The sequence below is a fragment of the Onychostruthus taczanowskii genome, unplaced genomic scaffold, assembly GCF_017590055.1.
Source record: "Onychostruthus taczanowskii isolate IOZ18803 unplaced genomic scaffold, ASM1759005v1 scaffold49, whole genome shotgun sequence".
NCBI classification, from domain to species: Eukaryota; Metazoa; Chordata; class Aves; order Passeriformes; family Passeridae; genus Onychostruthus; species Onychostruthus taczanowskii.
Window position 1 is genome coordinate 2144870 of NW_024502458.1, and position 144179 is coordinate 2289048.

The 144179-nt window shown below is 42.1% G+C and overlaps 2 protein-coding genes and 1 pseudogene across 2 annotated transcripts in view; 1 reads left to right on the plus strand and 2 right to left on the minus strand.

Moving 5' to 3' along the window:
- Positions 1–15557: 15557 nt before the first annotated feature.
- Positions 15558–16334, minus strand: LOC121341488 (annotated as a pseudogene).
- Positions 16335–19797: 3463 nt separating this feature from the next.
- On the plus strand, positions 19798–95265 carry PTPN5 (protein tyrosine phosphatase non-receptor type 5). Its single transcript, XM_041415072.1, has 14 exons — positions 19798–19857; positions 41853–41963; positions 63375–63556; positions 64425–64544; positions 66349–66432; positions 70057–70295; positions 72878–73067; positions 75904–75988; positions 78642–78721; positions 79212–79349; positions 82867–82977; positions 88501–88661; positions 91318–91431; positions 95130–95265. Exons 2-14 carry the CDS (start codon positions 41864–41866, stop codon positions 95221–95223), a joined length of 1698 nt encoding a protein of 565 aa, XP_041271006.1. The 5' UTR covers positions 19798–19857; positions 41853–41863; the 3' UTR covers positions 95224–95265.
- A 31910-nt stretch (positions 95266–127175) lies between these two features.
- Positions 127176–144179, minus strand: part of TMEM86A (transmembrane protein 86A) — a 26002-nt gene continuing 8998 nt past the window's right edge. Inside the window, exons 2-3 of the mRNA XM_041415067.1 lie at positions 137191–137455; positions 127176–133142 (exon numbers count right to left, since the gene is read on the minus strand). Of these exons, the coding sequence (XP_041271001.1) occupies positions 132715–133142; positions 137191–137455 (693 nt within the window). The 3' untranslated portion in view covers positions 127176–132714. The remainder of the gene's footprint in view (positions 133143–137190; positions 137456–144179) is intronic.

A 144179-nucleotide genomic window follows, 5' to 3' on the forward strand; every position in this document is an offset into this window, starting at 1 on the left:
CTCAGCTGCCTTCCACCTTCAGGATGCAGCATAAAAGATAACTTCTTTGCTGCTCCCAGGCAGAGAAGCTCGAATCCCCAAAGGCCTGACTGCACTAGAGCAGGCCAAAATGTTTCTCTCTGCCCCCACAGGACCCAGCCTGTCAGTACTGATGTTCAGAAAAAGCTGACTCCTTCCAAAACCACAGCTCTGGGGCCCCGGTGATTTTTCTTTTCAAATTTTGGGATCAGACAAAGATCCATAATCAATGTCATTTAGGGATTAAATCATGTGCCGTGGTCAATATGGTGAATGAGCCTAATTTTGGTCCCTATTTTACACAGTGCTGCCGAAAGTGCACTCTTCTCAGAATTTCTATTCCTGCCTGCACATTTGCAGTCTTTTGGGTCATTGCCCCTTTTCTTGAACACTGTTTTTTTCTGCTTCAAACAATAAACTAAATTAAGTACTTCCTCACAGTACTCTTCTAGTTTTACCATCTCCTTTCTTTCCATCGAACAGGATTTTAAAAGTTTGTTCCACACCCATTTTTGACACACTGTTTCACTGTACCAAAGTGAAAAGGTACATTTTCTGGGGTAGGCAGATACTCATTCTCTTCTCACTTATTGGTGTGCTTTGTAAAGCACAAACAACAGACAGCTATTTCAGCAGAGCCCAGATTAAGCTGTGTTTTCCTGGAAAAATATATTACCAAGCAGTAACAAACACAGCTGCTTGGGTTTTGTTTTGGGTCAGGTGGTAGGAGATCTGAAATTAATTCAATCTCAGAGATTCAAATCCTGAATGAACATAAATAATATGAAAATCTACCACTTGGGAAATTATAGTATATGTTCATTTCTCAATGCCTCTCTTTTAGGAACAAATTCTACTTGCTATTAAACCAATGTAAATTCACAGCAATAGCACTGGTGGTGATTTTACACTGAAGTATAGCCTTGTATATCAAATTAGGGGATGCACCTCCATCCAAAGGTGAAAGGCATTGTATGAAAAATGCTGATTACTTATTAAAAGTGGAGCATTGCAAGATCACTACCAGCTGAGCTAATATGTATTTTCAAATTCTTGAGGATCACTTGCTAACAAAGCTTTTAAATATATTTTAGGGTACAAGTTTAAAAAATGGAAATTCTGAAGAAAATGTGTGTTGGTTTTTAGTGTTTCTCCCCACTACCCAGAGAAATTTCTTCAAATTCCAAGAGAAGAGCATTGACTTGCTCTGCATCCCCCCTAGGTGCATGACTACGGGCTGTGTATCTCTTGGACAAACCTCTAGCCCAAGGATCCCAGCAGCCAGACCCTACGGCCTCCTGCCATGACCTGCCTCTCTCCTAACCCCACTCTCTCGTCTCTCCATCCTGCCTCCTGGGCCTGACTTAAACTTCAAGCCAGGAAAATACCCCTCTCTGGGGCAGTCTTGAAAATAAATCTGGTAAGGGACTGGGTGAAGCCTGTGTCAGAACACTTGGCTGGGGCTGGTGAGTGTACACTCTTAGGGCGCAGACTGTTTGGCCAGGGCTGGTCCCCAGGAGCCATGGGCAAGCTCTGGCCATGCTGGTAGAGCCCCTTGCAGATACCTGTCATGCCAGGACTAAAGGAGTTTCTCTGAAAGCATTGCTGCATTGGATGCCTGCCTCCCCACACCTCCAGCTAAGTACTGCACCACAAACCCGCCCTCAATCCATCTGCATCTTCCCTTGAATACAACAGCAATCACTTACAGCTTTTCCCCACTGGTGTAGTAGAGATATGCTGGGCTCAGAGCCCTAAGTAGAGTTTTGAGTACCAGAATCAATGCACCCTAGGGGCACCAAGCAAAGGTGTGTGTGGTGGGACAGTGGCACAGCTAATGCACAGCCACCCTCTCCAGTGCAGTGGCAGCTGCTCCACTTGGGACTCAAATCTGAAATCTCTGGGGTGCTGCTCTTTAACTAACAAATCAGTCTCTCATACAGATTGAGTTGTTATTTAAAAAGGTTACTTTATGCTCCAAAAATCTCATTTAAACAACCAAATTCTTCTTGTTTGCTGTTTCCCTTCCACTTTGTCCTATCTTCATATCTTTGGCTCCTTATCTGAAATTGGCACCTGAGTTATTCTCTGTGGGGATGTAAGGGGGTCTTTTTCCTTCTGTACTATATTTTTTCCTTTTTGGAACTGTCCTTGCCATTTTGTAGACAAGTTCCCAGCCCCAAAAGAACAGTGCATGACTGCTGTGGGTGTTATGTGAACGGAAATTACGTGGTTTGGATTTTTATGTGAGAATTCCAGAAAGAGGAAAAATGCTGCAAATAACCTTCATAAATCGTTTTAAACAAAGCTCAGGAAATTCCATCATTATTTAGCTCTCAATATCTAAAAAAGAAATTTGAAATTCACACTGTTGCAAGACTCCTGTTAAGTAAGTATGTTTGCTTAAGATGTAATTGAGAAAGTATTGTGTTACTGTTTACATTTTCCATTTTGTATCTCCTGTCCAGGCACAGCTCACTGCTGGCAACTTTTAATTTGCACTCTGCAGTATTTCATCATCCAAAATCTAGTCCCTCTGGGGCTACAGAATAAATGGCTGGAGGGAGATAGGTACGAACCAAAACGTCTGGGGAAGGCTGGAGCGAAAAGCTGGTGACATCTATGGAGCTGTGGAGTTACTGCAGTTTCCTTTGCCCTCCCTTTTCCTCAGTCGTTCAGGATAGGAGACAGCCCTTTAACTCAGCGTGGGATTCCACACTTAAAACATCAGTCTGCTTATCTGTTGTTCTCTACTGCCTCACACATTTATTTAAGTGGCTACAAAATCCTGCATAAGCAGATTACTGTCTTTTTAAGGAATGCTCTTTACAGTTGGTCAGCCAGACAGCAACAAACCTGGTTTGTTTAGTCCAAGTCAGTGATGAGTACTGGGTAGGGAGGAGATACATTCTCTACTGTAAAATACCAGTTTTAGTAAACAACTTTAAGGAAAGAAAATGAATTTTAGCAACCAGAGATGTAGTTTCAGGACAGCAGGAGATGTCTTGTTAGATCTACCTTTGACATCCAAAGACAGGCTGAAATGAGATTTGAAAACAAAACCAACAACATTTAGAGCACAAGAGTAAGGTTTAGGCATTTCTGTCAATTTCCCTTACTGATCTGCCACTAGGCTCTATCCTAGAGTTAGGATAGTGGATGAGCTGGTTTTGAGCTGTTTTGTGAGCATACGCAGCTATAAAATTTTCTCTTGTGACATTGGTTTTATATGAGGAAAACAGTTGTCTACAGTCAAGACTTTTTACTTGCATTTCTCTCAAGTAAGTTTTATACTGTTCAATAAAAGCTCACCTTAGGGAGTCTTAATAAAAAGAGAAATTTTACTTATTTAGTGTGTAAAAGCAGAAACAGCATAACCCACATTAATTTCAAGGAATTAGAATAATTTACCTACTTATTAGAAATAATTACCTACTTACACCTATTTTTACTTCTGTATTTCTTGTTAAGCTGCCCCAAGAGGGCTCGGGTTCCAATATATCTATTTAGTGAGAAATGGCCTCAGTCTGGATCTCATACAAGACAGAGAAAAAAATATTATCATCCTTTCTTCTTACCAGAAGGAACTCAGAGGAACTGAGTGGTAATTTGCTCATACACTCCAAAGGTCTGTGTCAGAGATGGAATTTTAATTTGGATCTCTTGAGTCTCTTGCAGTGTCATTTCTGGTGTCTCAGTGAAAACAGACTTGAATTTCTGTCACATTTCTGAAGGCAGAGGGCCTCTCACAGGCTTCCTTCGGCTTCCATACATGACGGCAATGCCTCTGAGATTTGCTCTGAGTGACAGGAGACTCTTTCTTTCCCTGCTGGCAAGATAAGTGTGTTTGTTATTTTTTCAACCTGCATTTTGGAAGGTTACTTATTCAGGCTTAGAAGTTCACATGTGACTCTTCTGTGCCAGTACTCAAGAGTCATGGTCCCTGCTGCTGAATATTTGCACTGCTCTTTTGATCCACAGCTTTGAAGAGAGATCTATCAGAGAAGAGGGGGAACTGCCACAGCTGTCTCTTCTATAAGTATTTATTTATGCTTATAAAACCAGATGGGAAAGGTGCCCATCCTGTGCTCTAGGCACTCCTGATGATTATTTAAAAGCACAGTATAACAGAAAGACAAAACTGGTAGACCCACACAGCAGCAACCCTTGCTGAGAGCCTACATCAAAACCAAGGCAGTAATATGAAAGAGAAAACATCCGGGCCTCTGGGTGAAAAAAATCCCCATGCATTAAGAAGCAGCCATGTTTCTAAACACCTAGAATTTTCCAACTCCTCAATCACAACAGATTGGGGAATTCTGCAAAAATATGTGGTGGAAGCACCCAGGTCAAGCAGTCTGACTATAACAGAGCAGGTCCCAAGAACATCCAGATTTATCTATGCAAATTAAAAAAAAAAAAATAAACACTAACTTTTCTTGATGACTGAGTTTATCTATGCAAATTAAAAAAAATAAACACTAACATTTCTTGATGACTGAAGAGCTTCTCAAAATTTCTGACCTGGATGTAATTTGCTCATCATTGGTCACACATGTCGATAACTCCATACAAAAATCCCACCCTGGCTCTCTCTTGCTCATGCTCCTAAACATACCAGGGATAAAACATAGCAACTTCACAGTCTCTGCTCTGATCCAGTACAGCAGCATTCAAACACAGGAATCAACCATACACTTTAATGTCACTGGGGAAAACAACGACAACAACAAAAACAAATAATCAAACCAACAAAAAATATTGACAAATGCCTTTCCTCCCTCCCTCTCCTTCTGAGTCTTTTCTAATCATTCAGTGCCATTCACTGAAAGCTGTTTTCTTCCAGGAGGTGACAGCTTCCTTGAGAGAACATTCCTGAAGTACCCTAAGTGGCTTTCAGAGCCAGAGGTGACATTTAGATGCAGGCAGAACAAACCAGGAGGTTTAGAACATCCCACTGGAGGGGCAGTTGAGAGCGCAGAGTGCCTCAGGACACAGGATTACAGCCCACTTAGACAGGAGGTAGGAATTGAGAACCAATTTTTGAATATCCCAGTGAAATCCCAGCCATTCCTGCTGCAATTCTTTGCTTTCCTACAAAGAAGTTGAAGTGGCAGCCAAAAACTAACCTTGCATTACAAGAAAATATGTTTTTGTTTTTTTTCAAAAATCATGTTCTTGTTCATATTTTCCTTAGATGTTTGTTTCCTAGAAGGTCCAGGCTAGTTTCTGTAGTTCTGGTATCTCTAAGCAAGCTTTTTGAAAAGTCTGTGCATTTGACATGTTAGAAAATATTTGGACAGCATGAAGGTTTACTGAATTTATTCTTATTAGACCTATTTAAACATCTCTAAATTGATGACCAAATGCCCCTTGGGATGGGGGCAGTTTGGTAAAGTCATTGATTTTGCTTTTGAAAGACATTTTCCAGATAAAAATATAATTTATCTTCAGTCATCATGAGCCACTTGGCCCATGAGAGAATCACAGGATTCTGAAATTCTGTGTTAATTACTTTTTTCCTCACAAGGCATCACCATTTCATCCCACCCAGGTTTCCAAACTCATATTAGCAGTGTGCTTGTATATCTTGCATTCTCCCATTTGTCCTGATGGATTTCTCCCTGAAACCATTGTCATGAATGTGGTAGATGAAGGGACTGCTTCAGTCTCCTGATGCCAAGAGCCCTGGCCTTTTCTCCTTGTCACCAATAAACTTCATGTTTTTGAGCCGAGCTGGAATGGTTCCGAGCCACATCAATGTTAATTTGTCCCTGTGAACTTCAGTACCACTGCCTTGTGCTTTTTCAGTTCAATCCCAGCTGAATTCTCCTGTTAATTCTGAATGGGCACGAGGCAGGGCAACCAACAGTGTGCCCTGAGACTCACCTGGCCTTAGGCAATTTAGAGAGACCCGGTGAGTTGGCATCACTAATTACTCAGGTGACACAGAGACAAGTCAAAACCAGACTTTTTGACAGAGACAAGTCAAAAGAGAGAAGTCAAGAGCAGAGACAAGTCAAAATGAATTCAAACAAAAAAATCAAAAGTTCAGGAAACATAATACAGCCAATTCACTTTAGGACTACAGAAATATCTGACGCCTCCAATTCCTAATCAGTACTTATGGTAACTTTTCAACCCACAGAAAGGAAAGCATATCAATATTACCATGTGTGTTGCATTAATTGATTTGTGGTGAAGAGGGAAAAACTTGGCCCAATTCCTGATAAACACAAATTTTCAAATACCAGATTTTCACACGGGACAAAATGTTTATATTTCTTTTCTTTAACTGCAGAGTGGGAAAGAATCCTAGGCATAAGTATATGAACCTCCAGATTACTCTGCTTTTCGATGGAGGGATGGAGGCACAAAGTGACTGAGCTCTGACTGATCCAAGGACACAAAAACTGAGTAAAGCACCCAAATTACTCTCAGGAGCCAGGAATGCTGACTCTTTGTCCACTGCTGCAATGACTAAATAATGATGCCAGCCATGATAAAACCATATAAGAGGAGAAGGTGGGCGTTAGAACACCAGCAATTAGCAACAGCTAGGCTAATCATATGTAGTCTGTGTAATCCAAACACTTAGAAAAATACTTTCTCCAACCCACAGAGGAAAATTGTATCACTCTATACTCCTACAATGCATTGTACTTCATTTCTTGTTAAAACAGCATCAACAGTTTGTGTAACACTCTTTACTAACATATTCTTAAGTTGGAAATAGGAAGTGAGTAACAACACAAAGCAACAGCATCTCCTGTGTTGCTTTTGTGTGTGTTTGCAATATATTAGTGAGGTGTGTCACTGCTCTGAATCAACAGGAGAGACACCAGGACACTTCAGTCCTGGTAACATTAAATTGAAGCCAAAGGTCATCCTGTTGTTTCTCTCCTGCTCTCAGGGGCATTGCATCAATAAATATTGACAGGACTTCCACACTGAAAGAGTTAATGTCTACAGAATTGACATTTAAATAAGGGATTAAAATACTGTAAATTTAAGCAAAATTGATCTCAGATAGAATTGACTTTGGAATACAGGTCTGGTCATGCCTCAGTGCTGCTTTAGGCAAGCTCCCCACTATCACACTGCAATGGAAACTGGAAGGGATCTTTCAGGTGGCACTTTGGCAAATGAACAGGAACTTATTCTTAACTCTTTTGTTTCCTAATTGTTGAACTGTTCCAATGGCTATTTGCATTCAAACAGCTCTAGGCATTCAATGAAGAACACAGAAATAGAAAAATCAAGACTGAGGCCTTTTAAGACTTAGTCAATGTACACAGACATAACTTGCATCAGTTTCAAAAGGAATTGCCCTGGTTTATGCCATGGACAGGTGTGACCTTTGAGCATGTTTGTTTTGTATTCAAACTCAAATATATGCAGGTATGAGCTCAGAATAGCCCCTCTGAAATTAGGTCTGGAGCAAGAGGTTAAGGAGGCAGTAAGGCAGCTTTGTCCACAGCCATACCATTTAAATAAATTACAAAAGATCAAAGTAAAGTGAGCTCTGAAGAATTCAAGAAAGAAACTTACGTACTTAATAGTTTTGACCTATTGTTTCAGTTTAGAAGGAATTTTGCTATTGCTTCAGTTAATATTCTGATATATTATTTTGCTGATATGTTTGAAATCTTCAATGACAGTAATACACAAAATAGTACTGCAGTCTCATCACACTGTGTCCCATCCTGACCTTCCATACCAGGAATGAGAGTGTGTCCTCAGGCTGTAAGTCCTTTTTCTACCCGCATATCCCATCCACTCCACTCTCAGTGAAGTCCCAGCTCCTGGGGCTCTCTCTGGTGAAGCCCAAGAGCCCAGTGATTCACAGTGATTCACTCTTGGCCATTTATCTAAGTCTTCATAGGAATCGGGTGGCACTACAGGAAAGTCAACCTACATCCCCAGAGACAGAGTCTGCAACTTGTCCCTTTGACAACTGCAGCCAGAGGGGGACTTTCAATCCTTACGAGGTACAGTGCTGCCATGAATCCCTCCCTTTTCTCCTAGTTCCAAGCCAACAGGTGTGCATTAACAAGCCAGGTAAAACCAAAACCATTCTCAACAGCCCACCTTCAATTAAGCAAGCTCCATTTCCCTGACAAAGCAGCACTTTGCAATAGTCAGTAATGACCAGGGCTCACTGTTCCAAGCTTTATTCTGGTGATGTTATTTTATATAGAAAATAGATGAAAAGATGAAATGTAACTCCCTCACTCCCTCCTCTGTGGGATGGGAGAGAGAATCAGAATGGTAAAAGTGGGAAAATGCATGGGTTAAGATAAAGACAGTTTTAGGTAAAGCAAAATGGATTCCCCTCTTCCCAAGGGCAGGCAGGTGTTCAGCCATGCCCAGCACAGCCAGGCTCCATCACACGTAACTGTGACTGGAGAAGGCAAACACCATCACTCCAAATGTCCCCCGTCCACCTTCTTGCCCAGCTTTGTAACTGAGCCTGAAGCCACATGGTGAGAAATGTCCCCCTGGGCAGCTGGGGTCAGCTGTCCTGACTGTGTCCCTCCCAACTTCCTGTGCTCTCCCTGCCTTCCCTGTGATGGGGTCGAGAGGCAGAAAAGGCCTTGGCTCTGTGTAAGCCCTGCTCAGCAACAATGAAAACATCCCTCTATTACCAGCACTGTTTCCAGCACAAATCCAAAGCCCCACACCAGTTACTGTGAAGAAAATTAACTCTAGCTCAGCCAGAACCAGCACAACCAGTAATTCTCAGAGATTAGAGATTGGAGCAGGTGCACTTGCTTTCTTTAATAATACTTCTTGCCTCCTCCTACTCAGGCCTGTGACAGTCTGCCCCTGCTTCATTTTAAGAAAATACAGCTACAGAGTATGGATAGAGATGCAGGGTAGGCATATAGATGTTATATCACTATCTGTAGTGATACAACAGTTGGCCACAGGTAAATAATTTATTTTTTCTCTTAAGATGAAGCTCTCTCTCCAGCTGAAGTTTGGATGACCTTTCAGTTTCTCTTGCTGAATTCCATGCTCAAGTGCCATATGGATTCCATGTCAGCTAATCCTACTGTGAGTGTCACACGCACCAACTGGTGTGCTTTCCCAAGCACTGGATAATGAGAATGGCTTATTTCTTTCTCATGTGGTTAACACAAAAAGTTAAAATTCTCATTTTTTTGCGGTATATAAACATTAACACTGGTCGCATGTTGCATGTAGAGAGGTAATAAATTGCATGGCAGACAGTGCCAATTGCAACAAGGCTCTTCTTACTCAGTTTTTTTCATTGTTATTGTTGATTATTGATACTTTTCCAATTGGGAAAGCCTGATTCATAAGCTCCCATATGTCACAGCTTGGACTAACTTCTCAGCAGTGCCTGGTGAACTGGCTTTGTCACAACAGGCAGGAAGAAAGGGCGCTGCTGCTGGCAGTTCAGTAGAGCTAAGTGACAACGAGACTGGGAACAAATACCAACTAGAAGAATTCAAAGAAAAAGCTTGACAACAACTTCAGGTGCCAGACAAAGCAGTCTTGCAGACCATATGCCAACTTCTGATGACTACATACAATATGTATAGGTCTTTGGTTTCTTAAACAAGTTATTTTCAGCAAAGGGATATAGATCTTGTCTTTATGTTACCTACCAGGATGTATATATAAATTAAAAATTTTAGCTGGTTATATGCCCTGAAACCTAATTAAACCACAGACAAATGTTGTCTCTTACCAATATACTAAAGGTATTTTTTGAGATATCAAGATACTATTAAAACACAAAGTGTTATTTTCTATGGTGGTGATCTCATAGAAATACAATACTGAAATTATCTCTGCTCAGGGTATTGATCATAAGGCCCTAATCAATTTGATTTCCCTGTTTCAGTATTTTAGCCTGCCATCCCTCACGGTCCCCGTTATTCATACACATCCTTTACATCTCTATGTACAACCATAATTGCTGCTACACACTGGCAATGAATGAACTTGAGTGGCAAAGGACATTTATCACAGACACATGAAAAACTTAGGAAGCATCCCAGAAATTATTGCTTCATAAACGAATTATCTGAATTCCCATATTTTTAAATATTTCTGACCTTGGTAGGACTATTTCAAGTCAGAAGATACTTTCTATGGAATATTTTCTATGGCACTCTTGGGCCAAATGTACTTGGTTGTAGTTTTGGATGATTTTGGAATAAATTACTCGATTCTAGATCAAGAGGACTATTAAATCAGAGAGATAAACAGGTAAAAATCTTTAGCCATACCCAGCTATAGACACTCCAGCTATCTCAAGTGTCTGTCAGTGCTGCTTAGCAGCAAGGCATGCTGTGAAAGGCTTGTTTACTAATATTTGCAAGACTACAACAGATGTACAAAATGAGCTAGGCTACAGTGAACATTAAGAAAGGGCAGCTGATTGTTTAATCTAGAGAGAGGGAATTTGCTAGAAACACTACTAGCTGTTTGCTGGCATGGAAATTTTCATAGTCAAGAGGAATATTCTCTATAGCATCACCCCTTCCTCTCAGATTTATGCTTCCCCCCCCCCCCCCCCCCCCAATCACTGAAGCTGGGACTACAGATTTTTGTGTATAGGAAGGTCTGGCTGTTGGTTTTACCAAAACTTTTGTGATTTGACTATTTGTATGTAAAATATGCAACAGCAAGAAGGAAAAATTTATGCAGAGACAATGTTTTGAATGCTAGATATGCACAGGAGGGATCCTGCAGAGAGATTAAATCAATCTAGGGATAAGTGGGGTACTTGAATGCTTCAGGAAGCTCGACATGTATTAAAGGGAAACATTTTAGAATTGACTGTGTATATCTCATTGGTTTCTTCATGGTTAGGCTTACACAGCAGCCATTAGTTATTTTTCTTGTTGGCTAATACAACAAATTTTCATAGCTGTGAATACATACATATATAAGAATATGTATGTGAGATACTATACTTTTCAATTCAGATTGCATCTAAAATCCAGCTCCTGTAGTTTCACACTTCTACAAGAGCCTCACCTGCTTTGTTATGACCCTATTCAATTGGTATAGAAAATTACAACCCTGGCCTCAAAAATTTACTTTCCAGTTTAGAAAAAGATACTTTAATCAGTGATGACAAGTATCAGGGGAAAGAGGAAAAACAATACAGGTGATAAGAGCAGGCAATTACTAAGGTAAAAAAATTATTTTGATTTTAGAATTTCTCCATCAAATCTTAATACCTAATATTTTATTAATATTTTTAATAACCATTTCAAAATCAGCCTTGCCCAAATGAGCAGTCCTGAACTCTCAAGAGTGCCAAAAAGTGATTTTGAAATTTTAAATGCACCGCATTTGTGGATTCTGTTTCAAACTACCTCCCAGGACCTGACACCAACAGTGCATAGAACACCCAGTGATTTCTGTAAACAGTCTTAAGTTGAGCAGCAACCTAATACCAAAGGTCCCACAAACACCAGCTGCTTTTGGAAGTATGTGCATTGTCTATTTTAGTTCCTTTTTTTAGATTCATACACACAATGATCTAAACTTCTTTCACTTCTCATTATCAGGCCATTTTCAAAATTGTACATTCTCAGAGTGTCAGAGCTCTTGCTCTCTCCTGCAGCAAAGTTCCCTCATGCTGTAGCTACAGAGGTCTGCAGTCCTGATCCCCTGAAAACATCCTGCCATCAGTATACTTTTTGTCCTCAAACAAGGAATAGCAAGCTGCCATTCTGATTTCCTCTGAGCCATATGCTTCAGCATCTTGAAAGCATCCAAGCCAAGACTTCCTTTGCTTAGCTTGAACATCTGAAATGAGATAGCCTCACAGTCCCAATCTTATCCTTCTGGATTTTTTTATTTCTGACTTTTGTACAAATTAAAATTTATAACTCCAGCACAAATTATGCTCTCAAACTTTTGAATCTGATGTTGTTAACCTTCTGCAGTGTGCATTAATCAAAATAGCTGCTGGTGACAAAGCTGAGAGGGGAAACCCCAGGACATGCACCATATGGTGACAGGGACAGCAACAGAGACAGTAAGAAATAGTAATTGCTAAATAAAACAATCCTTCATGGTTTCAAAATGGCTTTTCCAGGAAGTATTAATAACTCCTGGTTGATTCTTCCTTGAGACTACTTGGTTCTGAATAAACACATCTCTTTCTCAACTTTGGGAAAAGTTTTTTTTTTCCTCCTTCTGCCTTTTTTAACATTTGAAATATAAGTAGTATTACAGTAACCATGGTATCCTGATGACATAATGGTTACCATGAGAACAAAGCTGAAATAGTGTCATCAGAGCCCCTTCTCTCCACTGTGTGTTGAGTTTTATATTTAATAGAGATGGCCAAACTGCTGCCACCCAGCCTGGCCAGTTCTTTCTGGCTTTGTGGTTCCAAAGCTCATAAAAACAGAGCTGCCCTGTGCTTCTGCCTTGGTACAGTTAGTTTTGCTTCAGGGCATTTGTGCCATCAGCTTATAAGATAGGTCTGCATAACAGCAGGTAAGAGGATAACAGAGTTGTAACAGATTCCCTCAGGACAGTGGCATTTGTCATGGGCCTTGGGCATCCTCCAGTGCTCTTGGCCATGAGTAAAATGATGGTTCTTGGTCTCCACTTCCCAGACAAACCAGATTTTAAATATTTTTTACTTAACTGTGCTGGAAGATTTCTCTGCTAGCCTATGCTCCTCTGCAGGGTCTCTCAGTGCCTGTGGTCCAGTCCTGCAATTACCTCTGCCCAGAGAGTGCTCTGCACCCACAAAGGAACCCACTGGCTGCTGCCAAAATGCTGTACCCAGAATGTAGCTACAGCTTCAGACAAACAAAAGTTATTCCCAGCTAGTTTCCTCAGAGAAGATCCTCTCCTTTACTGCAAGAACCGCTGGACATGACTCACTGCATATTGTTTGTTCATTTTGCTATATATATTTCCCAAGTGCTATTTTAAGTTGCATTTCTCCCTTATGCTCCTACCAAGTTTACTGCATGAAAACAACCCTCCAGTTTTAATTTCATATTTAACCAAAACAAATGTGGTGTGGCTCTGTTCCTTTCAGTAAAGCTATCTAGATTTGTATTCTGCATACAGATATAAGGAAGTTGGTCAGAGGGAAAAACATGGAAGGTACTACAAAACAAAGGGGCCAATGAAGCAGGCAGCATTTCATACAAAGCTCCCTGCATTCTGCCTGTGCTTCCACACCAACCCAATTCACTGTCTGCAGATGGTTCACGTGCATTTTCTTCCTCCTCTAGCCAGAATCCACTGCACAGACTCCTGAAGATTCTGGCCATAATCTGTTCTGGCTGAACAGGCCCAGCTCCCTCATCCATTCCTCACAGCAGAGTTGCTCCCAACCCTTAACCATCTTTGCACTCCTCCACTGGACCCATTCCAGGAGTTCCATGTCTCTCTTGTGCTGGGGAGCCCAGAGCTCAGCACAGTATCCTAGGAGAGCCTTCACCAGGGCTGAGCCGAGGAACAGAATCACCTTCCTGACCTGCTGGCAATGGTTTTCCTAATGCCCCCCAGGATACCATTGGGCTTTTTGGACACAAGGACACACTGATGGCTCATGGACAGCTTGTTGAACAAGCAGGACTCCCAGGTACTCCTCCACAGAGCTGCTTCCCAGCTGATCAGCCAAGGTCAGATGAGTCTCATGTCCAGCAGGTCAAACAGGAAATATAACCCAAAGTCATTTAGAAACCAGATTGATTAGATTTTTCAATGACTTTCTTGACCATGAAATCAAATGAACATAGACTATTAACAAGGACATGAATACAGGAACGCATCAACATCAAATGTTACAAATTGCCAGTTATTCCCACCCTAACCCTTACCAGGATCCTTAACAGTTGCCTCAGACACAGTATAGTGCAAACGCTTCACTCTAAGCAAGGTCAAAGCTTTATACAAAATTCAGCAATATCTTCTGTTCTACAGCTGTATCAGTGGGTGCTCCGAAAAGATTTACATCTTCTGAACACTACCTCAAACCTGACTCAATATTTGTGCTTCACCCAAAGTTCAACCCTGACCCCAGCTGTAATCCTGAGTCAGGGAGCTGCTGCCAGAGTCAACGCTGGAGTCCCTGGCATGGCTGGCAATACACCCAGCTTGCTGGTCACTGAGTCTCCACTCTCTGCCCTGTGTTTGATGTTGGCCTCACCACAAACTCGCACTGAAACCCTTCCTAATTGTGTCAGGGTGACAAAGCACCAGAGCAAACCCAGGCTGTCACCAGCCTAACTAAAGTTTATCCTGCCCTCATAGCTCATCCATGTACCCAATACCAAATTATGGCCCCTTTTTTTCTGACACAATTTTAACAGCAAGTAGGTGGTTGACTGATTCCACCATGTTCTGTGCAGAGTACAAGGTACCCAAATTTTGTTATCCAAAATCAGTTCAGGCAGATTTGGGATGTTTTTCAGCAAAAAATTACAGAGAACCACATGTGGTTTTAATGTCAGACCTCCTGCACTTTGGTACTCTCAAGAAGCAAAATGATTTCTCGGAATAAAGAAGAGAAACCCTGCTGCCTCTCAGCTCTATGCTGCTGCCAGCCTCAAAACCCTGTAAAGGTACTGCACACCCACGGTAGTGAGCTGGTATAGTAGCTTGGAGCATTTGGGAATAAGGAGAATGGATTCCATGGTCCACTGCAGTCTTTCTGAGCTCTCAGAGGAGTCCCATCACAAGATGATTCCAGGTTTTCATAACACTGACTCTTGGAAGGGAAGAGTGCAGCTGTTTAGTTTTCCCTTACATCAAACTGACTCACCCTGCTCTGATACAGCTCACAATTTTCTCTTAATTGGGAAAATCACTAGGATAGTACTCACTGCCAGTATTCTGGGTCATAAAGTCATTCTCTGACTCAGAAGAAGGTTTACAACAGCTGTGGCAGTGATATGCACTGCAGGTGAGTCATGTTGACCTGGCATAGACAGGTAGAAGAATTATAAAAGAAAGGCCTTATGAAATCAGGCCTCACGCTGCTAAAATTGCCAAAGCTGGCCTGTCATTTCTTCTAAGTGTAGCTAACAAGCAATTTGCAAGTTCCCATGTGAAGCTATTTTGAGAAGTTTTTTTAACACAACAATCCATTCTGAGGGTGAAAAAGAAATGCAACTATGTAAACAATACTATTTGTCCCATGAGAACCCACAAAGGAAAAATGTAAATGTATCTAGAGAGAGAAAATTTGATAGGCATATACAATAGCCCTTACTGACCAATGAACTGAGTTTCACTGTATTGCTGACCAATTAGGTTTAACACAGTGAATTCTAATATTTCCTACAAATATGAGCTTTGTGAATAAAGAATTGGCTTTCTGCATGAAGAAAATGGATTCTCGGCCGATTTATTCCAACATGTGGTGGCCCCAAAGACACAATCGGTGTGAATTTAACACGAAGAAAAGAAACTATGGAAATACACTTTTACCATCTCACACAACTCCAGCTAGAGGTGTCTACAGATACAGCATCTCCAAAGTGTCTGGTTTGTAGTTTTTAACACATGCTACACTAAGACAAGTCAGGATTAAGACACTGAAAATCTTGCTGGATATTCTCCTTGCTTTCTTCCCCATGCTTCCTCTTGATTTGTGAAATTTCATTTTCCAGCTGCACAATAGTTTGTTCAATCTCATAATTTTTATCAACAAGAGAGACCCACACGGATTCCATCTCTCGCAGCTTAGCCCCAGCTGTGAGCTCATGTTCTTCCTCTGCCAGTTCAGGTCTTGAATGTTTTTGCACAATTTCTGCAGCTATTTCTGGGCTTGTTCTATCATATGAACCAGGTGCTCGTCGTACACCATCCAGGCGTTGCAGCCGTGCTGCAATACGAGCTCCAGGTTCTCGATGCACACGGCCTGGTGCTCCAGCTGTGCCATGGAATTGTTCACACACTCCTGCCACGCCGTGATGTTGTTCTGCCCAGAGGACGAGGCAGGCAGCTTGTACCTCTTCATACTGAGTAGTTCCAGGGGCTGCTGGGCCACCAAGCGCTGGAACTCCTTCCACACGATCTCGGTCTCGAAGGCAGCGTAGGCACCTGTGTGTGGGCAGGTAGCTGAGGTAGTTCTTGGTTGGCTGGTACCACCGCATCTCCTCCACCAGCACTGCAGCTGCCTCCCGGTACCACCACGTCTTCTTCTCCACCACCACTGTGGCTGCCCCTCAGTACCACCACATCTTCTCCTCCACCAGCACCATGGCTGCCCGGCGCCTCGTATCCCTGGCCAAAGCAGGGCAGCGCCTCCACCACCACATCCTGGCCACTAGCCCAGGGCATGACATCTTGGCCACAGCTGTGCGCACTCACGTCTCACCCAGCGGGACCGCACACAGTTCCACTCCCCTGTGCACCTGTGGCTCTCCTCTTCTCCCCGAATTATTTGCAGCAATTAATTTTAAGTACTTAACTAAGTCCTATAGCCTTGAATGGTTCCACTCCCCTGTGCGCCTGCGGCTCTCCTCTTCTCCCTGAATTATTTGCAGCAATTAATTTTAAGTACTTAACTAAGTCCTATAGCCTTGAATTTTATCTGCAGCAGTTCTTTAGAAATATTTAGCTCATGAAAAAGGTTTTACTGCTGAAGCAGACAAAGTCAGAATACAGCCTGACACCCTGTGGGTCAGGGATTTGGTAGCAGTCTGAATAAATGGTGGCTGCAGTCTTCCTGGAGCAACAAGATTTGGTAGCAGTGTGAATAAATGGTGGCTGCAGTCTTCCTGGAGCAACAGATGTGGTTCTGTTGAAGCAGTGATCCTGTAGAAGGGCAAAGTTTTCCTCTGAAGGTCTAGTGGTGGTGGTGTAGAAGAGTCTGGTCTTCCTCTGGGAATCCAGCGAAAAAAAAGCTCCCTGGCGTTCCAAATCTCAGAATCTATCCAGGTAGGAATGATTGGCTCCTCCCCTGGGTGGAGTATCTGACAATGGGATGATGTAATTTTATCAATAATGCAGTGAGACTCAGTGGCCCATTTACAGCAGATATCTCCTGGAGGGAGGATGGGTTGTGGAGGAGATGTAGAACACTGCCCCACCTGGCTTTAACAGATGGTGATAGAATATGTCCTTCTGGTAACATCTTGCATAAGACAGTTAAATATTACTTTTCTACATTGTATGATATATAGTCATTTTCTTTTAAGAGATAAGATGACTTGGACTAAAACAGCTGTGATGAAACACTGATAAACACCTGCTTGTGGGTAAAGAGGATACAATGTGTTCACCCTTGATTTTGTCAAAGATTTTATTGCCCCTTACAATCTCTGCTGTTTTATCTTCCATAGATAACACAGAAGAGTCAGTTATGATTCTACATTATGCCTGTTACTGATTGTAAGCTGTTTTAGAGTTTTCCTTTGTTTCATTTGGCTGTCATAGGTACATGGCTTTTTAGAAAGGTGTCCTAAAATGGTAACCACTGATATATTGATTACATGTTGTGAATTTACTGATTTTAGAATAGGCATTATTCAGAAGATGTTATTACTGTATTTATAGCGGGCTTCTTATATGCTTTAACATCTCTTTGTGTAATTACCTAAAACATGTGTAATTTCAGGATCCTTCTTTTTTGTTCTCTAGCTGCTTATGCATCTCTTAGACCAAATATGTAAAGGATTGCACTGCCTTATCTTATAATGATACATCCATTGTTCTATAACAAAAGATTTGACAATGCTTTATTGTCCACTCAGTTTTCAGGAACACAAAATTTAAAAAATGAAGTTCCTAAGACACTTCTCTCCACAGAAATCAAAAGCAGCTTTTTTTAAATTCAGAGGCTAAAGTTTTAGCTGATATAGATTTTCTGGCAAGCATTAAATTTGTGGAGGCATACTGGTTTAAAACAGCACAGAATGTGATTCTAGATTAATGGACAAAACCCCATGTTTATTGATTATGTAACTGCAAATGCAGATATGTCTCAAGTGCAGCATGCAATGTATGTACCAGCATATAACAAAATTTTCCATGCATATTCAGAAGTAGAAAATGTTCTTTTCAATTTGAATTGTATGATATTTAAATAAACAAATACTTCGGTTGTTCAAATCAAGAATTCCAGTGAATAAAGTCAAGAAAATACATAAAATATTAGTTAAAGGAATTACTGATTTTCAGTGAATGGATAGAGACATAACCCCTTACTTTGTAGGCCCCCACTACCTGAACATTTAATTCTTTGTGCAGTAAGGTTACTAAAACTAATACCACAAACCAAACTTAACAATAGTCATGCCAAAGCACTGGGACAGCCTCTGGTCTCCAGCCAGAGATTGTGAAGTGTGTGCCTAACAAGTCACAAGCATTTTTGGGACAACTGATCTGACAGAAAAAAGTATTACAAGGCTATCCCACAGTACCAACTAATCACTGGGAACACCAAGTGGGATTTAAATTAATTCTGAGATTGTTTCCTCCCTCCTATTACTTCTGGACAGTAGTCCTAGTTCAGGTATTAGGTGCTGACTTTTTATGAGTACAAAATGAATTGCCTATGGTGGATCGAAGTGGGTTTACAGATAAGGAACTAACCAGTTGCTGAAGCATCTCTAAGGCTACAGTCGTGTCTCCGGCTCGAGAAGGCATCAACCTTCCACCTTCTGCCCTGCGGGCAGAAACCCAGCAGAGGCGTCGCAGTGTCTTCAGGCGGCCTCTGAGCCCCCTCTGAGCAGAGATGCCGGGGGTGCCGCTGGCAGTCAGCGGCCGCCGGCTCCCCTCTCTCAGGCGCCCACAGCGGGGCCGGGGGGCTGCCCTCACCGCGGGGCCCGGGGCTGCCCACAGCGGGGCCCGGGGGGCTGCCCTCACCGCGGGGCCCGGGGGGCTGCCCTCACCGCGGGGCCCGGGGGGCTGCCCTCACCGCGGGGTCGACCTGCCGAGCCCTCCGCCCCCGGGCATCACTGCGGCAGCGGCCCCGGCGCTCCCGGGGGCCGGGCCGGCTGCTCCCGCTCGCTGCCTGGCTGTTTCATTCATGCTTTCTCCTTCGCCATCTCCCTCTCCGACTGAAGGGAAACGGGAGCGCGCGTGGGCGGCCGCTGGAAGGCTCCCTGTCAGTCAAGCGGCCGAGCTGAAAAGAAGGCGAGCGAGGGAGAAGGAGGCAGAACAGCCTTCCCGGGGGAGGGGGCGGCTGTTGTCGGCTGCCAGCCTCGCAGCCCTTCCCGGGGGCATCTGCAGAGACGGGGTGGGGGGAAGGCGGGAGCGGTGTTGCACCACAGACCATCCCGCTGGGGGGGAAAAGGCTCTTTCCTGCCGTTCGTCACCTGTCCGTCCCCCCCCCTCCCCACACACGCATCCAGCGGCGACGGCGGCCGCCCTGTCTGGCGAGCACCGGGCCCAGGGTCCGTACCCCCGGCGCTGTGGGGGCTGCCCGTACGTGTCTGCCGGGGCAGCGGAGGAGGGCGAGCCCGGGGGGTGTCAGTGGTGGGGGGTACGTGAGGCAGCGTGTCCCCTCAGCTCTCCGCAGGACCGCGGAACTTCCTCAGGCTGAGGGGCGCTCCGTAGTGCCGGCACCAACCGCAGCGCCAGGAGGCTTTCCAGGGGAGGCTCGGGGCAAGTTGCACGCTTTCGGGCCGGGGGGCGGCCCCGCAGCGGCTGAGGTGGGCTGGCGCTCGGTACCGGCAGGGGAGGGGAGCGGGCGGCTGCCGACGGCGGGAGCGGGGCTCGGCGGGGGAGAGCCCGCTGCCCCCACCGTGCCGCAGCGCTGCCTTTGTGCTCCCTCCGCACCTGAGCGCCGGGCTGGGAGGGACGGCGCAGGTGGAGGCGGGCACGGCAGCAGCTGCGGCGCATCCCCGGAGCCGGGGCGGGGAGGTAAGGCGAGGCTGTGCCGTGCTGCGGCGGCGGCTCCCGGGGCTGCGGGGGGCGGCTGCACGCCGGGGGCTGAGCCTCCGGCCGGCGGCGGCGGGTAGGGCACGTCCCTTGCTTGGCTTTTCCTGCAGCCGGTTTCCCGTTTCGTCCTGCTGCACGCAGAGAGATGCAACAGCGGCAGCCCGGTCCCCTGGGGAAGGACGGGGCTTGGAGGTGGGCGAGTGGCATCAGCCCTGCCGGTGCGCGGTGGGGCTGCCGGGCGAGGGGCTGGGGCCGGGGGAGCAGCCGGCGGTGCCTTGTCGCTCCCGCGGAGCGCTGGGGCGGCCGCAGCCCGTCCCCTCCGGTGCCGCTCGCACCCCCGGGCCGTCCGCTCCGCTCCGCGCCCGCAGGGCTCGGCGGCGGCGCGCACAAGGCTGGGCTTTCCCCCGCCACAGAACGGCGAGATTCGCGCGGAGCAGATGCCGGTGTATGCGCTTAGCGGATCTCGCTTGGGAAGGGCTGGGGGATTTGGGGGAGGCTGCTTCCGAACCGGCACAGCCGGGAGTTAACTACCGGCTGCAGTTAAAATTTTAGCAGCAGCAACAGCTTTGCGATGCTTTCCGGGAACGCTGCTGCCTGGGAGCTGATGTTCCAGGCGGCCCGCGGTACGGGCCATCTCTCTCCTAGATGGCAGTGCTGAGAGCAGGATAGCTGCCGGTGTAGGCAATAAAGTGCTGGGAACCTGGAGTCCTGTGCAGCTGGATTTTGGTAGAGTTATGCGTGGAACGGAACAGCATTCACGTGTGCCCTGTGAGCTAATTTGCAATTAAGACAATTTTTTCCTTCAAACTTTACATACGGCTATCTTGTTATGCAATTAGGTTTTGGTGAGACTGGAATTGTTGCGTTATGTGAGAAAGGAAAAACAAATTTAGTAGGTTTAGCCTTTTGTATTGTAGCGTTATTTACAAAGTTGTTGAGGTTCGGATACAGCTCCGCTGGCTGCCACCTGGTTGGCAACGATTTACAGCTGGTGATCAGGTTCTGTGTTTGTGTTAGAGCAACAAATCGCAGATTCAGAAGAAATGTGGCTACATTACTCTCTTTATTTTCTTTGAAAATGTTGCATATACTGAGGAAGCAATTTTTTTAATTTGATCACAATGTTTTGTTAGTCGGTTTGAGATGGTAACTTCCTTGTTGTATAAATTGTGCAGTTAATCAAGTTCAAATCTCAGACAGACCCAGAGCTCATGTTGATTTCAGCACAAGTTGTGTGGTGCATGACAAGGGTGCTGAATTTTACTGTGCAGGATAGCTGAAGCAAATTTTCTCACTGCTTGCTCTACTTCCAGTTTGTTCCTTTGGAGTAGCAGAGTGTAGTGATTTTTGCCAATGTTCTCATTGATATATTTGAGTTAGTGTTGTACATTTGAAGCCAAGGATAGTTCAGGGGCTCAATATGTGCCCATTGAGAGAGAAAACTTAGCCAGTTGATTTGAATGTGGATGAAATGGACATGAGAACTCTTACTCTACATTTGCAAATAATGAATCCAAACGTTCTCAGTAGGTATGTGCAGAAAGGTAAGCACATCACGTTTGGTTGTTTTATTCCTTTTGTTATAATTGAACTGGCATTATTCTCTGTAGGATTGTGTCATTGATTTGTTAGGTTTTTTACTTCTTGTTTAGCAGTACTATGGTTTAAGGGCTTTAAAATGTTTGTCACTCCACTGCAGAAATAGTTGCCAACTGGATGTCATGCATGTAAAACAAGAACAAGAGCCTTTAAATAGCAAAACCATCAATTTAGTAACAATTTAGTGTGATAAATAGCAGAAAGCACAAAAAGAATGCAAATCTGAACAATTATATCATGCTTCTTTTGGTATTAATATTGATTAAGTACAAAGCACAAAAGGCAAATAAACACATATAGCTTTTAAGCGCCTAAACTGAAATGGAAGAGCTGTTTTCTGTTATGTGGGGTTTTTTTCTGCTACATGGTTTATGCTTTTAAAAAAATTGTGTGGTGGGGGAAAGATTAGAGAAGTTTTTACAAGCATTTCTTTTGTCTTCTGGATCTCAGAATTCCATTATGTAGCAGGATGCTTTCCAGTTTCTGCTTTCTCAGTATCTGGAAAGGCAGATGTTGCTGCAGCAGGAGCAATTATACTGATTTGCAGTTGAAAAAAAAAAAAATCAGATCTCTGTGTCTCTGTCTGAAAAGGTCAGCCACGGTTTGGGTTTGTCAACAGAAGAGATGACAAGGAAGTTAAGTTTGTGCAGCAAAGGGAGTGAAGTAATGTACGATTAGGGAACTTGTGTTTCAGGAATGAAATTACTAAATTTCCCTAACCAACTGCACAGAAGAATTGCACTTGCTTGGCTTTCCCTCCCAATTGCCCATAAGCCAACCTTTTCTGGAAGGCAGGGAGTTTGGTTGGGTTTGGCTGGTTGATCCCTCTCTCCTGTGGAATGTTGAATCCAAAGGAAGAAGAGTCAGTGGAGACTAGAGGCGTGTAGGCTTTTGTAGAAGAGCCTTTCTGACTTGTAGCTTTTGAAAAGGTGCACGACAGAATCCCATAACTGACACTTTTGCTCTCACAGTTAATTTTCAGTTTCCTGCTTACCCTGTGTAGGCCACAGGAGCCTGTGACTGATGTGACCCAAGACTCAACCTATGATAAGACCAGCTTCTTCTTTTAAACTGATGCTTAGAGACTTTATCTTGAGATTTCAGAGATAATATGCTTCTACTTTAGAGAATATTTGGGACTTCCTTGCAAAGAGAACATGCAAATGAAATTTAAGAACTGGAGCACTGATTTGCACTAAAGCATCTTTAGTGGAATAAGACCAGCAGAGATGCAGAGTATGTGTGTGCTGTGTGTATCCATGCTACCACAGAGAGAGCAAGATATGATAGTCAAGAACAGGAAGGGTTTTGAACATCTCTGGAACATCACTGTGGTTTTTATTTCATGATGGAGCTCATGTTCTTTTCAGACTCCTCTCTTAATTCTACCCAGAATTAAGACTGTCTTGATTCTACCCAGAACCAGACTGTCCTGTGATTTTGAGCAACTTTAAAGAGCTCAGTTATTATGGTAATAATCCACATCTTAGGAATCAGATTCAAGCTCCTGTGTTATAAGAGTTCTGATCTGTGACCACCTAGAATGCCAGTAGGTAATATATTATTGGTTTGTGTCTTTTTTACTTAGTCCTTTGTTGTTTAGTGACCTGCTGCATGTAACCTGACTCCTAACCTCTTTGGGGCAGGAGCTGCCTTTCCTAACTTGTTTCAGTAGGGCTCAGATCCTTGCTTGCAGCTCTAGGAGATGGATGTAATAGAAAGTATCAGTCTGGTAACCCTGGTTTAAGGTCATGAGTAGCTGCCAAAAATATTAAGTATTTTTAGGAGTTGGATCTCTAGCATAAAAATTTTATTTCTTTCTTGTTCTGCAATTCAGTATCATATTTAGTTTCATTCTGTGTTTTACTTCTGTGTGGATGGGTATAACAGCAAGACAGTGCAACTTTCTGTATTTTTATAGCAATTCTGTCCTGTGGACACAACTGCATGTGCTGACAGGAGCTCATTTTTGACACAAACTCGCCCTTCAGGTATAAGCAACTTGCTTAAGTTACAGAGAGATTGTGACCTCCTTTATCTGTAAATAAATATAGATAATATATTATAAAAAAATTGTGACCTCCCTTATAATAAATAACTTTTTTATTACAGTATGTAATAAAGCCACTTAGACCATCTTCTAGAAAATAATTAAATATGCGAGGTCGGATTAAATTAAATATGTGACCCGGCTCAAACAGCAGTGAATGCCAGTAAGAGTGAAAACTACATGTTATGTGTTTTATATCCATGCATTTGTTTAGGATGATGACTGTCTTTGCAATCTTGTGTGTGTAAACTTGTTACCTCCAGATGGGCTGGAGTTTCAGGCAGGTTTTGAAAGCTTCAATGAGAAATTCCCAGTCATTGCAGTGTGCAGAGCCTGCTCCTTGCTAATTTTGCCCACTGCCACACCCACAGCTGATATGTCACATCTAAACTGATGTCTGTGTGGATACACCACTTCATCAAACTGTATAAGCTGTGACACAGCTAGTCTTGATTACGCTGCTTTTTAAAAATCATTCCAATGTTGTAGTCTGTGTACAGCTAGAATTGTTCTGCCCCTTGATTATGTACAGATCAGGTTTCATTAGAAGTGCTGATGAGCACCCAGGACTCTGAAGGCAGCAGTTTTGTGCAAGATAAGAATGTTCCTTCAAGAAGCTGATGGAGGATAGAGTTCCTAGCAGACACTGACAGCATAAGATGTCACTGTTGTCTAGTCTGAAATTGTATGTCTGAAGGACAGTTGGATGTCCTTGGCTTTATAAGAAGTTTTTGTACTCAAGAAACTTAATATGGGTTAGAAACTGCTTTCAGGAGCTGTAGAGATATGTTTGTTTCTGTTCAGTTCATTATTATGTTATTACAACTAGGAGCAATTAGGTGGTTTCTTGTTGTTTTGTTTGTTTTGTTTTTCTACTAGTGGGTGTGATTTGAAGCACTCTACATTAGAGGATGACATTTAATTTATCCTGGTGAACCTGTGATCTGTGCCTGTCTTTTCTGAATGACTGTTTCCAGAGCTGCTTGGAAATCAAGGAAATGGATAGTGTAAGCTATATAACATAACTGGTTCCAAAGGAGTCTCTGTTTGGAAGCTGTGTGTTCCAATGCTGTTGGTTCACTTGCAGAAGGCTCTTTGAAACCTGCAGTTGACCAAGGTCACAAAGTCCTTGATGTAATTAAATATGCAAAATATCTCATATGAATCATTGCCATACCCTTGCAGAACTTTTTGTTTAATCCCTGAGCCCTTTTGCAGCACAGGCTCCTGTCAATAGGGAATGGGTTGGAAGTTGGGAGACCAGGACACTAACACTGCATGTGATGCCCTGAAATATATTCTGCAGTTGTAACCACAATATTAAATATAAACCAAACACAATTCTTGGCAAATAAATGATTGATCACTGCTCTGGGGAAACAAACCCCATCACTAGATATTTTAGTGGGCAAGTCCAGTGGACTTAGATTTTTCCATTTCAAAAAGTGGAAGAATTTTATCTCTGCCTAATATTTCCTTTCATCTTCATTATACAGTCCTTGTAAAAAAACAATAAATGCAAAATATGGTCCTATTTGTATTTGTAAGTAGGCAGTTATCAAATGCTGTCTCTCATTCTGTGTGACCCCGAGAGATGTGGAAGATGGGTTTATTTAATTGGGAACTTGAGGACTAATCTGCATACGGAAATCCACAGATATTAGCATACCAAGCTTATTTTCCACACACGTGTGGCCCTTATGCAGTCAGACTGTGAACTGGAAATGTACATGGCTAAATATTTGGAATGACTATTCTGGTGTGTAGCCCTGTGTAGCCAGACTATTAGATTTTAATTAGTATTGCAGCAGTTGGTAAAATCAAATCTAAACTTAAAGGAGGATAAAACAATGAAAGGAGCCCTTTAACAGTGCAAGTAGAGACGTAGCAAGAGCACAAATATTTTTGAGGTACATGTGCTTTGGCAAAGATATACATTTTCATCTGTCAACCCAATATGAAAAGTTAAGGTTAAAAGTCCTCTTAGATATCCACTCCTTTGTTTGTTCTGTATATGTTGAGTGAACAGAATATTTTACATTTGGAGGAATACTTCTTATTTACAGGTGTAGTTGTTTCTTCAGGTGATGTTGTATCTTGTGTTACTGGTGCAGCAAAGTGACTCTGGTATTGGACTCAATCCTTGTGGATCCCTTCCTACTCAGAATATTCTGTGATAAACATTTGTTACTTCTTGAAATGCATGTTTACTGAAACCACAATTATACCTAGAAATCCCCATGTCCCTAGTTCCTATGAATTCTGTGTGTCTGGAGATGTCTTTATTCAAGTGTGAGGGGTTCAGATAAAGATAACTCATATTAAGTGTCATTAAGAATTAGATGTTGAGAATTGGCATATGAATAGCACTAGTCTGTAATATTAAGTCTGTTAAATATAAAACTGTTTTAAATGGCAAAGGAAGAGTAGACACCTGACAGTGGGGGCTATTGATGCAAAGGAACAAACAGGATGCTTGAAGGAAATTGATCTTTCAGAAAAAAAAAAAAAAGTGAATTATTTGTTAAATATCAGTAAGTAGTTTAGATTTTCTGCATAGTGCACAAGGCTTAAGTTATGTTTCTCATGTCACACGCTGAAGTAATTGACAGCAGAGTATTTGCACTGTGGGACCACATCAACCCATGAACTCATTGCACAAGATAGTCAAAAGACATATTACAACAAATTAAGTCTGACTTGTGAGAAAATACAGTCTAAAATTGTGAATAATTTAACTTGAAAAACTTTTCCAAATGAGTGTTTTATTGAGGAAATATAATTTAGGATGCTTTATTTATCTTCAGTTATTTAATTTTTAATTTTTTAAACAACCTACCTGTGTTGTTTCTGACTTTCTTACAAGCAGAGACTTGAAACTTTGACATTCTTAAAGACTGAACAGGACCATTTGTATTTACTAATATGAAGTTTGTGCACAACTCCCTTTATTAAAACTGTAACATATTACTTAGATTGCTGTTTCATAAATAGTATAGTTCCCTTCTGATTTCCCCCTCTTAGCTTAATTCCCTTCTGATTTCATCTCCTAGTGAGGGTGGCTTAGATAAATTTAGATGATGACTTCATTTGGACCAGCGTACATATCACTTTCTAGATGAGGTTGTGGGTTTTTTCCCCCCTAGTTCCACACTCCAGAAAATAGCAATCCTTGTGGTTTCTATCGTGAGGCAAACATTTCCTTTTTCCCTCTAGATAGTTGCTACTCCCCGTCACTGGGAAACCATATTCTGTTTGTAACACCAGTGATATAACCTCTAACGGTATCGTAGAGTGTGTTAGAAAATACAAATGCTGGCATTTGGTAAAGAACTCTTCTGGATATTGTTGAATAACCAAAACCATTGAGGGGAAAAAGCTCAGAATTTTGCACAGTGAGGGTATTTGCTCTGAATTTTATTTCTCAGTTGCTATAAATAATAACCATTTTCATAATAGATGACTTGCAGTCTGTAAAAGCAGGTCATTCCAATTATTATCTTTTTTTTTCTTCCTGTTTCAATGGCAGGAGATTTTTCGCAGCCAATAGCATTGAGGAATTTTTAGGTGGATGTGACCACTTCATGGATGCAAGACAAGGGGAAAGCTCCACTGGGGTATAGGAAGCTTTGTGTCCTTTGGCAAGGCAGGATTTAAAAGGCCAAGCCAATGATTACCTTGGGTTTTGTAGCCCCATTCCTGCTTCCCACCAGCTTGCTTGGAGCACAGCTTTACTTCACTTGAGTGTAATGAGAGTTGTCAAGTGAACATTAAAGAGGTGGGCAGAAGAGCACTTGAGAAGTTTCTTCTTTGGTTGAGAGCAGTCCAGGGAAGCAGGACTATTGGACCTGCTCAGTGACCCCAGCTGGCCTCTGAAATCTGGGTTGTCACAAGCAGTCCATGGGTTGTAGGTTGGCAGTTGTCATGTGCAGCTGTGGTGACAATACAAACTGCAGACGCTTTCCCACACTCTGGAGACCTGTTCTTACAATTACCTGTTGATTAGCTACCTACCCAAAAGGCAGGCTGATGGCTCTCCCTGGATGTGTTCCGTATTTTCCGTTTTGCAGCTTATACTGGTGTCTTGGAATTGACCACAATTTTGGAATAATTAAAACACAGGCATATACTCCCATAAAATGGGAAGGAGAGCAGACCATTGCAGCCCTGCTAATGGCAGTGAGAATCCATGTGGGCTTGAGGTTTCATTTTTCTCTATTCTTGCAAAATTTAGGTCATAATGTTTAGGTCAGGACACTTAGAAGCAAGCTAGGCCTCTTGATTCAGCCTCCCTAAGGGAGTACTTGTTTTACCATAGATGTTATTTGAAGCGTTCTTGGATATGTGATACCACTTTTGAATTTACTGTCAGTTCACTGAATTACACCTGCCTGTTTAGGGTTTTTGGGGTTTATTTTTGGTGTTGTTGGGTTTTTTATTTGTTTTATTTTGTTTTTGGTTTGTGGGGTGGTTTTTTGTTGTTTGGTTTTGTGTTTTAATGCAGGTAAATAATGTGTGCTTTTTCCTCATCCAGAGATTCTGGGGAAAGGAATTTTATTCATCAGGCAATGCATTTTTTCCTGGTGTCTCTGCAGAGTCCTTTTTACTTTTAGGAACAGACACTTGCTGCTTCCTTCCAGTACCTTGACTGGCTGAGTATGGCTAGGTTTGTTTATTTTCTTTTGCAGAATGCTTTCCATTTGTACTCCAACAGCATCTGTTCCCTCATTTTCAGTATCAGTAACAGTGTACATTACCAGACTGGGGCTTGGCTGAAGCTGTCTCCTTCAGGAGCAGAGCCTCCCTTGCCAGTGGAGATCACTGCCACCATTCCATTACCCTGACTGAGTGCTCTGCTCCTTAAGTCTCAGAATAGCAAGCCAGAGAGGTGGAATAATTTAAGTAGTTGCCTTGTTTCATTCCTCTTCTAAACATGGAAATCAGAGCCTGCAAACATTCGTATGATGAAATGTTGGCACAGACGTGGTAATTTCTGTGAAACTGCAGATGTGACTACTTTGTTACGAAACTGCTGGGAGCTTCAAGAATTATTGTAACAAATCCTGTGACTAAAAAGCATGTAATGGCTATTTTATTGTGCTGATGATTGCTTTTGCACTTCAGAGCCTGTTTGGAATGGTCACGTAATTAAAGTAGTTATTATTTTCTTTGAAATTAGAAGTGGACTTCTCTCGTACTTGCATGATGTATGTCTTGTACCAACAGAAACCAGGAGCTGAGTGCTCAATGTCTGTCTGTATTTCAGCCTCTTAGTTATTGCTTTAAACCCTGTTTTCAGATGGTGCTCTGTTCTTTGTGGTTCATTACTAACAAGCACATGTAATGTTCTCCATGCTATGTACATTTTCTAACATCCCAAATTTCTAAATTATGTATGTTGTCCCCAAAGCAAACACTGACAATTGCACTTTTATCCCTTTTGAGCTTTTTTGCATCATGTGTCTGAATTTGCTAGGAAAAACCATCATCCCTTTGAATTTCCTGTGCACTTTCTAGCATTGTAACCCCTCAGACTCCTGACTGGAAACGCTGTAGATCTTGAACGTAGTTTTGGCCTTTGTCACAGGCCTGTTTGCTGCCAGTGGGCAGCAGATCAGAAATGGAGATTCAGTGCTCCAAAGTTATGTAGTGATGCTAAATAATGAACCAGCAATTAAGCAAGAATGTTTTATCTGCAGTGTAGTCTGTGCAACTCAGAACATCAATTTTCAGTCTGTTATCCACGAGTAGATTAGATTACATTATATTAGTTTAAACTGAGAACTGTTGCTTTGTGTTAGCCCTGGGCATGACTTTAATGTTAAAAACCACCTTTATTAAAGTTAGTAAGTTTAAACCCAAAAAAACGGTGCCAGAGGTAAGATCCTCGTGTAGGCATGATGCTGATTCCAGAGTTTAGACAGAAGAGCTTATTGTCTATGTATCCAGGATTTAGAAAAAGATTTTCTTCTGGTTGGCAAGCTTGCTTCAAAGTCCTGCTAATGCTAACTCTGGCTTCACTGTGTTCCATCACAGTCTAGTGGCCTGGGATTTGTAAAGCTGTGCCTATGAGATTGCTGATTACACTGGGAAGAGAAGGCAGTCCAAAGCTAGCTGGAATAGCGTCTGCTGTCATTTGGGAATTTGCTTTATTAAGGCATCCGGCTTACTCCCTTGGTTGTTGACGCCGAACAGAAATTGAGAGTAGGTCTCTAAGCTAATTTATTGTCTGTCCTTGAAACCGGATGTTTATTCTGGTTTGGAATAGAGAGTTTCCTATCTGTGTCTACAAGTTTTTCTTCTTTTTTTCGCAGCTGATACCAATCTCTGCTGCTCTGTGCAGGCTTCCACCCTGTCCGTCTGTGTCCTTCACCTCTCTGGCCCAAGTGTCATCTCCTGTAGGGCTGTATTTCTCTCAGAAAGAGCTGAGTAACCTTCTTCCACAAAGGTGTCAGACCAGGGAAGTACAAACTGCTCTCTTTGTCCACCTCATCCTGCCAGAATAGCAGCTTCTGATTGATAGTGATATTGCCAAGTATGAAAGGAGCAGCTCTTCCACAGGAGCTGTGAAATCCCATGGTTTTAAGGGACTTCATCATGGAGTGAAATGAGCTGATGGCCACCACCACAGGATACATGACAGTAATTTGCTTCTAGTTTTTCCATTCCTCTTCTGCAGCTAGTTGCTATGGACATCATTCTGATTCTGAGAACACAGCAGGTATTTGGAAGCATCATCCTGATGTCCTGGAAAATGCCTCATTAATCCAGCCAGCCATTTTTAGGCCTTTTCTTGCAATACTGAACTCAAGCATTGCACTTACCTGGTTGTAATTGCTGATTTTCTTTCTTGTTTGCTGCATGATTTTAGCAGCTGATGCTTCATAAATTACCAGAGGTAGAGATGAGCAGAAATCTGAGATCCTGGTAACATGTCAGGCTAGATGAAGCCTTGCTTGCTTGTCATAGTGATTCTCATGGTATTGGTCTTTTGCTCTAGAGAAGCATTTCTTTTCCTGTTGTTTGAGAACAGGTCTCAGACCTTAGAGCAGTGTAAATTTCAGAGCTCCTCTGCTGAGCTAATCCCTCATTGCATTGTTTTGGAGCTGTTAAATGATGATAATTCTGGATGCCTATTGCATTTTGTTTGAGGATTTCTAAACCTTTTCCTGGCAGACTCAGAGACACTGGTTGATGAGGGGAGTGGTTTTGGGGAAGCAAAGGGATTGGAAGGCAGAAGAAGCTATTTCTCTTTTGTGTGCAGTGGTGCCATGAAAAGCAAGAGCTGGAAAGGGTGAGAGAGTGATTGTTCCTATCCCCCTCTGCACCTGCTAGGCTTTCACATTTGAAGAGTGTGATGCAGAAGCAGAGCTCCATCTGCTGATGTTTCCTTTCATGTGAGATAGTTCCCCAAATAAGGGGGGTCTCACATAAATGGCTTTGCTGACCTGTGTTTCTGCATATATGTGATATCATATCTGTGGAAATGTTGCTAACTATGGCACAGAAAAGAAAAAGTGAGAAATCGAATCAGTTCCAGGGCTGGAGAAAGTAAGCATCCCTTTTAGTTGTATGCAGGTCATGATTTCTAAGCATCTTCACAAAACTTGGACCAAGATCACTTCAGACATTACCCCAAAATGAAGCTTGGTTTTTCTTCATGTTGAGCTTGGATGACAGAGGGAACAAGATCAGACTATGTGGTGTTGGCTGGTAAGAAGGGAAATTTCAAGGTCTGTCCACACAGGCATAGGTATTTTTTTCTGTCTGAAAGAATTCTGATACTCAGCTGAGGGGAAAAAGTTGCTCTTCTGTTTTGGTTTGAAGTAGTGTCTAGGGAAGAGGAAAGCAGTGTTGGCAGCAGCTTCATTTGCTTTGGGCATTATGCTTGTGTATTCCCTGGAGAGCTCATTAATTTTTAAGACTGTGGCAGCAATAGGCTAAATGGATACAGTAGTGATACCCTGATGGTTTGAGATGGTACATTCATCCTTTTGGGATAAGCAGTTCTGCTTCCTGCAGAGATTCTGTTGCACCCCAAGATCACTGGGTCAGTCTAACCTGAGAAGGCAGCTGTTTAGCAAATGGAAGATGTCATCTGGTATAGTAATGGAAACAAGAAAACTGTTCTTTTTAGAGCATTGTCTGCTCTCTGAATCCTCTTAAGATTCATTTACCCTGTTACTAAACTCCACCTGTTTGTAGAAAAGGAGTTTATGTAAGAAGGTCAGGCTCTAGCCTGATGGTTTATGCTAGGGATACAGTAGTGTGTGAAAGACAAGGTTCTGAGTTACATTGATTTCCCCTCAGTAATGGCTAGTCAGGATGAGTGTTGATTGTTGACATAGAGGGTCTTAATGTTGTGAATGGATAAGCTTTTCACACCTGGTTATGTTAAAGGTGGTCATGTTTCAGGTACATGTATGTACCTGTATGTACATGGCTCAACGTCCAATTACGTAACAAAATCAAGTAAAATTAATGGCCTGCTGTGGAAAGTTTTATATTAGACGGGGTGGGGAGCTCCCGAGTCCTAACCTAGGAACTGAGTTGTTGCACCCAACTTCCTTTCTTAGAAAGACACAGCAGACTGCCGCTGCCTTCTGAGGCACAGCCGGGCTCTGGGAGAAACTTGTGGCTTTTCAAAATGTGTAGGTGCTTTAGAGGGGCAGTAATCAGTGCTGGGCTGCAATAAACAAGCAGGGGAGGTTGTGGCATGGCCCTGGAGCCTCAACACCTGATTTTTGTCACCTGTTACACAGCCACAGTGCACGGGGCAGGATAAAATGGGGATCCTTGCATGTCCCACTTTTGGGGCTGGGATTCACGAGTGGGACAGCTCTGCCTGCAGCCGAGGCCTGAGGCACTCTGCAGGCACTTCTTGGGTACAGATGCACAGCTGTGAAGGTACCAGGAGTATTGAAGGATACAGGACATTTAGAGACACTTAAGACAATGAAGAATGGAGGCAGTCAACTGATGGACCTCCATTTGGTACTGAAAGCACTTAGTGGCTTTGAGTTTACCTTGCTTTTAACCCTTTCTACTTGAGTTTATCCTTCCTTTTAACCCTCCTGGCCTTACTTGAGTACTGAGATGATTTAATGCAGATTTGGATGGTCATGAAGTGCCTCTGTCTGCCCTGTCCATTCTCGTAATGATGTCTAACGCTGCTTCCTCTCTGCACTATTACAATCCATTTCCAAGAACTGGAAGTCAGCAGCAGTCTGTTCCAGCTGATGGGGCTGGAAACTGTGGGGGCTCCAAATTAGATGCTATATAGCTTCTAGTTAAAAAAGCAATGCCAAGATACCGTGAAATACTCCTCACATAAACATCAAAGGGAGAGTAATACTCCATCTAATGCAAATTATATTCAGTGTGTAAAGCTCTTATATGTACTGTATATTTCATCATGTTTGCAAGTTTATAGTGCTTATCTTCTGGGCCCTGCACTGCAAACATCCTTGACCCTGTGATGGAAGAAAGATCAAGCTCTTTAATGCAAGAATAACAGAGGAATTATAGATGGACGGTGATCCAGACCACAGAAACAGCTTCATGCTTTGAGACTCATGCATGTAAATGTGTACTCAGATCCCTCATTCTTTGGGGAGATGCTAGCAACTCGTGTCCCACTGAGATTAGACCCAGGGGCACTTACTACCTGCAGGATTCAGCCTTAAATACCTGCCAAAATATTTTCCGCCTTTGGAACTTGTAATGGTCCAAAGCTGCTGCTTTTTTTTTTTTTTTTTTTTTTGGGGGGGGGGGGGTGTTTAAATTTTAATTTGTTTTATTTTTAAAATTAAAACACAAAATCTAATCCACAGTGACACTAACACTTCCCCCCACCTGTCTCCCAGAATCTCTCTTCCTGAACTGGAACCCTGTACATAATTTTTCAGTAAGTTTCAGGTTTGTTTTGCTAACATGTGAGGGATTTAAAACCTATATGCTGGCAAAACTTTAACTAGCCTATTGCAAATGTGTCACTATTCATTAAGGACTCTCTAGGGTGCAGTATGTTCCTTAGTGGATTGGCTTCCTGGAAATTTAATCGCAGTTTGTGAATTGGCATCCAATTTTGTTTTTAGTCTATCTCCTGCTACTATAGAAAGCAATTTTGATTCTGATAATTTGAGATATTCTGTTTTGCTTTGCTTTACTTTCATGTTGTACTTTAGGCAGGAGGATGAGTCAGCTGGTGCGATCTTTGAGAAATAGTACAAAGAAAGATTTCTTTGAGTCCACTTACTCTTCTAGAAATCAAGAAAGACGTTTATGCCCAGCCATTGTAACCAGTTGAGTTGCTGTCTTACCCGTTGGTGAAGCTCAGTTAAATTAAGGAAAGGCACCTGAGACTTGTGTGTAATTCTAGCTTTATTTCTTGCCAATAATTTTATAGGAGTTGAGATAAGAACTACAGGGTGCTATGGGATTTACTTAGTACCTGGTACATCTGAAGGGAGATTATTTTGCTTCATCACATTCAAGTGTTGAATTGTTTTTATTGTGGAATGCTACAATATTCTGCAGTACTTACACAATGTCCATACAGCATGTTTGTGCAATAACTTTCTAAATAAGTTCATGTTATATGTGGGCATAGTCATTCTGGAATAGTAGTTCTTTAAATACTCATCCTTTTATACTGTGGCATAACTTGTGGCTGTAGACAAAGTCATAAATGTTACATAGTTTTGAGGAGTTTTGGGGAGCTCCAGCTGTAAGACCCAAAGTAGCCTGTGTAGCAGAAATTATTTGGTGTTGAACTGCTTAGAGAAAATATAATCTTTTATAAGATCAACCCCCCCTTAAAAATTACCATTACCATTGTGTTTTTAGCTTGTTTCTTGTAGAATACTTTCCAGCCTCTCTGCTCTTTGTTACTTCTGTGACCTGTACTCTGGCTCACCAGGAAGCACACAGGCAGGCATACACCTTCTCTGAATCAGCTCAGCATTTCATGGCCAGGGCTGCACCACTCAGATTGAGATTCATGTGGGTGAGAAGTGGCATTATATCAGTGGCTAACTTATGGATACAGAAAGGGGAAAGTTCTGGCTGTGCAGAGAAGTGGATGCAGAACTGAGTAAAACTGGTAAAATGGTGACAGGCCATGTAGCTGGACAATATCTCCAGTTTTCGTATCAAATTTCTCTGATGCAGCTGCAGTCTGCATCACAAGTGTCAGTGCTAATGGCCAGAACATGTTTGCTCTCTCTGTAGCCTCTTAGAAAGATGACCTTGAACAATTGTGTGGATTTTGCTGGGGTTGTAAGACTGGTCTCAAAACTAACTCTGTAGGTCTGGTGTTCTTAATACTTTTAGGAGACCTAGGCAGAGGAATGTAGTAATTTTGATATATGCTGTTGAGCTTTGTGAAATGCAGTGTGGGAATTGTCCTTACTGCATGAAGACTCAGAACTAAGGAAGCTATTGTGGCCACTTGTCGCGGCAGGCTCTGTAGCAGTTTTTGTTTGTTATGTGGGAGGCTTAGGTTTCATCAGTGGAGAATTTAATTTCCCCTTTTCACTGAGGTTGGGTTTTTACAGAACTGTAACTCTGTGTATCTTGCAGAATCTGCATGAGAGCAGAGCTGATTTGTGTTGAGACAGATCTCCCACACGGCTGTGAAAACAAGTGCACAAATTCAGAGTAGCTGGGTGTAAATCTGAAGTAACTGTCATGGAGATTGATGTTCTCTCTAGGAGTTAATCTAGATTTACATCAGGGAAACTGTGACCAGAATCTCCCAGGATTCATCTTCACTAGACTTTAGTAGCTCGCTAAATTAATTGCTAATTAACTTGAGATGGTTGATTATTGTGGATGCTTCCCACATATTTCTTCTTACTGTCATCAAATTTAAAGACAGAGCTCCACTAGATCAGACCAGATCTTACCTGTTCTGAACTCCTGCTTGTCAAAAGCTGTTCCCTTCAGTGAGATATGAATGCTGAGCATAGTCAGCAGACGTTACACCAAGGAAGTAGCTGCAGTACGCTGCAGTCCTGGGAATCTAAACTCGTGCACACCTGGGTGAAAACCAGTGGGGACATGGCAGCCCATATTACTGAAGGCAGTTAGAATAAGCAAAGGGTTTAGAGAGATCCTACAAGGTAGTCCCAGATTACCCTTAAGGCTGGCCTTGCCAGTTTCTACAGTGGAGTGGAACAGTGTGAGACTTGTCCTTGATGTAAGTGCAGTAGTCAGAGTGAAGTGGTTTCAGCACTGAGATATCCAAGCACTGGCATGAGCTACCTCCACTTGAAAGACTTCTTCCCTTGCATGTCAGAGAGCAGATGCTCTGGTGCTTTGTTAATGCTATACAAAGGAAGTTGTAACGTGAAGTATCTCATGGTAAAAATACCAATTTACAGTATTCAAGGACATTGAGAGGGAAATGGCCAGAGCTGTTCCTTCAAAGTCTGACAGCATTGAGGCACCCTTACTCTTCAGATTTCACTATCAATATGACAGTAATAAAACACACCTTTCTTCTATGTGTTTTGTTATGGCTCAAATGGAATTTGGATCCTAAAAGGATGGGATGTCTGATCCTGCTATAGCCTGGGCAATTAAGTTTAAAGACAGCCTTACTCAAAAACTAAATTTAGGTTCTGTTCTAGGGCCCTCCAGAGGCAGAGCAGGACAGTTAAAGCAAACCAGCTTGAGAACCTCTCATGCCCTAGCAAATTGTGAAAAGATCTGTGCCAGGGCTGAAAGCAAAACTAAATTAGGCCTCTATTCAATAAAAAGTCCTTATTCTTAAATAAACATGTTGTTAGATCCCAACAGGGAATGTGTCTAAACAGCATACATTAAAAAGTTGCCCGTTCCTTTACAAACATGCTTAAGAACCTCCCAGTCCTTGGGCTTCACTTTGAACTGGCTTGCCTCCCAGCAGCCTGCAGCTTGAACTGGGAGGGCCTGGTCACGCTGCCTGATGAACCTGCAGTGAAGATGTAAGGATACAATACATGGGTGATCATCTTCCCTGCCTGCATGCCAAAGTGAAGGCACAGTGCCAAGCAGATCTGCGCATTAGATGACTAACAGCTCCCACACTGCCAGTGTAGGCAGGGAATATGCAATGCAGCCACATATGTGTCTCAGAACCACACCGGGGGCTTTTTATTCTTAATGTTTGGTTTTGTTTTTAAATAGGAGTTCAGATCTTTGAGCAGGATGTTTATCTCTATGCACAGAAAACAATATTGGTCATAGCTTTTAATATATGATCAAGATTTTAGAACGACCAGCTGATATATCTGTTGTGAGTGACATCAGAATTTCAAGTAACTGCTATAAATGCTCTCTAGGATGGCTGTGCATATCATGTGTAATTTTCTGAGTTTACCTTTTAGTGACTAGAAAATAGCTTTTTAAAGAAAGTGAGATTTTTTTTTTTTCCAGTGGGAATATTGTTTTAAAGTTTTGTATTTAATGTTTGGGTTCCAATTTAATTTTTTATTCATATTTTTGCCCTGATTGAATTTTGATCACTCTTTTTTGGGTAAAATTGGTGGGAGGTGTTCATAAAAATCATTATGCTGCAACAAAGGAGTTGAATTTCATTTGGTACTTGCTTAGGCCTAGTTTTACAATGTACATGTGGATGTACAATGAGCTGAACCCCCAGGGAAGTCCTGTAAATCCCTGCAAGCAGAGTACAGTTCACCTTAGTATTTAATGTAGCAGTGAGCTTCCTCTGAAGAGGATCCCCTTTTCTTTCCCCCAGTGATGGCTAATCCATGCCTCACCCAATTAATTCATTTTCTGTCCATTCTGGAAGCTGAAGTAGCCTTGTTGCTGCATAGATAACAAAGATAGGGGGATAGGATGCAGTAGAGGAAACTGAACAGGATGAAACAAACCCCTCTCTTTCTGCAGCAGTGAAAGGTTAGGTCATGCTAAATGCAACACAAAGTGAACCTCAAGTGTTGATGGTTTGGATGGTGGACTCATACAAATTCCTCAGGAAATATTAAGGACCCTCTGAGCTAAGAGCTCTACAACCACAGAATGGTGGGCGGTTTCTTGAACTGAATCTGAAAAAAATGGAGAAGCAGGAAACCCGAGACAGACTCTCAAATCACTGAGATGCAGAACTCTGGCCTCACAAACAGATGATCCAGTGTTCAGTGAACAAACCTCTCTCATTGCCAGAGTTAGGACTTCTTCAAGTTTATCATGCTTTTTACTGACATCTCATAAGGATACAGTATTGTGGAAAGCAGACTTACAGAGTACAGGTAGACAAGAGCTGAAATCCTCAGATGTTTTCCATGACGTGCTTTCATTGACAGTGACAGAATCTGTCACTATCTATTTAGCACTGAGTAATGATCCGATAAGAAACTAATTTTTGAGTTTAAGAAGGAACAAAGCCCTATTTCCATTACAGAACTATTCAGTAGCCTGTGCAATATGGATTGGTCTCTATTTACTCTATTTTAAATGCCTGCTTCTTCTTTCTTGATCTCTAAGTTGGCATCCTGATCCCTCATCCCTCTTATGTTGGTTTTCCCAGTAAAAATTGCTCTTATGTGGACTAGCAGTTAGAAGGGGTTGTGTGGAATGACTGGGATGGCAGTCCTGAGATAGTCTGCATTATATAAGCTGTGCTTTCCACCCAGGTGGTTAATTAAACTTGGTCTTCAGATCCCAAGACGGAAACCACTTATGTGCACACTTCATTTTAATAATGTTTTTCTGTTCCTCTGCCCCGAGAGTCTTAGCCCTATCTTCTGATTTGTCCATTCTCAAGAGAGAGAAAAGGGAATGCAAGGACAAAAGGAGAGTGTGTAGCTCTCTGTAGTCTCATTTTGGGCAAATAGTCTTGTCTGGGGGTTGTAGATTAAGTGAGGGAACATCTTACAACATCGCTACAGATTGTCTGAATGATGTGTCCTTTGAAATAGGTGCTATATCATTCCCAAAGAGGGGAAAAAAATAACAGTAGCAATAAACTATTTTATCATTCTGTGTTCCATCCTCTGCGATTACATTACTGTTCTGTGATGGTGGTCCTGCAATTTAACCTGCTTTATAACCCTGTCAGTGCCAGGATATGTATACAGATAATTGTGTGTACGATTTTTACTTACACCTTGGTAGACCATGTCATTGTTTTCAGCAAAAATTAACTTGATATCTTAAAAACTTGGGATTTCCCTCAAACACAGCACAAGCTAAAGTCACTCTTGGTTCATGTAGTCTGAATGTGCTTCTGGGTATTTGCTACCAGGAATTTTGGCAATTGCATCTCAGTCCTCTGTGACACATCCTCCAGAGGTTTCCAGCTCAAAATCAGGTGCCAAAATCTTCTCTTAACTTGGAGCCTGATTTTGCTAGCACTTTTACACGTGAGTGAGTGCTCCTGTGGCTGGTTGTAGCTGCTGGTGTCAGAATAACAAAGGACACACCAGAGTTTCAAAAGGAAGGTCATGCAGTTGTATTGCTTTTATTGTTTAATGTGAGTTGCTTTATGTGATACTACTTGGTCTTGAAGGTTTTCCTTGTAGTCAAGGGCAGATGGAATGATGTCTTCTACAACAGTGTATAGTAAGTGTAAAATGCTGCCAGATCTCAGCATTGTTTTCACATCAGTTTTCCACTGATAATACCTGCAAGGTGTAAGTTAACTGAAAATAAGCCTTTATTCCTGCCTTGCTTTAGTGGTATTTTCCTTTGATCATTCACAAGCTGTTGGAGAGACAGAAATACAGAACATATTAGGCAATAGATAGGTATTTCTTTCACCTGTGTAAAACTACACCTGTTCTTAAATTAAATGATGGGGAAAGAGGAAGCAGAGGAGGAATGCTTGAGTTTGGAGGCATTATAAATTATTAATAATAATTTATAATAATAAGACTTAAGTGTGGAATCTGGCAAGGCACCTGCACTGAATGCAAAACACAACAGCAGAATAGAGTTAAGGAAGAGGCAACTCTCTTTTTATAGAAGAATGTAGAGCTTCAACATTATTTTTTATTCATTTGGCCTCTCTGGAAATGTTGTGATACCAAGTTCTTTGTACACAGTGTGCAAAGAAAACAGTTTTATACCAGTATTTGAATATTGTGGTGAACTGCCGGCACTAAGGGAGGTCAAAGAAAGCATTTGGGGCTACTGTCGTTGTAAACAGCCCTGTGCTAAAAACTAGGTGTGATCGGGTTACCTTGTGTCAGCTGAACCACGGTAACTAAGTGCAAACATTCTTACTCCACTTTTTCAAAAGCACAAACCACTTCTGGTTTGAATTTTAGCTCTTGTCTTCTGCTTGCATTGGACTGAGGGCATGCAGAGTTAATTACATTTCCACTTAGCAGAAGTAATAACCTTTGCTTGCTGGGGCAACCTGTTCTGGTACCAAAGCCCTTCGTGTCAAGACAAGAAGTGCTGTGTAGAAAGGTATAACATCCTTTATTAGATCACTAATAAGGGGCAGTTTAGGGATGTAATTTGGCCTTCAGTAGTGAGCCAAAAGACAGAAAGTCCCTTATGAAATCCAGTTACTCCTTGGTTCTGCACCTCATGGCAGTTCTGCTGGAGGGACATGAGTGTATTGCAAAGCCTTTCTCAGGAGTTGTGGCACACAACTGGCAATTATGTCATTGATAAGTTTGAGGGGCAGAGGGGGTGTTGATGGTAGACTCAGAACTGTCCACACCATCTTTCCTTGGGGCTTTTAAGTTGTTTTTACTAACACCTACTCTGTAAAAGAAGGTTGGCTTCCTTTGGGACTTGCCTGTAAGACATCTTTTCTGGTTTGAGCCTGGACAGAAGAAATCACAGCAGAAAACTAAATTAACAAAAACTTCTACCTGAAAGTAATCAGTTGTCATATTTCCCTGGGAAGGAAGGAAAGGTGTTTCTAAGTGGCCATAAAAGTATAAATACTATCTGTATGATGTCTTCTTATTTTTTTCTGGTTTTAGGAAGAACTTTTGGATTATGTTTAGAGACAGACTGGGTACACAAACAGTTATTCTTATTCTTGGACTTACATACTATGTTTGTATTACTACAAGTGAAAGACACAGCAAGTATCCAGGCCTTTACAGTCAGTTTCATCCCTTTGTAATCCCTTGTTCTGGTGAGCAGAGGATAGCTTAGTGCAAAGATGTGCTATATTGAATCAGGTGATTTTTTGAGGAATGCCTCACACATTACTCTGCTGTTTTGCTTCTACCTAGATGCTGTTTTCATGTATGCTGCTGTCTTCTAAGGATGTGACTTACTTTCAAATATGTCCTTCCTTAACATACAAATGTGCTGCTCTATATGCAGTGAGCACCTTGTGTCCCAGTGTCAGAGATAAAGTCTGCATATCTAATAATATTTGATTTATTAGCCTGTTCAGAACCAGAAAGATAAATTTCTAGGCAAAGGATTTCAACACTACCTCTGTAGGAGAGGACACTTTCAGAATTTAGCCCTTTAAACTCATGCTCTTAGGAGACTTCTTGATTTGGTTTGTGAGGTACAGTGTACTGGCATCATTATAAGAAGTTTTGTTTGTCTCTGTGGACTTTGGAAGAGTCTGAATGAAATTACCTGATGTTCACAGTGCAAGGTTCTTTAGAAGTAGATGACAAATCACATAAGCTTCGAAGGCACAGCACCTTATAATCTGGACAAAAAAGGCATCTCTGGCCTCTCCTTTAGCTGAATGTGTGACGGAGAAAAAGGTCCTTGCAGTTTGTTAGGGGTAAATTTCTTTTCACCTGCCTGCATGACCCTCTTTTCCCATGTTTTTGCCATGCTTTTAGTGGCATGTTGGGCACATGGTCTCTGAGGTTATGGACTGTTCCCAAATTATGTGTTCAGTTAGGCCCACTGTGTGATAGGTAGGACACATTCAACAGTCCTTCACAAATAAGAGTTTTTGTCTTGTATTCAGACCTTTAAGCCCTCTTGGAGATTTTAATGAAATGGGGAGTTATGATTTCAGCTGAAGGCTTTTTTCATATGGTGCAGATAGCTCCTAAGGGAGCTTAGTTTATGGGTTGCCTCCTTTTCCTTAAATATTAAAACATTTTATGGTGCATACCCTTTGGTTCTGGTAGATTGCAGTTCCTTTATGCAGGCAATAAGCAAAAGCATGTTCATCAATAATAATATGGCAATGTACTTGATCTCCTTTCCATGTTTCACTTCACCCCACACATTAGTGGGTTGAGTCTTTCTTTATGGATGAGCAGCTCGTCACGTCTTTTAGAATTTATTGTCAAGAAGAATTGTGTGTAAAAGCCCTAAATGGTTCTTAGACATCTGATAGTGTTAAAGCTTAGATTTTTCCTTTATTTTGCAGGATTCTAGTGCATGAAGGACGTAAATGACAATACCAGAGGACCATCTGTCCTGGAGCAGGCACTGGAACCAAGTTACTATGTGACTGAAAGGACTGAGTGCAAGTCAGATGGTAAGTAAGACAAGGAAGATGAGAGTTATCATGCTGTCACTTCAGTACAGATGAAAAACACTGCCATATACTCTTTCAGAACTTATCCTAATTTTCAGGTTTTAAGTGCTTTGCAAAGCCCAGTTAGTATGGAAGGTAGTTTTTGCTAGATCTTTTCATGATGGAGTATACATTTTAACCTAGCTGTGGTTCTCACATCATTCAGAGTCCATTTTACCTCCACTGCCTACTTGATGTCTATGCAATTCTTTCTAGCTTGTGTTTCTAAGGAAGCCTAAAGGATTGAGCTGTTGTCTCTTAAAAGCTTCTTAGGAAGTCCTTTTAAAACCAGTCCATAGCTGTTTCAAGCATTTTTTTTCTTCTTTCTTTATAATTGATTCATGGTAAACTGTAAATAAATTAGTTTTGTTTAATCATCAAGGAAGTGGGTGTTCTCAAGCCATTCTGGACTTGTTTCTAAACATATTCTGTCTCTTACAGGAAAGTGTTTCCTGTCTGCATAGTGAGGGTTTTGAATCCTGCATCCAGTGTAGATAAACCTTTTTTTGTTTTATTGCTTGGTTACTTGATTTATTTACTGGTTGTAGTTAGTGCTGCACTTGGACTGGCCTTTGGTACCTCCTTGCAGACTGATGCAGTTTCTGGTTGTTTTTATGCTGGAGGAACCAATGCATCTGGCATTGGTGGGCCCTTGGTATCAACTCCCCACTGCAAAGAAGACCCAGCTTGTGGAAAGAGGATGCTGAAAACCTGTATTAGGAGATGTTTGAAGGGCAAAAGCATGTTCTCCATGCAAATAAGCTGTGAGGGAATGAGTTCTTTCTGTATAATTTACTGCTAAAAAGCCCTTTATGAACTGTAATCTTATTCATGTAAGAATCCTGAAAAACTTCAGATAACTTAGAAGTATTTTTCCTGGGCATTCCCATCTTCTTTACAAATTAGATATGAGGGGTCAGATTTGGAGAACTGAAAATCAATGCCTGCCACTCATTTGGTGGCAGAAAGGAGGTGCTGTCTTTTCCGTAAGTTCAGAGAGTCATGTTAGTGTTACACATTTTGGTGCTTTTACAAAGTTGTCCAGATCATTTGAGGCCAGGGTTAAATGAAGGCCATGAAACATCAATGAGGTGGTGGGTTTTTTATTGAGATGGTGAGTAATTGTGCAAAATAATTGCGAGTCTCTATGTTAGGACATGTACAAACATGCAGTAAATGACAAACACACATTTTGCCTCAAAGCACTTATTCCTGGTAGCATAAGTAAAAGCATGATAATTTATGTTACATGACACTTACAGACTATATTAATTTCAAAGCAAGACATGAGCATCATTCTGCAGCTATACAAAATAATGAATTCAGAAATCACTTCACTGTGCTTATCAAATTTATCCCCTTACTGAAATTTGTAGTAAAATGTAGTTAAAAGTATGGAGTTAAGATAAATTTGTTCCATCCACCAACACAGAAACCACACCCCCTCTGTTTTTAGCTGGATAGCTAAAAAAAAAAAAAAAAAAAGTGCTATAAATCCAGTATTATGATTCTTAGGGCTACTTAATATGTTCAGAGCTCTTTCATCTTTCACTTTCTATTTCCCATCCACCAATATGACTGCTTTTAGGGAGAAATGTGTGACTAGTTTTGGTAGAATAACACTATTTATTTATTTTTTATTATTTTTTCCCCTAGTGGTTTATTAAGGGTCTTCACTTCCTCCCCTTGTGTCTTTGCTTAGGCTTTGACACTGCCCTTCTCTCTTCTTGACACCAAAATACCCAGCGTTCATGCACCAATCCTGCAGGTTGTTCATAGAAAAGATCTTTAATCCAGCAGTGATTACTGGCTTACACTTTATATGTGGGCAATACAAAGGGAAGTTTTTCAAGCAGTTTTGTTTTTATTGCAGAATAAGGCGTGGGTAGTTCTGCCTTGCAGAAAAGCTTAGCCTGGAAAAACCTGGTGTGGGAGGGGAGAAAGAAAAGATTGACGATCATTTAACATGTGACATCAAAGTGAGATAGTTCCAGCAAAGAAACTGTGCTGAAACTTCCCAACTGAATATGAGCTGAAGGTCATGCACTTCCTTCCATGTTAACTTGGTAGAGCTGGCATGGAAGCATTGCTAAAGTGCCATGGGAGGAATTCTGTATCTGGAGGCTACCCCAAGCAAGTGTGGTTGATGAAAAGTACCCTGGAAAGGCCTCAGTCTGAGGTGGCTGAGCAGACTGCTTGTGGCACAAGAGGCAAAGGCACTTAGAAAGTATCAGTGATGCAAATTTCAGGAAAGGCTCAGGTGTATAAAATTCAAATCCATGTTTTTAATCTAATGGAAGATGCTCCAATGAATGTTTGAAGTAGAAATCATTCTCCAGGCATAGGACTGTAGACTGGCCCTTGTTTCAAATTTGGCAAAGAAAAGGGTATCATTCTGTTCAGCTGTCAGATACACAACAATAAACTTCAGTATTGCATAAAATACAATGCAGAATGTGGCCAAAGGTCTTCAATGTTGTAGTGCTTAAGTTGAGCAATCAATTACATTCATACAAAGAAAATACTGCTTGCATTGCAGGGCGTAGGAGCTAATGAGAAACTTCTAAGGCATGGCTCGATTAGGGTAGGTTGGAGGGCAAATTAAAATTCTGAAAGATTCCTTTGGAAACTGTTAGAATATGTTTATGCCAGCCAGTTAATACAGATGGTGAAACCATGAAATGATGGAGTAGGTTGAAAAATGGTCATTTTAAGTAATCATAAGTCTACTTATTTCACAGAATTGCTTCATGTTCACATGCTCACATCCAGCACAGTGCATGAAGCAAAAAACAGAGTGAGTGAAATGAAACTGGATGGTGTTTCTGGAGGCTTGAAAAGTTTTGCTGTAGCTGCACGACAGAGCCACGAGCTGCTCTTGTGCGGGTGGGAAACAGGATACTGATAAGAGAGGTCACATGAGTCTGTGGGGATGAGCAAAATTAACATGCTATTTCTGAAGGAGTGTGCACTTGGGTTGACAGTTTCAATTTGAAGCCTTTCAGTCAAATCTTTATTAAAGCAAGTTTATTCTGCAGTGTGTACACAAAACACTGTAGAAAATCAAACCAATAAATATCTTCATCTCTTAATGGCATTTCAGAATCAGATTATGAGGATGGGGCAGTTTGCAGTGCCAAGGTACACTACCTACAGGTCAGGGACCCTGATTTCAATCAAGAGTTAAATTAAAAATCAATCCATTCTTTTTGACAAGCATCTGTTTGGTAAATTATCATGAGCCAGTTTTAGTTCTATGGTCCTATTGATTTAGATAGTTCTATTGATTTAGAAGAGTTTTGATGCAGTTGCTTTCAGTATCATATCTTTATTAAGGGCTGGATAAGTTCTTAGGTTTTTGGGGTTTTTTTTCTGTTAATCCTTCTAACACTTGATCCTTTCTCAAGCTAGACAGGTGGCAAGTTGACTTGATGCTCTTCATTCTCCTGTGTTCTGCATAAAATTATCTTGCTTCACACTAAGTAAAGGTAATTGGTAAACTGGCATTTGCAATTTAAATTAAAGGCTTGACCCTTGATGGTGTCCCCTGATGTAGGCTTACTGCTCTGCCAGCTCCATTAGCCCAGCACAGCAGTCACAGCATCAAGGATATCTTATTTTTGGACACCCAGGGTATTACTTTGTTATTCACACTGGGATTTCATACAGCATTTAAGGGAACTGATTATTTGCTTTCTGAAGATGTTCCAGTGAAAGCTGGAATTTTTTTGATACCTTTCAGGCATACTGCATGAAAACACAACAGAATAATTTGCTGATATGTTCCTGGGTTTCAGTCTTCACATCTTAATACAAGAATACTTGAATTATGTACAGAGAGTGATGAGCATATACTGACAGAACATTAGGGCATACTTAATGTGGTAAGATCCAAGACCTCTAGCAGGCAGGCAGCTGTATTTCAAAGGTAGATCACAGAGTCTGGGGTTTTTAAATCAGTTTCTGTCCATCCCTATGGAGATTGGCATCCTAAATCCAAGGTGAAACTACATTCTACTGTGTCTCCACTGTTACACGGGCAGCAAAATAGTATGTCTGGGCTGTCAATCCCCTCCAGGGATTATTCAGGGCTGTTCTGCCAATCCTCCTTTCATCATTGATATTAGGACAGTTCTCCCCTTGTTGCTCATGTCTCTGTGTGTAGGTCCTACCTTTTAAGCTTGTTCTTTGGCAATAGAGACCGTCACAGAATATACATTTGGCCATGTGTGCTTCGTTAGAGTGAGATCTGGGTGGCATCAACTTTTTGTTTTTGCTTTCCTGTGTTCTGGTGAAGGAAATATGGGCATATGGACCTGAGGAGAGCAACAGCAAACTCCAGTTACAGCCCTGCTCCAGATGGTCATGGGGCGAAGGACTGTGGTTGTAGTTTGTTCCTGCTGTGCAGTCAGATGTAGATGCGGCAGCCTGTGCATCATGACAGAAAAGAGGTGGGGTGTGGGGGGATATTTCCTGAAGTTGCATTGCTTGCCTTGGCATGTCTACCTGTAAAGCCATGTTCCACCCCTGTGAGAGCTGACAGAACTGAAGTTCTGTTAGTCGCTGGCCAGCACTGTAACTCTTCCCCATGTGGGACTTCCTCAGTTTTTGTGCAGGTGCAGATATCATAAACGTCACTTGCAGTGTAAGATTTGGAAGGCTGGGCTGTCCTCACACTGCCCAGTTTGTAATATTTGATGTTCTCACAACTGTACCTGTATTTTCTTAATTGTGAGTGACAGCAGACACATTTGTGTGCTGTATTCACAGACACAATTAAAAGAAAGCAAAAGCACGTGGTAGGCAGCAATTTGAAAACCATGTCAGTCTCAATTTCAAAAACAACTGTAAGGTGTTCTCTCACTGTCAGTGTGAAGTGTAGCCCATATTTTTAAGCTGCTTTTGAAAATGAAACTTAGGCCTATCTTTTGAAGAACAATTAATGTTTCAGCAGAACTAGGGCTCTATCTAGGGGCATTGGAGCTTTTGAAAATTTTCCTAGGCCTTTCAAAAATCTGGCCTCTTGATGCCCTAAGGCTGTTAGGCATGGGATACCCACTGTCATGTTTCCCACTAGAAAAATGAATCAAAATCAATGCATGAGTTCTGCAGCTTTATGTCTGAAAATTTTCAGTAAGAGCTCACAGTTGTAATTTGGAAATGGCAATCACCAAAAAAGTTTAACCGTATTTTTTTTCTGTTTCAGAGTTTGGAGCAAGATATTTTAGAGGGGAGGGAGGGAAGACTCTCTGTCTTAATTTTGAGGTTATTTAATACCCAAGAGGAAGGAAGTTTTCAGTATGCTGTACTTCTTGCATATGCTACCTTGTTTGATTTGAGCTACTGCCAGATGCTGTTTTTAGTCTCCACTCAGTCCTTCTGTTCAGGCTTTTCACACTCCTCCTCCTCCTGTGGGCTTCTCTTCTATGGCCTTGTATTTATTTTCCTTCTTTCCTCTCTTGTCAGATATTCTCTTTTCCATTATTCCCAAACAAACACCTTCTTTTTGCCATCTGTCTTTTATTTTCTCCTTTCTCTGCTTGTTGTTGCAGGTCCATTGTCTAGTGGTTTTTTAGGACCCAGTTTAATGCCATAGAACACGCATTTTTAAGTCAAAAATACTGAGGAGTATCCCTGCTTTAGGGATATGAGATCCAAAACAGTGCAGTATTTTGAATTGCACACGTTGTTACATACTAAATTATATGCATGCCTCATGGGCACTGGTTTGGTTTGGTGGACTAACAGATTAATTAATGGACAAACTAATATCATAGCTGAAATAAGCTGAAAATCAGCCTGGTAAAACAACTAGTCATTTTTGAGAGCAGAACTTTGCTGACGTGTCACATGGTCCATATGCAGCAGTTTTATAAACTTATTTTTTAAGCTTGTTCTTCAGCAACAGGGACTGTCACAGAAGATTAGTTTGACACCCTTTGGAAATCTAATATTGTCACCATATCTCAAACCTCTACTGTTTCTGGAAATCATGGTTTCTTGACCTCTGCCTTACTAGTTTGTTGACTGAGTTTTCACGCTTCCTTATGCCTGCTGGTGACATCACCACAGGGAAGTGCAAGAAGTTTCAACGAACAAAGTACTTCAGTAAGGATAGCATTAAGAGGTGAGCAGTTGTGGAGTGCCAACCTCAAGAATTAGGGGTTTTAATGGTGCAATGTTTTCTTCATTGTATCACTGTTCTGTCTTGGAAGAGAAATCCTGGGAACCTAAGACTTGCTTTGGTTTTGAATCTTAATCTCTTTCCACCTACACGTGGTCTCTGATCTTTAAGATCTGTGCCTTCTCTGCATCTTCACAAGGAAAACTGTAAAAGGAGAGAGGAGGGACTGCAAGGACTGACAAGTTAAAAACACTGATGGAGAGCAGGCCTTGGGTCGTGCTTGGCTGAAGTAGTCTCCCAACGCTGCTACCTGAGAAGAGTTGTCAAAGAAGAGGTGATCATGGTATGGTCTCACCCATTAGATTTGTTAGCTTTCCAACTGCAGTGTGTTGCACCAGGAGATTTGGTTGAATGCAATTAGGGAGTTCCCTGTGGTTCTTTCACCACAAAATGAACCTTCCAACTGAGATCTGGCTGTGTTGCTGAAAAGGAGTCATAGTCAAGCATGTTATTGAAAAATAGAACAGGAAGGGGAGTCTGCCTCTGTGAAGCTTCCTTTGGAACATTTAGAGTGGAACTGAGGAGCTTAAACTCTCAGTTTAAGTGGAGACAGGAGAAATTCAGGCTCTCCATGAGAGGAATATGGAGTTCTTCAACAGAAGAGTTGAGTAAATACTGACAGGTTTGACTCTTTTGCAGTACATTTTCACAACATCTGTCAAGCTTCCTTTAAAAATACTCAGCCAGCTCTGGCTTAACTGTGGATGTTTTTCACACCTCCCAGTGTATGGAATTGGCATTTTAATTTCACAAACAAATCTACCAGCTTTTTAGATTCATCCACCTGCTCATGCAAATGGCAATGCACTAGGTTGAGTTTGTTCTCATGTGTTTTTCATTCCAGATTTTTGGTTGTCATTTAAGCTTTACAGAGTCTATTCTGCTCAGGTCCCCTGTTTTGCTGTATCCTATATAATTTCATCCTTGGGATTGCACCCACTGCTGCAGTATGTGGTAGCACTGGGTTGTTAGGCTGTTCTTCCCATGGGATGTGAATGCCTCTTCCCTGTGGGCTGTAGGCTTGCTGTGTGCTGCACCCCATGCTGTGACAGCAAGCTGCCTGGATATTAGTATGTTGTGGTTCTTTGCACCTACCAAAGAGTTTAAAAGGTGTCCTTAATGACATGGATCTGCTATTGCTTTATTTTTAACTCAGCTGTTTAGCTAAAAGAATGTGTTATTTAAAAGAGCAATTTCACCTCAAAGTAAATGGCCAAATGAATTTTTTTTCTTAGTCCCAACAATAGATGGCATTTGCTGTTGATGATTGCCATCATGGCACGCTTTAAGTGAGAACAAACATACTACCTCCCTCCAATACACACAAGGCTTTTTCCTAACAGATTTATTCATTAAGCATATGTTCAAAGACTACAGCTATTATGACTTTTAAATAGAACCATTTTTTCATTGCTTTTCATAGAAAAAATACTACAGTGTTGTGAAAAACCTGTTAATGTTCCAGATTCAATTAACTAACATATTCTATTCAAAGTCCTTTCTACTCAGGTTGTTTGACAATAGGAAAATAAATACTGTGTGTTGGAGACTGACCTTCAAATGACAGTCCAAAGCTGCTGCTTTGCCTGGTCTTTAGCAGTTTGAATGCTGTTACCTTCCCACTGGGAATGTCAAGAAGGTCTCTTACAGAAATTGAAGAGAACCTGGCTGGACCATAAGACTTGGTCCCAACTTCCTTGCACAGGCAACATTCCTGCTGAAACAGGTAAAAGTTTCATCTGATCAATTTTGCAGCCTTTTGATAAGAGGGATGGCACTCCTGAAAGACACTAAATGCCTTCCATTTTGTATGCCTTCTGTGGGAGACAAAGACAAATACAGACCTATTTTTCAGAATAGGTTATTTTTCTTTCTGTCAGGTTTGTGCAGGCGTTCTCAAAATGGCCCCTTTTAGCTTCCTGTGTGCTCACCAGTACTGATAGGTTCTGAATGTTCTTTGCCAGCACATTGAACAGCCTGTATTATTTTTCTGTACAGAAAAATGCTTTTGCAACAGCTCTAAGGTGATGCTTCCTTTATTCTTGAGGTTTTTTCACATGCTACTAAAGTGCTACTCCTATTGGATGCACATATGGATTTAGGGATGCTATTGTCTGTTCAGCTGATAAGATCATTTCAAGATCTGTGGAGATGAAAGGATGAACTATGATGTTACAGTTATCCTTCAAAAATAGGACTTGATACTGCCCTGCTTACTCTTTTGTCTTCTGTGCCTCTGCTCAGCATATCTGAAATAGATCACAGGGCTTCTACCTGGGCCGTGGATAAAAATGTTGCTGTTGCCCATTCTTTTTATGATCTTTCCAGCACAATTAATGCTATTGTGGTGATTTGACCTTTGCTGGAGGCCAGGCACCCACCAAAGGCACTCTGTTACCCCCCACCTCTGAAATGGTTAAGGGAGAGAAAATATATCAAGTGGCTGATGAGTAAAAGGCTGGGGGGAGATGGTTCCCCAGTTACTGTCATAGGCAAAACTCAGGGAAATTAGTTGAATTTATTGCCAATCAAAATCAGAGCAGGATAATGAGAAGTAAAACAACTCTTAAATAAAACACCTTCTTCCTACCCCTCCCTCCTTGGTCTTAACTTCATTCCTGATTCTCTATCTCCTCTCTTAGTGGTTCAGGGAGATGGAGAATGGGGATTATCATTCAGTTGATCACATGTTGTTTCTGCCTCTGCTTCCTCCTCAGGAAAAAGAGTTCTTCCCCTTCTCCAGCGTGTGGGCTCTCCCTCCCATGGAAGGTACTCCATTAACTTCTCTAGTGTGAGTCCTTCCCATGGGCTGCAGTCCTGCATGAACTGCTCCAGTGTGGGTTCCTGCTAGTGGCTGTGGTCCCTCAGGAACAGGCTGCTCCAGCATGGGCTCTTCTCTCCCTGGGTCTGCAGGTCCCCCTGCCAGGATCCTGCTCCAGCATGGGTTTACCATGGCATCACAACCTTCTCTTGGGCATCTACCTGCTCTGCCATGGGCTCCTCCAGAGGCTGCAGGTGGATCTCTGCTCCTCCGTGGGCTGCAGGGGAATCCCAGCTCTGGCACCTCCTGCCCCTCCCACGCTGACCCGGCTGTCTGCAGGGCTGTTCCTCTCACATAGTGTCACTCCGTTCTTCCATAGCCATTCCATGTTTACTTCTGTGCCATAACTTTATTGTCCTTAAACAGATTTATCCCAGCAGCATTTCTCCCATCTGATGTGCTTGGCCTTGGCCAGCTGGCTGGCATTAGAACTGTCAGACATGGGGAAGCTTCTCAAAGAAGCCATCCTTGCAGCCCCCCCACACCCTGCTATCAAAACCTTCTACACAAACCCTTCAGGAAAGGACCAAACAGTTTTGTTATATGTAATTGACATTGGGAGGTGAGAGGTGCAAACAAAAAAAAAATCTTTTAGTAGAATCTTGAAAAAATGTGGAGGAAGGCAAAGGTGGGATGGTTTGGAAGTGCTGCACTGGTCTTTAGAAGCTAAGAATGAGATTTACAAGATTACTCAGTACTTTATTCTTCATATTGAAGTCAAGTGTGGGAGGAGACTTGGTATGAGGCGTTTGGCATCTGCTGTTAATGCAGATGAAGTGTTCTGGATAGCATAGCAGAAATACAGCTCTGTGGATGAAATCTTGCTTCCCATTGACACATACTGTCACCCACACTTCAGAAAGAGCATCCTAAGGGAAGCAATTGACTACTCAAATTCTGAAATATGTAATATACACAGCACGTTTCAACATGGAGACAAAACTGTGGGAAAACTAGGAGTCCGTAAGAATACGTTTGGTGCCTTTGTGGTGACCTGAATTATAAATGTTACGAAATCAGGAGCTTCTGAAAAAAAATAAGTGTTCCAATCAAGACCTGACAAAACGATGGTGTTTAATAGTCCCTATTGCATAGTTGAGGAGCTAAATTCCTATTTTTTCATCCTCAGGACACACTATGGTGCCTTTTATACCTGAAGCATCAGGAGGTTTTAAGTGTGCTTCCTTGGCAGGTGTGCCTCCCACACATGCAGCATACCTGCCACCTGCTTCCATGCAACCTGAGATCATCATCATTTCTGTAGCATTTGCTGGAGTACTGAATGAAAATCCATAGGTTATCTGTGATCCCAGTCTGGAGGCAGAAGTAGAAATGCTCTACTTATGCATGACCCAAAATGGTGTTTGCTTGCCAGCTTGGTGACCTGTTGATTAATGTCAGCTCTTGCTACAGTAACTCAGCATGAGGCTGTGTGATGTGAGGTGGAGTGGAGCCTGGGGATGCGTGAGCCCATGAGAGGTTTGTTTCTCTGGGATGTTTTGTAGAGTGAAGCTCACGATTGCAGACAAGCGGCGCAAAATCCTCCCCGAAGAATTGCAAAGCTCATCACCAGCATGTGCTTTTTTCGTGTCACCTTCTCCAACAGAGAGCCGTAACAACTTGTGCATGTCTGCTTATCTATCTAGACAAAACATTGCTCAGTGCATGTTTCCTCCCTGGGAAGAGGATGAGAAGGCAAGCTGTTGCATCTTTTTCGTTTACTATTTAAGGCTGTGTATCCATGTTGATGAGCACAGTATAGGAGCCCAGATAGACTAGACCCAGGACTATTACCACTTTCTACTTGCCTTGTTCACTTTTTGTGCTCCTATGTTAGCTAGGGAGAGCTTGAAACTGTTACTCTTGTGACATTTTTGTAATCTAAGCATGCCTGTAACATGAAGGGACTGCAGTTACAGAGGCAGCAGAGTACTGAACTGTAAACAATGATATTTAATTGTGCTGAGTTTCCATTAGGGCCCATAATGGTGTAGCCCTGAATGGAAATAGGGCTCTAATAGAGAGACACAATTGGTCCTGCTTGTGGATGTCCACACCCTTATCTCTACAAGTATTTTTTTCAAAGCTTAATTAGAGGGTCTGAGTGATATTGTTGCTTTCTGAGGCAGCCAAGCAGTGCTGTAAAAAAGCATAGCCTTTTTAAATGCATGGAAGAAAGCAAAATGCTTATACTTGGCATAATACCTTTGGGGCATGTATTGGGTTTGTGGCTGAAGATGATTGTTGAGACTGGTCTTGATGTAATTTGCTTTGCTCAGGAAAGAGAAGGTCTTTGAAATGAATGTGATAGTGGCTTTCCTAAAGGACTTTTTTGTGAAGGCTCCAGGGCATAAGGTTTGAGTCACTTAGTAAAGCAGGCTATCCCCAAATGAATGACATCAAAACACTCCCATTTGAACCTGGCAGGAAGCCAGCAAACCACCCCTGTTCTTCAAGGTGCAGACCTTCTCATTCACCAGAGCAGAAAGCAGATCTAGTACCACAGAATACCAGGCCAGTCACTGCGGAGACATTAGAAACACACAGTGGTATTAGCATAATGACTGTAGAAGTACTCTAGAATTTGTTAATTTAAGAAAAGAAATACCCCTTTTTTTTTTTTTTAACAATAGCAGTGTGGCAACACCAATTCAGATTATAGTGGTATAAATAGCAAATACTTTCAAAAGTGTGTGATACCAGAGTATGCTTGTTTCTTTTCATTGTCAGAGTCACTCTTTTATTGAAGAGGATGTATGTCTGGTTCTTAAATTATTGCTATTCTTTGATTATGCATTCAGGCACGTTTAAATATATCCTGTAGTTAAAGTGTAAAGGCACAAAAATTATAATTAGGGTTTGAAAGGGGACAGTTGGTTGTCCTGTTTCAGAGACTTCAAGCCTGTACATTTCTCTCTGCATCACTGCACCACTGGCAGTTCTCCCTGCCTGTGCAAGGCTGATTCATGAGCAGTCTAAGCCTTTATCTCTTTAACTGTGGAATTACAGAGCTGCTTTGTGGGTTTCCATTTTCAGTGTTAAAGGGAGCTTGCAGCCTGGGATTAATTTGGGACAACCAACTCCACTGAAAGTCAACTTGTAGTCTGTTTACAAAAGCTCAAGGCAGCTCCAAAATTATCACCGGGTACTTGAAAATGTTCAGTGAAGGAAAGAGCATAACAAAGAAATCTATTCTTTATTTTAGAAAAATGTAAATTGTATCCAATATTCAGTGCTAATCAGATGGACCTTCTGGAAGAGGGTTAAGAGGAAAGGAGAAAAGACAAAATCAAACAAAAGAAGCTTTGAATTGAGCCCTGATTGAAAGCTGGCGATTACTAATTATGTGTGGGTGAATTACATGTTAATATTCAGTGTCTCTGAGGGTCTGCATTCACTTAAGAGCTTTAATTTCACACCATATTTAATATTTTGTGTTGAAGCAAACACTACTCTAAGGGCCCTGGTGTCTTGAGAAATGGCATATCCTTTAACTTGATGTTTCACAGGGCAAAAGGAAAAAGGACACTGCCTAACAACACATCTTGTGGTTAAGACCTGTGAGCATTAGGAGAGCTATTAAGAATAAACAACTTGTGTATTTGACTAGTTGGGAGTATGATTTAGATGTGGACAAGGGCATAACTAGTCTTGTACTGGGAATTAAGGGCAACTTGCCCATTATTAGTAGACACATAGCAGTATGTAATGAGTGTAGGACCCTGGCAGTCAGACCCTACAGATGGTACAGTAGCTCCCATATACTTCCCATATGGTTGCTTTATCTTACTGCTTCTTGTGGCTCCTAGCAATTCCTCTTTGCTGTCTTTCCAGAGCAGAGACCCCAAGGATTTTTTTTTTTCCGTCCCCATCTGAATGAGGCTCACACCTAATTCAGAGTGGTGTCAGCTGAGGTATCCTGAGCTGCCTTTTCCTAGGAGCTCTCTTTCACATGAGCTGTTATGGACTAGAGGCTTGGTGAGAGGATCAGGTAAATTACCTTCTCTCTTAGTAGGTGGGTTAGGTATATTATAAAGCAGTCAGTACCAGTGTGTAGGGTATGAGAGGAGTGCTGTCTGGAACATCTGGTTTCTTTCAGAAAGGAAGGTGATGTGGGGGGATAGAATATAAGAAAATAAAGATAGTGTAAAAAGTAATCTCACCCCTAAGGAGTTGCAGCTGGGCCAATTATCAAAGATTAGGAGCAGGCCTGACTTTAACAGGCCACAGCTGTAACCAATAAGAAGAAGTGCTATAAAAGGGTGTGTTGGCTGGTAGAGAAGGAACTGGAGTCAGTTGGCTGCTTTGTGAGGAAGAGTCAGTGCTCTGAGGAGCTGCCCATGAGAAAACACCAAGAAGGTATGAAACTTTTGTGATAAGGAGACAAGAGTATGGAACTTCTGCTATAACAGGTGGCAGATCAAATGAAGTCCCCCAGACCCACTCTTCATTAAAACACAATCTCTGGTGTCAGGCTGCATCCTTGCCCCTCCAGGGATGGCTTCATAGGCCACCATCCTGTCTTTTAAAATTGTGTTTTGTAAATTGTTTTGGTTATTTGTAACAAAAAAGACTGTATGGAAGCAGGGGACTTCGAGAAGATGTGTGTGTTTTGCTTTTTTTATTTCCCATATTTTCCTCTGTAGTTATAATTTTTTCATGGACTATTGAGTAACACTATTGAGCTACTCTGTGGGGTGGGCAATGGGGTGGGCATTGATATACAACGGCATTTTAATGCTATGTCACTTCATACTCTGAGACTGGATTTTGTCTTTGCATTTCAGGTCTGTAGAGCGCAGGCACATTTGCAGAGATTTGCACTAGAATCACTAAAAATAGGACTGAACATTAACTAAGAACAGATTCTTTCTCACAGGGAAAAACAGACTTACTTACTTTACTCAGAATCATTAATTCTGTTTAATAAAACAAAGTCTTAATTTAGCTCCTAACAAGCCCTCAGTTTCTCTGCTAACAGTAACAGTGGCTTAAACATTAGTATGAAAATTAGTCACAGTTGTCCTTGTAGTCTGAAAGTTAGTTTCAGAAGTGTTTTTTTCAGAAATGGATTTAATAAATTAGGAAATTTCTGGGCATTTTCTTTTTTCATGACATAAAATGTACTGTCCAGAATTCTAATCACAAAAAAAAACTATTACCTTGGTAATGTAATTAAATGTTTATTTCCATGTGTACAGCCAACATCTGTAATAATGATAAACTTGTTTCCCACCATTGCTAGCAAAGGCCCTTTTCTGTTCAAGAATTTAATAGGTAGTAGGAGATGTTGGCTCCTGTTACTCTTGAGTTTTATGGAAGCTGCAATAAAATGTCTAGGATTTTCTCTTTGTCTTATTTTGTGATAAAAGTTGGAGCTGGTGGACATTTCCACTGCAGCAACTCAGCTGAAGATGCCCTTAGGAGCTGGAATCTATCCAGATGATACTTTCACTCGTGATTGTGGTACTTCCCTGTGGCAGCCAGACAATTATGACACAGTAGCTGTTGGACTGTTGAAAAAAATCACAGCAACTTGAAAGCTTTTCTAAATCACAGCAAAGAGCCTTGTCCGTACCCTGAAATTCGCAGAACATATCAGCAAGCACGTGACATGGGTGACTGATTGGGAATCAAATGAGGTTTGCAGCTTGTTTGATGGCCAGTCTCCTTTTGCTGGAGAAGAGGGGGAGGCAGTTTTTCTTGCATTCTGATATTTCTCTTCTCCATCCCTCTCTAGCAGCTTGCAGGCTCGCTTTTATATGTGACCCCGCAGTACCATAATAATGGTTCTGGGTGCACATGAACATTTTCTTTGCCTTCACCTCTCTTTCTCTCCTCCCACCCATCCCAGATGAAGTGGCAGGTGGACTGAGTGGGAGCAGTGTGAACTCGGTGCAGAGAAAATGTGTGACTCAGCAGTTCAGCAGGGAGCTGCTGAGCAGAAAGGCAGCTATTCTCCTTGCACACTCTGGCATCAGGTTGCTGTTCCCTCAGGGATGAGGAAAAGGTCTTTATGGATGGAGATGTGAAGCTCCCCCCACCCCTTCCAGGATGGCAAAGTGTCTGTGTATTCTTTTCAGCAGAACTTATTTCAAGTAGAGAGGAAAGTTTCTTCCTCAAGTTTGTTAGGAATGTTGCCAGTGAAAGGGGAGAAGCATCGGGCTGGAGGTATGTCGACCTCCGTTATCTGCCTGACTCGCTCTCAGATTTTCTGCACAGCTTTCCCTGTTCCTCTGTTTTTCTCTTGATGTGTCTTTCCCTTTTGGTAATTGGAGTTCGGCATAAAAGCAGCAGCCAGACTCCACCAGCTGAGCTTGCAAAGTTCAACTGTACAGTACTTTTCCTGGCAAGTTGATATCGCCCCTTTTCCTCTGCACTGTCAAAGAACTCCAAAGAGAACACTTGCCTTCCTCAGAAGGAGGCTTCTGGCTTTCCCCATGCTACCTGGGGAGGAGGTATTATAATGGAGGGGCCATTGCAGTGCCTATCTAAGCAGTTTGGTAATGATGAAAAAGTTGTGGTATTTTATTACTAATTCTGTGTTTGTCTTTCAGAATGGAGGACTGAAGTAGATTTTTCTGTATAGATGAATCAACAACAGGTAGATATTTTATATTGGTGGTTATTCTTACTAAAAGCTCAATTTTGAAGCTGTGGTGTGCATTGTTGTCACTGAATTTCTGCAAAACACATACACAAGAAAAGCAAGCTGTGGGGTAGTGTTTTCTTGAATCTTCAGAGAGCCTGAAACAGTGACAATGGAGAGCTGTTGAGCTGCTGAGTTCCCCTTGATGGGCATATCAACCCATGAATCAGTGAATGAAATACAAATATTTCCAGTGTGATCTTTTTAACAAAAAATACTCAGCTTTCCGAAATAGAATCCTTAAATGTTAGAAATTTCAGCTGTTCCCCACACAGCTATGAATACCTGCAGCCTGGCTCAGCTTGTTCCTACAGTCCAGGGTAGATATTTTACTGCAAACTAAAAGCATGAGAAATTCTCAGATTAAGTAACACACCTGTGTTGCTGCTATGTAGGCTCAGTCTTGGTGAAGAGTCTTCCATTCCTCTATAATATGTCAGAGAGGGTAGTTCCAGTTTCTTGCACCTCTTACTTAAATTGATGGTATGTCAGGCTTATTTCTTCATGAGTTCTGTTACAGACAAGCCTGCAGTCCTACAAAGGACCACGGGATGGGTGCCTTGCATTATTTAGTGGTAAATGTAGTAGGATCCATGGGTCTGCCTGGCTTGTTCGTTGTGTTTGAATTAAGCTGTCTTATACTTTCTAAAGTAGCTCTCAATGTGGTTTTGCATTACAAATGCAAGATCTACTAACCACAAGCTCTTGGCAGCTAAATCTTGGAGTTTATCCAGAATGGAATTGGAGGTACTGAGGTGATTGCATTGTAGTAAATCCCCTCTACCTCCAGTCAGTCAGTAGTAGGTAGCTGTGGGGTGTATCTGGGGAGGTTTGGGGGTTTTTTGCGGTTTTCAGTCTGGATACATTTGGGGCCTAGGTGTTCTCCTCCTGAGCAGCATTTTACTCAGCCATTTGGAAAGTATGAATGTATTGAACTCTTGTAAACAGAGCAGGTCAGGACTCAAGCACAGTAGCAGTTGTCATAGTCAGAAAAGTCAAAAAAAATGAATAATGGGAGAGGAAGCATCCCCAGTTTTCAACACAGATTATTAGATCTTTAGTGTAAATTTTCAACATAACTTATCAGATGAGTCAGGAGTGCAGACAGAATCAAGAAGAAGCAGACTTTCTTTGGTGGTGATGTTGTCATGTTTACTGCTTAATAAATTAGATTGCTGTTCATAAAGAAGTTCAGTGGAAGTTTCAGAGTTAAAAAATAGTGACCCACTGGTTGGTTTCCTGCAGAGTGAAAAATGTAAGTACACAAGTTGTTTTTGCCATGCAAGTATGAGAGGTCCCCTTCCCCTTACCCACTTCTTCCCATACCACTGCAGTGCAAAAGGAAGCTAATTATTCAATTTCCATTTTTATTATGTTGCAGTGGCAACCAAAAAAGAGATAGTTATTGGCTAAGAAAACAATCTCCTAAAGCTCCGTTCTTTGGACAGACAGGTTTTTACCTTCCAGCACGAGCTGCCTCTTGTTCATGTGCACGCTGAGGTAGTTCATTCAGGTTTGATGTGTCTTTGTCTTTCCAGCGCTTGGACTTGTCTGCAATCAGGATGTCTTATGATGTGTGTATTTAACAAGGTCTTGATCAGATCTGTGAGCTACGATGCCAAGGGCTGTGTCCTGTGTGTGCAGTTGAGGTGCATGTTAAAACTCTTTTCAGCAGTGGACTGACTACTATCTCAGTAGTGTACTTTCATCTGCTATTCTTTCATCAACAGCAGTTTTCCCTAGCAGTCAGATGGAAATTAGAGGCAGAGATTTCATTAGGCAGTTGCATTTGGACATCTGAAGATGCAGAAACCATAAACAGCCTTGTGACTCTGGTCTGAAATGCTGGTAATCCTGATGGGTGTGAGATATTGCTGGCATACCTCATACTTTGTTATGCTTCCACTCTGTGGTCCATTCCTACAAATTCTCACCACATGTGGCCGTCATGAAGATGTGGACAGGTTCAGAGGGAAATGTACCTCAATACACCTAAAACAATTATGGCAATGCAGCCCAGCTGCTGTGGTGTGTTGGCTGCTGCAGCTTGAGACTTGGCAGAACAGGTGAGGCATCTTTTGCTCTCCTGTCTTCTGTGTCTTGGAAGGTAAAACCCACAATCCACCATTAACAAAACTTGTATTTCCCAGTGAAGAGGCAGTACTATCCAATCCAGAAGCATCATTCCACAGAGGCAGTGTGATGGATGTACATAAATATCTAATAACTGTATGAGTACTGTCTCTTCATTGCTGGGGTGAATTTCTTTTTGTTATAAAAACAGTTTTGCTGAGGAATAAGTCTTTCTCGCAAAAATCCATTGTTAAATTAAGTCTGCCAGTGGACCAGTGCCAATTCCTTGAGCATTAGCACGCGTGTACAAGTTCCTTTTAAAATGTTAACTTCATTAGGAAATACAGCCAGGATGTGAGGTTCTGAGGCGTTGTTTTTTGTTTTGTTTTTCTCTAAAGGCTTTAAGTATGATTCAGTCGAGTTACAGAGCTGCTAATGCTTCACCCACAGCAGGATTTGATGGGATCGTGGCATGTTTGTTACTGTAAGGCTTTGTTGACTTGCTTGTTATTGCTACAGTGCCTTTTAGTACTTCAGCTAAGACTAGTATTCTAAGCACTTGTTTTTCTGAGAGTTATATAGGTGTTTTTCATTCTTCTGCCTGTTATGAACCCACATATGAAGTCAGAAAAAAAAAAGAGAGATACAGGGGGGTTAAAATGAGCATTGCCAGAGTTACAGTAGCCAGCTTTAACCTCCTGAGTGAAGGAAGGGTGTTTCCCTATATAAATTATTCCATAATATGATAATATGTAGTGCTGTGCCTTGTATTTTTGGCAGCTTGTTTTGGTGGCACTGTTTAAGGAAAGAATGCAGGATGAATGGATCCCTGGCACAATCCAGAAAGTGCTTTTCCCTGAATGGCAAGGATGAGTTTAAGTTTATGGTGCTGTTTTGAAATTTCAGCTTGTTTTCACAAGCCATATGGCTGCTACAGATGTCAGAGACCTTTTAATTCTTCTGCCAAAGGCTTTTTTTTCCCCTAGCAAGTGTAGTCTTGTGCCAAAGCAGAAGTACTCATGGAACTTGAATCCCCCTCTCTGTGATGCAGGAAATAAGGAAGCTATCACATGGATGCTGTCATTCAGATCACGAGCAGGGGAGAGGCTCTGTTCATTCCTGCAGGCAGTGATCCTTGCCAGCTCTCTCAAGACCTTCACATCACCTTGACACAAGAAAGCTTCACTGGTGTTTCACTCATTATGTCATCTGCAACTGAAAGAATCCTGGGCCCATTAGGGCAAATAATACAGGAGTATAGGATTGCAAGATGATGTGTGAGTGCTAATTAAAGTATTGTTTAAAGCTGGCATAGTTAAATAAATGCAGAACCTGAGGTGGGCATCATTATATTTGTTAGAACCTAATCTTTTGGGATTTGTAGAAGAAAATTTTTGAGTGGACTTAATACTAGATCTTCTCTTTGTATATTTAAGGCCTGTATCTCTTTATTTATATGTATGGATTCAACCAGTTCTCCCTTATTTTACTTCTTACACCTTTTGCCTTCTGTTGTGCTAGTGAAAATACCTCTTGATAAAAGTGTCAGTTCTGCAGAGCTGGAGTCCTGGGCAGCCAGGTCCACAAGCTAGGTCTCCCTCTACCTTATGCAGTGAAAATAATTGAAAGTAAGAGTGGTCTATTGTCCTTCATATAGTGCGGTTGCAAGAAGGAAAATGTGACCCCCACAGTTGTACAGGTGTTACTAGACAACACTGGAATTCCAGGAGTTGGACTTCTAGGCTGTGGAGAGACACAGATCCCCATGGTTACAGAGTGCCCTAACTTTGACATGTTTGTTCTAAAAGATGCAGTTAAGTGGCCTTCATGTCGTTGTATTATAGTCAGGGGTTTGTTTCCAACCAGAAATGGCCTTGTAAAATCTCAGGCTGTTACAAGCATGAAACAAAGAAATGCTGTTTACATGCTACATAAGGCAGCACCTTTAGTCAGTTTAAAAAAAAAGTTCTGAAATACGAAATATTATGACTTATAAAAACCAGCTGAAAGCTGACATGAACTCTGCATTCCTTGGCTCCTTGCATTCCTTGGTCTGGTTGTCTTCCCAATGTTGTTTTAGTTTTGCACTGTGTATATTTTATCTTGAGATTTGGGAAGGAGTGTGCAAGACAGGAAATCATCGGAACCTGAAAAACAGTAAATATATTCATTAATCATTCTTGGGGACAGAGGTGCATTATTTAATGCAGATAAAGGAAAAGTAGAATGTAAACTATGTTTAGTGAAAATGGAAGGTTAGAGACTTGAGGAGCAAACAACAATAAACTATAAGAAAGTAGATATTTTTGAAACTTTAGATCTCAGCCACAGGTGCATGTTTCTCTGCAAAGGTAACAAAAATAGTTTCTGACACAAAGATTCTGTCCCTGCTAAATTTCAAATTCTGGTTCTAAAACACAGGACATAAACATCCCACAAAAAATAGCAGGAAAAATTGGCAATCATTAACAAGTTTTTTCCTCTCAATTTTTGTTTGAATCTAGTAAGACATTAAGTAGTTTAGAAGCTTGAAACTTTTCAACTTTAAGGACTGAGCGATAGACTTCCTGTGATGTCTAGCATAAAAAAAAAAAAAAAAAAAAAAAACAAAAAAAAAACAGCATTAAAAGATTAATTCTTACTATGGATAGACCTCAGCTGATACAAAGATATATTTCTTTTTATGATTAGAGCTATGGCTAGTTAATGGGTGCTTATCTGACTTAGAGTTACAAGTGTGGGACATTTAGAGAAATGGTTGCTGAGAGGAAAGTTTTCTAGAAACCTGACCTCTACAAACCATGCAAGGGCCAATGGTGAGGCCTTTGCCTGGGACACAGGAGGCTGGTTTAGGCTACAGTGTTGTACACAGGCCAGCCTTGGGGCATTCCTCATGTCCAAAAACACAAATCAGTAGTACTTACACCTAATGATTCTGATCTTTCACTCCTTACTTGTAAATGAATTTATATCTACACAGACGCTATTCAAAATACTGTTACTGAGGGAATAGCCACACCAGTGGTTATTTCCCCTGAACAGAACAGCATTGCAACATTATTAAATAGCTCTTGAGTATGAATTCATCCAAGAAGTGGGTTATTGGAATAAAGTCTATTTTATTAGTGCCTTAGGATACTCAGCCAAAACCCAGAGTCCCTGAGCACTATTCAGACACATAAGATGAAACGGTCTCTACCTCAGAAATCTATAATCGGATTATACAAAGCAGACAAATAAAATAAATAGAGAAACTGAGATATAGGAAGGGGCAAAATGGGTTCTCTGCCATCACATAGCTGGGAAGCGTGTAGCTAGGCAATAGCATAGGTAGCTTTTTTTTAAAAAGTAAAAATGAAAAAGTGCAGCAATGTAAATGAGAATTTGTTAACAACGAAGCCCAGAATCTGCACCTCCAGAAAGAAAGGGAAAATAATTTATCCACCCACACTCACTTTCTTCTGATGAAGGCAGGTGAATAAAGCTGCACTAATAGAGTGTGACGCTCACAATCCCGAGCTGCGCTTGCTGAGGCGGAACTGAAAGGTAACCATCATCTCCAGGAAAACAATAGCCCCGCAGCCCCCGCGGTGCCTGCAGGGTCACATCCCATTCATCCCCTGCGCATGTCGTTCTCACGTGAAGGTTGTTCCCGTCCAGCTGTTATGGAGTCAGTGGATGAAGCTGAAGGACGGCAAGGAGAGCTGAGCAGGAAGGAGCAGTCCCTGAAAGCCTCCCAGAAAACAGCAGTGCTCGGTTGGCCTCCCCCGTGGAATGGATTAATACCTGGACACAGCATGTATCTGTTTGTCCTCTCACAGATACTGGTAAGGCAGCTTGCATGGCTTTGGAATGCTGGGACCCTTCTTTTAGGTTGGGAGGTTTCCTCACTCACTGTAGACGTAGCAGTGGGTGTAGTCCTCATTTCTGCAACTATCTCTCACAGCTTTGCCTTGAGAGCAGCCCCTGCCTTTTGATGTCCCAGACTCCCATCCCGTTTCATGCCACCCTGCAAATGCCTCCTTTGCCAAATGACCAATATCCCACCAAATCCATTTTCCATAGTTGATATGTATGGGGGTAAAGACCCATGTTGTTTACAAGTGGAGCAGGAGGTGTGCTCTTTAAAGCTGTGGTGTGGGTTGAGGTTATACCTCTCTGTGAGTGTGTTAACATAAACTACAAAAGCAATGACTTTATATTTAACTGTGGTGTGTGCAGCACCCTTGAGTGGTTTAAATGAAAAGTTTCTATGTGTGTGTGTATTTATAGTGATACCTATGTGAAACATGGCTGTTTGTGAGAGGCCTTAAGAGCCTTTTAATAACATCCTAAATTCATGGAATTACTAGTTTTGATCTAAAAGTAGTAGTCTTGAAAGTTCAGAAGCCAGAGGAGCCTGTTGCTCTTTCAGTGTTGCTCCACTTGCTGGGCAGCCCTTTTGCCAGTGAGGGTTGGAGGGAGCCTATGTAACTCAGTGATGCACAACTAGTGAATAGTGACTCAGCTTGGAGCCTTCAGTCTTTTTATTCATGTTAAGCTACAGCCTAGAAAATACCTGACTTCTTAAAGCAAAAGCGATAATCAACGTTAAATCAATGCTAACTAAATTAGTTAATTATGCAGTCTTGAAATGAAAATGAATGTGTGCATAATGAGAGATGCTAATTACGCCTTTTCTGATTGATTGCACAGCTTCTCTGCATGATGCTGTGGTACAGCACTTACGGGACCATCCCAGCAGCTCAGAATGCCTTTGACCTGCTCTCTTACTTGCTTACCCCATTTAAACAGGTTTTTTCAGATCAAGGGGAGGTAAGTCCCTGTGCTCCTCTCTGGTTATATAGTTGATTTTGGTAGCCTTGGTGGCTACTAAATCTCTAATATCTCTTCTGCTAAGTATAATATGTGTGCATTTCATGTGTACATCCTGAAATGGTAGAAGAGTTTCCTGAAAGCAGATTAATATTTTATCTTTGAGATATTGGGCTGAACTTTTGACTATGACATTAGGTCAGCACAGCAGATTTTTCATTATGTGCAAATTATTGCAAATGAAACAAAGCAATGAGAAGTCATCTCATTAAGGTTTAGCCCACAGTAAATGGAGAGCTGGAACATAATTTTTTAGGATGAGTAGAAGCTTAAATTCTGGAAGAATGGATCAACCCATATAAAAGGTGCAAATCACAACATAGTCTTAAAAATATTTTTGAGTGTTTAGAACATATCTGTGTGCAGGAAATGTATTTCAAGTGTACTAGGTGCACAGATTCAGTTATATCTACAGAGCTACCCCAGTAAAATTGCTTAGCTTCTCACCATGACATGATGACATGTATACCAGAATGATTCATCTGATAAATTACTGGTAATTACACCCAGTGCAGATTTTTCTAGTGTGGACAGAACCTTAATTAAGTGGTGAACAGCTACTTTCAAAAATCTGATGAAATATATTTGCTATCAGAATGCTTAGATCCATTGTACATAATCTTTGAGGCAGAGGCTTTGCAGTACTAATAGAAAATCTGATTCAGTGCCTTTTGTGATTGAAGTACTGAGGAGACTGTTTTCTGTTTCCTCAGTGTTTATGAACTGTGTGTCACCTGCTCTTTTGGAGTTTTTTGAAAGAAGCACTTTTTCTTTTGCAGTTGGCTTTATTATGCACAGAGCTCTTCACAGACTGTTGCATGTCTTATTTGCAGGGCCTCAATCATTAACAAATTGTTGTTCCTTACAGAAAAACACTCATTTGTGTAATTTTGACTTGCAATAATTGTCCCTCACAAAGGAAAGTGATTCCTAGAATGCACCACAAGAACACCCCAAGTATGACTCTGTACAGATGTTCATGCATATGTTTGAGGACTGTTTATTATAGCACTATTTATTGTGCAGATTTACACTTGAAAACAGTACAGGCAAAGAAATCTTCTGATGTTAAAATAAGCAAATGGAAGCTCTTAATTCAAAACTTCTCATTAGCTGCACTATTAGGGGAAAAACACAGTGGAATTCCTTGCTCACTGAAGTCCATTAGAACTGAATTTTGCACCTACTACAGAGAACAGGCTGAGCTATAGACTACTATAAAATGGCTAAGACATCAGAATTAGTTCCACTGCCAGTGGTGTGAATTAACCTGATAGTGTTTCACTGAATGTGTAGAAAGCACAGAAAACTCTTCTGTGGCTGGATTCTATTTAAGGATCCCCAAATCCAGGAACAATACTAAACTTTGTTTAAAGCCCTTTACCACAGTATAAAAATCACACTGACTGTAGCAATGAAGTGTTAGTCCAGTCTGCAAAACTAAATTGTGGATTCAGATCTCAACTTTGGCAAAGCATGAGGGTTGGAAGCAAAACTCCTGTTTGCCTTGACAGTGAAACCTGGGGTTTAGACCTTCTGAGATATGCTGGGGCTTAGAGATGGTTTCAGTTTCAATCTTCTCCAAAGCCTGGCTTTTTTGTTTTTGGTGCTGATGGCAGCTTGTCCACAGGTGAGTATGATATCAGTATATCTTCAAGGGAAATAATACACACTTGGCCAAGAACATCCATGTACTGTGCCCCTAAATACTTCATGAATCATTGTCTATTCTGTTGTTCCACAGAGTCTGACTACAGTTGGGAGTGTTGTGGTTTCATACATCCTGCTGTCTTTGGCTTCTCTAGGACTGCTATTTGTAGGATCTCTGGTAAGTTACGATACAGCACAAACTGTATTCATGCCCTTTTTCAGTGAGTTTTTATAAGATGTCTTATTTAACAAACATTGTTGGTGTTGTGCCCAAGTTGATTGTAAAGCATCATTTTTGGGGCTGTTTCTATATAATTATCTGCTTGCTTTATGTAGAGGAATTAGCCTTACTCAATTTCTTGATGAATTGGGGATTGCATTGAAGTAGAATGGTGTATAAAAATAGTTTTTCCACAGATGGGCAAACCATTTCCACTGAAGTAGAAGGGATGTGTCCATTAAGAGGACCATCATCCATTGATTTCAATGGCAGAAGGAGCTGTTCCAGACTGCCACTGTTCTTCTGAAGTCCTGTTAGATGTAGACCAAGGCCCCAGCTGCAGAACAAGCTTAAGTGGCATGACTACAATTAGTCTAATTAGCTGTCAGCTGTTGGGGAGCAGCAGTGTGTTGTGTTTCTCCATGGACTGTGTAACTGGCACGAAGTTTTGTGCTAGATGGGAGGGCTATGGAGAGCTCTGTCTTGTCAGGGAGCTCTAACTGAATGTAGCTTTTCAAACCCCTCTGTGCTGTTCTCTGAGAGTGGAAATGCAGCTACTGAACATGCAGGCAGAGCATCACCTCCTGTCCTTTCAGAGGTGCACTCCAGGTAGCTTAGGAAGTTGAAGCTGTGCTGTGTACATGCTGCTTGAGTGATGGACAACAGAATGAAATACATCCCAGAATCATGGGACTGTAGGTGGGCAGAGATTGCTAGTCTAACATCCTGCTTGGAGCTGGGCTGTTGTCAACACTTGGTAAAGTCAGCCAAGAAATTTTCCACTCAGCTGTTGAAAACCTTCAGGGAAGGAAGGTTTGTAATCTCTCTGTGTGCCTGTGCCACAGTCATGTAGCACTTTTGGGGAAGAGATGCTTCCTTGTATCTCATCTGAATTTCACAAAAATGTCTGGGCTGAATTTCTGCAGGCTTGTGGCCATTGTCCCTTGTGGTATCAGCTGATACTACCAAGAAATGTCTGGCTGCATCTCTGGAGCTGCCTTTCAAGTAGTTGCAGGCCACTGTTGGATCACCTCAGCCTCCTCTTTGCCAGGCTGAACAAGCCCAATTCCCTCCACCTTCCTGCACCCTAGACCCTTGATCTCCTTTGAAACCCTCTACTGGGACCACTCCAGTTTGTCCATATCTGTCTTAAACTGGGGAAACTAAATTTTTAGACAGTATTCAAGGTGCAGTTCCATCACTGCCAAGGAGAAGGGAATACTTCATTTGATTTGCTGGCCACACTCCCTTCTAAGAAGTAATGTCATATTACATGCCATGGTTAAGTTCACTCAGAGGCAGCACAGTGGCAAAATTTTCTGTTTACTGTGTCAGGAAAATGGACTTTCTAAAAATCATTCACAAGGCAAAGCAATTATAGTTAATGTCTCCATTATTGTGATCATTCATGTAGGCAAGGAACTTAGTGAGATTTATGCAGTTTTCTGGGGTTTTGATGCTGCTGTACCTTATTCAGATTAATTTCGTCCTCAAAAATAAACTTTTGGTAATTCTGTTATTGCAAAATTAAAAAGAAAAAGACACCTAAGAATTCTCAAGAACTGTATGAGCTCCAGATAAATTATAAATTTGCAGCAGAACATTCTGGACTGAAAATCTGAATAGAAGGGATGCGATTTTTGCCTATTCAGCTATTTCTCAGTGCACAAAAACATTTATTGCTGACCCATTCTTAGCACAGAAGATAAAGTTAAATGAAAGCTCTCCATGGCCAAAAATTCTGATCTCTCTTTGGACAGTGTTGCATGTGAACTCCTTTCAAGTGAACAGGAGTACCACTATAGATTAAAGTAGACTTGGCCCATTTTTGTGTTGGTTAAAATTTGTTTATAGAAAACATTTTCTAACAGTTTTCATGTTGGCAAGTTTGCACTGGTTTTTATTCCTGTGGGCTGTGCTAAGACTTTTCTAGCTAGAGTAGAGGCACAATGTCACTCTGTGTCACCCTACTCTGTGGATAAATTGCTGGGCCACAGAGTATAAAAGTGTCCTGTGGGTTCTGATCCGCGGTCCATCTTGCCCAGTATGTTCTCTCTGACATGGACATTAGAAGCTAGAGACTGTTTAGAGAGAGCACATGAGCCTTGTCCCTTCCTACCTGTCACCTTCCTCTCAGATGTCTGAGGTCATGCTGCTTTGCAATTTGCAAATTTGAAAACATCTGCTTTTGTCATTATTTGCAGAGTAAGGTATAACATAGTCACTGGCAGAACACTGAAAATGGTGATTGGACCAGGCAGGGTTTCTAAAATCCTAGCCTGGTGGACAAGAGATTGTTGTGTGAAAACAGTTTTCTTTATTTTCCCTTTTGTCTCAGCTGAGTTATCTCTCTCTCTCTCCCTCTCTCTACTTAAAATTGATTTTAAGCCATGTGCTGCCTAGAAGAGACCTTGAAAAATTATTCCTTTGAGAGTGCTTTTATGACCAAGCCCTTCTTTTCCAGTGTTGAAATTGGCACTGTCCTGCGTGACATCCTTATGTGTTTTAGTAGCCTAGGAAGAGAAATCTGACCTTTTTTAGTGGCAATTTTTAAAATCCAACTGGTCATTTGAAAACCACATAAGAAGATGACAGAAGAGGCTTTTACTGTGGAAAATAAGTGTTGTTAGTCTCAAAAGGATGTGTGACAATTAAGTACAGTTTGTATGGCATTAGTATGAGCGATACTACTCCTAGTTCTATGCTAGATGGATGAAGTTGGCCTAAGGTTCCAGATCCTGGAATTCAGAGGTGGACTTGAATTTTTTACTAGAAGCTGTGTGGAGAATTTCAAGTCTACTGATCTGATTTCCAAATCATATAGTCTGTCACAGCATCTGTGCAAATTGGTATGGTTCTGAAATTTTTTAGTTTCATGCCATTTCAAACCTTTTGTTAATTTGTAATATAAACTTTCATATTGCAGTTGTGTCTTAAAACTTCACAGGATTCATTTTTTAATGTTCATACCATATTCAAATCAGATAATTAGATTATAGCACAGTCTGTGCCCCTGGCCAAAAACTGATATAGGCATTTTGAGCCCCAGGATCAGGTACATCATAATTGAGGCCTATTCAAATAATGAGTTTATGCATAGATTTGGGGTACAGTGCCTGGTTATTGAAGATGTTCAGCTCAATTATATTCACTTAAGACAACTATATGTAAATTTCAGATGGAAAGCCATTAAATCAGGAGAGGTATGATTTGTAGAATACTATAGTGGATTTTTGTTTTGTAAACAAGCCTGGGAAGGATAAGAAACTGAACAAAAGGACAGTGGTATCATGTTGGCTTGCATATGATGGTCACAAGCACATTCCACTTCCGCTGTATCCCTGAATTAAGCCTGGCTAGCTCTGTGGAAACCTCTGTGGCTGAAAGCAGGTTTGAATGGGTAGATGTGAATCCTTGCAACACACACCACAAAGCCGCTCCTGCATGGAACATTCCTGTTCTCTTCAGTACTCTCCAATTCTAATACAGATAGCTGGAATGCTGCCCTAAAGACCCTTGCCCTAGGCTATATGGAAGGGCTGGCTACAAGCAGCAACTTTTTAAAATGTTTCTTTCCTCCAGTTTTGGCACCTCCTCAGAGCCCCACCAGACCCCCCCTTTCCACTGCAAGAGGACAGACGGCAGTCTGTGAGCCGGCAGCCTTCCTTCACGTACTCAGAGTGGACAGAGGATAAAAATGAAGATGACTTTCTAGATCTGGATCCCGTACCAGAGACTCCAGTCTTTGACTGCGTCATGGACATTAAAGCGGAGACAGACCCTGCTACTCTGACGGTTAAATCCGTGGGCTTGCAAGAAAGGTAGGGTAGATGTGACTAATAGGGAAAAGTCTGCTCCCAGATTTTGTAGGTTTAGGAGTTCTGTGCCTGGTAGGAAGCTTTATTGCCTTTGTGAATGTCACTTTCAAATGTGGTTGTGAAGTCAAGCACTTGCTTTATTTCCTGTCCCGTTTTCAGTCCAGTCATAAATACAAGCATGTTAGTTAAACAGCACGCAGTGTCTGGACAGCTGTCAACAAGTGCTGTTCTAAGGCACAATTTCTTTCCATTGAATACATCTATTTGTGTTTGATCAGTCTCTCACCATTCTTCAAGACAGCACCTGCACTGCATGAAATCCCCTATAGAGCAGTAAAAGCTTTTACCTCTGAAAGTGGTGGGTCTTGTTGATTTTTTTCCCCAGTCACTCGTACTGGAGAACTAGTCTTTTCTCCAAAAGCACACCATAGAAAAAGTGACAGTCTTCAATATTCCTCATATAAATGAGTTAATCCAGAAGTAAATGAATTATTCAAATGAACCCAGTACTGAAACTTTGGGGTGAGCTGGTGTTCACCACTTGAACCATAAGGGCATCTTGAAAATAGGAGTTTCTCTGGCAAGTTAGGAGCTTCTCAAAGAGGTTCACAGCTAGGAAAGGGCAGTTTCAAGACTAAAGGAAAATCTTCTTCTTTTTTGTGTCCTTTGAGTTGTCTTAGTGAAACAGAACAAAGGTCTTGATGATAGAATTCCTGTGAAGAAATTCTGCAAAAGTGACAATGTTATGAATAAGAATGAAGTTATTGAGGGGCCCAGCATAGCAAAGTATCACCTTTCTTTTTTTTCTCGTTTTTCAAGCTTAATTGGAGTGCTAACTGTAGTTAATTCTCATCTCTAAAGCTTAAAACAAAGGACAGATCATAGATTTTAAGAATACAACAGCTGATTTTCCGAAGCTCCTCAGGATGCAGTACAAGGGAGTGTTACAGAAGAGGCTTCCAATTTGCACTCCTGTGGGTTTAGAATGGTTTTTTATTGCTTTATGGTTTGTTATAACATTGTCCTAAAATTTTATACCTTTTATTGTTTTAGTCTCCCTTTATATGAGATCACAGTAACCTCTGGGGCTTGTCCCTGAAGCTGCTGCTTTGTTGGTTTTTCATTATAGGCAAGATTGGGCTTGAAATATGTGAGTTATTTGTGTTCTTCACTATCCCTTATTTCATTCCATTTCTGTCATTTTAAAGATGTGACATTTCTCCTCAGGTGACTGCTAGCCTACATGAAAGACACTGTATCAAGAGAATTGGGGAGTATTGCTTGGAGAATAATCAGTTGGTTAAAGTAATGAATTACAATGAAAAACCTGTCAAATAACTAGAAGTGGGACAGTGAAAGCCATTTCTTGAAGTTCTCAAACTAGGTACAATGCGAACACTTAAGATATAAACTTGTTTTCAACATACACATGTCCTTGAGAAGGCAGACATCATTTCAGGTTTGAGCTGTGCCCTGACAAATTCACTTACATTACACATCGGTCACTTCTTTGTTTGCTGTTGTGTTACCTACCTGTGCCTCGTTGGCATCCGTTCTGCTTTTCTCTTACTTCCCTCTCATTCTTTAACCACCTCTGCAATTAAAAGGGTGGTCACCAGCTCAATTCAAGCACCACTGAATGTTGCTGAAAAAGAAATAATCTCATTTCCTCATGCTGAAGAACTACAAATGCATCTTTTTTGGGGGAGAAATATGGTAGCTGTTTAATAGCACACAGGATGGTGAAGTGAAATCCTTTGAAAGGTGTCACTAAAGATTCTGTGTCTGCCACTGGTGGCATTTCCCCATGGCTGTGAATTATAGCAGGAGACTGGCTGCAAATTCTTTTGGCCAAAATCCTGAATCCAGGAAAGGGCTGTGATCCAAGTGATGACTTCTGTCCTCTCTGTGAGTTGGTCGTGCCTGCGTGCCTACATGGTTTTTAATAGCTCCTGCACACACCCTCTAACTAAATTTTTTGAGTCAAGTTTCATCAAAAATAGGTTTACTGTGCAAATGTATAGAACCTTTACCTAGTAATCATGATATTGTGTGGCTTTATTATTATGTTAAAGATATTTAAATATAGATTCGCTGACAGCTTTTGAATCTTACTTTTGTCTAACAGAAGCTCAGAAGTGCTTTAAAACTTTATTCATATTAGGCATTTTGACTGCTTTGGTTTGTTTTGTGGCTAACTAACACAAAAAATTCTACACTTAAGAGTATATGTTTATAATGTGACTGTTAAAGTATTGGGACCTTCATTTTACCCTTCTTATGATGTACAGTTGTGGAAAGAACATTTTTCAGATAGAAAAATTATTCACTGCAGTGGGTTGGCCTTTTGTATCTCTATTAAAGTTGAACTGGTAGTTTATCCCACAGTCTTACCCCAGTGATGTTTCAGTCTACAAAATCATCCTCTGGTCTTGTCCACACAAGAAGCATCACCCATTTTCTTACAGGTAGTGACCAAAATGTCCCCATCTGAACCAGCTGGATGATTTCATAAAGTTGTTCATCTGTCATTGCTGGCAGCGTTGAGTCTGTTGCAAGCAAACTTTGACTGCTCTGTTTTGCAGGAGAGGTTCAAATGTTTCACTCACACTGGATATGTGCACCCCAGGCTGCTCTGAGCAAGGCTTTGGCTATGTCATGTCCCCACGGGAACAGTCAGCCCGGGAATACCTCCAGACGGCCTCGAACATCCTGACTGAAGAGGAGCTGCACAAGAAAGCACTGGATCCTTTCATACTCCAGGCAGAGTTCTTTGTGAGTGTCTAGCCTCTCTCTTCTAGTAGCATCAATAAAAATGGGATGTTGTCTCTCCATAGAAGACATTGGTATTATTTTCTGCCAGTCTAAAAGTAGTACACGCAAACTCCACTTTTGTCAGTGAAGCATTTAATGCAATTCCCAAATTTATCATTCCTTTAAATTACAATGTCTGAAAGCTTTCAGTAGTATTGTCACTTAAAAACTATAGCATAATTGATTCTAGCAAAACCAACAACAAGTCTTTGTTTCACAAGATTTAGGTTGGTTTTTTTCTGATGTATATTGCCTTTTTAACAACAGCAACAAAACAATCACTGGAGTTCAGAAGGAAAGCCTCATTTGCTATAAGCATAACTTCTTGAAATGTGTCTGGAGTTGCCCTAAAGATGAAATTAGTCCTAATCCACCCTCTTTGCTGTTGAATGCTTAATGTGGAGCTACTTTCCAAATCTAAATGTTCCCTGGTTACCTAAAACACAGTGTGGCTCTGTCATTCAGCAGGAACTTTAGATAGTATGTATTGCTGGGGTTTTTTTCTGCACAAAAATAATTCACTAGTTGTAAACTTCCGAAGTTAAAACTGCCATGTCAAATATTCTCTTAAGCTGAAATCTCAGCAGAGCAGAGGAAGATTGTTTTGCAACATTACAGCCCTTTCAGCCTGTCCTCTTTGTGACCTCTAAGTGTCTGAAAAGGAAAGACCACTCTGATTATCATTTACTGTCCTCCCTCCTTGTACAGGTTCAGGGGTTTTTTTGCATTTATGAGAACAGAGAGATATTCTGGGATTCTGTTTCAAAGTAGAACACAAGGTATTGGTGGTCCTTAATTCCTTTAGTGCTGTACAAGTTGAAGGAAAGCAGCTTTTTTGTAGGCAAAACCCTGTTCCTTTTAAAGTAAAGTATCTATTGTTCTTTTAGGGAAGGAATGTCCGCTTGGTGTCTGGACTGCTGGACTAGTCCACATACAGTTTCACCAATCTTTCAGCTACTCTGTAGCTTTCAAGCAAAGAAAATAATGTTAGATGTAGGAAAAAATACACTTCATTTGTCTGAGAGATTTTGAATTAGGCTTCCTGATGTTCATGGAATCATCCAGCAGCCAAGCCATCCCAAACTATTTTCATTCTCTAATGAAAACTGAAAGAGCACAAAATGCTGTGCAATCAAAATGTCATATCTGTAATTAAAAATTGTAAACTAGGTCTTTTTTTATGAAACAGTTATCACCAGCTAGCTCTTCATCATGTGTTTTCACTCTGTCTAACCTACTTGGTTTTCAAAGTCCAAAGCCCAGATGAAGCTAGAAGTTGTTTCATTTTGCAAGAAAAGCCAGGGAGCACATTAACAGGGTGAAGTCTTTAAATTCGTACAAGATTTAGAGTTTTTACTCATACAGCAGTCCTGTTGATTTCACCAAGAATTGGCTTGTGCGGTGAATGACTCAAGACCCCAAAACAGCCCATGGAGCTTGGCTCAGGAAGAGTTTAGTTTGGGTTGACTAAATACCAAGGAACAATTGAGAAAAACATAAAGATTTTGTTCCTACGCAGTTCTCAAAATTGATAGGAAATTACTTCAGCAAAACATTTTTGTCCTTATTTGCCTCTGGTTAAAGCCAACAGTGTGCTAAGTGCTTTGTAAGTGGTGGATTGTAGATAGTCTTTTCTAAGGTTCCAGAACTGACCTCAAGTTGCCCCAGGGCAGGTTTACATTGGATATTAGGAGAAAATTATTCACTGAAAGGATGAAGCACTGGAACAGGCTGCCTGAGGAAGTGATAGAATCACCATCCATGAAAGTGTTTGTAAACATGTGTATGTGGCACTAAGGGACATGGCTTAGCAGTAAACATGGAGGTGCTAGGTGAAAGGTTTGACTCAATGATCTTGGAGGTCATTTTCAGCCTTAATAATTCTCTGATTCTGTAGTCCATAGCTCTGCTCATCTTAAATTTTTCCCTTACTTGCCTTACTCAACCCTGATTGCTGTTTCCAGTCTGTCCTGTAGTGGTCTCTCAAATCCAGCTGCAGCTGGGATGACCCAGCTCTGCCTCCTGGTTCCTGTGAGCCATATCTCTGCTGAGCCTGGTTAGCATATCCCTTCTCTTCGTCTGGCTTCCTTCTCCAGCTGCTGGAAGGTTCCTGTTTGTTCCCACCTGGCATTAGCCCCTTATTGCATGGGATGAGCAGTGGGGAATAGGAAGTCCCTCTGTCTTTGTGTGTTCTTTGCATCAGGGATAGAGAGTGCAGGCAATCCCCAAATACCCCTTTGCTGCCCTTTTCCATGGAGCTTGGCAGCACGATGAGCAAAGCAGTGACGCTCCCGCAGCCCCATGGAGTCAGGGCAGCACACCAGCCTGTCATCATGTGTGTCATACTTTGTTGCTGGTGCAAGTCCCCAGCAAATTACTAACTTCCACCCTCAGAGAGGAAGCGATGTGAGTCAGAAAGGATGGTCCATCTTCTTGGAGCAGTGTCTTGCGTTCCACCTCTTGCATCGCTCGGTGCCTACACTTGCAATTCAGTTCTAATAATATTAGGAGTGAATATGTCATGCATGTTACTCAATGAATTAGTCACTAGGAGCATTTTCACATGAAGGATTTCAGAAAAGAAAGCCAGTGGCAGAAAAATGAAATGTCAATCATACTTTGGTGATAAGTTGCTGGAGGTACTGTACAATATGTCCCAGCTGACTTCATCACTTTGCCTCCCTCATAAGGAGGACATAATCGGCTTGGGGTTTTTATACCTCCTGTGAATCTAATAATACTACTGACTGTCTCTTATGTTTTCATGGGTTTCTTGTTTTTCTTTTTTTTTTGACAGGAAATTCCAATGAACTTTGTTGATCCAAAGGAATATGATATTCCAGGCCTAGTGCGTAAGAATCGCTACAAAACAATTCTGCCAAGTAAGTTTCTGCTTTTTAAGTCATTGAGGCAGCATGGTTTATTCCACTGGCTGGAGGGCTTTGCATTTGCCTTCCCAGAGTGCATGAAGTGTACCATCACCACAATGTATTGTCCAAAAGCCATGTTTATGGAGCAGCAGCATGGCCTCAAAGCATAAATCAAATTTCCAAAGAGAGGTACAGAGCATGATCCTCAGGGAAACATAGGTTTTTTAGTTATTAGAATTGCATCATTTGGTGCTGCTTAAAAGTTATACCCAAGAACTTGGTCTATTAAGATGTTACTTAGTGATTTCCTTGATTAAATTTCTTTTGAAAGACCAAATTCTAGCAGCATTTTTTTCCTGACTGATGTTTTTTCAAATGCAGACTGAGAATATTGGGAACTGGCCTGATAGCATTAAGATGACATAGAAAAGTATTTTTCTTTTCTATTACACAGTTTTATTTGTAGGCAGAGGTACGAGTTTTGAGAAACAATTTGGTACAAATTTTTACAAGCGTCATCATTTTTCTCTCTCTCATACTTTAAGATGTTTTGAAAAGTGATGCAATTGGATGTCATGCCTTTTTTTTCCCCTTCTAAGCTGTTGTTGGAAGATGGTATCACCACTACAGTAGTCTTTTGCAAAATGTCAAATGTCAGGTTAGCAAATATAAGTGCAGTGAAGTCTAAAATGTCCTCAGCTATACCTAACAGTCAATGAATCCAGATGGAAAATGGTTTTAAAAAAGATTCTTTTAATGTCTTCAAACTCCAGCAACTGCAGCCTGATGTGTGAAACTCTTTTAATGGCTTTGTACTCTACCTCAGACCAGAAGTGTAAAAGCATTTAACAGCCTTTCACTATTGCTGTGCTAATGGTTGAGGTGATTCATTCAAGTATTAATTTGCTGGTTTTGCTGCAACGGGAAGATTGCAAAAGTGAATATTGATTTCAAATGCCCAAGGTGCCAGATCTCCAAGTGGTCTGTATATTCTGAATTTGGTATTTCTTCATCTGAGCCATATGGGTATCTGCCAGCAGCCACTGTTGTTACTTTGACCTCTTCATCTCAGATAATTCTTTCACCCAGCCATCTCTCTAATGTTATTAACTTTATTCTGGCCTTGTTATGATCTGAGCTTTTTTTTCTGAATGAACTTTTAACAATTTTGTCCCTGACTGTGGCCACATGATGGCTTGGTATTGCTGAGGAAAGGTAAGGGCTGAGTGCCCACTGCCTCCATTTCACAAGGCTTGGTGCTGGCAGTGAAGAGGGGTAGAAAGGAGACCTACCTTCTTTTTACACTTCAAAGCCAAAGATCCCAGGAAACATGAATCTGGTCTGTTTGAGGACAGCATTTCATGCTGACTCTGTGTTTGTAGTACTGTAAAAATCACTGTGTACTTTATCCTTAATATGATATTGGGTAAAGCACAATTTTTGCGTAAATTTTATTTTGTTCTTCTTTCTAAGCCAGCTGAAGGTTTTTTATGAAAAAGGCACCTGTGTGTAGCCATGATATTATGAAAATCCTTTGCTGGGATTTTTCATCTTCTGAGAAGCTGAGGAGCCTCAGGAGAGAAATGTAAACAATAACTGTCTGCTGCTGTGGAATGCAACAGGTGCATCCATGATTGGTCCATGTGGATTGTTTTCCATTGATGACCAATCACAGCCACCTGTGCCAAGGCTGTGAGCAGTCACAGGAATTTTGTTATGCTATTCTATTCTTGTAGCCTTTTAATCTCTCTATCCTTTAGTATAGCTTTAATATAGTATTTTAATATAATATTTAACATAATAAATCAACCTTCTAAAATAGAGTCAAACCTCATATCTCCACACACAAAAAATCAACAACACCTGTGGTTTGTTTTTTATATTATCTTGGTCATATACACTGTTGCTGTTTGCTGAGGCCTCTGTCAGGAGGATGTTTCTTGTCAGTGGTAACGAACTGGGTAACACTGGTCAAAGTGGATGAATGTGGGCCCATTAAAATCAGTGAAGCAGCCATTGACTTCAGTAGGAATTGGACTGAACTTCTTAAGTGGAATAATGTTTTCTTTTGTCATCTTATTAGAACAAGAATAATGCTTCATAAACAGCCTCAATGTAGGAGACTCAAGTACTGAAGAGACTTAAAATGCAAGAGACTGTTAATATTCTTTAATTTCTCTATAGCCATTATATTTGTTAATAGAACATCTTGGAGTGTGGTTCATTGCAAGATGAAGCTGGGGAGGAGTTATTGCCATCTGGCTTGCCTGGGTGCAAGAAATGCATGTTTATGTTTTGGTAGAAAAGCTCTTTGCTATCATTTCACAAACAATATTCTAATGTCTTTGAAGCCAGAATGAATCTGTTGACCTAACAGATTGAGAAATAATTTCCTGTAGCAGAAAACTGCTTTTCCAGAGTCACGCTGAGGCACTGACTCAGGACCAATTAAGGCAGGATTCAGAAAGTGGATGGGACTGTCAGAAGGCTGAAAATTACCCCAACCATCCTTTCCCTTTTTTAATGGTCTTAACATGGGGGTTTTCTAAGGCCACTCACATCTGCTATGATGGCCATGAATGCATGTAAATGTCTTGCTCTACTAAATAATCTTGTGTGTCTCCTTCCTCTGATAAACTATTCCTTATCTCCTTACACCTTTCAGATCCTCACAGCAGAGTGTGCCTTACCTCAGCTGATCAGGACGACCCCCTCAGCTCTTACATCAATGCTAACTACATCAGGGTAAGAGCTCCATAGCCCAGTGTGTCTGCTCAGCCTCTGTTAATGTAAACAGAAATGCAACACATACTGGCTTTTAAATTTAGCCTTCTAGCTGATCTGATTGCTCTTCTCTCCTGCTTAGATTAGCTGAAATGCAAATCTCGAAGTGCACCTGTACAGATTCAGACTAGAAAGAAACCTACTTCTGCAGTTCTTGATGCAAAATTCCTTGTCAGCTAGCCTAACCAAGGCACTGGATAATCAGCCTGAATAAGGCTCATGACCTAGTCAGAGTCACCTCAAGTCTGTAGGGCACTCTTTGCTGGAATTATGTGAGTCTGTACTGTGCCTTTACTCCATGTGCACATGTGCAGGAGAGAGATGGAGAAGAGAGCTGGTACCATGGAGTCAGCATTTCATCCAGGATAGCTCTCTGGTTTTTTGAGAGCAAACCTTCAAGGTTATGGTGGACACCCCTGTTAAAGCTGATCTCTTGTTCTTTTGTTGGCAGGGCTATGGAGGAGAGGAAAAGGTATACATTGCTACTCAGGGACCGATAGTTAATACTGTCACTGACTTCTGGAGAATGGTGTGGCAGGAGCGTTCTCCCATCATTGTCATGATTACCAATATAGAAGAGATGAATGAGGTAATGCTGTTACATCCAGTCTATATTTTTATCTCTACTCCAACAGTTATTTTCAGCATAGACACTAGGCCAGCAAACAGAAGTTAGTTCAGTGGCCTGTGCAGTCAGAGCCAGCATTAAATTCTTCAGGCTCAGAGAAGATGTGGGCTTCTCCTTCGCTTCAGTTTACTGTGAGTCCTGTTTTGCTGTCTGACTTCTCCTGATGTTGGTTTTGCCATTTTCCTCTCCCAGCTGACCTGAAACCCCTCCTTACCCAGCTCTATCTGCAGGCAGCCTATGAAGTTCTTTCTGAAGGAATCAAAAGCAATAGTACCCCATAACTGCTAAGGCTGAATATCTTGACTCAGTAGAGTTGCTGCTGCTTTATCTTGCATTTATTACAATTTGATATTTACATGCACGTGTCATTGAGGAAGTACATGATTTCTGTATGATAATCAACAACTAGAACTGACTTGGGTATTGTGGACCTTCCCCTGAATGTGTCTAGGGAATGCTTATGAAATACTGAAATTAAGATGCTGAAATTTTCTATTTGCCACCATTTTTTACTTCCATAAATTACTTCCATAAATTAAACTGTAGTGATGTTTGTGCTAATCCACCTAAAGTGAATTCTTCTTTTTTTTTGCAGTTTGTAATACTGCAGCACTCCAGCTGTTCATTACTTACCTGCTGAAATCTTTCCCCCGTAGCAGAGTTGCAAGAACTTTGTGCCTGGGCTTCAGCTCACAGCCAGGTAGCTGAGCTCACATCTGCCTTTACTGGCAGTGTAAGATGTGAGAAAGTGGTCTGGGCATGTGTTGGACTCTGCATCCTCCTCTGCCATTAAGCAGCAAGGCTGGGTGGAGATATCCAAATGTTGTTTCTGAAGCTGCAGCACCATTGCATGTCAGACTTTTCCTTGAGAACAGATTAGTAATTTAGGTTAGAGATTTTTGTTTGGAGAAGAAGCTTTAGATGCTTAGAAGCCAAAGAATACGGGCATACATCCAGCATACAGACAGAGTTGTAATGGCTTATCTGCTAGCTGGAAGCTTAGTGCCCTCAATCATGCACGTGCACAGACCTTTAGCTTTTCATAGATATAAAGTAAATATGTTCATGTCTTTTTTTCAACTTCATTGAAAAAAGACATGAACAAGACTGACACAGAATTATGATGCTTTGCAAGTTAAAAATGGTCAGTTATTACAGCTGGCTCATTGGAAACATCCTGTCAAGAGTTGCTAATGCAAAACAACAAATTATGTTGCTGATCTGAATGCTTTAACTCAGGTTTTAAATTTGCACCTGCCTGTATCTGAGCAGCAGCACTGAAGCAATAACTTGCTCATTAATCAAAGTTGCCATTTTCTGGCACATTAAAATGTCGTGACATAGTCAGCACACCAGAATCTTTTGCAGACTTTGAGGTTTAAAGAAGACAAAGAAGAAATGCTGGTCCTGAATGACACGTCTGAAATGTTCTTCTACTATAGTTTTCATTACAAGATTGTATAACAGGAAGGCAAAATAACCTTTATGTCTGGATTGCCTCCTACCTGTACTGACCAAGTGTTTCAGCCCTCTTACCAGTCTTGGGAAGCAGTTCACTGCAGTGCTGATGCACTGTAGAACTTGCTACAGCCTCTATATCATAACAGAGCTGCTGAGTCTTTCCTGATACATTTTGTGTCAAAAATGTATCAATGACAGCAATCTTAGCCAAAAATACAAGATCCTGTCATGTAAACGTCTTCTATAGCCCCTCCATTATCTGCAACACTTCCATTCATAGATAAATAACAGGACTCAAAGTACATAATTTCAAACCCAGAAGTTTTGTTCAGCAATGATGCTAGTAAGAGAGACTTTGTATTCTTCCTCAGTGCAATACCTTCACTAATGTGAGTATTAAAAGCTCTGCACCTCAGCCCTCTGTCACTTCTAATCTGAACTGACAGACAGCCCCAGAAATGAGTGGGCAATCTTACTCCACTCCTTTAAGCAGAGCAGTGTCTGTGCTATTGATAGCTGGTAGTGCTCTTGACAATTTTTGCAGTGGATTCTGCAGTTTATGAGTAAAGGAAGAAAAACACAATCTGCATAAATAACTTTACAGAGACACAGTGGGCCACACTCCCAGTGGGTTATTAACTGATGTACTCTGCAGATGGAACAACACAGATTCTCCCACACAAAAATTTTGACTCAGTAACTTTGCAAGGTACTTTTCTGTTGTTAGTCTTCCATCTCAAGTGGAATTACGTTTGGTGGGGGAGAGAAAAATTATTCAACTTGTTTCCTCCAAGATTGTGTACAGCTGTGTAAAAGCAGAATCTTACAAGCATCATCTTTACTGAGGTTTGTTGAATAGCAGATACCTGCTCCCCTGTGATAATAACAGGAAACGCAGCCTAGGGCTGGGAGAGGTTCCAGGGAAAAAGCTGTGAAGGAAGGCATGTTGTGGCAGTTTTGTGTTCCCCTTGGGATGCCCTTTGCAGCTGCAGTGTGCCTGGAGCCCTGGGCTTTGTGGTTTCCAAAACCGTACCCCTAGGCGTAACCCTGGCCCTCGGCAGGAAACCCAGCTTCTTGCATTATCACAAGGCAGCCTTTTTCTCCAACTCTGCCTGATTCGTGTCGTTCCTTGTCCATGAACTAATTTGTGTACCATATTGAAATGCCTGTCTCTGCCTTTGTGTATTGATTAATTTAGAGAAACTGAATGCAAAACCACTGTCGTTTTTAGCCCTTCTTCCAGGATTAGAGGGGCCTACAAATTTGCACTGGCTTCTGTGTAGTGTTTCAGTACCACAGAGTAGATCTCCAAATGGACTATAGTTTCTGTGTTTCCAAGTGTTAGGTTGTCTTGGCTATATCTCTTACTGGTTTTTGGCAAAATCAAATGTAGTAGTCCAATCCCTCACAGCTACTGCTGCCTTTTAGTTCCCTATCTTTGAAAGGTTCTCACTGACATTCTTAAGTGGATTTTGGTACATAATCTATTTTCCCAATCATCCCCAGTCATGTTATTTTGTGCAAAAACATATGCAAATGATCATTTTATATTCAGATAGCATTGAGCCATTATAAAAAATAGAGAATCTGTATTTTGTGTTTCTACATCAGTATATATGCAGCACAGATATATTGGTAACTAGTGTATATTATACTAATCATTATTATCTCAAGAAAAAGATTAATTTAAAAACACAGCATATTGCCACCGGTCTCTCTAATGAACCTTCAAAATGCACATCAGTTGCATAAAGATAAATAGGGATGTGTGTATTTAAAAGCATTGGTTAGTAATTACTTGATTTGTGCATTTTTAATCAAGCAATCAGGCTATTATGGATGCAGCAAAAATCAGCTGAAATGTGGTCCCTGTTTAGTAAGTGAAAGCTTGTACTTATTATAGAAATGAAATTTATTCATATTCATCTATGCATGTGCTGTATTCAATTTCAGAGGAGAAAAAAGCCGAGCCTCCCTTGATACCTGCTTAACTGGATTTGTTTTATATTGCACACAGAAATGCACAGAATATTGGCCTGAGGAACAGGTCACCTATGAAGGAATAGAAATCACAGTTAACAGAGTCATACAAGCAGACGATTACCGTTTAAGGCTCATCACCCTAAAGGTAAATCATTCCAATGTACTTACAGTAGCTTAGCTGTCTAAACCTGTAAATGCAGATGTTCAGGGGGAGTTGTGTAGAAAGCTTCTGCACAGTGTAGTGCTGGGAAAAAACACCACTTTTCATTACTGAAGTCATCATAGCTTTGCCCTGTTCACCAGAATGAAAGTTACAGGAAAATAAGCAGTCAGAGGTTTAGGCTGCATGTGTACAGTCTGAAAGCCACCAGGCCAGTTGCAGTAGTATGGGGTTCAATGGGTGAGAAACCAGTGACTCATTCTGTGCTTTCATCCTCTGGGTTCATTGATCAGTTAAAATGAAATGTCAACTCACAGAGAGCTTCTTACTTTGTAAGGGTAGTTCTATATACCAGTAACCATTCTCTCATCTTGTGGATAGAAAGTTTTAGCACTGGTTTAATTTTTTAAGCACTTAGATACTACTTAATCTAAAGTACCAGAGTCCTATTTTACAACTCTTTTCATTGCTAGGTTCTAGAATATCAAGCTACATGTTTTAGTAACAGTCTGTTTACATAAACTTCATACGTCTTTCATCTGCCAGATCTACCCCGGCCTCAGTATAACATGACAAGTTCTTCTCAAGCTGGAAAACCTCCCCTTTTATCCAACCAGTTTCAAGTCTCTTCAGCCATATGCTAATGGGCAAAAAGCCAGCATATGACATCCCATGTCTGGATTCAGAGTGTAGAAAGTCTGTCACTCATGCTTTTGGCAAAGGCAGCAAGGAGAAAATCACAGTCCCTGACAAGTGGGAAGTGAAGAATATCTACGTGTTGCAGACTTGCAGCTCATCTGGTTTTGCTTTTCAGTTAGACAGTGGTTTTTGTTTTCAGTACTAGTGGGTCAATATCTCTTCCCTTCACCCCCCAAATGTCAGGATGTGAACTGCTGAGTTCTAGAGCTGAAATAAAGATTCCATTTAAGTTACCTTTCCCTAGAGCTGTACATTTGCCATTTAATGGCAGTAGTGGAGCAGCAGCTCTGAGCCATGCATACATTAAGTGACTTGGTAGTGAAAACTGGAAAAGCCATGAATTGACTTCAGTTTGCCCTTAAACAGGAGTGTTCAGAAACGTGTTATTACTCCATGCTTTATAGAGTCGACTGTCATTTTTCTCTCCATATAGGGGATAAGATTTGTCAGGTTTTGGGAATTTAGAAAAAACTCAAGCTAGAAGCAAGGCTTGTTTTCCGTTCTCAGAGAAAGTTGCCAGTATCTAGCCACTGAGTCATGATTTCAGCTACAGAATACGTGTTGGTAGACTTCAAACTGTCTGTTAAATCCTGCTTCCTCTGAGCTGTTCCCAAGTCTTCTCACTCTCAAGGAACCATCAGTAGAGAATATTTTGTTCAAGTCAAAGCAGAAGTGTACAGAACCACAAGTCAGGATGCTCCAAGCAGAAGCATAAAACTTTTAACACAGTAGACTAAAATAAAGGCATCCAGAGTTCATCACTAGAACTTTGTCTGTTTTCTGTTGCTGTCAACTAAATGATTTATGTAGTGATTCATGTTTTTCTTCAGATGACTTTTACTTTTTTCTCAGTGTTATTGACAACATTTTTATTATAATTTTTCACAACTGATTTAAGAATTGGGTGTTCATAACTTCTGTGACTCACACACAGTCACACATTCAAAAGCAACTGTGTTTCAGAGCAGTGTTGATCAGATTTACTGTAGTGAGCTTGAGTGTTATTCATGATAACTAGTTATGCTCTCTTAAAGTATTTTCTCCCTAGGATAAATAACCTAAGGCCAGACTTTGTGCTGTGATAGTAAGACTCTTTGTTCCTGAAGTGAGCTAGACACAGCCTTAAGGATCCTGTGGCTATGCTTCAGTGAGCACTTTAAACCCAGTGTAAGATGGAACAACATCTTAATGAAGCCAAGCCACCCTTTGTCCAGCTCTCTTGTTCTGACCTTTTTTCCATCTCCCATGTGCCCTCACAAGCGTTTGTGACTGTGTGCCAAGCCAAAGGGAGAAACTGATCCATCTGAAAATTAATCCATGTCAAGAAAGGAAAAAGATTTAACGTGATTGCGTTCACAATCTAGCTCACTGTGAAGCCGTACAAAAGCTCTGTCATCCAAAGAGAAGGATGGAAAATGCTCAACCACAGAATACTCTTAGCATCCTGTGACTGACAAGCATAAGGAGGGGCTTAGGAGTATACACGACAGAAACTATTTTCAGATTTTTGTACCTTGTTCTTCAGAAAAAGTTATATTTGTCTTCTTCTCTCTTCAACTCAGCCAGCCATGATTTGAAGGGAGGGTTGTGGAAGCTAACACTTCTGTTCTTGGACCTTTTGCAAACATTTGTTTTGCCCTGTGCCAGCTGGCTTGTGCAATGGCTGCAAGGGTAAGGCCAGTTCCCTGGGCACCATGTTACTATTCTGCACCTTTAGAAATCACACAGAAGGATATCACTCTGAACACACAAAATCAGAAGCTCACAGTGCTACTTGGCACTCCAAAAGGAAACAGCACATTTGCTATATTCATAACCATGCTGAGACAGAGAATCAGAATTTGTGTCTCTCAAAAAGACCTGGACTGAAGCTAGATACAATTCCCACCTTCCATACTGCCTCTGAATTTCTCACCATGTCCAAGAGAAGAGTAGAATTGACAGGAGACCGATATAAGTTGGTCTGTCAGAAGAGATAGGAAAATAAGCTCCCATCTCTCTCCCTCATCTATTTATCTAGCTATCAGAGACAGAGATATGGCTCCTGGCTCTCTGTCTGTCAAATACATTATGAAAGCAATTATGTCACAAGCACAGCTCTGGCTTTGCTGAATGAATCTGTCAAGAGGGAACAGACTGCCTGGAGTGTTTTGCACACAACTCTTGGCACTAAAAGAGCAGAATACTTTGTGGGGGGTGGAATTTTTGGTTTTTTTTCTTGTAAGGCAGTTTACTGAAGTGCAGTTATGATATTTGAAGTCCAGATTTTTGTGTTATGTGGCTTCCCATTTGGATATCTGTTCGATTTAGCATTCACATAATGGCTGGCGTTGGAAGGGACCACTGGAAATCAGCTGGTCCAACCTGCCTGCTACAGCAAGTTCCCTTAAAGCAGGTTGCATGCACTTGTGTCCAGGTGAGTCTTGAATATTCCAGAGAAAAGGACTCCACAAACTCTCTGAACAGCCTGTTTCAGTGCTCTGTCACCCTCAAAAACTTTTTCTTTGTATTCAGATGGAACTGAATATGCTCATTTTCTGTGTTTCAGTTTGCGCCCCTTGCCCTTGTCCTGTAGCCAAGCACTACAGAAAAGAGCCTTGACCCATCCTCTTGACACCCTCCCTTCAGATACTTACAGAATTTGATAAGGTGCCCTTTCAGTTTTGTCTCCTCCAAGCTAAACAGGCCCAGCTCCCTCTAAGTGAAGTGCTCCAGTGTCCTAATCATTTTCATGGCCCTCCACTGGACCCTCTCCAGTAGTGCCTTGTCTCTCTTGAGGTGGGGAGTCCTGAACTGGACACAGCACTCCAGGTGAGTCGAGTGCCCCCTCTCTAGGGCTGAGTAGAGAGGCAGGATCACCACTCACAACCTGACAGCACTGCTTTTCTTTATGCACCACGGAATACCTTTGGCCTCCTTGGTCACAAGAGCACTGCTGGCTTGTGGGCAGCTCGTTGTCCACCAGATCCTTCTCCACAAGGCTGCTTTCCAGCTGGTCAGATCCCACACTGTACTGGTGCTTGGGGTTATTCTTCTCCACGTGCAGGACCCTGCACTTGCCCGTGTTGAACTTCATCAGTTCCTCTCTGTCCAACTCTCCAGCCTGCCTAGGTCTCATGGAACAGCAGCACAGCTTTCTGGTGTGTCAGCCACTCCTCCTAGTTTTGTATCATCATCAAGAAAAGTGCTGAGGGTACTCTCTGCCCCTTCATCCAGGTCATTGATGAGTAAACTGAACAGTGCTGAACCCAGTACTGATCTCAGGGGAAGGCCACAGGCTATGGGCCTTCAACTGGGCTCTTTGCTGCAGATCACAGCCCTCGGAACCCATTCAGCCAGTTCTCAATACACCTCACTGTCCTCTCATCTAACTTATGCTTCTTGAGCTTACCTCATGAGGAGGTTACAGGAGACAGGGTCAAAAGCCCTGCTGAAGTCAAGATAGACAATATTCCTGCTCTCCCATCATCCACCCAGCCAGTCATACCGTCACAGGAACCTTTCAGATTGGTCAAGCTTGATTCCCCCTGGAAAATCCATGCAGAATACTCCCGATAACCTTTTCCTCTACATGTTTAGAGGTGATATGCAGGGTGAACTATTCAATTGCCATTTTAGGGATGGAACTGATGCTGACTGGTGTGTAGCCCCCTGGGTTCTCCCTCTTGCCATCTTTTTCAAGACTGGAGGGGCACTGGCTTTCTTTCAGTCTTCAGGCACCTCCCCTTTTCTCCATGATTTTCCCAAGATGATGGAGAGTGACTTGGGAATAATATCTGCCCGCTCCCTCAGCACTCATGGATAGATCCCATTGGGGCCCATGGATTTGTGGGTTTCAGGTTTACCTAAATGCTTTCTAACCAAGTGCTTATCAACCAAAGGAAAGTTGTCTTTTTCTCCAGAATTTCTTGCCCTCAGGGTCTGGGATTCCTGAGGGCCAGCATTGGCAATGAAGCCTGAAACAAAGAAGGCATTCAGTAACTCTGCCTTCTCTGTATCCTCCACCACCAGGGCTCCCACCTCATTCAGCAGTGGGGCTGCATTTTCCCTGCTCTTCCTTTTGTGACTGATGACTGGTGCAACTGAAGAAACTCTTCTTGTTGTCCTTGACATCCCTTGCCAGATTTAATTCCAAATGGGCTTTTAACCTTTCTTGTCACATCTCTGCATACTTTGACAACATTCCTATATTCCTCCCAAGTGCCATGTCCCTTTTTCCATATTCCATAAATTTCCTTCTTGTAGATTTTTGGGTTTTGGTGGATTTTTTTTTTTAAGCTTATTGGTCATCCATGCATGGCTCCTACCCTCTTTGCATGATTTCTTACCCAGAGGGTTGCACCAAAATTGAGCTTGGAGGAAGTGATGCTTGAATATTAACAAGCTGTTTTAGATTCACTGTCTTCCAGGGCCTTAACTCAAGGGATTCCTGCAATTAAGTCCTTGAAGGAATCAAAGTTATGTCTTCCAAAGTTCAGGCTTGTAATCCTACTTACTGCCCTTGCTCCTTCCATGTAGGATCCTCCACCATCTCTTGGTCACTGCAGCCAAGGCTGCCCACAACCTTCATGTGCCCACTCATGTACTTAACACAAGGTCACCTCTCCTTGTTGGCTCCTCCACCACCTGTGTCAAAAAGATCTCATCAGTGTTCTGCAGCAATCTCTGCACTGTGTGTACCCAGCCATCTTGTGTTTCCAGCAGATTGACTTAATCTCAGTCTTAAAGGGAAGGCCATGTTTCAGCATCAATTTTACAATGAGAAGTTCTTGTAAAACTGTTGTGATGTTTGTCTTAACTGGATTGCAGAAAGGAGAAGAAGTCAGAAACCTGAAACATTACTGGTACACGTCTTGGCCAGACCAGAAGACACCAGACCAGGCCCCTCCTCTGCTACAGCTAGTACTGGAAGTGGAAGAGGCCATGCAGAGCGCAGAGGAGAAGAATGCCCCAGTGATTGTTCACTGCAGGTAAATAAATGTTGTGTCTGAATTCCAAGGGCTTCTTTGCATACATTGACACAGTGCAGAGACTGCCACACTGGCCATAAGTCACACCTGTGAAATCTTGTCCAGTTGCTTCTGAAATGTGCTTGGAACTCCAAAGCTTTAATGACAATGATTTTCTATTACCAAGTGTTGCATTCAGATACAGGCTGAGTTGAACATAGAAGCTGGCAGTGGCTCAGTTACTTGTAAGAATAATTTCATTTCATTTGCCTTACCAGTAATATATGCCTTTAATTGTCTTTGAAGGGCCAAGTTAGCAAAGATTAACGTACATTAAGGGAAATTGAGTAGGAAAACACATGCAAGCAGACATATAATAGTATTAAATTTTAAGCACCAAACTCCCTGTTTTGTAGATTCCTTCTTTGTTGTTTTTTTTTTTCAAATAAATCATTATTAGGCCAAAGATGACAATTTAAATATAACACATAAATGAAAGAGTGACAAAGCTGGTTACAGCAAGTACTAATTAATAGTCAGGAAATGTATGCAGTTGATAGTAAAACTGAAGTATCAGTAAGAATCCCTGGCGAAGATGAAAGCTTCTTATATGGAAGGAGCACAGTCTTTACAGCGGTTTGATACCTGATGAAAAAATTGTAATTATCAATCAGAGCAGAATAAAAATAGATGAGGATAGGTACTTCTCCTCTGTCCTCAGAAAGAAGTGGGATGACGTACTTCTCATTTGTAGACGTGATGAACTATGTTCTTTTGCACTGCTATCTAGGGAGCGTGTTAAGCATCAGCAACCACTATTAAATCAGATATGCTTGTTGATTTTCACCCAAGAGTGGTTTAAAAAAGTTGGTTCACACACTCTAAACCATTAAAGTTTGGTATAAATGAATTGCAGTTCTTGGAAAATTGGAGAAGTTCCAGAGGTCTAAAAGGAAGCCCTGTTTTGCCAGTGTTTAGGAAGGTTAAATGTGATTATTTGAAAACTACAGTCTGTTCTCAAAACAGTTGTTCCAGGTAAATAGCAGAAAGCCTGATAAGAAATGCAGTTTATCTTGCCAAGGTAATCTTCCATCATTTCAATAACATACATTTTGCCAAATTTATTTTTGTATGTAATATTGCTTAATTTTGCATAATGTTTTCTAGGAAACAGCAGATGGTTGCTCTCCAAAAGCTATAGTAAATAGGTATTATACAATGAGCATGTTTTCAAAGAGCCTCTTGGCAGAAATGGTTGGTAGCCTGGTGTCATCACAGATCTGACTGTAAGCTAATATGGAGTAATCACTATTAAAATGCTCATGTGATACCACATGTCCGGTTTTTCTGCCTGTGTTTTAAAACAGGTGTGGAAAAATTTAGGCGAGTTCAGATGAAAATAAGAAATGGTTTGTAAGGAGGTCCTCTTTGTCTATGGAAATGTATGTGACTCTCTAGGAGCATCTTGAAGAACTATGGTATCTGCTGCTGGTTACTATGCCACTCCTGCTTCTCATGTTTGTTCTGTCCTCTTGTATGGTGTCATCCCCATGACACTGTAACAATCTGGGGATAAATGGAGCATTTTTATTTGAAAAAAAAAATACTAAGACACAAGGAGATAGGATTATGATGTGTTCTGTGTGGATAACGTGCCACCCAGTGCTGTCTCAGCCACTGAGAGACCTGCAGCTTGTCCTGGGACAAGTGCTGTTTCCTTTATCTAAAAATGGGTGGTTTTCCCTGCCTTTGTAAAACACTGAGGTGACAGGACAGTAAACAGTATCAGGAGCTGTGGTCTGTTTGGTTATGGTCAAGTGGAAGATGAAGGATTTGTGGGCAGCTGTGAACCGTGAACACCAATGTTGCTTGAATGTTTCTTGCCAGTGGTTTTGCATTACGATTTTCTCACAATGTAAATGAAAGCAGGATTTCCTGTAGTTGTGTCAAGTAATTATTCCTGAGTATGTTCACTTAATTACTTCATGCATAAGAAGGGCTTCCAGCATTTGCTGGTAGTTTGTTAGGTGATGAGAAGAATTCACAGCTTCTGTAGCACTGTGCCTTTGAAAATAAATTCAGTTCTGGTTAGATACAAAAGAGTTCAGGAAAATTGTAAGAAATTTTTTTGATGGTGAATTTGTTGTATTTTGCTCTAATTCAAATTACTAGATTTAAGGCCTGATCAGAAAATGGCATCACACTTACTATACCCCTGTTAGCTCTAATTATTTAAGCAAGAGTTGGAGGTTTTTTTATTCTACCTGTGAATGAAAATAGCTTCAAAGAAGCTGTTAAAATTGAGAATTTCAAAGCAAAGTTTGCCTTCAAAGCAAGACTTGCTGTCCAACCAAATCTTACTAAGAAATGCAGAAGCTTTTTTTCAATGACTAAGTGAGAGGTTCAACAACATATTGGTTCAATGAGTCTTCAATATTCCATTTTTAGCATTGCATCTGCAATGTTCACCCTTCTGCTGTGAGTGGCTCACACTTAATCATGTCATCCAGCAAAGTTGGTATCTTTTCCTAGTTATGGCTTTCCGTCTGGAAGCACCCAGCTGGCAAAGGTCAGAGGGACAAAAGGGATGATGTGGTCTGTGCTGCTTTAGTGGCAGTCATTTGACCAGAAAGTTCCAAAATCCTTCTGACATCTCCACTGCTCTTCCCTTCCTTAGTGCAGGCATCGGGAGGACTGGCTGCTTTATTGCCACAAGTGTCTGCTGTAAACAGCTGAAGAACGAAGGCATAGTTGACATTTTGCGAACAGCCTGCCAGTTACGGTTAGACAGGTAAGAAAGCCTGCTTCCTTTCCAGAAAAATAAAAAGCAAAAATGGTAATAGTTCCCTTTATTTAAGGAGAAGAATGTAAGAGGGGAAGAACAAACCTAAGTGGAGGACAGGAGAGAACATTCCTCTGACTTGTAATCTTTCCTGAGCAGTAAACCTTGCTGAACAGCCCTAGAGCTGATTTAGGTTCACAGCTGGCAATCAAAGTCTGCACAGCTGTCCATCTCCATGAAGCAAGGGATGACCTTTTACCAGCTGAGGAGTTGGCCCCATGTGTTCACACAGAAGCCAAGGCTCAAAGATCTGCTGTACTTCAGTTCAGAGCCATAGATCATCACTTTTTTCCCAGAAGGAGTAATGAAAATTTATCTTATATACTGGAGCTGTGAGCCATGGTGGGAGAGACATTGCCTGGGGAAGGAGAGTGCACAACCTGGAGTGTTTGCAGACATATTAAAAGAGCTGTGAAAATCTCCACAAATTCAATGGTTTCCAGTTAAGCATTTCTTAACACACCACCTTGAGTTTGATTATTAAGTAAACAGACTTGAATTTTGTAGCAGAGATGTTATTTTTCCTCTCCCACTGGTTTCAAGTGCCATCAAAACATGTCTCAGTTCTCTCTCTAATGATAATGATAAATGTAGTCGGGGGAAGAGATGTCACGAAAAACATACCAAAGATTTTTCTGAGGGAAAAAAAAGAACCTCAACCCCACGCTGAACTTTATTTCAGAGAAGAAATTATGCTCAGTGGGAGGCAAAAAATGAAATGCTTGCTGCCCTGCTGAGGCTCTGATAGACAGGGACCTGCAGGGGCTTAGAGATTTGGCTGTTTCAGTGGAATCTAGCCAGACAAGGGAAGGCTTCTTGAGAAAAAGAAAACCAGATTATGAATAGTGAGTGCTGATTATCCATGGTCCAGTTAAATATCTGTCTGGACATGAAATATCTTGTCTCTGTGACTAATGTTACACAGGAAAAACGCCACACAAATGAAGACTGAGGGCGCCTGCTTACAAGTATGTGTGATACAGCAGGCCAGGTGCAAATACTAGCTTTGAAGGGAGAGGGGAACTGGCAGTCACTCTAAGACTCTGAAGAAGGAAAATAATACTTAAAGGACACCATAGGGAGAAGGAAGACTGCAGGAACCTCTGTAGATGCCATGTAGCTCTCAGGAGTGGGATGGAGTAGATAAAAGCTATTTAAATGTCATGGGGTAAAATACTCAAGATGGAAAGCAGATCACCATCCTTCCTACAGAAAAGCATGATTTCTTTCAAGGACTGAAAAATAGGGCTTGTAGTCTCTTGGAAGTCATGCTGCCACCCACTCTCATTTTCACTAACTCCCCCCAAAATCTCCAGGAGTCTTCAAAACAGCATGAGAGGTTGAGACAGTGTCCGAGCAGCTATAAGAGGGAAGACTGTGTCTCCTCCTCTTGCCTGATGATTACTGTCTAGGATGGTAAGGAGTCATCAGGGACTTAGGGAAAGAAAGCTGAATGCAGACCAGAGTAGATGTCTGAAGGAATGCACCTCCCTGCTTTACACAGAAACAGAAAGGTTGGCATTAGCCCTGAGAACCGCCTTTGAGGTTGCCATGCACCCATGAGAGAGAACAAAGGGGTTTTTCCCTTCATTCCCTCACGAATCCCTTGGAAAAGTTCTGTGCACTGGGCTTTGCATTAGTGGCCAACAGATGGTTCTAAAATAACCTAGTATGACTAAGGGGAGGAAGTAATAATTCCTGCATCCTTCCCACAGTGCTGAGAGACATTTGCTGTCATTGCCCACAATGCAACTCAGATTTCAAAGGTTTATTTTGCAAATAGGGGTGAAAACATAATTCTGTGCCAAAGCCTGGACAGCAAGCACGTCATGGTGTGCATATGTGTGGCAAGGGAGGAAGCCACCACATAGCAGGAAACTGGATAAAAAGGACAATAATTTCCTGTGGTCTGAATCTCAGGGGACACCCTGGTGCTTCCGCTGCTACAACTTCAGGGTGCAACCCCACTGTTTATGGAACTTCTTGGGGAGAAATTGTCAGATACAACTAATGCTCCTTGTGTGTTACAGTCTGACATAGATATATTTCAGTGCTGTGTGGAGCACAGAGGGACTCGGAAACAAATCAACTGTGAGCTTGTATTAAGGAGAGCAGATGGGGAGGAGATGCTCAGCTAGGAAATTTATTTTTTTTTAGAAACACAGTGTTTGTTTCTCACCTTTGCTAGATGATGAGAGGTTAGAGAATAGGTCCCTGCCCTTCCCTGCTCATTGTTAAGTGTTATTTCAAGCAGCTGCTTAACAAAATAAATGCAAGGGGCTGAAGGACAAGGCTGTCTTTCCTGCTTATCTCTCCTTTACTGGTATGGCTGCTGTGTGACCCATAATGGTTAAGTTGGACCCCATATAAAAGGGCTGTCCCCAAGGAGAGTGCTAGGAGTCTGCTACCCATTTGGCTTAGAGGAAGCAACTTTTCATTCATGTCCTCTGGTGAGGTTTCTAAGGGAATGCACCACATATGCTCTTCTCAGACTTGACACAGTCTGGTTGGCTCCAGTCACCTGTGGGTTCCCATGTTCCTCAGCTCCCCTTGTCATTTCAGCCTCCCTTTGGCATGGTGCTGCCAGCATCCGTGCACCAGCACCAGTGCTGGCATAATTCTGTGTACACTTTCTGTGAGCTTCAGATATAAGTTTCAATTGTCTTCATAATGGATTGTCAAGAGATCATATCACTTTTGATGGTACTCTTAGCAAAATTTCAAATGTTAGTAGAATCTGCTTAAAATTAACAACTTCATCCTAATTGGTTTTGTTCATTTCTGTCTGTCTGTGTAGTGCTTATATGTTGGTTAATGTGCTACTTGCAGAAATACACAGGCTAATGACACATGGAAAATAAAGTACTTCACTCCTGCTTGCATTTCCTTTCAGGCTTTCAGTTTTAAAGAGAACATTAAAAGCTGAAAAATAAGCTGAACCAAAACAGGTTACTGTGTTAAGGGATATTTTGCTATCAGGGTGTGCATAGCAGTAAACTCAGTTACAAATCTGAGTTGTCCTTTCTAAAGTAACATTGTGTGCTCCAAAATCCTGATGGCCATCCCTAGTTCTGTGGCTAACTTGCCAAAAGCTTGATGTGGGGTGGCACAGAGGAAAGAATCCTCATTGCAGAATGGGAAAATTGCATCAGTTGTCTGGGCTGGCGTGGCTTGACCTGGCCTGGCCCTCTTTGGTCCCAAATTCGGTCCCTAGTGCAGCTGTGCAGTCTTGGATAAGCTGCTTCCCCTCTTTATTCCCCTGCTCCCATCTATCTCTGTAGGGCTTTGGGGTGGGAATTACTTTTCACAGAAAGGTTCTTGGAATACAGGTGCTCAGGTAAGATAAGAGTAAATGATGATGGTGATGCTTTCCTGGAGGGGAGCCTCTGCCAAGGAAAATAAATGAAGGTAAAGCCCATTCCTGTTCTCACTACCTTCTGTTCCTTGCTCAGCAGACACTTTCAAAATGGAAGTCGAGGTCAGACTTGAAGCTGGTTGCAATCAAAGGGCACCTCTCACTCATTTCAGAAAACTTTGGAATGGATCTTTGGTGTGAAGCACAAGCTTCATGTTAGCTGTGCTATTTCCTCACGTGTTTGCAAGTAATAAGACTGCTGTTTCCCTCCCCTTTTCTTCTTGCCTTTCAGGGGAGGAATGATCCAGACTTGTGAACAGTATCAATTTGTGCATCATGTCATGAGCTTGTACGGAAAGCAGCTTTCTAGAGCAGCAGAAGAATAAGTGTTCATGATATTCCTAAAGGCTAAGTCCAGGAGAACTTTTGACAGCGCTCAGATATATTTCAGATCTGATAAGAGACACATGGTAACCTGGCTGTCTTAGCTGGAAAGATATTATTTTACTTTGTATTGCTTTTATGCTCTTGTTTGCATTGACATTAAAGAGCTGAGGTACGCCTTGTCTTAAACATATGTGACAGGACGTAATCTTCACCAAAAAAAGGCTTATTTATACTGTAAATAATTATAGTAGCTTCATTTGTTACAAAAGCAAGAAAAAAAAAAAAACAGAAAAAGATCCACTGTCTTCAGTTTGTTCTTTTTAAAAAGTTCATTGCTAATATATCCAAATACAGTGTGAAACTTTTTGAATTGTCATGCTGAAATGTGCCGTATGTTGACTAAGCTTGAAAGTAAATTTTTGCCTCTTTCTGATTGTTTTTACATCTAAAATTACCGAATACTGTGTGTATCATAAACCTTCTGAGACTCTGCATTGAAAGACTCAAGTAGATTTGCATTGAAATGATGTTTCACACATCATGTTTGCTTGTTTATTTTTTCTAAAGCAGTCCACTACCAGTATTGTCAGAACTAAGGGGGAAACAAGATTTCAATGACGTGAGTCAAATTCTTGCCTCAAATTCTTACCAGCAGTGTACCCCAGTGTCATCACAGTGGGGTCAATCTGAGTAGACATTAATCTGAAGATTAGTTCTTCGTGCTTTACCTTTTCTTTGTCAATATTTGGGCATCGTAGTCATCTGGCAAGCAGATTGTATTTCTGCAAATAGTTTCTATTTTTATGTAGAATAGAATTTCTCCTGAAATCTGAGATTTAAAATCAGGTGAGGAATTTTTTTAGTTCATCTTTATTAAAAATCTAATAATAAAATCACTTTTATTCTATGAATTTATACTTGTTTCAAAGTTTTGAGGGTAACCATGTGTCCAGTGCCTGTTAAAATTAATGCAAATCCTAAAGGTAGCTAAAAAAAAAAAAAGCAGTGTGAACTTGTTGGCTGCTTTGTGAGAAATTTGCCCTCAAACCAAATTTAGACAATAATTAGCCCATTCTAACCACTGGTCCTGGCAACAGTGTTTCCTTTCCAATAATAAAGACTGCTGCCTGTCCTTTTTGGTTTGGACTTCAATCAGGCTGGGAAGATTGTAGTTTGTGTTTAATACTTAGAGGTGAGCACACAGTGCTTTGCTGAGCAGAGAGAAATGGAGGTACGCAGGATCCTTAATATGAAAGATGAGTGTTTTGTGAATAGAAGCTCTGATGACCTACTAAAAATATATTTGTTTCTCTTTATTTGTAACAATAACCAAAACCCACTGTTTCTATTAGTGCAGAAGATTCTGAGAATTTACTGCACTTCCTAATCAGGAGAAGGTAAAGCAGCTCTCAGAACAATAAGGGCTGATCCTGCTCCCACTGATGTTTTGCCATTGACGTCAGCAGGTGCAGGGTAAGGCCTGAAATGTTATGCCTACAACTTCATCACTGTGGGGAAAAAGTTTCCCAATATTTCAGTACGCATCTTTGTGTTTATTCTGTATCCATGAACCTGTAAAAATCCTGTCTGCAGGGTTTGCATGAATGTGTGGCAAAATGTGTTATCTTTAAACCACTTAATTTTATTGCTGTATTTAAAATATTTCCTTCAGTGAGAAGCTAGCAGAAAGAACTGGCATTCTTTTTTAAAATACTGGTGATAGTCTTTAAAGAGAGCAATAAACTTAAGCTTTTGAGCATAACATGACTGTTATTTTTATGTAAATCTTGATAGCTATATTCTCTGTGCTACCAACTTCTTCGAAGGGGTAACACTATTCCATCTAAGCACTCCTTAAAAATAACAAAATAACCACTGATATTTTGGTTAATACTGAAAGTGGAACTCCCTATAAATATTTTTCAGCTTTTCAGTGCCCTTCCATGTCAAAACTGACTCAGTGAATAAAACTACTTGCTCTGTCATCAGCTTCCCATGCATCTGCCAAAGAGTGCTTGTTGGTTGGAGGGCAGTGTGCATCTAGGAGGTAAGTTCAACACATAAATTGCCTCCTGCACAAGGAGATTTTCTAGAGAATAACTTTATGGCAAGCAAGGTAAAAAGGGCTCTAAGATACTGACCTTGAGGTCCTTGCACAGATCCTCAGCAGGTGTTAGTTGGCAGTGCTTCACTGACTTGAGTAGATGTGAATGATTTACGACAATGAAGGAAATCTGGCCTGCTGTCCACTCCCGTTCTACACATGTGGAATGTCCTGAGAGTGTGGTTGTTGATAAAATCAGGTTGTTTGGCATCAATTCAGTGCTACAGGGCACATATCAGCCTCGTTGCATGTTCTGGTGATGAGGGCTGCACTGCTGCCACCTCGTACCAGGCAAGAGCAATACCACTTGGTCAGGATCAAAATATTCAAATGCCTCTTAAAGTGTTATTTTGTCTAACAGATGTGGAGCTTATCCTCCTATTTACTCTCTGGCCTTATCATAATTAACATATTTCTGTCTCTTTTTTTCTTTACTTTTTTTAAAAATAGAATTTGAGATCTGAAGGACCTTTTATCAGCTGTTCTGATCTCTTCTGGCAGCAGAGGTAGTCTTAAGTGCTTAAGATTAGCAGAAAGGAGCTCTGGCCGTGTGCAAGCACTTGAGATGAGTGGGACTGCTGCTTCTGTAATCAGTGTGTTTGAAACTGAGCGTAGGAGCTAAGCTATGTCTCTGGCTAATCTTTTTACTCCTTCTCTATTAAATGAAAATTCCAAGCATACTGCATCCTCTCTCTCCTGCTCAGTGCCCAGGATTCTCTGTACTAGAGACCACAGCATTAGTACCTACAACACAGTTGTTTCCCAGAGGACTGAATTCCTCTCTCCAGGTGGGTAAAAATATAACAAACATGAGATGATTTTATTTAGAACCAACTGTGATGTCTTCTGTTTGATAAGCTTTTTCACACTTTGAACAGGCCAGAGCCTAGCTCAGTGCCTTGGTTGTTTGCTGGTCATTGGGTCTATTTGGTCACTACACTTAAGCAGTTCTATCCTGTTTCTCTTTCTGACTAATGGCACATTCTGTCCTTGTGCAGGTAGTTTGAGATCAGCAGATGCCAAAGTTATGTGAAAACAAAAACTAAGATTGCACTTGAGTGTAAGGGCTGTCCCCAGATAAAGCACGACTCACTCTATGAAGGATCAAGATAAAGATGACTTAATCAAATTATTCTTAAATGTCAACTATCTAGTAGTCATTTAGGGAAGAGAACTGCATTTCTTCCAAGACTTTCAAAAGTATCTATTTATTCTGGACTTTTCTTCTGTAATTAGTCTAAAATGGAAAAATCTTAACGTGTGAATTTGCAGTTGCAAAATGAACTTGCGAATGAAGACAGGCAAACCTGTCTTCAGTGGTTCCTGTCACTTCCCTGCTGTCTCCTCAGAAGTGGAATTGTGCAGCTTGCACATAGATGGTCAGGCCTTATGGATTTGCTATGGAGGAAAAACAAAACACTTTTCCTGAAGTCCCTGGAGAAAACCTTTTTTCTTCTGCTGAGTCTGTAGATGAGTATTTCCTGGTGTCCAGAAGAGTGACTGTCACCTTAGGATAAAGTAAAGCAGCCAAAGGAAGCTTTTTTCCCTGCAAGTTAAAAAAATTCTCCATTCAAAAGCACAGAAGAAATAGGTGAATGAAAGCAGCATTTGCAGCTTTGGCATAAGGTACAGGCAGTCAAAGATCTGCATGATCTAGACAACACAAGCATTGATTTCTAGTGCCTCAACGTGAATTTCACATATTCACGAAGAAGTTAATTTCTTCAATTACATGCAAGGAAGGAGAAGAATCCACTCTCATTTGAGCACTGATAGAGGTCAGGCTCCAGCACCTGAACACAACAGATGCTACCTTCTTGTGGCATGGTGTGAAAGTCACAGAAGGGGTTATGATTAGACCTGCCCAAGCTTTTGGGCCATGTAATACCCAGCAGGGCAGCAGTGTCAGGTTTACTCAGATGATTGCAAAGCTGAATGAAGAAAGAGACTGAATTACTTACTCAGAATTAAAAGCCATATTGGCACCAGAGCTGGCAATATGGCTCTGAACATTTGAGAACATAAAGCTTAAACAGTCTGGCAAAGGACTTGGTATTGCAATTCCTGGCCCTTTCTCTCAGCTGGACCATGCTACTCAACTTGTGTTCCCTCTTGGTTCTTTATCTCTTATCTGCCTGTTGCTGTTTATGCTTTAAATAGAATTAAATAAGTCAACTTTCTTGCACTACTGTTAACCCAATATGTTGATAGCCAGTGTTTTCCAGAAATCATCTCTTTCCTTGGACAGAGCCTGTCTTACTAGACACCCTTCAGTGGGCTCAACCTCTTGTACATAGATCTTCATCTCAGACTTTTGGGTGTATAAATCTGCAGTTATGTGCATCTTACTAATGGCATTTCTCCATTGAGAAAAAGTTGTGTTTGCCTGAGTTAAAGCTTTTTATTTGTCTGACCTTCGCTCCCCTATTTCCAGTACCAGGTGCAACTTTCCTCTGAAAAGCCAAAGGCAATATTTCCATGGATCACAGGGGGAAAATCCTGCATAGATCTCCTTTGCATGTTTAGCTTGTTTGCCTCTGAAATGGACACAAGGAAATATGTCAAGAATTAAGTCAAAACAGATAATGCACAATGGAAACCTTCTTTTGTAAATTAGCTTTGGCTCCTTCTATCTCAAAAGAAGGAAAGCCATGTGTGATTTTACCACATCCACTGTTGTCTTCTTGGTATATAGGATGTTGTGAAGAGTACAGAAAGCAAACACTCAGCACAAAGATCAGGGTGTCAGTTTGGATCGGTGGGAGGAATTGGATTGCATTGGCAATATTTTGGTTTTTGTTGGGGAAAAGACAGCTTTCAGTCCAGAAAGCAGGTTTCTCTGTAGCTAAGTTGGGCTCTTGTTCCTGAAGTGGAATACTGAAGACATAAGTGAAGGTTGGTTTCTTCGTGCATTTATTAAACAAGCAATAGATAACACCTTATCTACTTCACTACGTGACCAGTCCCATTTCCACGCACTTCTGATTTGATCTGTGTTAATAGAACACGAGCTTCCAGACAAGCCACAAGCTGGAAGAGCACAGAGTGTCTGCCTTGCTGGATTCCTTCTTTAGCCTGTGAAACAGCATATGTTTGTTTTGGCTGTCTGAATGTGGTATTTTTTGCTTACTGGAAAGGCTGACAGCCTCTGCACCGTTTTTTCTTGTTTTTTGTTAAACTTTTCACCTTCTTCTTTCTTTCCTAGAGATTAGCAGAAATCACCTAAAAATCATCAGGAAAAGGTGGTATATTCTTGGAGGGGAATGGGAGGCTAGAGTTCCAGAGTTTAGCCATAAATTTATTCTCATCAACCTGTGGAAGTTGGCTAGATTTTTCTGTTCTTTGGTTTACTCAGTTCCTGTGTTTTGCAGAGCATAACCCAGGTGCCTCCTGCACTAGACTCCCCTTTACACTGAATTTAACATAAATATGGAGTAGAAAACAACATTCTGTTCCAAACAGAAATCAAGTGAGGTCAGTTAAGCAGTTTATTGCCACTATACCTTGTTAAGCCTTTGTTGCAAGCAAGGTAGGTAGTTTGTGTCCTGCAGAATGGATTGGTCTTATCCACCTAAAACAATCTCCTGCACTATGTCAGCAATGCTGTGGTTAAGACAAGTGAAATTAAAAAAACCTAAATACACTGAGCTGTGTAAATAAAGTACCCTTCCCATGGGAATTAAGACTTAATGGGAATTAAGTCCTCCATATGAAGAAGTGGAGCAGAATCTTAGACTTATTAAGGAATAGAAGAAAGCTGATTAAAGAATGGTCTCCAATGCTGATTTTCTAAAGCACAGAGTCCCAGCTTAAGTAACTGAATGAACTGGCTGGACTTGGAAATGAGAGAAAGTGTTGCATATATAATTTTAAAATAAACAAAGCTAAAGCCTAGAGGTGTGAAAGCAGCACTGGGGAATGACTTTAACATCAAAGCAGGATTTTTTGAATGTTTAACTATTTGAAACCTGGACCCAAGTATTTTGGTTTTTTCATGGAAAAAAAAAAAAAAAAAAAAAAACCTGTTAAATTATTTCATGGACTGCCTTTGATCAAAGTTTTGAAATGGTGTCAAAAGCAATCATGAGAAAACCTGGGATTGGGGAGGTAATGTTTATTTTTAAATAAAAAGGTATCTTTTTGACCTACAGAAGGTTTACTCCTTTTAGCGTCATGCTTGAAGTTTTATCACCCTGTGATTCCAAGAATGAGAAAGTGCTGAAGCCAGTGTAAAGGATGTAACAACACAGCCCACAAGAGGCCAGTATGGATTTAAATTTTGAACTAATTTTAAAGCTGTATTCAAAGCAGTGTAAAAGGACCCAGGCATCTTCCTAGGTATGCAACAAGCTACACCACTTCATGTGAGCTGAGGGGTGCAGAAAGGTCAATAATGGTTGTGAAAGCTCCAGTGGTAGGAATAACCAGGACCTTATCAGATGGGATAAAAAGGTAACTTTTACCTAAACATATTCTCAAGAATGTCATAATACTTTGTGTTCTGTGGCTGTGGTCAGGCAGGGTGGAAGTTGGCTGTGTGAGTCCAGTACCTTTAGACTTATATCTGCTTTGCTTTTCCTTTCCTTCCCTTACAAAGAAAGCAACTTTGTGAAGTATCACTCCAAAGTGTAATTTTCACCTTCAAAAAACTCCGTGGCCTGGGATGAAAATTTTGATCAGACAATAAAAATCTAAGTAAATGGAATTGCATTTTTGAGGTGAAAGGAGGAACTGTAAAGGTGATTGGATGGCTTTTAAGCCATGTCACTATACCTTTTATAGTATTTGTAAATCCAATCTGAAGGCAGAGCAGAGGAACAGTGAGCCAAGCAGCATCCTGCATCCCTTCTCATTTTAGCACTGGGTGCTGCTGCTGTGAATTTGCCTCACAGTGGCTGAGGGGCAAATCCACAGCGTTTTTTTCAAGTGCCTCTGGGTGTAGGGTAATATCTCTTCTCTTCTCTTCCTAACCAGCCCAAATCAGTGCTGCCACCAACACCCATGACCATTGGTACATACACAGGAGTGAAGGGGTGAGAACAGGACAGTGAGAGAAGGTGGCAGAGGGGACGGGAGCACCTTTGGGGAGACCAGGCATAAGGAGACAGAGTATTTGTGTATCATGCAGGCAGCCTGGTGGCAAAAGCCAGCTCAGCATGGAGATCAGGGTATATATATCCTGTTAAGGAAAAGGATCCCTTTGGGGGGATGTCCGAAACAGAGCACTTTTGGCATATCTGTAATTCCTGCTGGCAACAAAGCAAACTCTCAAGGTCATATGGTCTTAACATTGTCTTTCCTGTGGGCTGTATCTTCTAGGTTGCCATGCATAATCCTAATTTTATCATTTGTGCCCCCAAATCTCGAGAAGGCTTTTGAGTTGATTTTCTTCTGCCCCAAGATCTTTCAGCAGCATAAACAACTGTGTCAGAGGCTACAATCCCTTACTGCATGTCTTGTCACAGAACAATTTTTAAAACCAAAGAGTTGCAGTTTGCAGATGACTAATACTCATCCCTCAGGGACAACAATCAAATAGCCCAGTTTCCCCAAACTGCCCTTCACACATGGACCAATCTTGGATTATCTTAGCTTAAAGCAGCCTTCTTACTATCTTGTCACTACAGGAGGACAGTGACACTGTTCCCAGCCACATCCACTGGGAGCAGGTAGTGCACATGCTCTTGTGGAATTCACAAAGCCCTCTGTATGTGATACACTTAGGAGAGGTGGGGAGGTCCTTGGTTAGAAAGAAGTGCAGTGAAATAGTCTAAATGAATAAGATGGAATAACTCAGGCTGGTAGTCATGTCTCTCTCAATATTCCTGGTGTAAAATGGAGACATTTTGCTATTAACCACAGAAGAATAATTCTGCTTCAGAGTGGTGTTCTCATGGAGCTCTAGAAATTGGTATTCAGGGACAGCTCCTTACTGGTCAGTTTTTGGAGAAAAATCCAAACAGGTTTTACTTGAGCTTAACAACTGGTTAATACTAAAATAAACTCAATGGTTTCATTCTGATAGGAAAATGTAGCTCTTTGAAGCTTTCTGCAATTAAGCAGTTTAAAGCAGAAGGATTTGTCCTAAATTATGTACATTTACCTAGACATAGGTCATGAGCAGCACTGAAGTGTTTCATGCAGCTTGTGCTGAACAGAGTGAGTTCTAATGGGTTTTTCAATACATCCAGCTGTGAAGCCTTCTTGAATGACATCTGACATCTAACACCTTAGAGCACTCCTGCACAGCAAGGCAGCCCCATTTTCTCATTGTCTAGGTGACAAGATATATACAGAGAGAGCAAATTACTTGCCCAGAATCCTGCAGGAAATCAGGAAAGAAGCGAGGAGATGATCAGCAGCCTCCTACAGACAACTAAAATTCTTCCTGCTGCACAGACCTTTCTCTCTCAGGAGTTTTAGGTGATGAGCAGTTCTCTGTGTAGCGTTATCTTTTGGGGCTTCTTGTTGTCTCCACTCTTTCCTATTCCTGGTAAATAAACCTTGCATACAGTACCTTGCTGTTCACTTAATTAACATACTTTTTCCCCAACCAAAGAAGTGTTTTCCAGGAAGTCTTCTGCCTTGTTGGAACACTGTAGCATGCTGATGTGCTCCTTTGAGATCCTTGCTGGAGAAAGCCTTCCTGAATTTGTGGGAAAACCTTGTCCACTGAAAAAACCTGAGGGTGAGTAAAAAACACTTTTTCTGGAAGACCTTTAGCTAACACATGCCAATAACTGTCTGTATTTCCAGGTGCTCTCAGGTATATTCACTCACCCCTTGCAAGGCAATACAATCTGTCATCTTCCGTAACCAGAAGAGGGGTAAACAAAAAGAGGTGCAAACTGCAGTTACCTATATCTATGTTCACTGTTTTTAGAGATTTTCATGGATCAGTCAGATCAGTGGGAAAACTGCTGTTCATTTAAGCTGCTGGAAACTTGTCCTTATTCATTTAAATGCAGCAGTTCTTGTTATGCAGAACTCATGATGGAGTGATTTGGCTAGGGCTGGAAGAATGTGACCTTTAATGCATAAGTAAATAAGTCTTTCCATCATGTATAATCTCTCCCATGTGACAGATCTGTGACTGTCTAAAGTGACAGAAAGATTGTATGAATCTTTATTTTTTGAGATATCACAAAAAGTCACAAATCATTCCTGTCAGTGTGCAGAGAGCTGCTAATGAAAGAATTTCATTCCAGAGTGGTATCTGTGATGGATGTAAAGTTGTAAGGAGTACAGTAAGTAAAATAAAGCAAGGTTAATCTAATCTCTTCCATAAAGCAGACAGAAAAAAAAAAAAAAAACCCTGTGATTTAAAATAAACCCAAACAGAGAGAGTAAGTAATAGGCTACTGTTCCATTTCACTCATTCATTCATTAATTCCAGTGTTTCTTCTTGAAGTTTAGGAGACAAAGCAATTTTCTAGGCTAAATTTAAAAGCAAACCAAGCCCTAATGAAGCATGGGAAAGAGAGAGTGGGTTATTTTTCTTACTTACTTTTGTGTTTAGAATAGTGAACCTCTAATGCTTCTTGTGTGTCATAGAATCACAGAATGGCTTGGGTTGGAGGGACATTAAAAATCATCCAGTTCCAACCCCGTGCCATGAGCAGGGACACCTTACACTAGACCAGGCTGCTCAGAGCTCCATCCAACCTGGCCTCGAGCACTGCCAGAAATGGGGCATGTACAGCTTCTCTGGGCAATCTGTGCCAGTGCCTCACCAACCTTACAATAAAGATTTTTTTCCCTTATACCTGATCTAAACCTACTCTCTTTCAGTGTGAAGCCAATCCCCCTTGTCCTGTCACTATATTGCTGCCCTTGTAAATAGTCTTGTCTCATCTTTCTTGTAGGTACTGGAAGGCCACAATTAGGTCACTCCAAAGCCTTCTCCAGGCTGAGCAATCCCAATTCTCTCAGCTTTTCCTCACAGGAGAGGTGCTCCATCACTCTAATTAACTTGGTGGCCTTCTCTGAACTTGATTCAACAGGTCAATGTCCTTCCTTCAAGTGTCATTCAGGCAAAACCAATGTTAAATCTTAGTAATTCAGAGTATTATTCAGGACACATATCCCAGTTCATTCCTGTTTAATTTGTGATATCCCATGGTTGTGGAAGTACTGCCCTTCCTGTTCTTATCCTTGCTCTGTCCCTCTCTCACCTCTTGCCTTAATTTTTAGTTCACCCTAATTTACCTCTTCTCTCAGGCAGTCCTTTGTTTGCAAATCTGCCAGTCAGGCCAAGTCAAACTCTTCCTACAGTACTTCAGAGTCTTAAGTCCAACAGCTTCCATTCCCCCTTCTCTGGTCTCTGTATTCCTCATGCAGTACAGGGGGAATACTCATTGCCAGTGCAGAGCATCAGAATAAAAGGATGTCTCTGAGAAGAAAGGTGGCTTCATTTTTTCTGCCTTAGGCCAAGAATGCACCTGATGCAAAATACATCACTAGCAGTGGAAAGACTTCTGTCTGTTTCTGGGATTTTAGAAAGGCTGTGAGGAACCTTTAGGTTGAGAGAGAATTGGATTTGGCCTTAAAATTTCTGCCCCCAGAGATTCTGGATTTTCAACAGATCTCTTTCTTTAGTGATTAAAAAGCTACTGGTATAAACACAAATAAAAAGAGTTCACTAATACATTTGTCATATCCCCAGCCTACTGGAAGGTTCTGCTTACTGTTTCTCTATGGTTTTTTTCTCTTTCCAATCTGAATGCTGCTCCTGAGATGACACAGATATCTACAAGTCTCCAGTGTTCTGTACCTACACTGATGCCATCTGCACAATGTCCTTAATCATGACTAAAGAAGAGCTCTAGAGGTCTGGCTTCACTATTGCTAGGCCAGTTACTAACAGCCAAGCTTGTAAGAGTTTTGAAGTTGGGGAAAGGGCAGGTTTGCTGCAAAATCTGAGGGAGGTGAAGCAGGATGGAAGAATCTACCCCCTGCTGGCTTTGAGCTCTATGGCTCTTGCCCTCTGAGCCCACTGCACAAAAAGAAGGATGTGTTTTCACAAGTGCAAGCATTGTGCTTGTTATGGAGGAAAGCCTTTGTGTTCCCTGAAAAAAAAAATGACACAAAGCATATAGGTTTGAAATACACGCCATGCATCTCCAGTGGCAGTGGGGCAGACCTAGGCACCTGCAGTCTTCTGTGGCTGACAGGAAACTCTGTCATGCAGAGAGTGATAGGTAACGTTCAGTCTCAGACCCACGAGGTTCTTTGTACAATGTCAACATCAACTGCAGGCAAACATTTGAGGGCCAAAATTGGTGGACCAAACTGTAACTACTTTTTCTTACGTGTCTCTACAACATTCATGATTCACTAGGCTTTTTAGGCTCCAACAGAAATCTAACTTGTACGAGTCATAAACCAACCTGCAATTACCACAGCACCCCTATGAAAACACCTTTCAAGAGAGAGCAGATTTCAGTTTGAAGCCTGGTTATTACACATAATAAGCCAAATTCTTCACTGACGTCAGTGTGGAAGGTGTGTGAGTCACTGAATTTGGACCAGTTTTAGTCGAGAAGATGGGAATGATAAAATGCACCTTGGCACTGTCCTTTTAGTGCAAATGAAATTTGCCCAAACACTGTTGCACTCACCGGGGTGAGTGGATGGGCCTGGGCATAATAAGAATGCTCTTTTTTTCATCTGCATGTGCTTCCTATGACCAAACAATGTGTACCTTCTTTTTGAAAGAAAACCAACTACATTTTATGCAGCAAACTAGCTTTTAATCAGTGCTGAGTAACAGTGATGCTCCCTGCCTGCCTTACCTTTTATTGCAGCAGGACCATCTCTTCAAGATGGGCTTTGCCATTAGCATCATCTTTTAAGTATAATACTTATATTTTTGATTAAGTCTTAGGCAGGGTTTGGGCACAGGGTGTTTGGTAGTGTGGTAGATTACCTTACTTAAACAAATAGTGATCCTATGCCAGGCACTGCAGCATTCTTGGCAGGCAAAGCAGTAATATGGCAATCATCCTTCAACTTGTCACATGGTTCCAGGTATGCTTGCAGATGTCATCTGCAATTGCCTGAAGCCATTTACTTTACAATGACATGGAGAGAAAAAAGAGCAGAGCTGAGACAGAAGAACTGAACAGATAGGATTATGTGCAACTTTTAGTGAGCATTATGAGCTGTAGTTAGCTTAATTTCTACTGAAGTTGAAGGAGTGAATTTATCTTTCTGCTAGCAATCGAGAAATCAAAAGTATTTCACTGACATTTTGCTGTTTAGTGTAAGAATTTGAATATCAAGAATGAAAAGTAACAGACTGTCTTTTGTCATTTTTGAATGTTTGTCTTTTTGGTATTTTAGCAGGTGTGCTCCCTAACTCCTGACAGAACTGGGACCATTAAAAGTAAACAACAGACAGCAGAATCTCCCTGGTAAAGAAAGTTCACTTAGAAGTTCAATGAGAAAGAGTCAAAGTGGGATGATAAGTATGAATGATGATTCAACCGATGATGGATTGGCCCACACTGTGAAAGTAAAGGGTGTTCAGCCCAGTTACTTAAAACACTTGGATGTTAAGACTGGAGGTCTAGTACAGAACAGTCTGCTCTTCATTGATCATAAGTGATGGAAAGTAAACATCTTTGCACAGTGGGTGGATCACATGTGAGACAGCAAGGTTTGAGCTGCAAAATTCATAAAGCAAAACCACAAAACTCCAGAGCTTGGGCTGACAAAATTGGAATCCACAGTCTTGTAAAGCTAGTGTGACAGGCAAGCAGAGAAGCATCAAGACGTCTTTTTCACACTGGAAGTAAACTCTCAAGCCTCCCATCTCTCTTGCACAGGAGCCCATGTTATAGCCTGCAAGGACAAAGACACCTGTTTTGATATCTAATGTATTTGCTGGTATTTTTCTTGCCCATCCCCTCCCATTTGCCAGGGATTCCAGTTCAGCAATCTCAAGAACACCCAAGTGAAGAGGAAGGGAAAAGCCTGCCTGGAGTGTGTGCTAACTCCTGAATGTGTCACCCTGAAGGGGATGAAAAATGGATGAGTGATAGAGAGGTCTCCTGAGTACACCAGGAGGCAAGAAGGGAAGAGAGCAGAGCTCACCATTCAATGCAGCTGGGCTGAGTGACTGGGGAGGTTGCACTGGGGAGTGATCACAGGGCACATGAGACAGTGACCCTAAAGAGCAGTACAGCAGTGCCAGTGCAGCTGTGGGAGGTAAGTGGGGATGACTCAAGAGAGGAAGAGGAGGAGGAATATTTAGTCTTTACACTGTTTTTCAGTGTGAAACTCTCCAATAGAGCAGAGCTGCTTTGCTGGAACACCTAGAAAACTTGTAAAATAACACTGATATGTAGTCTTTTTATTGTTTAAAGTGGAATAAGCTGTTTGTCTGTACCTTCTATTCATAGTATGAAGGTAATAGTGAAGGACTTTTTGCTGTATGAAATGGTAAAAGCATAAACCAATAAATCTTTCATTTAAGTCCTTACACCTGTCAGCTAAACCAGACTAGTAAAATGTATTGCATGTTTTATTTTAGTCAGAATTGCCCTAATGATTTCTTATCCTGGTTCTTTAAAGTGACCCATGGGACTTGGACTTGACTGCAGTCTGCTGAAGACCAGCAACACAACAGGAGGCTGGTAAATGTTTAATATCACATTTGTTTTGTGAATTAATTTTGCAGTAGCATTACTGATGCTGTAAACTTTAGTCTGTGATCTTTACAGAAATACACACAGCTGTTAAGAAAACCAGGAAGTTGGGAAGTTTAGCTTCATGCTCTCAGCATAGGCTGGAGGAGAATTTCCAAGTTAGGCTGTGAATTTTCTTGGCTGTTAGTCTTTGTGATGACTTCTGCTAGATGTGGACCAGCTTTGAACTATGCCCAGGTGCTTTCTATTAAAAGCATTTTAAGACCATTTTGAAATGACCTACATATAGGGGAGGATAAAATGATAGCAGTGCATCCTTCACAAGTTCAGTAGCTGCTGAACATTCTCTTGGTGGTAGGAAGGAAACTTCAGGGGCCAAGAGAAGCTCAGCTGTGAGGGCAGGCAGATTTTCTCACATGGAGGATGGGTCTGCCCTAGTGCCCACCCCTGGCATGTCTCTGTGAGGCTGGTTCTGCATTTTCTGTGTCAGGCTCCTGCAGGATGGGTACCAGGCCTCGTGTCTGAGTGCCGTCTGTGGACCATGGCTAGGGTGGTCTGAAGGGACAGTGCAGGCAGGGGCTATCCCTGGTCATTCCTGTGTGACAGAAACCACTTCTGTGGCACAGCTGACCTGGAAGCTGTGTCTGAGCTGCCTCTGACTCCTGTGCACGCTGGAACTGCAGTCTGGTGTCTTAGTTACTGATTCATCTTTGCCCAGCAGAGTTCAGATACAAATATTGTGTAGGCAGTAGAGAGAGTGTTTGGCTGGTGTGTCAGCTCCTCTGTACCAGCTGTGAGAATAGAGCACTGCCAAGGGACACTCTTCTGCTTTTGGATTCTTAAAGCTGCATTCCCTTCAGTGAACACACAAAAAGGAGAGGAAAAACTACTTAGGAACAACCTTTTTCCATCCCCCTTTCTTCACAGGATTTCTTCCTATTTACTGAACCACTTTCATCCTGTGATCTGCCCATTTTGTTAGGAGATCTTCCTGCTGTTCAACACCTTCTTGGTGTTTGAAGTGCTCAGCTGACAATTCTGAACATTTTTTGTTCATATGCTTCCACTGTGATTTCTTCCATAGACACAGTACCAAACCTGTCAGAGTTTAAGGAGTGTCTGGTTGATGTTTAGTCATATGGTTTAGTTTTGGGCAGTCCTGCAAGGAGCAGATAACTGAAATTGATGATCCTTATAGATCCCTTTTGACTTGAGATATTCTATGATTCTATGATTCTATTTGCAGCCATAAAGAGTGTGACGTTCATACTTTTAACTGGGGATCCTGACAAGCTGTGCTGTCCTGAATGATGCAAAGGTGGGAGGAATATGGCTCAAGAAGTCAAATAGGTAAAATGCCCATGGGATGATCAGTAAAATGAAAGGCTGAAAACCCCAGTGGGACTTAGCATGGTGTTGATAAAGGGCTTTTAACTAAGGACAAGCAGATGGACGGATCAGACGAGAACAGATCGTATCCTTCCCACACCACTTCTGTCTCAGTCTTAGTAAGTTTTGGCTTTGGATCTCGGCTTTGTCAAAATTTTCCTTTGCAGTCTCCTGTGAAGATGATTTCACATTTGCTAACCCATTTTCTCAGCCTGCAGACTCACACTCTTTCCCACAAGGTTGGCTTCTCACCACCCACCTTTCTCCCTCTCCTGGTTTCTGATTTTCAGAGTAATCAGTAAATGCATCCTCTGCATGCGAATGCACACCCTTCAGCACATACCACGTGGCTCATCTAGGCAGATGCACAGATCCACATAATACTGAACTCATTTTGTCCATGGATCACTTTACCTGAGTAGGAGTCAGAAATCCTGACAGCTTAGATATCTTAGGGCAGGAAACTCTGATCATAGGATTCAGGGACATGGCTGAAATTCTGTTCGTTGCAGTCTGTGTTGTTTCCTGCCTCAGTCCTTTTGTCAGGCGATGGGTTGGGAAAGGATTTGGGTAGTGAAGCAGGGAACCACACACAAACTCATCACTGACCACCTGGGAGAGGAGCAGGGGGGCAGACTTGCCAGTGGACGTAGCCACCCTGTGTGCTTCCTGTTCTTTACCAGGTGTACCCCAACGCCTGCAGAATCAGTCCTTCCCCAGGGCTCCTCACCTGGGCCAGTAGCATTTTACAGGCTCATCTGTGTGCACAAGCAAAACCTCTTCCTGCTGCTTCTTTGTTCCCCGAGGGGAGAAAATGGAACAGTCGTTCCGGCTGCTTTTATGTCACTACGTCAAGAATTTCGGCCCGAGCCTTTGCTTCAAACGCTGATGTGATGAGCAACAAGCCCAGCACCTTTTCTGGAACGATGACCAGAAGGAAGCTGTGTGTATGGCTCGGCTCTTGGCAGGCAGATGGCGCCAGATGGGCGCTCGGAGTGCCAAAAAGCCTCTTCTGCCGGCTGGATCAGGGCAGCCGGGTAAACCACTGGCGGGACAAACAGGAGTGCGGCTGCTGTGTCTGCCGCACTGCATGGTTATCAGACTGTGCTGCGGTGAAAATACATCCACAGCAAAGCTTTGGTATGCGGAGGGTTGGTTTTCCTGAGTATCACAGAGAATTGTGGTTTCTGAAACTACACCTTGTGTGACAAAAAGAAAGAAAGAAGAAACAACAAATATGTTTAGAATCATAGAATGGCTCAGGTTGGAAGGGACCTTAAAAATCATCTAGTTCCAATCTTTCACTAGACCAGGTTGCTCAGAGCCTACATCCTTCCTGTGACCTTGAACACTGTCACGGGTGGGACATCCACAGTTTCTCTGGGCAACCTGTTCCAGTGCCTCACCACCCTCACAGTAAAGAATTTCTCCGTAATACCTAATCTAAACCTACTCCCTTTCAGTTTTGAAGCCTTTATTCCTTGTCGACACTCCACGCCCTAGTAAATAATTTTTCCCATCTCTCTTGTAGGCTCCCTTCAGGTACTGAGAACCTGTTAGTTTTGTTTTGGGTTTTATTATCGTGTGCAAGGCATGCTTATCGTGCCCCCATGTTATTCTGCTACAAATAAGGGAGCATTTTCTTACTAACTTTGGTTCTATTATCTTTACCATGATCTTAGGTATATATATCCCTGTGGGACTTTAGGGAAGAACAGCAGAAGGATGACCTGAGAAACTGCCTGGAATCAAATCTCTAGGTCCTGGGGAAGTGAGGGACTTTGGGATTTGCTGCTTCCCAGAGCTCCCTCTTTTTGTGCTGAGGTGAACAACTAAAGGAGGGTGGGTGATTCACTGGATAAGAAACAGAACTAAATCAGCTGAATCAAAACAGGATCAATCAAAGCATAAGAGAAAATTTTGAGTGTCCCTGAAGACTTTCACAAAACACGAAATTCTGATTGCAAAAACATGAAGGAGTGTATGAGGGTCCCAGTTTTTGATGACTTTTTCTGGGAACTCACAGATACAGGATAGGTGTCAAGTTATATTTGCAACTGCAGCCTTCAAATGTCTTCTGTTCTTTCCAGATTCTCCTATTATTGACGAATTTGTCCTTGAGCTTTTTGCTACACACAGTGTCACTGTGAAGAACCAAGTGCACTGCAAGCATCGAGGTCCCTTCCAAGGCAAAGCCAAGGCCCAAAGTCACATCAGGGAGAGCCTGGAGGAGACGGAGGAAGAAAACTTGGTATTGGAGAAAGCCAGTGATTGCATTACAACCAAAACCTTGGTGAGAAAAGACAGTGGAGCCTTTGTGCTGAATCTGAAAACTCACTGTGTCTGCAGAGGAATGAGTGATAGGAAAAGGGGCAGTGGCTTCAAGGGTACATTTGGATTAACATTAGCAAGAAATTCCATACTGTGAGGGTGGTGAGGCACTAGAACAGGTTGTCCAGAGAAGCTGTGGTTGCTCCATCCCTGGAAGTGTTCCAGAAAATGTTGGATGTGGCTCTGAACAACCTGGTCTAGTGAAAGATGTCCCTGCTCATGGCAGAGGATTGGAAGGAGATGATCTTTAAGGTTTTTCCAACCAAAACCATTCTGTGAAAAACTAATTCAGTTTGAAAACACTGCTGAACTATCTTCTGGGAGTTACAGTTCAGGTGCCTGATTTAGTTGAAGCTCTCCCTGCTTATTGCAGGAGGATTGGACTAGATGGCTTTAAAAGCCCCAACTCAAACTATCCTGTGAGACCAGTTGTTCCTATACTTAATCCCCAATGACAGCAATTTTCTAGTCCCGATTCCCAAGGCCAGATTGCATCACAAAATATACAAGGCAAACAGCAAGTCTGGGCTATTGAAACATTTAAGAAAGAAAATCACCAACTTCAAGCAGTATATTTTAGGTAATTTGTACCTAAAACTTTGCATTTTTTGTCCAAACTTCCTATGGATTAGGGAACATGTTTCTGAGCTACTCTTGTAGTGAACAGCACAAAAGAGCTCATTTTCAAAGTGCAATAATTGAAATGTTTAAACATTTAAAGTTACCAAGAGAAGTAGGTGACAAATAGTCTTTAGAAAAGTGTTGTGATCATGAGTAAATCTAAACGGACAAATTACCCCTCCTTGACTTCCTGCTATACATACATATATTTATTTATACACACAAATGTAACACATGCACACAATTTGGAGTCAGTAAATTGTTCTGTGCTAGTTTGATTTTCCTCTGTGTAGAGACTCTGAGAGAAGTGTCTCACAAAGGTTGCTTGAGTGGCTTGTTACCCACAAGCAACAATGAGAGGCCAGAATATTCAGCACTTGTGAAGGGTTGGGTGTCTAATTTTGACTACTTTTTCCTGAATTAGACCAGAACTGACTTGAACAAGTGGCTGATTTTGTTGTATCCATCAGATAGCAACCGTATGATCCATGCTTAACACAGCTTGTGCAACACATGGGAGTGTTCCTATCAGCAGCAGCATCTGACTAACGAGACTGTTGCTCTTCTTTTTCTGTTAATATTTTGGTTCTTTCTTGGATTCTTTCCTCTGTCTCATTCAAAATGTTGGGATTTCACATTAATTAAATTGCAATCACTCATGTTATTGTCCTGGTTTCTGCTGAGATAAAGTTAATTTTATTCTTAGTAGCTAGTACAACACTGTTTTAGATTTTGTAGCTAAATAATGTTTTCTTGTATTAAAGGACTACTCAGTTTCCCATGCTCTGCCAGTGAGCAGGTGCACAACAAGCTGGGAGGGAGCATGGCCAGGACAGCTGACCCAACCTGGCCATGGGGATATTCTTATATCATAGACTATCATGCTCAGTATATAAACTGGGAAGAATTGGCTGGGGGCTGCCAGTCACTGCTCAGGGACAGGCTGGGCCTCAGTCAGAGGATGATAAGCAACTGTAGCCATCTATTGGGTTATATTTCTCTATCTCTTTCTCCTTTTCATCTTCTTGGTTTATCTCAGTCCAAAAGCAATAAAAAATTAAATTAGTGATCCCTATGTAACTATTAAAACAAGGACACAGATTCCCAGCTGGGGGCAATTAAGTATCTGCAAACAGCAGAGATCAACATGATGAAGGTGTTCTGAGGTGTAGGTAGCTTTGTTATTTAAGGTTCACATTGAGGTTGCCAAAGGCCCTAATGTATGAGAAAGAATATAATTTGTCATACATGTTACTGTGCTCATCAACCCTTTTAAAAGAAAACTCCCATGAGATTCATGAAAGTTGCTTACATTTTTAATTTACATTTTACATTTACTACAGTATTTTTAGAATCTGTGCCTAGTTCTGAACTGATCAATATCACAAACTCCAAAGGATTACAGTAGCCTCAGAAATGCTCAAATGGGCAGACTTTATTTTGTACCAGTTACAGAGACTTCTTTCTCTATATGAATAAAGCATTTTACAAACAAAAGATTGTCAGATGCCATCAATAAATACCCTAAACTATTGATGGAATCCTGTAATAGATACTGAAGTGGGCCTTAGTAGCTGCACATAATTCAGAAAAAAAATGGCCGAATGTGGAAGCCAGCATAACTAAAAAACCAGAGAATTCTATGTAGCAGATGAAAGCCTTGAGGTTAAATAGTTACTCAGATGGGAAAGCATTCAGGGTCCCTCACATCAGAAGACAACACAAAACCAATTTAAAGCCTGAAGCTATGATTCTTTTCCTATTTGAAGACTTGCATTATCTCACATTAGGCTTAGGAGAGGAGAATACTCTCTGTCCATATGCTCTGTATTCCTTATGACCCCTGTGCTCAAGTGAGAGCCTTGTATAAAAGCCATTAGCATCAAGTTTGTTATGGCATGCTGCACTGGATGACTTTTTTGGTGCCAGGGGGAAGGTTGTTGCATTTTAGCTGAGAATTTCATACAACTCCCTATTATTTTGATTGAAAACATACAGATTTTTTTAACAGTCCTTCTCATATATTATGGAGGCTGCTGCAAAGTGAGCTAAAGAGCAAAAAAGAAAATCTGTATTTTTTTAAATTACTAATAGTCAGGGGTACTGTAATCTTTGGCAAATGAAATTGAATAACATTAACAGGATCTTGCAAGTCAGTAAGCACATTCCCTAATCCCAGTCCACACAGCACCTGACTACTTCCCACAGGACTGTAGGAGGGATTTATTAAACAAGAAGAGACACAAGGGACTCAGAGCCATAGAAAATAGGTTGTAGGAAATGTACTGCAGAGCTCACCAGCCAGCTAGGAAGATACAGAAGCAAACCTTTAATGCTAAACACCTCTTCTAAGCACATGTGGAAAATGAGTAGTGGGCAGTGCTCACAGCAGATTCCAGATGATTCTGTGCCAGAATGCTTGAGGTTTTTTCTTAAATGGCCAGCCTTTAAACAGTGTCTCCATTATGTGTCATGTTAGGAACCACATTGCTTTGCTGGACAGAATTTGCTTTGTGTTTCTTAAGGCTCTTTTTATACCCCAAAAGCCTGCAGGTTCAGCATCCTGAAATGAGACCAGCTCTTTATTCACATCTGCAAGCTGTGGACTCTCCTGCTGTCACAGAGCCTTCAGAACTGCTGAAGGTGGTGGATTTTTCAACTCCAGCCTTGGCTTAGCCTGGCAGGGAACCAGGCCATGGAGATGCTCTGTCAGGATACACATTAGAGACATGAGTTGAAGACACCAAAAAGCAGAAAAAATGCACCAGGATCCCTATCTCTAGTATCACTTACAGACAAATACTGTTTCTGAACTCAAGCCATGAGTGAAGCTGGTATGGGAGAAGCAGCATTGTTAGAGGAAGGAATTCTAGCAATGTCACCTTCAGGTAAGACCTGCAGTATCCATCTAGCTGTGACTCCTATCTGGAAGCTGTTACTTTCTTTTGTTTTTAACATATACCACATTTTGTAAAGCTTTATCAGATTCATCTTGCACTATAAAAAAGCATTTATCATCACAGCTTGGCTGGGTATCGTTCAGTTTTCAGAGGTTCTGAGAGGAGATGGAGATCAGCACAAAGTTGTGCAATCCTTAAGCCAAACTTAAATAATTCTGCCTTGCTAAGCTGTCCCCTGAATGACTGTGTCAGTATAATGGTGTAATAGTTGTTTTTTTCCACCACGTGACTTCTCACATCACACCTCACATGTGGTTACAGAGGTCACTGTTGGAAGATTCTCTGATTCCTGATATGGATTCAGTATTCTGAGTATGGGTTAGGACAGTTGATGCTACAGTAAACAAACCATCATGTTTGAAACAGCCATTTGCTGTAAATATGTGGTGTTACTGAGATAGGATTATAATCCTTTCAGGCCCTCAGTGAGCACTCAGCATTCTGGCACCAAAAGCTGAAGTAATATTAGCAGAGGTCATGCTTCAAGTACACTAATTATGTCTTGAGAATGAAGATATGAAAGAGAATGACCTGCCATGAAATCCCTAGCTACCATACTAATTGAGGTAGCAAAGCATTTGTCTTTATTGTTTAGAACTTGTTTGCTTAATTATTAATTAGAAAATTCAGGCTTTTTTGTCTAAGATACTCCCAGGTGACAAAGCATGGTGCTGGCTGTCCTCAGCAGCAGTAAGGCCAGCAGAAATAGGTGATTCATGAGTAGAGCAGAAGGACTTCCAGGTTTCACTGAGGAAGTCTCAGAAGGCAACATCCAGGTGACCAATATGAAAAATGGTCATTTCTCCTCTCAGTCTCCACTTTTTGGAATTGCACAACACATCCATGGGGCATGGCTTTGTTACTGTATCATCAAATAAACACAAAAAAATCCCAGAGAGACTGTAGTCTTCAGACAAACTTCTGTGGTGTGGCATGGCAACATGAAGTGCTGTCCTGAAGAGTATGAGAAGTCCTGTAAGAAACAGACATTATACATAAACTGCTTGTTTTGTACTGGACAGAATTTGGACAGTAAAATCATCAAATGAGGCACTAAAGCTGCCTTTTCCTTTCTTTTGTTCTCATTCATGTATTACATGTAAACTCCACTTTTTTTGGCACTTTTTTTACTTTTTTTTTTAAATATTCCTGTTCCACCTACCTCTCCTGAAATTGTCCTGGGTAGGTGCTCATCAGAAAGCAGTTGATTGCATTGATGTTTTTCTTGTGGTTGCACAACTACTGGGAGAAGAGCTAACATTTTAACTCTTACATGGAAAGCCTTCTGCTGAAACAGTCTTGAAGGGTTCTTCTTACAGTCTCTGATGTGACTCAAGAGGCTGAAGAATGGCTTTACCTTTCTGTGCAGTCTCTCCCTCTCTTATTTTTTAAATTTCTTTCTCTCTCTGTTTTCTTTTATTCCTGCCTGCCCAGGTTTGATCTGACTGTGAGGCTGAAGAGCCACATGGTGGTTTGTGCTGGGACAGCACCATGCCTTTGCACATCTTTTCTGTGAGCTTCTGTGTTGTGTCCTGTCAGAGCAGCAATCCTGCAATTAGTGTTTTCTTGAGCATCTGGTGAAATACAGCTGCAGGGGTTGGGAGCCTGGAGCTGTCTTTTAGCATTTATCACAAGCTGTCACTCCGGTTTCCAAGTTGGCTATTGGAGAAAACTCAGGCAGAGCTTCACTTTCACAAAGTCCTGTATAACTGCTCAGTGTTTTCATGGCAAGCCTTTTTACAGGCCCCCCTGTGGTGATAGAGGGACTTCTGTGCACACAGGTTTGTCAGCTGCACAACCCAGCCCTTCAGAGGTGGGGCATTGGTGCTCAACAAACCATAAAACATTGGGGAGTCTCTGTGATTCACCATGAGAAGCAGAATTTTTCAAGCATGCAACTACAGTTCAAGTTAGGTGAAGAGAAACCATTCTTGATTAAACCTTGAGTTGACCTGGGTTGTCAAGACAATGCTTGAGGTCCCAACACTGTCCTGTCTGAGGTACAATTTATATTGATGTGGATGTTGAGTTCATTTCTATAGATGCTAACAGCAATTTATATGCTTTCCTTTTTTTTTTTTTTTTTTTTAATCCTAGACAACTACATGAGCTCAGGCTCCACAGGACCTTGCAAAACAAGCCCCACTGTAAGAAGGTACTCCTCAATTTAAATTGTATGAGTTGATCTGTATCACACCAGCTGTTTTCCCTCAGCTTCCAAGATGATCAAACTACTGAATTGTAGCATGAGGTTATGTGGAATCTACCAGGCCATGCCAGCTGTGTGCACTTTGCTGGGGACGAAGCCTGCATTGCCTTTGCAGATTGAAGAAATCTCCAGCACTGGTGTCCTTGAAACATTCTTCTATTGGGCTGATTCTGTACAAGTAGCTCCTGTAGCCACAGACATCCCTGTTGTGCTCAAAGATGGGGATTGTTTCTGTTGCTGCCCAAGCCAGGAAGCAGAACTTCACAGTTGCAGTTGTCATGGCCAGTGCTCCCCACCACCCCCACCAGTGGTGTGGCAAAGAGAGGGAGGACAAGAACCATTCCCAGTCCTGAACCACAGCATCAAGTGATTTGTTTGTGATCTGTTTTCATGTTATCCTCAAGAGGAGTGCAGAGATGTTCTTTACAACATAAACACACAAGCTACAGGTACAGTATAGAGAAAACTCCATCACTTTGGGGTACTGGCAGGAGATACTTTTCTGCTGATGGAAATTACACACAATTTCTGCAGTACTACTAGGTTAGGAAGGTTGGGTTTTTTTCCTTTAAAAAAAAAAACAAAACAAAAACAAAAACAGGTGCTTCCAATCATACAACCCTTCAACCAAAAAAGGCCATGGGAGCAATCCAAAATATTTTCACTCAAGTGGAGAAAGACTCCCTAGTCAGAAAAGACTTTCCTACTCCATTGTGTTTCCCAACTCCCTCCTTCATGTTAGCTGGGCCAAGCCTGGAGCAGCATGGCTCAGAGCCAAGGAATAAGGATGGTACTGCTGAGGCTTTGTTTACTCTGTTAATTGTGGAGGGAAAGGGTGAAGCAGTTATTGCTCCAGACACTCCCAATGCTACCTTGTTTTTCTTGTCATTATTTCAACAGGCAAATCCCCATAACAGCACTGACACAACACTGTCTGTCCCCTCAGCAACCTGGTGACATCATTTTCACTGCCAGTGGGTCTGTGCCAGCCAAGTGGAGGCAGGCTGGCTTGGGTCCTTAGAGAGACTCCTATTACTGTAATGATCTGCTGGGGTTACAGACCTATGTACTTGTCTTTCTTTCAGAGAATGCTTTTCAAAAGTAACAGCCTTATTTTTTCATCAAAAGGTAATTACACAGTACAAGTCAATACCCTCAGGTTGCTCAGGATAGAAGTAATCAAGGAAGGAAGTACTTTCCTAGATATACAGTGACTTTGGAAGTGAAATATTTTTGCCCCAGAAAAGGACAGAGGGAGGGAGCCAAACAGAATAAACTAGTACTTAAATGGCTCATTAATTCTTAGCTTTGCCTGACCACCCAGTGATCTGCAGCTGGCTGAAGGAGTCCCAGACACCATGGCCCTAAACCACAACTCAGATGCAAAAGACAACTAGGAGATGTATTATAGTGTCCTGCAATGTGATGTCAGTACTGACATGTGGTTCACAGGCACAGAGAAGGTCTACAGCAGTAAATACCCTGTCACAGGCCTGCTCCCAGGGAGGAAATACTTCTTCTGAGTCACTGTCTGCAATGACAGTGGGGACACTGATCCTCTGGATTCTCAGGAGCAATGGAACATCTCCAGATACAGAGGTAAGCACAAGACCTGGGGTTAAGCTCAGGCTCCTTGTGTGGCCTTGGGTATGTCACTAACCTGCTTTGCAGCTCAGGTGCTCAGCTGGGGATTAGATACAAGAATACCTCCTCTTCTATCCCTTCCACTTGTTGGCAATCTCTTCAGGACCAGGCTTCCTTTTACTACATGTGTATGTAGCCATAGCACTTTATACAGGTGCTGCTTAAATTAAAATTCAGGATATCCATGTGCTCAGAGGGTGATATTATCATGTCTTGACATAACAGAAAATTGGTGTTACAAGTCATTTGTCTTGTAGTACATTTTCAGTCTGACTGGGATCTGTTGCCTACATGAGAAGCAAAGAAATCTGTGACACGTAGGAGACTGTGTGACAGTCTTTCTGGACCAGAAGTCCCTGAAAGCACATTAAATTAAACATCTAGAGGTCATCTTGTCAGGTAAATGCTACCTTCTTTGTTCAGTTGCTCCCTACACCTGCCTAATCATAACATGGATGTCTAATCAGCAGTGCTCCCAAACATAACTGAGCATGGCCCAGCTCATCAAGGCAAAATTGTAAATGATCCTTCTGCCCAGCCTGGGGAATTGCAGAATGCAGGGACTCTAAATGGTGAGATTCAAGACAACTTTTTTGAGTTGGCCTGTGCCTGGTGTAATAAACAACTAGTAATATAAAAAAATATATATTAATACATATTACTAGATTTGGCATCTATTTCTTCAGAAGCCTATCCACATGCTGCTATGACTCTTCTAATCCCGTTAAGAGTAATAGGCAACACATTAAGTTGACAGAATGAGTGGTACACTAAAAGGAGTAATGAGGTGTCAAATTGTGTATTTGTATTTCCCAATCAGCCTTTCCTGATAGATGGCTTAGGCCATAGGTGTGTTACTTTGGCTACATGTGCAGCTAAGAAAAAGCACTTCCAGTTATGTGGCTGTAGTTGTGTTCTTGTGTGGAAGTGCTCTGGGCCTGGATTGTACAGAGCCTGAAATGACTTCAGTAACTTCTGTGCATGTAGGTGAGTGTAAGAGAGTTGTAAATGGGAGAAAGTTAGGTTGGCTCTGCCTTGCACTGCATCCCTCTGATAACAGCCTACCTGGACCAGCAGGACACAGATGTGAACTGATTTCCTACTCTTCATTATAAATGGCAAGTCACAAGGTTTATTTGCATAAACGTGAGAGATGGTAGAAAAACTCTGAAGGAGAATGAGGAGGTAAGTTTTTTGTTGAGAATGAGGTCTCCTGAAAGAATTTTGCCATATAGTGCTACATTTACAGTCCAGGGGATTTGCCTGATGAGATCCCATGTCAATGCAACAAGCAGTATTAAGTACTTCAAGAAATGTATTTAAATACAGGCTGAAAATGGAAGATTTGCAGTGGACAGTGGAAATTAAATTGTACATGCAGTTCCCTTTGATTTCCCCTGAGCATTCGGTAGACTATTAATGCCTCAGAGCAACACCAGCAGAGCAATATCCCTTCCTCTACAAGATCACCTGCTTTGGTTTATAATTGGGTGTAATTTAATCATGCGTTTCTAAAGTGCTTTGGGAGCCAAATATCCGAAAGCACTTTACAATTTAATGGCATTAGTGAGAGAATGCATTGATATATCTTTGTGGAGCAAAATTGTGACACCTCAGTTACAGCTGAAGAAAGAAATTAATTGCTTGCTTACAGTTGCATAGCAGATTAATGGGAGAATGAGATTTCCAATTCCTTCCCCTCTTGCTTTTCAGTTTATATTTGTTTGCATGTTGAGACAGGTCTGCTGGTCAGATGCCAAGAGAAATGTGGTGTATTATTCATTCTTCCTACTCCCTGGGTTTTCCCTGATGGGAAGCAAGGTCCAGGTCATGAAATGTCATACCCAAGCTCTTTAAGATTTGTACTGATGTGCAAGAAGACTCTGTGCTGATGGTGCTGGCTCTGTTTGCATGTTTGTGTGTGCAGTGGGAAGCAGCCTGCAGTGACTGTCCCCAGCAGCATTTTGACTTCAAGATGGAGTATCCCAGGAAGGACAGTGCTTCCTGCTCCATGACCCCACTGAGGAGCCACAGCACGTGACAACAGCTGTGCCCTGAGCTGGGCTTTCATCAGTGACCCCAGTACAGAGGCATGCTTAGCAATGCCTCCAAGCCTCAGCTGTGGCTCCCCTCAACAAGAAGCACCTGCCCACTTATGAACCCTACAACCTGCAGCTGCAAGCTGATCATCTGTGGGAGGTCAGGTGTGCAGCTGCTCAGATTTGTTGTGGGTGATTCCCTCCAGGCTGAGGAACCATGAGATTTCATGTCTGACTGCAGTTCACACCCTGCTGTTTTCCAGGACAAGGGCACTTGCTGGGACCTGCACTGTGGATCACACTTCTCTGGGCTCTCTCCCTTGTCCACAGAGGAAGGGATTGTTCAGGCTGTAGGTGCTGGAGCTGCAAGGGCCACATTGTAGGAACTTACCTTCATATCCAAAAAACCAGCCTAACTCTGTCTTTCTTTGAAGTCACTGAGATTTTTCTTCACTTGTTTTAAGGTGGTCTTGTATCCCTTAAAATAGCTTATTTTGGCCAGCAGGCCTTATGAATTCCCTAAATGGCTCATGAGCAAACATGGCCAGTTCTCAGTCCCTAACTAACATGGATGCCTCTGCATCCATGGCATACTTAGCACTTCCAGGCAGTCCGTGGATGCACTCTGACAATGGCCTTGTGCTTTTTTCTGCACAGACACTGCACTGGGTACATCTGTTCTCTTCCTTTGTAAAATGGATGGATTTTGCCAGCATTGTGTGATGGCTAGTAAGGTTTCCAGGACAAAAAGAGGAAGAAAATCAGACATTTCATATCCCACTCTCCCTTCCCTCTTTTGTTGAAAGCAGTGAAGCTTTAAATCAGGTTGTAACACAGAGCTGGTTCAAATTGGTGGTGTGAGCATGGACTCTTCCAGGTGCATAGGGTGAGGTTTTACAAACATGTTTTAGAGATAGGCCCTGGTGCCTCAGGCCTGACAGTGTCCTCTTAAAGAGGACAAGAGAGAGAAGCTGCCAGGCACAGCTTGAAATGAAACTGATACAGCACCAATAATGAGAGACTATATTTGGAAAGATCTTTCAGGGTTATTTTTGTCTGAGATCATTACTTCTGGACAGCCTGCTGACAACTGCTGGGCACACAAACACACTCCACCCAGGGTTTGGTTCTCTCTGCTAATGTGGAAGTAGCTCACAGGGGGTCAGCAGAGGGAAAGGATGCTCACACTAGGTTTCCTGCTCTGATTTTCAAACTGATCTGTGTTTGTGTGTACAGTGCATGCAATACTTCTTCACCAAAGCCAGCAACTGCCCACCCAAAAGAATTAAAGCAATTATTTACTATTTTTCTAATAATTCCTGTTGCTGCCACATGTCCCACTTCCCATGCACCCTGATACACTCCTCCCTGAAGCCACAGCTGGAGCACACCTTCCTCATCCCTAAAATCAGTGGGAGCTTTCTCTGTTCCCAGCCACGCTGATGCAAGGAATCCTGACAGCACTTCACCCCACTCAGAGAAGGCAGACAGGCCTGGGGGGCACAAGAACAGCTCCCTATCCCCTCAGAGATCTGCTTGCTGGCTTGCACCTACCTTCTGCCCTCCCACACTGAGCTTGTTGTGGTGAGCACTGGTACAACAGGAACACACGTCTTCAAAGCAATTCAAACCAGCCTGCTTACAGCAGGGCTGGCTGGGGAGTGAGGCTTGCAAAAGTGCTGTATGGGTGAGGTGCTGATTTATACCCAGGTTCCTCAGTGGGAGCCTGTGTCTGAGGGCTCCTGGGGCTCCTCCTTGTCTTACCTGGGCAGTTTCTGGGTAAGGTCTCTCTGCTGCCAGATATTTTCAGCTAAGGTGGGAAATCAAGAGTGAGAATAAGAGACTGTAAAACTGACTTTAGCAGATAAGGTATTCACATCAAATCCAGCTTAACTGCAGATTTATCTTTATTATTTTAGGAACTATATTCTTGATAATTTTAGTTCTGGAAGAGAAGTAGTCACTGCCTGGAATTGGGCACTGTAGGCTGGAGAGCATCATGTCTCATGTGGAAACAAGCACTCTTCACCAGGACACAAGTGCCTTCAGACCAGGACTTAATAGATTTTCTTTAGGGACATTTTTCAGAGACTTTGTGGTCTTAACCTGCTGACAGGCTGTCCTATGGGAAAGGAGTAAGGACTGACCTAAGGGCTGAGCAAATATGCTGATTTGAATAACTGTGAAGGAGTAGCTGGTTTCTGTGTTGATTCCACAGGGACTAAACCTCTATCTCAATTCCTCTTAATATAATATATTGTGGTGGGTTTACCCCAGCTGGACACCTGGTGCAGACCAAAGCCATTTTATCACTACCCTCCCACAGCTGGACAGGAGAGAGAAAATTTAACAAAAGGGTTATGAAGCAAGGTAAGGATAGGGAGATCACTCACCAGTTACTGTCACAGGCAAAACACACTCAACTTGGGGAATTTAATTTATTACAAATCAAATCAGACTAGGATAAGGGAAGTAAACCCCCAAATTTTAAAACATCTTTCCCCTACTCCTTCCTTCTTCTGGGCTTAACTTTATTTCAGAATTCTTTATCTCCTTTACCCACTGGTGCAGGTGGATGGGGAACGGGGTCTGTGGTCAATTCATCATGCTTCATCTTTGCCCCTCTTTCCTCTTCTTTCACATATTCTCACTCCTCTCTTTAGCTGCAGTTGCTGTTGCAGTTTTTTTTCCCCTTCTCAATAGTGTTGACACAGAGGCACTTGGACCCATTGCTTCCACTGGACACAGGGGAAGCTTCCAGCAGCCTCTCACAGAAGCCAGCCCTGAAGTCCCCTCCTGCCACCAAAGCCTTGCCACACAAACCCAATACTTATGTACTTTTCTGTTTCTCTTCTTTAATTGCACTCTTCTGCCTAGCCATGTTTTTCAGTTTTAGCCCTTTTCATAATAATTGTGAAAACAAAAAGGGCATTGCACCACCTCAGTGAAACACAGCAGCAGCTCTGCTGCTGTTGTAGCTTAGAAGGGATGAATATAATTTTCCTCAGGCTGGGAGGGGGCAGATTGCAAAGAGCAGAAAGATTGTTAGACCCAAAGTGAATTATTCAGAACAGTGCTGAAGTGAACAAGGGGAAATGGGAGTGAAAATGAGAACTCCCTAAATTTGAACTGTCACTTCCTACAAAAACTGCAACCAGACTTTTTCCTTCATACAGTGGAAAGAGCTTTAAAACCTTTAAAAATTTTATAAAGCTTTTTGTCCATAACTTTGTGAGACTTGCACTCAAAATGTAGGGTTGACTGCGCTAATTATGGCACTTAGTCATTTTCTTTTCCTTAAAAAAAAAGATGGACACCAGGACAGGAAGTTTGCAGGAGTTGAAACACAAGATATAATTAGTGGAACTAGCTGTGCCTGGTCTGGCATGCAGAACAGCATTGTTGTGGCTGTGTAGTTTGTCTTCATGTGGCTCAAAATGCAGCTGCCCTTGGCTTCTGTGAAGGTCAGCTAGGCCAGGTGGTAGAGTGGGGCTTCTGCTCAGCAGGGGCACTTCCAGTGTTTCCATCTTCCTGCTCACTAAGTGATTTTGTACAGTAGGATGTTAAAGGTGATATTTCTAATACCCTCTGCCAATGTATCTTAATGGTAATAAAAGGAGCCAAAGATTGGAGAGAATCCTGCTTCCAAGTTTCAAGAAGAGACCTGGATTCTGCCTCCTTTTCTCCAGATAGCCCAGCAGGAGCTCCATGATATTTTAGGCTGCTTTATGTGAGATTGCATATAAACACAGAGTAAGCCATAAATCTGAAATACTTAAATCCTTGCGATATCAAGAAAGTAAATACAGCTTTGCAAATGAGGGAGTCACTTTGTAAAAGAGCTGGCCATAGAAAGGGCAGGAACTTCACTGCTGGTGGCCATGCCTAGATAAGGGATTACAGAAACTCTGAACCAGTGAACAGGCTGACAGACAGATCAATACAAATATACATCCATTGGTGCTGGTTCTTTTAATGTAGACTGAAATCTTACAGGAGCCAGTTCTGGAATAAAAATATAGCAGTGGCCAGTGACCCAGACATACTCAGTGTGAGAATATTGTATCACTTTTGTTCCATCTGGAGCTAGGAAGGAGGTATGAGGAAACAGGATGCTCCTCCCAGCAGGCCTCTAAGATTTTGAAAGGAATTGTAAAAGACCAAATAAAAGGAAGAGGAGAGAATCACTCCCTTTTGCCTCCTGTTAACCCCTTTAGGCTGCCCTGAAAATAATTTGGTTGCCTGTCTGCTACTGATTAATTCTCACATCAGGAACCATTCCACTTCAGAAGGGGAGTATGAAGGAGTCTCCATTAAGCCTGCAAGCAGATCCATGAACTGACTGGGAGCACTGACACCCACTGTGTTTCTATGCTATAAATCCTTGGAACCTGTTCCACTGGTGACAGATGGCCTGGTTCAGGATTAATGAAACAAAATATCTGTGCCACTGCATCAAACAGCTGAAGAAGCTGGCATCAGATCCCCAACCAGAGAAAAATGTGCAGACTACTCCTTCCCTCCTGGAAATTTTTCCTGGGGCAAGGGGCAAGAGAGATTTGGCCATTAGTCTGGGAATTGCTGGCAGTGAGCAGTCTTCCTGGAGCAGCCCTGTGCAGCAAGCTCCCTTCTCCCTGGAAGTGTGGACAAATGGCCATTTTCTGTGGCACTGGCTGGAGCAGCAAGGGACAAGCTTGCCCCTGAGATTGGCAACCCAGGGCAGGCAGGATGTGGTGTAATGCCAGCCTGGTGCCTGGTTGGTTTGTGCTGGATGTACTCTGTGGAGTGCATGGGAGTGTTTTTCAGGGTTCCCCAGGCAGGAATGCTGTGGCTGACTGTGACAGTCAGCTTTAGTGGGGTGCTGAGCAGCTCCAGCACAAATTATGCTGGAGGGTATAACAGTGGCACAAAGCTGCCCGCCACAGAGGGGCCTCATATTCCGTGCTGAACCAGTGACAGAAACAGAAAATGAGCAAGGAGACGTTGTATCTGCACAGTAAAAATACCGAGTAAATTAATATTTTAATTGCTGTTACACACAGAAGAAATGAGAAAAAAAATTACATTCCAAACAAAGAATAGTAAAATCAGCATAAAAATGTGTTAAGAAAAGATCCCAGATCAAGTGGCTGTACTGCATGTGGTGACCTTTACAATCACAGTAAAGAAAGTAAGTGCTAGAGACTTTCAGACATGGCAAAGTGCTTGGCTCCCCAGAGGAGACCAGCTGCTTCAGTCACATTTTCAGTGCACTCTGCCTGGAATGTGTGGGAGAGGGGCTGGAGCAAGAGACTCACACGGGTCCAAGACATAGAGATTAGTGTTCAGGACAGACCAGCCACTCTGCATTCTCAGGCAGGCAGAACTGCCACTTACCCAGTGGCATTTGCTTTCTCCTTCCTTGTTTTTTGTTGGGTTTTTTTTTGGTTTTTTTGTTTGTTTTTTTTTTTTTTGTTTTGTTTTTGTTTTGGTGGTTTTGGGGTTTTATTCTTGTTTTTGTTGTTGTTTTCTGTTTTTTGGGTTTATTTAACAAAGCTTCAGGTTCTGCTGGCCTGACCCTGCCAGCACCATAGGCTTGGAGCAAGCCTCCCCAGCTTGAATTAGGAGCAAGGCTTGGTCCAGCAGGAACCTGCACCAGCAGGGTCTAGATAAAAATGTTTGTAGTGATTCAGCACCATCGCCCAATGGGCTGGTTTTGGTTTCTTGCTTCTCTTCTGTCAGGAAAAGGTGTCTTTTATTTCCTTATGCTCTGTCTTTTGACTGATCCAAATTGGCCCAGTCATGCTCCCACTGAAGTCTTGGTGGCTCAACACCTGCATCTTGTGCTTCAGCCTCACTTTTGAGCCATCATACCACTCCAGTAGCTCACCGACAGCAGCATAGTGTCACCACAGAAACAATACAGACCACAGAAGTTTTGGCATTCTGCCAACTGGCCACTTTTTTTTTCATTTGCAGTCTGTCTAGAATTGTGTATTTTTATTCTTTACAGTAAGAGCAAAAATAAAATAACATTAAGAAAATTTTCTCCAAACTAAGAAAATGAAAACCCATCAAATATTTTAAAGAAACCATAAAAATTTGCATTGTGTTTGCTTCTGAGTTCATATTAAGATTTTACTGCAGCTGCTTCAAAATAATGGTCCATTTCACATATACACAGCTCACATTCCTTGGTGTGTAATTCCTTGCCTTCATTTGTGTTTGTACAGCAGCTAGTGCTACAAAAACTAGGTAGTTTCTAGCTGTGGTCCAGATTTAGATCAGTGAACAGTGGCATTTTTATCCTAGTTGAGAACACAGCCATGGTTGAGAGCTGTATTTCTAGATCAGCTTTTGTTCTGGGCCAAGGGACTGGTGGTACAAGCACTTCCTTTGCTACAAAACCCACTGCTTCCTTCATTTGGGTGAAAAAAAGGAATCCAAGAAGGATACGCCGACCTTATTGATTCCATCAAGACACTCTCTCTGCTGATTTTAAAGCCAGTGAAACTTACAATCAGAGAAATTAAACATCTCTTTGAAAGTTATCTCATGAAACCCAGCTGACCTTCTGCAGACTGAAGGCTGAACAGAATGACTTCATTTTCGTTCCAGCTTTTTCAAAAGCCACAGCAGACTGTGAGGCACTCTGTTTTGGCTGGATTATATTTACTCTAGCTAACAGTGGGGGACAAGACTAGACAGCAAAAGCTGGATGCAAGGTTCACAGCTAAGAATTTGGTCAAGGGTTTTAGAAGAACTAAAAATCATTTGCAAAACTGAAATTAGAGAGTTCAGATTTTTAAGCTAAACCTCCCTCAGAGTTCAAGCGTAGCTGAGCCCATCCTGTTAACCAGCATGAATAAATATTTTGCAATTTTTTTCTATCTGATGCAAATTGAAAAGGCAGCCACATATTCTGTGTTGCTTAGAAGCAATTTTAACATTAAAGTTGGATAATACTTGTGACTTACATAGCACTTGACATCTTCAAAGTGCTGTATGAGCATCAATCCTCACAATATCCTTGTGAGGTAGGTAAGGGGTAATATCTCCATTTTAGAACGGGGTGAGGGCCTGGTCCCCTGCCGGGATAACTTGGCATTGCACTGGTCCTCATACACCACATGTGGACCTGGCCCCAGAAAATCTGACTCACCCAAGGCCACAAAAGGAGCAAATGTGGATAAAAGGCAGGAGGATTTCTGTCATGAGAAGTCAGCAACTTCCCATCCTCTTCCAAGAACACAGTTATAATGCTTCTGCTTAAAAGACCACCTGTCTGTATTCAGAAACCAAGCAAAGAGAAATAGGCACCAGCCACTGAAATCTACAGTTGCTGTTTGTTTTGATCTGCTTCTTCCAGAACAGCTCCCAAAAATGCCACAATAGGAAGATGAAAACGCAGGTGTTAGTGTCAAACTACAGGACTGGAAAACTTTGAAGAGCCACTAAAAACTGCCAAGTTCCTCCTGGGAATTTTATAAACTTGTGTAAAAATGTATAAATTGCCTCCACTGACAATAACATGAAACCTTCAAACAATCTACTCAAAAGCCATGTTAGAGTAATCCTTAAACCAATCAGTCGTACAGATGCCTCACTGGGGAGGAGTAAGAAGCCAGGTATCCAGCACAGAGTAAAAGTAAAGCTTAAAGTTAAAATCCTCTGGCTTTGTTCTTCTTGACCTGCCATTTCTACATGAGCATCACCCTGTGACACAGCATTACTAGCACCTAAAAACAAGTTGCAATTAGCACTGCTTCTCTGACTAACCCTGGGAGTTCCATGCAAGGAGGATCTGCCTACAGAAAGAGGCTGAAGTAAACATGCTGCATCTTTTATATGTCCAATTAAAGAGCCAAAGGACCTCCAAGAGGAGGATAACTACAGAAAGTAACCAAACCATGTATGTAAGCTCAAGTGACCATAGACAGCTTTTGCAGAAGGATGTTTGGATACAGCAGTGTGAAACAGTGAAAATCTTCACTATTTCAAAGTGAAGATTGCCCTCGCTGGGGTTGAGGGAACAGTTTTAATCCCAGGAAAAGTTATTTAACAGACTGCCAGCAACTGCTTAGTGCTTCTCAGGATTTAGGCATCTCAAAATTGAGTCAGATCACAGTCCACAGCAGCTGGTCTCTTCCCAGCAGGAAAGAGCCTCCCGGAAAATGGTCTCGTTCAAGTAATATGGATTAGAAAGAGGAATGCAGAGCCAGAGAGAGATTTTGAAGATTAAGTGCCTTTGCCAGCAAACCTCCAAGACAAGCAGGACTCTCCTTTGTATGCTGAGGGCTCTGCCTCATGTTCCTGGGAAAGCTAGAGCTATTGCAGCAGCAGGATGGAGGCAGTGTGACTGGCCAATGTGTCCCAGCCAGGTTACTCCAGGTGACCTGTTCCAGGACAGCAAGGGAACAACAGCCCACTTGGGCTGCACAAGTTTCTGCTGTCCCACCAGAAACTGCACCTCTGATGGCCAGTGGTCGAGAGGAGACACATCAAGACTGTTTTCTGCAGGTATCCAGTGGCTGATGGTACAGCAGGACAGCAAAGCAAGCCAAGAAGAAAAAGCACACAGAAAGGCAACTCAGCTATTTTCAGGCTGTTCAAGACTACTTGTTTCTAGAGAGGGACAAAAGAGAATCAAAACTCAAGACTTTTAAATAAAGCTTACTTTATCACACAAGCATTTCCCTCAAAGCAAAGGAAAGCTTCAGGATGTGGGGGAGCTCCTCTGAAGAACTGCCAGCTAAGGACTGAGTGTGGTGACCCATGCCAAGGAGCTGGGTTTCAAAGACTGCAGTGTGCTGTTAGCTCACATGCTGGGAGGATGGTGGGGTTCACCCCAAATGCTTAGACTTCCTCTCAGCTGGGTCACTTTGTTGCAGGAGGAGATTTGCAAACAACCAAGCTGAGCAAAGCAGGTGACATCTGCAGAGAGCTACACTGCAGGGTTCAATCTATGGCCAGGAGATAAGCAATGCTGATGAATGAAAATGGTTTATGGCTCTAAATTCCCTTAGCTGTTTACTCCAGGCAGGCCCCCATGTGCCAGTGAATGAATACTGACAGTATTACGTAACAGCATTAAAGGGAAGGGATTACACAGGGCTCTGCCACCTACAGTGCTTTCCCTCTCCATAATGCAGCTGACCTTTCTGATCCCTGTCTGAAAGGCAGCAGATGCCACCACAGGGTCAGGATGTTAACCCAGATTTCTGTAATACTGGCTGCATTTGCTCTGATGGAGAAGTCATGAGGAGGCAATGTCTATTCCCTGCCAGACACACCAGGTGAGGCTGGAGAGGAACAGGAAACCCACTCAGCACCTCTCACAACAAAAAAAGCTAGCAGGGTTCTATGTGAGTTCATGTGAGTTTGAGAAGGAAGTGGCAGGCATGTTGAACACAAAGGACAGTGCTTTTCAGGAAGCTCTGCTGAAAAGGGACTTTCTGATGAAAAAATAAGTGGTGCAAAGAGGATCGTTTTCCACCAGCAAAACGTGGCAATCTATATCCAAAATCAGGTCTTGATCACAGGAAATGCTCACACAAAGGTTTAAGACACTGCAGGCAGCAGTACTAAAAGTACTGCTGGAAGTGTTACTAAAACTTAATGGGTACATGGAATATTACTTGTTAGGACATTGGAGAAAAAAGGCATAAAGATTAGATGCCTGTCTGCTATAGTAAGGATTATTAGGACATACACTAAGTAAGACAATTAGTAAGTTCTGCTTTAAAAATCAAAGTTCCTCATGTGCCCATTACATTTCACTGGTGGCTGCAGGCACCATGTAACTATGTGCACAGGGAGAACACTGAGATGTCCCTGATACCCCACCAAACTCCTGCTCTCTACAGCTCTGCCACAGGCAGCAATGCTGACCTGCCCTGGAGCAGTGAGCACTGCAATCAAAGCACACAGTACTGCCAGCACACCTCTCGCTGTGTGCCCTCAGCCTGGGCTTCTGCTTTCATGCTGCCTCTGCTGGGTACTGCCCCACACGCTGCCATTGACTCCAGAGCTCAGCTCACAGCTGGGTATGCTCTTTTTATTCTCCCTCCGAGCTTCCTGTCAGTAGAGGAATAGCTCCAGTTTGCATACTGTAATGCACAAAAAGAGACAAACATCAGTTAAATTAATTGTTACCTATGACTTTAGCAGAGATCTGTGCCTGTCTGCCTACAGTCAAGAACGAGCCTTTTAGCACAGTGCATGGCCAAACCTCCTTTCCACCAGCCCTCTTCTTCCCAGACATTCTGCATCAATTTCAAAACTAACAAGTAAAATGCAGTAGTACAGCATTTCCAAGGAAGAAAAGTGGAATGAGTAACTACTGCAGGGACAGTCTAAGCTTTCTGATGTGGACTCCACACTGAAGTAAGCTGTATTCAGAGAAAGCCAATGAAAAATAATGTAATTCCCAAAGGTAATGCTTCAAAGAAGCAAAATCAACATCACCAGTGTGCCTAGAGAAATGGAGATCTCTCTCAGGGGTGAATGCAGCTACAGCACCTGAGATATAACCCATGTGTTCACAGCCTGTTGGCACTCCACCTAGCTCCTCTTCCTGAAGTCCTCTTCATCTCTGGTCTCCACGGCCGACAGCGCGATCAGCATTTGGGCCGCGTAGTAGGTGGCCATGATGATGAAGCGCGAGTAGGGCACGGGGAAGCAGAACTCGTTGAGCGCGATGGTCAGGTCCGACACCATGAAGAGCATGGCGCCCACGCAGGCCGACAGCTTGGTCCATGTCCACAGGTCGTTGCACAGCTGCACGCCCGCCACCGCCCGCCAGCCCATGAAGCCGATGAGGGCGATGTAGACGGCCACCAGGTAGGTGAACGGACCCGAGAGGTAGGAGTACAGGAAGGCATAGCAGGAACTGGAAACGACGCCCATCAGCAAGCCGGCTTTGAGGTCCAAAGGCTTCATGCCAAAGGCTGAAGAGTACAGGATGTGTGTGATGCCGAACATCAGCAGACCTGGAAAGAGGCAGTGACACAGAAAGTAGGACCTTTCATCAATGACTGGCAGTTAGTAGCAGAAGAAAACATTCCTTGCAGTGTTACCTACCAACAACACTAGCAGTGATAACCATACTGACCACTTGGGACCATTTTATTACAAAAATCTGTACACGGGAGATAGCACCAAACTCCAACCTAAAGAAAAAAGCCCCAGCACAATTACAACTGCAGTCAAGTACAGCTTCTGCTGAGAAGCTGGGTAGAACTAAGCTGCTGGAGAACTAATTGATCTTGTTTTTCAGGTAGTTCCTCTTCCCCTGCTTGGGTGGAAGGTTGGGATCAAGGTAGACCAAAGACCACCCCCTCTAACTATCCATAGTGTTTTGCTCATAGGTCATATGTAGAAGAAGACTGGAACCACAGCAGTGTAGGAAAAAAATGTGACAAAAGACACTAATCCCTCTGGACCCTGACACAAAGCTTGCCCATATTTAGCCATATACCCAAAGGCACTTGAGGACTAAATCTGGCTGCTTCTCCATCTCTGCCCATAGCTGGGAGAAACCTAAGCTGGAAAGAAGCAGCTGGCATATTTCAGGGACTGCACCAATGTGATCTGCCAACAATTTTATGGTCATTTGCAAGATTCAGATGAACCTTACCAGGAATCAGTCAGGGAAAATAAAATGCTGGCTTCCCTTTGAAGTGCAACACCACTGAGAAATGCCAGATGTGGGTGTTGGAAGGTGCTGCCCGTATGTTATTAACTTGCCACTAATGCATTTCACAAAAATATGTCCCAATGTGTTGGCACAGCTGCTGCCTCCAAGCTGTCATGACAACTGTAGATAATGGGCCACAAACAGAGCCCAGCTCCTTGGGGCTTCTGCCTCCCAGACCCACACATGGTGCAGCTGCAGGCTCTCCTGCTTTATCCTGGCAGGGTTATTAGAGGAGCTGGAAGTTTTCATGCAACTCTAAAGCATGAAATGGAGAAAAGGACCTGGGAAGCTGAGTCCTCCAGCGGGACACTTGTTCACATTTAACATGTGATGCTCTGGTGTAAAAGGCAGTCACAAAAACCTGCAGCTGGCAGACATTGCTTCATCCTACTACTCTTGTGTTAAGGCAGCTCAAGGAAGAAGTGGAAGTGTCTCCCTGCCTTTGGGGAGGACCAGATTAGACACCCACTGAGAGCTCAGCCATGGTGGGATGAGAAGGAAATCCACAGGAGGGAGTGGGCTGGTGGGATCTGTTTTGCAGGGTGAGGCTAGAGAAAATGGACAGCATGAAGGGGAAAGAAGAGAAGCACAAAAGAGGACAACAAGAAGCTGATGTTTCACAGAGCTATTGCACCTCATGGACAGAACACTGAAGGAACTGAGAAGGGATATAGGAATTTAGGACAAGAGTTTTTTATAGGGCTATAGTGCAGGAAAGGTTAGAGCCCTGGGAGATGGTAAGGAGAAGAAGGATATGTTGTCCTAGCAGTGAGCAATGTTTTTTTCCTTCAGTGGCATTATATGGAGTATTCTGCAACAGGGAACTGAAGAATGTGTTGTCCTTTATGCAGGCATCTGGCAGCAAGGAGGAGGAGGAGAGGACAGGATGCAGTAGGCAAAGAGACTGGAAAGGCAGGAGTTCCGTGATAGGTGGTGAGGCTGGTCACATACAAGGGAATCAGCTCCCAGGTTTGCTCATTCAGCACCCACAAATCAAGCCAGGAACTAGGGAAACCTATGATGGCTGCACAGGGAAGGGGGTGCACTTCTCTTGTATTTCTCAGCCTTTAGCTTGGTCCACTCAACCACATCAGGGAGATCAGCCCTTTTCTCCCACTTTCTTCCTCTGGGTTTCCCCTGTCTTCTTCACCAAATGCATAAATTGTTTCTAAGTGCCTGCAAAGGAGGCAGTGTCAAAGGAGGTGGATATTAACACTGTAAGGTATCTTCTACATGCAGTGAGACAGAAGTTAGAAAATAGAGTGTTATTAGTGGACTGAAACAGCAAAAATGAAAAAAAGTCAAGTGCACCAAGAGTAGGTTCCCAGGCTCTCACTTCCCTATAAAGTAATGAACAAATGTTCTTTTATAAACTCATTGTCTCAAAAGCTTTTCAAATGAGCCCAGTTTCCAACCCTTTTCAGTCCAAAAACTGCAGAAGTTGAATAGAATGTACATTTTTATCCAGTATTTCCTCTTCTCTCCTCAAACTTCAAATTCCCACAACTGATGACATCAAAAATATTGTCAGTTGTCAGCAACAGCAACCTGATGAATTTAAATAGGAGAAAATACATTTTGCAGGCAAAGTGAAGGATGAAATAGAGCAGTGCGCTTTATATGCTTATATCTGAAATGCAAGTGTTAACACTTCCCTACAGAAGGTAGCAGCTCACTGGGCTGAGATTTTCAAAATGCTCCAACAGAGCTTTTCTTCTCCTTAAGAAGAAAAAATGTGCCTAAACCCACAAAGTAAAACTTCTCAGTTGTGAGATTAGGGTTGAAAACCCGACTCATTTGCAAATTAAAGCGCATCATTAAAGCAGATGCTGAATTGCTGTGACTGGCTAACCTTCCTCTAGCACTAACTTGAAGAGGAAACGCAGAAGAATCCATACACAAAAATGATCATGGGGAGAACTGGGCCTTGAATGTTTCCCAAGCCACAGCTCAAGGAGCAACTCCAGGAGGCAAAACCAGTTGGGCTGAGGCAACTGAGCCAGGTACTCCTGTTGGGAGGAGGCCTATCAGTGGGAATGTCAGCACTCAACACAGAAGGGATGGCACCTCAAGAAAGCTGGAGCTCCTCAGCAATGTGCCCAAGGTTCAGCCAGATAGATCCAATTCTCAGGGCCTAATCCAAACCCCACTATTTGCAGTAAACATTTTTACATGAACTTTTAATGGGATGGCAATAAGCCCTTGGGAAGCAGGATTAAAACCAGATTCAGAGCATTTGGCCTTTCATATCTGGCACTGCACACACTTCCTTCTCGTAAAGAAAGAGCTTCTGGGACTCCCAGAATAAAACTAGATACTAACCTCATGAGATAGGGGAAAAAGAAAGCCTTTGACTTTCAGATCTGACAACAGCAAAAGCCAGGAAAGTTTCCTCTTCTCATCACATTTTCCAGTGAGACAGTTACAGCAGCCAGTTAATGGTGGGTGTTATGTGCAATCCCTGTGCTGCTTAAATTAACTTCAGAAACCCCACCAGTCAGTTCAGTGAAGAACTCAAGTGCTGCTGATTTCTTTTGACAGTCCAAGGCCAGGGAGAGAGTTGCTGCAGGCAGGTTCAACGTGGCTTTAAATGATTAATCTGAATCATTATGTTCCCGTCTGCAAACTAGCAAAATAAACCAAGCTCATTTTGATCTGAGAGATGTGGATCTTTCTGTAGAGCAGACCGACCACTGCAGTAAGGTTGGTCCTTGATTGACTACCATTTAAATGTTTTGCAAAACAGACATGTCTTGTACAACAGGCTGCATGATTCACACTGATGAACCTGCAAGCAGGACAAGATTGCTGCTGCTTTGGTTTCTATCATCCACTTAATACCTCCCCCAGGCTATGGGCTTGTCTGTCAAAACATAAATGTCCTCTCCACCTGTTCTCCACCAAGGAGCTGTGCACAGTATGTTCCATTCCCAATCTTCACTGCAAGGTCTGACAGATCTCCCTGCAGAGAGACAGGAGGTAAATACTTCCTGTAACTTCATGGGAACTGACGAGTGCCACAAACGTTTCCTTCTCTTCCCCAGGGAATCTGGCATTCCACCTTCTCAACTCCAGCAAGCCCAGATGCTATGACACATGCCAGGAAACCTAACCTGACCCAATTACCTCTCTAACCTCAAGAGTAGCTCAAGAGAAAGACTCATCCATGATGTGCTTCCTCAAACCATGATGGATTTTAGTCAAGGGATGAGTGCTTCCCAGCGCCCGGGGCTTAAGCTGTACATGAATAAACAAAACATGTGGCCCAGCAACTCATTACTAAACAAAGAGGGTAACAGCTGGGCACTGTGGCATCCCTTTAGGACTGACACTGTACTCACCATGAATGAAGTAGCCTTGCTCCTGCCAGATGAGAAAGGCGTCTCCCACTGCCGAGAATATGAGTCCCGCTAGGATGCGGCTGGCACTCCGGTGTGACACTAAGAAGTTAATCCCATGAGCCAGAAGGAAAACCCACAGGCAAAAGATGGGCAGACATTTAATGAGGGCACTGAACCAGGAGGGGCTGGAAGTTGGCAGCCAGAGGACAAAATAGACACATGTGGCTTTAAAGAAGGGGACAAGTTTGGGGCCTTCACTCTTCACCTAAAGAAAACAAACATTAAAAAACAAGAAATTAATAAGATCATCAGAAGGATCAGTGAAATAAACTTCATAACACAACTGGCTCCTTCCCTTTGAAAGTTGCTCTTCCATATACTGTCAGCTGGCAGTGTTTGTACCCCAAGAAATGCTGGTTGAACTTGACCATGATTCTCTGCCTAGATCTTTGTGACCCTCTCTGCTGAAAACACTTCTCAGTTGGCAGGATGGGCTTTGGGTGGTGGATTTGGAGGAAGTTATAGAACCTTTTCTCTTTATTTGTTCCACTGAAAATATTCAGGCCATTAGTGGCCATTAGGCACCAACTCCTCTGGTGCTCCTCGTACCCTATCTCGTGTTTAGGCTAATCCCTTTAGTGTACCTTTCCAGAAGCTGTGAAAATACTGCATGCCCAGATATATCCCAACAGCAAACAAGCCAGTAAAGGCACAAATCTTCTCTCCCATTTTCACAAATCCTCCTGCTTAGGCAATTGCAGATCACCCTGAGGATACAACCTCTCTCTTAACCCATTCTTTCCCCAGCCCTGTAGCCTCATGCCTGGAGCTTGCTGTTGGCATCACAAGCGTCAAAACCCAACACATCAACCTCCCAGGTGAGGATGTCACTTCCTCGGCTGACTAATACCAACATCAACCACGTGTGGCTTTGTTCTAGCAATACTCTAATAGTGCAGTAACCCATATTGCAGGAAATGTTTTGACTCAGGGCTCTACTGTGTAAATACACACACAAAAATGCAGCACGAGAACTTGGCTACTCGTAACAAAACCACAGCAGGGCAGGGCACAGAGCTACGGGCTCCACAACTTGGGTCTGCTCTTGACGAACACTTAGCTGAGACCACTCTGCACAGTGATATGTATTGTGTTCACCTGCACTCCTGTTACATTTCTGCATTTCAGTGTAGATGGGTAAAACTCCATGTGAGAAACAAAGCTAGGATTTTATTTTCTCCTGGAGAAGAGCTGAAGGCCAAAACAAGGAGCAAAGGAAAGGACTGTAACTGCTTCTATGCCTGCCTGAGCTATGTCCCAGAGTCTTACAGGAGGCCTGTCTCCTCTTGCACCTGAGGCAGTGCAACCCCCTGAGCTCCCCTGCAAGCTGGGGTTCACCCTCAGTCTTCTCATTTCTTTGGTCAAGCAAGATTTTTTTCCTACATATCACAATGACTTCCCACTACTCATGGCCAAAGCACACAGAGGCCTTCTGCACTGAGGAGGACATGGGGGAAAATGTAGAAGCATCCAAACAGATTTCATACTGTGAAGTCCAACTTGTCTTTGGTTGGTTTTTTTCCCAAATAACTTGACCCTTTTTTTGCTTCCTGCATCATGGGACATTGTCATGACCAGTGTCCATCTTCCTTTGATGCTGGATGCCTTGGTGCAGATACCTAGAACAGGTGAAGATTGCACAGGAAATATTCCATGCTTACAGTGCTCAGGTGATAAAGCCTAATCTCACAAAAATTGAGGATCTTTTATGGGCACAAGCAAATGGAGTCAGGTGGAGCTGGAAGACAGAGGCAGAGGCAGTGGAGGGCATCTTCACATGCAGTATCTAAAAAGGGAATGCAATCTCTGGAGCAGTGAGGCTATAAATAAAGGGCATCCCAAGAAGACAGTGCCTTCAAAATTTTTCTCACATCTGATGGAAATTTCCCCAGCATATCAGCAGTTCCTTGGCAGTAAGGTATTTCATCATACATTATTCATAGGCTATTGCCAACACAGTTTTTAAACACTCCATTAAACAACCAGGCTACACAATTCCCTAACAAAAGGACATCAGCAAGCCGTTAACTTTCTTGTATTACATGGGGAGCCATCGTGAGTCCTCTACTTAGGCTGTCTAAATTAATCACCACTTACCACTCCTTGTCTGCATTCCCTGGGAAAATTCTGGCAGCAAACAGCAAATTAACTTGAAATAAAAGTCATAAAAACCCATGTAGTCTCCTCACAGTACTGGGGTTGCCCGGGAACTATCAAGTATTGTAGGGGAAAGAGTGCATAGAAGCATACAGGAGAGTATTTGGGTTAGTAAACATGGTAGGTTTTATTTAATACCTCATATTAAAAGAAAAACACCTGCTAGGAGCAGTTACAATTACCATCACAGCTTGCCCTCCTCTGTGTGCACACATTATGAGACAGGTTTTAATTACACTTGTCATTTCCCCAGGAAACCTGCCTTACTGAAGCTAAGATAAAAACTTGTGCAGAACAATTACGTTTACTTGGTAAGCTTAAAATTACCTTTTCTTGCTATCTGAATGTGAATCATTTGCAAGCCCAGACAGCAATATTTTAGAATAATGGTTTGTATTATTTCCATCCTAATAACAATTGAGGAATTTTTCATGCATAAGAGTTACAGCACTCTCATGTAAGAATGATCTCATACTTCTAGAAGGGCTACAGGCTTCTCATCATTGACACTTTATTTCTTAACACTTCTTCTCCAAGTATACTTCAGATGAGTTATTTCCAACTATGCCCTTGCCCATCATGGAATGCTGCAGCTCACTGGAGCCCCTTTTTATGGCTCTGATCAAGATGAGGGCCCCATGAGTGGCACTGGAAATACTTTGGAAAAGTCCTGTAAGAAAAACTGAGGCAACCAGAGGGTGAGCCTGGGGATTATCCTCTGTTTGGCCACATGGCTGAGGCTTGGAAAGGGGTGATGAGGCAATTTGCCACCTGAAGGACAAGTCAAGACTGCTATTGGAAAACCATGTACCAACATGACTGGAAGCTGTGGTTTGAGGAAAGCCAAGCATATAATCCATAATGGGACTTGCTGTACCATATGGAAGGGGAACATTATTTCTTCTCTGCGTTGATAAATTGTATGAAACCACCCATCTCCTTTGTCCCTGTGTCTCAGAGACAGAATGTGAGATGGGGGCTGCACAAGGAAGCACTTGATAGAGGTGACAAGATCTTTTTTGCTAATGTGTGTGATTGTCATGGCTTTAATCTGGGTTTTGCCATTTTGTTACAAATTCTATTGCACTTTTCTTCCCAGATCTTTTCTCCTGCCACTGCTAATTCACTCTGTGCTGAAATGCAGTACAGAAAATAGCTTGAATGCAAAAACAAGGCAGTATTTCCAACATTTTAATTTCTAAACTGAGCATAGTTTAGGGCTTTTTCTCAACTGCTATGGCTACTAAGTTACTCAGGTCTTTAAAAACTAGTTTGAACTGCTATAAAGCCACTATCTCTGCATTTGTAGAATTACAGTAGAAATATTATTTATTAAATTATCTGTATCCAACCAAATCCAGTGAAACTCTCCAAGACTTGGGCAGACTAGGAGGAAGTTGTGTCTCGGCTCTCACCAAGAGACTTTGTGCCTGATAATCTCCAGCGGTCCCTTCCAATCCCAACCATTCTGCGATTCTGCTCAAACAGAACATGGTACTGGCACTTGCAGCTCTCTGGAGGCTTAGAGATCCACCTCTCTAGGTGCTCACAGGTTTACAGGATCCCGTTCTTGTTTTGCCTGCACTCATTCTGCTCCAGTTTGAAATACTCCTGTACATGGCCTGTTCTGATTGCTGCAGGCACATAACCAAACCAAAAAATTTACATCTGGCTCCTCTTCTCCAGTATAAGCCCCATCCACAGAGGAACAGCTACACTCATAAGACAGGTTTTCTTTAACATTTTGGAGTCAACTGTGTGTATCTATATCACAAACGGGAAAGCAAATCCAGCTGCCACAGGGAGGGAGACATCTTCCTCCCAAGGCACAGAAGAACATCAAAAGCTTGTTGCATTTAAATGCTAAGCTGGACAGAGTTCACTGTTCCTAAGCCTTGCACTGGTCCCAGGAAACAATGTGGAGTATCAACTAATGCTCTTGTCTCTGCAAAGCCCCCTAAATCAGCCTGCAATGAAAGTGAGTTCAGACAGCAGCTGAGTGCCAGCCTGCTGTGGGAATATGGCTCACACCCACTTTGCACTGGGCTGCAAAGTGCAGCTTTCCAGGAAAAGTGCTGTAAAAATAATACCCCAGCCATTCCACTGAGGAACATTTGAGCACAACTGTGTGCACTGGCCAAAAAAGGCTGGGCTGTTGTCCTCCACCCAGCCCTCCCATCATCCTTGTACCATTTTGTGTCTGAGCTGCTCCTCCTGGCTTTTGGCATCCAGCATTGTGGATCCTGCCTTGGTTCTCCCCCTACTGTGACAACAGCTCTCACCCCCAGTTGTGTGCCAATACACATTTATTTGGCTTTGTTGCCATGTTTGCTGCCACTGCAAGCCCATGGCCCTTGTTTCTCACTGCCCAGAATATGTGGCTCTCTGCAAGGCTCTCCAGCTCTGCTCTCCTGCAGGAACAAACACGTTCCTGGGGAACAAATGATTGCCTACTGCCATTTGTCAAGGAAGGTACTGGCTTGTACATGTCCCAAGCTGCTCCTGAATAAATTCTGAAAATAAGTGCTAGTTATGGAAGGTGGTGAAGAGTTACTGAAGCAGCCAGTCAACGTGCCTGAAATACTGTGTTGATGCAACATATTTTTGCAATTAATAGGAGGGGTTTTGTTTGTGTTGGAGATGCCAAGGGCCAAGCATCCAAAGCAGATGGCTCCTGAACAGGCTCCACATGCTGCGGGAAATTCAGGGTGATAGATAAACTTTCCTCCCCTCAAGTGGAGGCAAGACTGTAGAGGCTGCATCTAAAACAGATTTGTAAAATAGCAAATAAATCACCCAGAAGATGGTATGTGTTTGGCATGTGGGAGAACTTCCATGCTGATAATCCCATCTCCATCATGCTTATGCCATGCAATGAGTTTTGCCAGGTCTTTATTGCAGCTTCTAGCACTCCCCAGCATAACCCAGGGCCTCTGTTTCTCCCACAAGGGTAATGCAGTGAAACTCAGCTCATGCTCAGCTGTTCAGTCAGACCTGTTTGCAAGGGGTCAAAAAATAATGGATTTGTCTGACTGGAGCCTCTGTTGTTCAGCACAAGCCAATCCTGAACACTTCCAGCCTGCAAAAGGACCATCCTCCCAGCTCAGACACATAAATGTCCAAGGCAGCTCTTCCATCCCCAGGGTCTCTTAAACTCGTGCAATATAGGGCTGATTTCTAGGCTTTCATCATTCCTCCCTCTACCCCAGCAGTCTGGGTGCTCTCTTTCCCACCTTAGTTAAGAAAACTGAGGTCCAGCTGTACTTCAAAGCTTTGCTCCACAACAGACCAACACAGGGTTGAAAGCTAGAAATACTCGACTTCTTTTTCTTAAGACCAAGCTATGGCTATTTGCCAGAAAAATACAATTAAAAAATTGGCACAGGCACTCACAGTTCTTGGGTGGTGAGCTCAGCTATATTGCTTCACAAATTCCTGGCACCAGAAAAGTCGCCCTTTGGTGGAGGCACAGAGGAGCAGGCAGTGGGTGAGGATCAATCAAACTGGTATCTAACAAGGGCCCCTGTGCATGGCTGGGCTGCTCCAGACACAGCTGCATGCAGGAAAAGGAACCACAACAAAACTTATTTTCACCACCCAGTCAAAGTCACATTAACACTCATCCAAATCTCCAGATTAACCACAGAGGGGACGAAAACCCATCAGCACCGCGGGTGCTTCCAGATGAGCGACTGCCCCTCAGGTGCAGAGAGAAGGGAGGAAATTTGCAGCACGAGGTTCCCTGCAGATGCCTGGCAGCAGGGCACTGTTTGCCTGTGCCAGCCTCTCCCAGGTGGAATGGCAGCTCGAGCCCCCACAGAGAGGCAGCACGCCCGGGCACCGCGGGGCACGGCGCGGCCCCCCAGCTGAGCGTCAAAAATGGACTGGTTTGTGCCAGGAGAGCTGGGGAGCATTCATTCAGAGGCTTCTCAAGCTGTGGCAGTGGTAGTGACATGAGGCTTCAGACACCACTTCTGCAGTGCAAGTAAAACAGCAGCCCCGTCTTGTCGTCAGGTGCTTAAGGAAGAAGAATGTAAACCACGCTGGGTGCTGAGCAGTCACGCTGACCACGCTCACAGGGCTGCTGACAAGGCCAGGCTGGCTCAGCAGCCACTGTGACCTCGGAGCTCTTGGACATGGCAGCTCTCTGCTGCTACACCCATGAGACAAAAAACATGCATCTGCAGACAGCTTGTATGTTAAAAAGTCACAAATGGGAAACTGGAGTCTTGCCCTCAAAAGGCTCCTTGTAGGAGGCTCTAGACTGTGAGGAAACAGTCCCTTAGGAACCTAAGGTAGATGGAGGAGGTTCTGGAGCCAAGGAAATCACGCCACAGCTCAGGGTGCTGCTTGTGCCACAGATTGCAAGAGGAGCCCACTTCTACTTCTTGCTTTTAAACCCTGACATTGCTCAGAGCTATTTTGAGACACTGGACCACAGTGTTCCCTCCAGCAGTTAAGGAAGTTACAGCACCCATAAAAGTTATCTCCTGTACTGAATAGAAGATGAAATCCTGTTAGCTTGGCTAATGAGCTACACAACAGTGTCTCTGGGACCTTCATGCACTGCCCAGGAGCCACTGCTATCAGGCCAGGCAAAGTCAGGTACTGCTGCACCCACCAATACCTTACAAAGTCACTGGGGTACCTGCCCTTGGCTTTCTGGCACTAAAGAGAAGCCTTCAAGGTGGTGAAGCCTTTCTTTAGCAGATGTTAACTCATAAAAAATTACAGACAAATACATTTCACCCAGAAGATTCAGCCTGGAAGTA

Bases quoted from the DNA above. Each gene is read 5' to 3' on its own strand.
- PTPN5 (XM_041415072.1), top strand. From the start codon at position 41,864: ATGAAGGACGTAAATGACAATACCAGAGGACCATCTGTCCTGGAGCAG. The intron at 64,545-66,348 runs GTAAGTCCCTGT...GTTGTTCCACAG, and splicing joins TTTTTTCAGATCAAGGGGAG to AGTCTGACTACAGTTGGGAG. The intron at 73,068-75,903 runs GTGAGTGTCTAG...TTTTTTTGACAG, and splicing joins TACTCCAGGCAGAGTTCTTT to GAAATTCCAATGAACTTTGT.